Source organism: Cryptomeria japonica, chromosome 8 (assembly GCF_030272615.1).
Source record: "Cryptomeria japonica chromosome 8, Sugi_1.0, whole genome shotgun sequence".
Classification (NCBI taxonomy): Eukaryota; Viridiplantae; Streptophyta; class Pinopsida; order Cupressales; family Cupressaceae; genus Cryptomeria; species Cryptomeria japonica.
This window is the reverse complement of record NC_081412.1, coordinates 155,223,630-155,367,808: the sequence shown is the minus strand read 5'-3', so window position 1 is coordinate 155,367,808 and position 144,179 is coordinate 155,223,630.

Sequence of the window (144,179 nt, the reverse complement as noted above, 5' to 3'; positions counted from 1 at the left end):
ATGATCCTTGTTTGTTCCGCAAGCAATACTCTAGTCAACTTGACCCATCATATCAAGTTGTTTGTATTAACTTGCTATATCAAATCCATGTAAGAAATACTCTGGTCATCTTGAATCATTATGTCAAGATGCTTGTATTTTCTTACAACATTTTAAAGATCGATGATGAAAAATAAATCATTATGGATTGTCATTTCATCTCATTTTTTTATATGATTGCATTCCATTGCATATCGCCCATCCATTCACTCATTCATGTGTATGATTTTTGTATGCAAATGTGAACAAAGTTAAAATGAGCAGCTATGTGAAAATTAAGCTAGTCTTGGATACAATCGCGACTGAGTACTCTGATACATCATCAATGCAAAGTCTAAAACACCTTGCATTTATCATGATCATATCATCATCATCATTACATTTAGTTTCACTTGCATCAAAAACATTTTATATCATTTTAGTTGTTTAAAATGCATATAGTTCATTATCATTTATTAAACATTAGTCTTCTTATATCATCTCATCGTTGCATAATGTTTAGATTCATACATATAAACCAATTGTCCTTGATTGTATTAGCCATTTACTATGCATTCATTTAGTGTCAGTTATCAATTATCATTTTATCATCCTTTATTATCCTTTATCATTTATTGTTGCATACATTTATTTACCTATTCATTAGTTAAAAAGTGCATTCATTCATCCATTATTAAGTGTCTTATTATGCTCATTTTAGGATTCATTTACATTGCATTCATTATCCTTTTTTAATTGCATTAAGGTGCAATTATTAAAACATAAGTTGCATTATCATCACATTATCATTTTACTTAATCATATTTAGGACATTTAGAATCATAAAACCATTTGTCTCAAACTTTGGTTCATCCCATTTTTTGTATACATTATATGTAGTATGCATTCATTTAGACATCATCATATAAACATTTGTACTTTACATTTGTTTATCCATATTGCATTCATCTAAAAACATCTAGATGCATTTACATACATAGAATCATTCATTCAAAACTTTGCATTAACATCATTGCATATCTTTATCTCATCATTATATCAAACATGAAGCACAAGATCCTGTCTATATCATCATCATAAGCACACATGTATAAACCCACATTCATATGTCAGTATCCAACACCATAAATCATCATAAAACATGCATATAGGAATCATCTCATAAATGCATACATATACAAGTATCCATCTAAGCATAAACTCATAAAATCACCATCCTGCATAACATCCATACATATCAAAAATGCATATCACCAAATTATGGGATCTCCTCATATATATCATCTCATGTATCAGAGTACAATGAAGTCTACAAAAACGGCTACCAAGAGCCATCCAAGACATAGTCCAAAATAACAATATAAATACATATATGCAAAATGCTCTCTCAGATGCCACTCTGACCAGATGTCACACCACCATCACCACTTGCTCCCCCACTAGTCCCTGCACCATCTGATTTGTCTCTCCGTGGAGGCCCCATCAAACCCCCACTAGCTCCTGCACCACCTGACACCTCTCTCCGTCGTGGACCCATCACTCCCCCACTGCTCTGCATCCTCTGCGACCGCTCTGACCTAGTCTGCCACATCTATGTATAGCTCAGTGCTCACTGACTAGCTGGCACCACCTACTCATATAATCCCTGCCAATACTCTTTCTCAGCCTATGCCCATCCAAACTATCTCATCACCTCCCCAGTAGGACCCTGTGCTCCTATCCCAACCCGGACTCTCTCTTGTAGCTCTGCTAATCTTTCCACTACACTATCCCTCTCCCACAACACTACAGTCAGCTCCACCTCTCGTGCAAATAGCTACACATCTCTCACTACAACCTATGCCTCCAGATCCTCCACTCGTGTCTCAGCTGCTGTCAATCGAGTATGCAAATGTGCTAGCATATGCTCCCGAGGATCACCACCCCCTGTCGCTCCCTCCCCTGTCTCCATAGGTGCCTCTCCAGTGGCTCCCTCCCCTCTGTCCATTGGTATCTCCCTCTCCATACCTCAGCCACCTAATATGACTCCTCCCAGCACCAACGGTCCCTATGATATCCACAGTGGCAATCCGCCTCTCCCTCTCTGCTAGACCCGACCACCTAAGCCACCTCCTCCACCTCTTCCACCACCTCCACCGTCTCCTCCCTGACCACCTCCACCATCTCCTCCTCCTCCATCACCACCATCCCCCCTCCCTCGTCCCCCTATCATTGGTCCTCAACCTCCTCCCCTCCTCCGTCTCCGTCCCCTCTCCTCCTCAAAATTAGGAATCGGCTCTGCTGGTTCTGATATTCGAGGAATCGGATGAGCGGCCATATACTGCATATACTCCTTCGATACCCCTGCATCTACCACCCTCGACCGTATATCCCATGGCCTTGCCTGAAGCATTCAGAACTCCACCAATGCCTGATCATAAGGAAATACTGGCCCCCATGCATATCACTCTCGGACCACTCTGGCGTACTCTCGTGATCCCCTAGGTAATTCTTGTTGTCATCCAAACTGCCTCATAACTCTGCCCGGCACCTATCTCTCTACATCATAGGATGTCCTCCCAATGAGGAATCGGGTCATGAATACATATGGCAAGGCCTTCGTATCATCCTCCCAAGGCTCACACTCTAGATAGGGTCTCCAAATCACTGCATCAAGATCATCTAGCACTCACCACCACCACTCTAACTTCCCCAGGTGGGGCTGACTCATCATGCTGATGTACATGAACATATAGGGCTAATCAACTGCCTGAAATCTCAGACTCACTGGATGAGTCACTGGTAAGTTCTCTCATGCCCAAATGTGCGGCAGCGTCACTCCCACTGCCAAGGAGCCTCTCCTGCGGTACGCTACCTCATGCAGCTCCTATTACATGTGCGCTAACACACACGATCCCCAAGCAAATCAAGTCCCCTTTGTCATCATCTTCTCTATAGCCTGCCCCCACCCAACGACCAGACAATGCAATCGCCTATCCAGACACAGTAGCCCTCCCACGATCCCAGACAAAACTGCTGGCAATGGCTCATACAACACCGCGATGTCCTCCCAGGCTATGGAGTCGTCATCAATGTACACATCCTCATCAAAGAATCTCTATACCGCTAGAGTCCCCCATGATCTATCATAAGTCACCAACTCACCCCGAATGAGAATATGAAGGATGCGCCACACATCCTCTAGTGTCACTATCATCTCCCCCTGTGCTAAGTAAAACATGCAGGTCCAACTATGCCAGCGCTCTGCCAAGGCTATAATCAACCCGTGATTCATCTGAATCACAAGCATATGCATCACATCATACAGCCCAGTCATTGCAATGCAATCAATCTCAGCCTCTGTTAGTTGATCGCGTAACCCCTGTGTAGCTGGATGTCTCTCGCGCAACTGTAACAAGCGTAGATACTCTTTCACACGGGCATCAATCAATCATCATCAGTTGTTTTTTTTGCAAACTTTCTTAAGTTTAAACCTAGACTATCAACAGATACTTTGATCAAGTATCTTTAGGTCTCAACAGGTAAGCAATCATGGCACACCTAGACTTCAATAGACATTTATCCTAATGACCTAAGTCTCATCAGGGCTGCTACGGTTCAAAACAACTCTCACTTCATATCCCTATCCATCCATCATTGGCATCGGGAGATTATTGTTCACACAAACAGGGGCATCTATTTTCCTAAACAAAAGCACTAGCTTGCAAACAATAGCGCTACTTCCTAAATAAAAGTGCTAAACCCCTAACAAAAGCACTTAATCAACCCTGCAAAAGCTCTCAAATCACAAAAGCACTACAAACGCTATGCAAAAGTGCTACTTAATATCAAAAGCGCTCAATTGACCCAGCAACAATGCTAAACACACAATAGCTCTCAAACATGCACACAATAGCACTAATCTTTTAAATAGCACAATAGCGCCATTGTGGCACAAAAGTGCTCATTCATTGGACAACAACACCAAAAAATAGTTTCAACGCTATTGTCCTGACTCAAATTGGACTCCACAAAAAACATGTCAAAAATGCGTAAAATTCAAAATTTCAAATTTGCGTACCATTGGTCCGTAGTCCTCTGGTTGCTGGAATCGATGGACTCACTCGAAACGGTGCTCTGCAATGGGTACCGGCATTCTAACTACTGCTTCCTCCTCCAAAATGTCATTGTCAGAGCTCTAAATTCACTATGGTCACAGTAATAAATGATCATGTTTTCACCCCTTTCTCCCCATATAAACCCTTTGTCGTAACCGTAACTTTCCCCCGCTCACCACTATGGTTCCCGTGAACTTCCCGAGCCTCCCATTTCCCCATTTTATCTCCGATTTCTTCTATTTTTCACCCGTATTACTAAAATCTTCTCTTCTATCATCGTGCCAATTTTCCTTCTTTTTTGAGAGATCACCCGATTTTTCAAAAAAAATTGGCCCATCTCTCGAGGGGGCATACCACCCATTAAATTAACATTTCATGGGGCATATTTCTTCACACCTATTTTTCTTTCTTTGAAATGACGCGATAAACCGCACCGTCTCAAAGAGGGGCAAATGTAGTCACATAAATCTGTCCAATTTAATTAAATAAATATTTCCTATTTATTTGATTAAAAATCCACTAGCCATCAGTTAATTAAATTAATATTTAATTAATTTATCTTCAAACATTCTTCTATTAATTAAATAAATTATTCAATTTATTTTAATTAATTCATTAAACCAAAATCACAAATCAATTAAAAGAATAAATATTATTTATTCAAATTAATCCCCCTTTTCCTCTTTTAAATAAATTAAATCAAACATTTATTTAAATCATTTATCCCCCTCCCCCCACTTGCATTTTCCTACAAATGCAACTTGCACACATTTATTGAAATAAATTAATTTATTTTAAATAAAAATCTTATTTTCCCTCACCCACCAAATCCACTTGCAATCCTAACCCCCTTCTAGATTCTTCTAATCCCTTCCTAATTAACCTAATCCATCCCCTAATTATTGTCACATTCCTAAGCAACTTGGAGTCACTTCTCAAAGACTTCAAAGTCTTTGAAAAGCATTTAATGCATTGTGTGTTCAACAATTTAACCTCCAAAGTCTTCCAAAACCACTGATATGACTCTTACATGACCGTTTATGGCTCTTACATAACTATTTATGGTTATTTCAACTTCCACTCATGTGTCTCCTCAAGCATTTATTGCTTTGACCATGGTTATCTCTTTTACCTTTGCACAAGAGTTTATCCATTGGATAAAAGCTTTATTCTTTGAATAAAGAATTTATTCATTCAACTAACCTTGACCTTAACTCCCAAGTTAACTCTCAGGTCATGTCAAGCATTTAATGCTTATTTCTTCTCCTCTCAACCTATATCACATTGACACTTGTCAACCAGGGATTGGGTTGAAGGCCCTCACATGGATCTCAAATCATTCAATCTTGACCCTTGTTGAGATTACTCAATCTCAACCATCCATTGCTCCATTTTACCTATAAATAGAGCTCACATTCCTCATTTTCAAATCCTCAAGCATTTACCATTCATAGTCATAATCCTGAAAACTTGTATGCATCTAAGCTATAGTGAATTCTAGAGAGCATTTAGCATAATCAACTCATATAATTGTTATTTTGGCCTAAAATAAATCATTTTAGCATTATAGCATCTAATATTAGCTTTTATCTACATTTTCATAGCATTTAGAGTAATCATCTACAATCTTGAACCTCCATAAGCATCCATAGTGCAAAAAGCTGTTGAGAGCTACACTAAATTGGAACTTGGAGAGGAGAGGAACAAGGGAGAAGGAGCTACGAACATGTTAAGAGGCATTTGGAGATGCCTTCTTATATTTGTTTCATTTATTAAATATGTTAGCATGATCTTAGTATCTATTTTGATATGCCTGCTTAGGTTAATCTTTGGTTGAATAACACTAACATTAATCCTGTTTCTTGTTGTTTTTGTGTGTTATAACATCACAGGTTTTTAATCTAACTTGTCAGTTTTGCAAAGCATCAGATATATTATGTGGCATTGCGCATATTGTTGATTCAAATGTCATGCCTATCAAGAGTTGTGGCGAAACCCTAGGTTACTCACAACCTTCAACACAAGTCAATTCCTCTATTCCTTTGACTAATCCTATGACTAGTATTCCTACTTGCACATCTAACACCATGGCTACTTCAACTCAAAATGTCATTCCTACAACCATAGGTCATGGGGGCAATCCCTCTTCTTTATTTAATCCTCCATCATTGCCTATGTCTTCCATGAGTAGTCCTACTATTTCTCAACCAATAAGTGTGACACAAGGAGGAAATTCCTTCAACAACTTTATTCCTCCTTTAAGTGTCCCTTTTCCTACCTAATCATCACTGATGCTTACTTATCATAGTGTCCCACCACCTTATTCTCAGTCCATGCCTTCTTTCCACAACATCACACCACTTTCTCAATCACTCATGTCTAACATTAATTCTTCTACCAAAATAACAATCAACAATCTTGCCCAAACTGTGTCTTCCTTACAACAACAAATTGCTTTCATGAGTCAATCCAAGTTTAGTGTGCCCACATTTGATGTTGCGAGCCCACTTTCTCTTGATATTGTTAAATTTGTGCCACCTAAACATGTTGATATCCCTCAATTAGAACTCTATAATGGAAAAGGTGATCCTCTTACACATGTCAAAACATTTCAAACCTTGTGTACTGATTTTGCTTATGATCAACGATTGCTTGCAAAATTATTTACAAGAACACTAAGAGATAAGGTCTTACAATGGTATTACTCTTTGCCTTCTTATTCTATCACTTCCTTTCAACAACTAGCAAATGATTTCATCCAACAATTTCAAAACAACATTGGTTAAAAAAATTACTTTGACTGATTTAATGCATTGCAAACAAGGTGTCAAAGAGAAAGTGACTGATTTCATTGGTAGATATAAGCATTTGTGTGCTCAAATTTTTTTCCATGTGCCTGCTAATGATATTCAAAGAATTTTTATTTCTAATTTACAAAAAGATATCAGGGAAAAGCTTCTTTTGTCTGAGTTTACTTCCTTTCCACAGTTGTGTGCAACACTCCATAATTATCAACTGGTTGTGAGTCAAATGGATAAATCTATTGGTATTTTGGTTATGTTGATATGGTTTTTTCATTGATGTCAACACCTGTTAACACTTATCAACTCTGGCACTTTGGAGGATTGGCAATGTTCACTGGCAAGCAAGTGACTTATGCATAGTCACCGGTATTTGGTTTACCGACAGGATATAATGTTCACCAGCACTTGGAATAACATGGAAAACACTTGGTTATGTTGAAGACATTGTTTGGACACTTTGTCTTGGAGATTTGTTCATTGGTATATTCGTATTTGCATATTTGTTGTTACCAGCAAATAGGTCCAAAATAAGCACCCGCAGGCTTATCTATTCCAGATCAGCACGACACGCTTTGGAGATGATTTATCAATGTTGTAAATGCATTAAGCCGACATGTTGAATCAGATATTGCATCGGTTATTGATTTACTTGTAATTGATTTTATTGTAATATCTTTTAGAGCCGACCTACTAAAATTTGTCTTAAGTTATGGTATATATGCAGAGTTATACATGCTGACATCATTTGAAGGTGAAGCAAGGTTTTTGTGAAGATATATTAGAACTACACTGGTACTGAATCTAGCATATGAAGATGCTATTTTGAGTAGTACATCATTATAGGATTTAACCATCCAATTGCAGTCATTGTGACTCCTATTTGTGTTTGAGTAGTGAGCTCTAGGCGCTTGGCCTTTCTGCATGTGTAGACCCCATTTGTATACACATACTATCTGTGGTAGTATCATCTGATTGTGGGTAAGGTTTCCCACTGTGGTTTTTCCCCTTACAAGGTTTCCACGTACAAATATTGGTGTTATGTGTTGTGGATGTTATTGTCCTTCTATTTCATACATTAATCTTTACCAGTATTGCAATTAACTAATAAACTGTCTACCGGCATAAAGTTTGGTTTAGCGGTATTAAGCATTAAAGTTGGTTAAGTTGTTTTTGGTTTGAATTTATTTGACAACTGATTCACCCCCCTCTCAGTTGTCTCTAGGACCTAACATAATCCACTCCTACGGCTCTAAGTGATAAAGGGGACAGTGTTCAACAACCATTTGTGAAGTTCAAACCAACAAAAAGATTCATCAAGTTCAATGATCTAATCAACAAAAACCATGTGAATGCTACAAGAGGTGTGCCTTCTATTTCTAAATTTTTCCAAAGAGAAAGACAGTTTACTCCTTTGAATGAATCTTTGCATATTATTATGTCTCAATTATGGCATAGAAATGTTATCAAACTTCCTCCTATAAAACAAGTTGATCTTTCCAAACTTGCATCTCCTCATTTTGATAACAATTCCTTTTGCCAATTTCATCGTCAACCTGGTCATGATACTAAGAAATGTTTTACATTGAAAAATAAGGTTCAAGACTTGATTGATAATAATACTAGATCTGTGGCATGTGTGAATGATAAAGGGAATAAATTAGTTTCTCCTCCTAATCAAAATCTTAAAATTTTCACTGATCCCTTTCCATCTCGTACATCTAACGTTATTGAAATTGTGCCTAATTCTCTCTCTTCTCAAACATTCATCTGTATGGCTCCAAATTTGGTTAATATGGTAGAAAAAAAAGATTCTCCTAAGGATCCTTGTATTATATTTGACCCTAGTGAGACCATTAGAACACTTGATGGCCCTTTATACATAGTAGCAAAGGTTAAGGATATCCCTTATTGTGGTGCCCTGATTGATCCCTCTTGCATGGTTAATGTCATATTTAAAGAATATCTTTTCACTTTATGATTGCATAAACCATTATATGATTCTTCTAATGTAGTTGTGAAGTTATTTGATGACTTCTCTTGTCCTACCATTGGCTCTATCACCCTTTCTATTCAAGTCCATACTAAATCCATGGATGTTGACTTTGTTATCATACCTTCTTCTGAGCAATTTTGTGTGAAGTTGGGTTATCCTTGGCTATCTTCCATGAAGGCTATTGCTTCTCCAATCCACAAGTGTCTTAAATTTCCTCACAATTGAGAAATCATAACTATGAACCATAGCTTATTTTGTCCATTCAAAAGAGTCCATGGTGTTCCTATTGATCTCTTTTGGCCTAAACAATTTCAATCTCTTCCATTAAGGAGCAATGCTCTTTTTCAATATTATCAAAAATGGAAGAATGATATGATCTTATCCTTAAGTCAACCTAGACACTTGACATTCCTATTATTCTTCAAGATGAGGTTCTTCCCCTCTCAGATAGAACTAATCTTCTTCTTAAGGAAAATTGTCCACCTACTCCTATGGATGCGACTTTACCTTCTCCTAAGGAGAACCCCAATATTCTTCCTAAGGTTATACCTATTCCTCCTTCTCATGATGGACTTGGTCTCCTTCCTACACCTGGTATTCCTCCTTTCTATGGCACAATTCCACCTCCTTCCTCTTATCGAGAGAAGAGGCCTGCTTCTCCTATTGTTCAACAAAAATGACCTCAACCTAAACCTTCCACTATTAATGGGAACACCATTCCTACTTCTTCGAGTGTTCCTCCTCTTTCTCAACTTTCCACTAAGACTCGACGGAATCATTGTGCGAGAGAACATTGATGAAGACATTGTGTTTGAGCTCGTGAAGTTGTCCCTCAAAATACCCAATCTCCTCAGACTCCAATAATTGAAATGAATCCCTTTTCTCATAAGCAATATGTTAAACCAACATCTCCAAATCATAAGTTTCATAAAACATGTGATGGTTTTAGTCCTATTCATGTTCTTGCTCCTCTTTCTCTAAACTTTGATGAAGAAATGGGTGAATATGTTATTCATAATGGTAATAAAATTCCTAATGTTTCTGATAGTGAGCATGAGTATGTTGATGTGGACAAACATTTATTGGATGAATTATCACAAACCCTAACCCTAGCTCCTAGAATCGAACAAAGTGACTTACAACATGAACATAGTCCTTGTTTGGATCTTGTGATAGCTCCATCTACTACGCTCGATATCACTCCTCTGGAATGTTACACGCCTTCTCAAAATAGTGATGAACAAGATCGGGAGGCGGATGTTGTGCTAGATTAGCAATATTAGCACTGCAGATTTCTCTCTCTCCTTTCTTTCTCTTTTGTAATATTCTTCTATGTGTATCCCTATTCTTCTATTGTTCCCTTAAATTTGTACTTGGGGATGATGCAAAGCATTAAGATCTTTTTCTTGGTCTCTTTCATGTTGACTCAAAAGACATCCTCTCTTCCCTTTATTCTAAGGTAGTGTCCTTCTTTGGTGAATGAATATTATTATATGCATATACATACATGATATACATGAGTTATCATATAACATACTGACTCTGAGGAAAGTGACACTACCTCATGTTTTGTGTTTATTATCCTTGGGATTATACCTCAATTGGGGGCTAAATCCTTGCGATAACTGAAGATGATAAAAAGCAGCAAGGTGAATTCAGGTGGTTAGTATGCAAACAAAACACTAAAACATATTAAAACATGGAACATAAATCAAACCACATGAAAACAATTCTTATACCTTGAAAACTTTTACCTTCTCCCTCAGATGGAGCTTAGATGAAGTCAAAGTGCACCCAAATGCCTCCAATGTGATTTTGATTTGCTCCTAGATTGTTTGATGTGGTTGGCTCTCCAATATTGTGCACAAATGGATGTAATGGATTAAGGATCGAAGGATGAAATGGATAAGTATGGATGAGTGCTAATTTTGGCATGGTAAGGATGCAAGGATGGTTTCCTAGGCACAAACTAGCAGCATGGATTTACTAAACTTGGAGATGAGATATGAGGGAATGGAGTCCTCAATTTATAGGAAGAGAGAAGGATAAATGGAGGGCTAGGATTGACCCAAGATGGAGGGTAAGGATTCCTTGTGAGCCCACACAAGGCCCAAGAGGAGGTGTGGAGACCAAGAGATATGCCTTAAAGGCATTTCTTGTCTCCACACTCCTCAAGGTTCATTGGGAAGACTTCCCAATGTGCCTTGAGAAGAACAAGGGATAAGATATTCCTTGAGGGATGGAAATGAAGAATTAAAAATTCTTCAAAAGGGATGCTCATGGGGATTGGAGGAATTAAAAATTCCTTGGAAGATGAGATGCTTAGAGGAATGTGAGATTTTGAAAATCTCACATCACCTAGGAAAAGAGCATTTAAGGAGAGTGGTTGGATGGAAGGGACAAGGAGTTGATTTTGTGGCTAATCGTGATGATTAGCCACTAGCAACTATTAGGAGAGGGATTAGAGGAAAGATTAGGTGGGATTAGGGTAGATAAGATTTGTAGGAGGATTTGACTAGGAGAGAGAATGAGTGGAGGGAATTAAAAATTAGAAGAATAATGCTAAGTGAGTTTAGGGATTTTCTACAAGAATTTATTGGGTTAATGATGGTTTAGGAAAAAGGTGATTTGTAGGAATCACTTAGGTTAACTAATTAATTTAAATTAATTAGTTAAGAGGGGAATTTAAGGAGTTTTAATATTAAGAATTTTTAGAAGAATAAAAGGGGATTGATTTATTAAATAAATAAATCAACAGACCATAGTGACAATATTAATTATAATTAATTAATATTGAGGAGGAATTAAAAATTGGCATAATTAATAAATTAATTATGTTAGGAACTTTAAAATAATTAAAATAATTATTTTTTAAGTGTCTACATTTTGCCCCTCTTTTATGCAACGGCAAATTTGGCGGTGGGTAAAAGATAGAAGAAAAAAAATAGATGCCCCAGTGTAAACCGTGGGAGGTGTATGCCCCCTCGAGAATTTTGTCGAAAGAAAAATTGACAAAAAAATCTCGAAATAAAGAAGAAAGAATTTGAGTGGATGAGATAAGTGAAAGAGAAAGAGGGAGAAGATGTAGAAACTGTAGAAGAGCATATAGAAGAAGAGAGACCACGAGGGGAATGGGCCCTCGAGGGGGCCCATATAAGCCACAAAGGGCCCAATGAGGGGTCATTGTTACACACAAGCCTTCAAGCCAATCAGAGCCTAGAAGAGAGAAGGATATATGAATCACATTCCCACCCATGATCATCGCACTGAGAGGATCCGATGGTACGACAAACCCACCAGCTATGGACCACCGGTATGTAGGACTATCCCCCGTTTTGATTTTTAAGGCTAAGGGTAGAATTAGGGCTTAGATTAGGGCCAATATTTGGTGAGGCGCACGCGCTGATTATCATTTCAGCACGCATGCCAATGGGTTAGTGCGAGCGCTAGCGAACAGTGCGGGCACTTGCTAGGAAAAGGCGGGTAGAATAGGTTTTTTGGGGATTGGGCGGTGTCTAACGCGGGTGCTCAAGGTCTTACGCGGGTGCTCACGTTGAAGGAGGGTGGAGAGACGGGAGGGGAGAGCTAGCTCCATTTTGGCTTGTGTAATATATTTTGACCCTTCAAGGTGATCATTGTACCATTACAGACATATTCATCTCTTTTGAGCTTATATATATATGACTTTGTGGTAATGGATGATGTGTGTACTTTATTATGATGGATTCTATTTATTTCCTTATGATGTGATGTATGGATGGTAATTATGGATATGTTGTGCTTACCTATTTGTGATGCAGTGTGGATGCTTATAAATGTATGCCTATGATATGTCACTGACATGTTTATGGGTGCAGGATGAGTGATGGTGCTTTTGATGTGAATATATGTTGTATATGTAGATGTAAATGATTTATGAATGAATAATTAGCGTAGGTGCAATCTATATGAAAAATGAATGTAATGTCGTATATTGCAATGTAAGTTACAAATGGTATGCAAATGATGTGATCTAAATGAATGAGTAATGTATGTGAATGAAATGATGGCATCTATTATAAATGGATAAATGATGCATGTAATGAAATCTAAGTGCAACCTTATTTGGTAAATGTTTGTGGAAAAATGGCAATCTAAATGAATAGTGTAATGAAATGAATAAGTAATGCAACCTAAATAAAATATATATGTATAATGCCACCTATATGGCTAAGTGAATGAATAATGCAAAGAGTGAATATGTCGATAGTAATACAATGATCTTAGATGGAAAATAGAAGAATATGGAATAGGAGAGGGGGGGGGCTGTTAATTGAGGACTCCATGGGATTATTATATTAGGATTTTATGGAATGATGGTGAGAGTTGTGCACAAAAATTGTGGAGAACCAACCTAGTTTGATATTGCTTTGGGTAACCTACACCACTGATTATAGGAATCAAGATGCCATGAGAAACCCAAGGCGTGGACTGACTCACAGTCAAACAGGAATTCCTTACACACAGCTATGCAAGTGTTGAGAAACACTAATACAAAGTTGTGGGTACGTGCAAGGAAACCCTCAAACACACTGATACCTCTTGCACACAAGAGGGTAAGTGTTGATAAACACTAGTACCAGGTCGCTGATTTATACAAGAGAGATCCAAAACATGCCCTGCTATGAAAATATGCCCCAGTATGGACCTATTGTAAACATACCTGGATATGGAAAATTTGGGCAGTCGTAGATAGGTGCAGTCGTAGGGCCAAAGATGCAAGTCTAAATGAAAAATCCAAGAAAATAAAGCAAGTCATTCATTTATGACCAACTGACACCTCTTTCCAAGAGTAGGATTAGGGTGGAGGATTAAGTTGCTAGGCGAGGGAAGGATTCATCCCTAGGGCAAAGGATAGAGCAGGTGGACTTTTGGATTAGGCAAGTGATCATATGGCTTTGAAGATTAACTTGTGGACTTAGTATTGTTCTCAAGAATTCGTGAAGCTCACACAGAGGCACAGAAGCTCAGTTTTGATGGGACATCCCTTATTCATGACTTAGGTGAAGACTCATCATCATATGCGTGATTTACTCGAAGATGGAAATGGAAAGGATGTCGCAATGGGTGGATTGGATGGGGAGGGTGATTGGAGGACCAACCTGATAAACAATGGATCCAGTTTATTTACCTTGGCAAGTACATGGAGGTTTTCACCATGGTACTTGTCCATAGTGCCACAAAGTGATTTTCACTGATGGACAAATTATTATTTTTTGGGGGGTTTTTTTCTTTTTTTTTTGGGTGTCACAGGGTGCCTGTTTGCCAAGTTTTCACCAGAGTGACAATGTTTTTTCAAGATCTTTTTCTCATTTTTTTGTATTTTTCATGATTTTTTGATTTTTTTGACAATTAATGACTTTCTGAGGATTAGGCATAGAATCTTTTTAGGTGTATGATATTCATTAGATCGTCCAGAGGATCTCCTTCAGGAGTAGCCAACTGATAGGCCCTTGATCCATATTTTGTTGTGATTATATATGGTCCAAGTCAATTAGCCTCGAACTTGCCTTTATTTTCTCTTTCTTGAAGGTTTTTTTGATTCTCCATGAGGACAAGGTCACCAATTTCAAATTCTCGGGTTCTGACTTTCTTATGGTAACTCATGCATAGACGATTTTGATATACCCAAAGATGGTTCAAGGCCTTGAGATGCCTTTCATCTAACAATTCTAGCTCTTGTAAGTGGGCAATTCTATATTCTTCATCTGGTAGGATATTTTGCAACGATACTCTTAGAGAGGGGATTTTGATCTCAAGGGGGAGGACAGCTTCAGAGCCAAAGACAAGGTGGTGCCTGTGGGTGTGTAGATGGAGGTGTGGTAGGCCCACAAAGCAAGATGGAGTTGGAGGTGCCAATCATGGCCAGCTTCATTGACTGTTTTTTTGAGGATTTTGATTAGGGTTTTATTAGAAGCCTCAACTTGACCATTACCTTGGGGGTAATATGGGGTTGAGAAGCAATTCGATGTCGAATATCTGGCAGAGTTCTTTGACATCCTGGTTTTTAAATTGTCTTCCATTATCTGTAAAGATAACTTTTGGAATGCCATACTGACAGATCAAGTAGTTGAGGATGAATTTGGATATCTACTTATCAGTGGTAAAAGTAAGAGGGATAGCCTCTACCCACTTGGTGAAATATTCGATGGCAGTGATAATGAATTTATGTCTGTTGGAGGATGAAGGGTGGATTTTCCCAATGAGATCGAGCCCCCCCTATGAGAAGGGCCAGGGTGTAATGAATGACTGCAATTCTTGTGATGGTGCATGGATCTTGTCGCCATGTTGCTGGCAGGGGATGCATTTCTTCACATAGTTATATGCATCTACTTCCATATCAGGCCAATAATATCCTGTTCTTAAAAGCTTTTTAGCCAAGGTGAGCCCACTTCAATGTGCCCCATAGATGCCTTTGTGTACTTCACCTAATGCCCATTCTGCCTCTTGTTTATCTAAACACCTTAGGAGGGAACCATCAAAATGCCTTCTGAATAGGGTGTCTCCAAAGATGGTGTAACGAGCACATCGGCGAATGAAGGATTGTTGTTGGGTTTTTGTAAGGTGTGGGGGAATGGTGTTGTCTTTTAGGAAAATGAAGGTTTCTTGGTATGAGGGGGACTCGGGACCAATGAGTACACAAACCATTTCAGACTCTGGTAGATAGTATGTCGAAATAAATAGTTACTCGACCAAGAACTCACACTTCTGACTATGTGTTGGCATCTAAAGGAGGGAGCCAATGGTGGTCATTGCATCTGCAGCCCTATTGTTTGTTCATAGGACTTGATCAAACTTGATCATAGTGAAGTGTTGCTTAAGATCTTCAACCATGCTGTGATAGGGGAGAAGTTTGTCATCTTTTGTTTGGTATTCATCATTGACTTGTTTAATGACAAGTTGGGAATCACCATAGACTTGTAATTCCCTTATCTTCCACTAGATAGCCAAGTGTAATCTTGTAATGAGTGTCTCATATTGTGTGATATTGTTGGTACATGCAAAAGTTATCTTGTATGACTTTGGGATGCAATCTCCTTGAGTTGTGATTAGTAGTATTCCTGCCCCCGATCCATTTTGGGTGCAAGAGCCATCAAAGTATAATTGCCATGTGGAGGATGTGGTGACAGTCATAATTAATTCATCCAGTAGTTTTGTAAGAATAGGATGGTCACCTGGAAGTGGAGCGTCAACCAACTGGTCTGTGACGAATTTTCCCTTGATTGCTTTTTTATCTACATATTCAATGTCAAACTCGCTTAACAACATGACCCATTTAGCGATTCTGCCAGTGAGGGCAGCTTTTGACAAGAGATATTTAAGCGGGTCAATCTTAGCAATCAATTTTGTTTTGTTGTTCAGCATATAGTGTCAGAGTTTCTATGTACTAAATACCAATTCCATGCATGCTCTTTCAATGGGGATATAATTGAGTTCATACCCCACTAGTGTCCGCCTGATATAATATATGGCATGTTCCTTCCCTTGATCATCTGTTTGTGCCAATAATGCCCCCAATGCGACTGTGGTAGCACATATGTACATAATAAGAGGTTTTCCAGGATTAGGAGGCATAAGCACTGGAGGTGACACCAGATATTCTTTGAGTTTTTCAAAGGCCTTTTGACACAAATAGTCCCATTTGAATTTTGTGTCTTTGCACAATAGGTGTGCAAATGCATGGAATTTATTTACAAGTTGTGAAATAAAACGTCCAACAGGTTGGAGTTTTCCCTGGAGGCTCCGCAGCTATCTGAGAGTCTTTGGTGGAGGTATTTCCATGATGGCTTTCACCTTTGTAGGATCAACCTCGATGCCTCTACAAGAAACAATGAAGCCTGGTAGTTTTCCCGATGTGACACCAAAAACACACTTCTTAGGGTTGAGGTGCAGTTTGTATTTTTCCAATCTTTCAAAGATTTGCCTTAAGATAGGGATGTGTTCCTATCTTCTCTTTGATTTGCCTAGCAGATCGTCCACATAGTCCTCCATAATTTTATGCAAGAGGTCATGAAAAATCATCGTCATGGCATGCTGATATGTGGCTCCAGCATTTTTGAGGCCAAAAGGCATGACCTGGTAATAGAAAGTCCCACATGGTGTTGTGAATGCAATTTTATGTTGATCTTCATCTGCAATCCTGATTTGATTATATCCAGAAAATCCATCCATAAATGATAGCATCTCATGCCCTGTTGTAAGGTCCACAACCATATCTATGTTGGGGAGAGGGAAATCATCTTTAGGACAAGCCTTATTTAGATCTCGAAAATCAGTACAGATGTGGATGCCCCCAACGAGTTTGCCAACAGGTACAATGTTGGAGACCCATTCAGCGTAGTCTATTGGTTTGATGAATTTTGTGTCCAACATTTTTTGGAGTTCTGCCTTGACCAAGAGCACAATATGTGGATGCATTTTGCGCAACTTCTATTTTACAGGTTTTGCATTTGGGCGGATAGTAAGATTATGAATGACCAAGTCAAGATCTAGACTTGGCATATCAGAATAGGACCATGCAAAATTTATTTTTGCCTCTGTGAGGAAGTTGATGAAGTCTTGTTTCTCTTGCTTTGTGAGGGACTTGGCAATGAGCACATTTTTTGGAATGTCTTCGGTGCCCATATTGATACTGTTTGTTTCTTCTATTAACAAATTTGACCTGTCTTGTGGAAAGTAACCAATAGTATGGAGCTCAAGTCCCTCATCCTCAAGTGCCTTTTCCAGGTTTTCACTTTTGGATACGCCCTTTGTTTTTTCTTTTTGCTCATCCAAAGGTGCCTTAGAGAGGTTTTCACCTAGGGAATCATGTTTTTTCTTTTTATTATCTTTTTTGTGGCTAATGGCATTGACCTGACTTCCAAAGTATCCTTTCTCATGTAGTTGAATACCGTGTATCCTACTACAGTCTTCCAAATTTCACATAGTCAGGAGAGTAATGAGAGCATTATCATTGGCGCAGATTTCTAAAGTGGGTTTCTCTCGTTGGCCCCAGTCTATGAGTTCAGGATGGACAAGATGTAGCCTGTGTGAAATGGGAGGAGTTATGGGGGTGATGGCATTGACGTGAGTGTCAAAGAAGATGTTGTTTTCATATTCATAAGGCATTTCATGGAACTTCTCTTCATCAGAGTTTTCAATATCCAAAGAAGGACTTGAAGGGGCACCATCAATAGTAATATTAGGCACCAGGGTATACCCCAAGCCTCTGTTGTACTTGTAGGAGATAGGATTTATGGGTGCTTTTCTTCCTTTCTCCTCTGGTCCCAAGCCATGTCCTTTGTAACCCATTTTTTCAACTATAGATGATTCTTTTGAATACATTTTTTTAGGTATTTTTGTTGGGTCTTCATCTTCTTCCCGGTACAACCATGAAGAGACGTTTGTGTCAAGGCTTTCCTCATCAAGTGGACCCCATTGCTGGAAGGTGGTATCTTTGTATTGTATAACTGATTTTTTATCTTTTTTGAGTTCTTTTGGTTTTCCAAATGACTTAGGAGATAAGGGGAGGTTTCCTATTAATAAGACATCCTCTAATTTGTATTCTCCATAGCCATTATCTAGGATCCTGATTTGTGTGTCGGCTTGGGATGAGGTGGAGGCAACATTTCACATGTCAGATGGAGGAGTTGGTGAGGGTTTATTTAGTGGGCAATGAAATGGATCCTTCCCCTCTAAGAGCTTGGAATATTGAAAAGGTTGTGGATCACCTTTGATAGTAATCTCTCTTCCATTGAAGGGGAATTTGATGCATTGGTGATAAGTGGAGGGTATGGCTTGCAAGGAGTGAATCCATGGCCAACCGAGAAGGATGTTGTAGGGGAGATCAAGATCTAGTACTTGGCAAGGGTTTCAATTGTGATAGGCCCCACTTGAAGAGGTAAGGTGATCATGCCCTTTGAAACTCTTTCTGCATCATCATATGCTTTTATTTTGATCCTTCTTGATGTATCTACAAGGTCCTCAGAAAGTCCTAATTGTTTTATTAACTTGTATGTACAAAAATTGAGTCCGGATCCACCATCTATCAAGATACATTTGACCTTGTGCTTCTAGATAAGGGCTTCGATATGCAAAGGTTTATTATGGTCTTCATCTGTAGGAGCATCATTGGAAGTGAACAAAAGGTGTTGTTGGGTGGCAAGGTTTCCAATGAGAGCTTGAAATTGGGTAGCATTGATATTATAGGGAACGCAAGACTCAAGGAGAGCTTGTTCCAAAATTTCTTTATGGATGGGGGAAATCTTGAGAAGTTCTAGGATGGAGATCTGTGCGGGTGTCTTCCCAAGTTGGTCAAGGAGGTCATATTGGTGGGTGGAAGACATGGGGGGAGGGTTTGGTGGGGGGGGAGCTCCTTGTACGATGGATTTACCTTAAACGAGTGGTTGCATTGTAGTCATTTTGAGAGTAGGAGGCAGAAGGTGTAGTGCCTTGAATGACTATCCTAGCAAGGTTAGGTCTGCTTTGGGGACGGTGAGGGATAACTCCTTGGATAGTTATGATATTGACATAATTGTCTGCGGGCTCAATGCAACCTACTAAAGAGTCAAATCCGGTTATGTGATTAGTGTAATCATAGTTCACTGTGTTAGATGATGAGCCTTTTCCTTTATCATGTTTCAGGAAGAGTTCCTAGTACATTTTGAGTTTGTCATTTTTATTACCAAGTTTTGCATTTGCTACTTCAATTTCACCCCTATCAATGAGATCTTGTATGTAGATTTTAAGCTTCATGAATTTTCATGTATCATGTCCCTTGATATGATGATACTCACAATATTAATTCTCATTATACCATCTAGGTTTGGGTTGATTGGGATCAAATGGGTGAGTAATCGGGAAAACCACTACGCCTGCTTGAACAAGCTTTTAAAACACCACTTCAATGGGCTCAGCAAGAGGAGTGAAGTCTCTTGGAGTCTTGTTGTTGGATCGAGGTGGTCATCCTTGGATTGAGACATTGTTATGAGGCTTTTGGGATTGATTTTGATTATTTTGATTGTTTAATTGGCGATTGGTGGGGATGGGTTTTGGGGGAGTGGCCACGGTCTAGACCCGTTTTGCATCAGTTACACTGTCATTGACTACGTTCTTTTTTTGGAATTTACCCGTTTTGCATCAGTTACACTGTCATTGACTACGTTCTTTTTTTGGAATTTTGGTTTATCATTATAATGAGAGGAAGAATTTTGACTTGATCTTTGGTAGTGCTTTAAGGTTCCTTCCTCTAACAAGACACGTTCAAGGGCTAGGCCCTTATCAGTCAATTTTTGGAAAGATTTAAGACATTGAGATGTCAGAGGCCTTGATAGTTCGAGCACCAAATTCTTTTGTAATAATTCAATTTGGTGTTGTTCTGGCATGTCCCATTGGGATTTATTGATGAGGTGTCACCATCTTTGCAAGAAGTTAGCGAAAGTCTCTCCGGGCCTTTGCTTTGTGTTACATAGGTCCATCATGGAAACATCACTAGCCATGTTGTAGGCATAGTGAGCCACAAACTTCTCTGCCAATTCTGGGAAGGAGATAATGGAACCTTATAGTAAGGACGAGAACCATGTCAGGGCATCTCCTATGAGACTCTTAGGGAAGAGTCTTCGAAGGTATAGGTCACTATAGGATACTTCTTGACATAGGATTTGAAATTCCCAGACATGGTCACGAGGGTCCCCTTTGCCCTCATACTTGGTGAGCTTAGGGATCTCAAACCCTGGGAGTAAGGTGAAATTGATATAGATGGGTCATAAGGACAAGGACAAAATTCCTCAAAGGAGTAAGTTTTCCTTTTGTTAGTCCTTTCCTTCATGTCCTTGATGATGTTTTTCATGTCCTGAATTTCTTTAATGAGGTCTTGTTGTGGATTTTGGAAATGATGGATTGAGTTTGCCCCTAGAATCGGATGAGTCATGGAAGGTGCACCACCACTAATGTATTGATATGATGAGGAAGTGGGGATGTGAGATGTGATGATCGATGTCACAGGGACTTGAGTGACAGTCAGTTGCGACCTAGAAACTATTGTGATAGGATTAAGTGTGGCTTGAATGAAGCTAGCAACTTTGTTGATGGGAATATATGGTTGAGAAGAAGATTGTATAGAGGCATGTTGGAGAATAGATGAGATCGGATTTGATAGTGGTATAGATGGTAAGGAGGAAGAAGGTGGAATGGAGACCACGGGGGGAGGTGTCATGGGTGTTATTGATTGAGTTTGAATGATTGGCGGGGCTGCAATTGATTGAGTTTGAATAGGTGCAGCAGTATGAGTGGGAGAAAGGTCTCCTTGTGGTTGTTGACCAAGGGTGGATTTATCAAAATCAGGTGGGATTTGAGCTCCATTTTCAAGGAGGGTCTTTAGAAGCACAGTAGGATTGTGTTGGATAAATTTCTCCAACATCTCTTGGTTATAAGAGTTTGCTAGGAAAGTTTGCACTTCCGAAGAGAGTTCATCTTGGTCAACCACATTAGGATTTTGTGTTTGATTTTGGATGCTAGGTTGCACACTTTGTGTAGGATCTTGTGTAGGATATTCATAATGGACACTAATGTTCGGCATACCATATTGTTGTTCGGCCATATTTTTCTTTTGAGATCGAGTTGTGACCATGCAAGAATAACCTTAGAAAAGATTGATGGAGGAAATTTTTGATGAGAGCACTTAGCAAGGCTCTTGGATTTTTGGATTTGAATTTGATGAAAATGGATTTTGTTGATTGATAGGGTCTTTGGATTAGGACCCAGATTTGATTAGGATTGCACCTTAGTCCTTGGATGAGGATCTTAGGTGGGAAATGTTGATGAACCCCCAAGCAAGGTATTGACCAAGTGGGGTAGAATTTAGACCTTGGAATGATGATCAAAAAGCCTTTCTTCCACTAAGGGTTGACTAATGAACCTAAGTAAAACAAAGACATCAGATAAGAGTCTTGATTGTCTCAAAGGATAAGGCAATGGTACTTGGAGAGGATTCTTCTTCAAGCACAAAAGCCAAGTGATTAAGGATGAGGTCTAAATGAAACTTCACAAGGCATGCAGCCTTAATGTGAGGTTAAATTGGATTTGATTTGGATTTTGAGAATTGATTCGATAATTGGAGGTGATTGATTTTGTGACTGATTGATGTGCTAAGTCCTTAGGAAAAGATTGAGGGTGATCAATTGAAGAGGGATGATAGTGATGATTAGAAGAATTTTGGTGACTAGGATATCCTTGGCATGAACATGACTCAATAGATGATTGGTTCAGAAGGCAAGTTGTATGAAGGGACACGGCCACCCTCATTTTGACGATAGTTGGTGTTAAAAGACAAAGTTGAACCTTGATGCAGGGCACGGACTCTTAATTCATCACTAGCATCAAACTCATTGCTATGACCATGGACGTAATCATGGTAATGGTGCAAGAAGTTCCTATGTTTAAGCAAGAGTTTGCGGTTTGTGTACTAATGTGTTGTGCTTGTGTGAGCTTCTTCTTCTTGATAGGTTATTGGATTGACTTCTTAGGATGTTTATACAACTTAGGTTTATGGAACATGAGATGGATGAAATTTTGACGTAATTAGGACTTTGTGTGGATGGTGACTAGGATGTGGCTATGTTTGGAATTGTGACTAGGATCTTGACTTGGATGATTGTTTCTTTTTGGACAAGTGTTCTTTTTTGCAAAGTGTTTGAGGATAACGATGTGTTTTTAGTCTACTCTTAGCAAGCAAGTATCAAGCAAAGAAAACACAATAATCAAATGAATTTTAGCTCAAAGACACTCATGCTCATGTACAACATTCTTAAGGCTGGCAAGGACAATAGTCATTGGACCCCAATCGATTTCCTAGCTATGCTTACCTAGAGCGAACACTTAGATGCTTGACCTGATGAATACTAAGAGGGGGGGTGAATTAGTATGCCAAAAATCACTGCACTAAAACACTTACACAGTCTAAAGATAAACCGGTAAAACAGTCTAATAGACAGACCCGTTACCACACATGCAAACCAAAATGTGAATAAAGCATTCATCCACAAAAGGAATACAACCATAACACAAGATATTTGACGTGGAAACCCAACTGGGAAAAACCATGGTGAGATGGAACTCACAAGTCACTATCTGTAGAATAGAAACCAGACCGGTTAAGGTCTTACAATGTTCTTCACCAGAATAGATCCTGTTAGGAATCTCACTCTTTGTTAGGAGATAAGTCTGATTAAAGACTACCTTATTAGAGGATTTTAGATTCACAGAATTGAACCACCTTGTTAGAGGATTTTACAAAGGCTTTGAGGCCTACCCAGTTAAGGGCTACCGACTTGTCAAAGCTGTGAGTAATCAACAAGTGTTTAATCTATCTAATAGTACAAACTGTTTGGTTAGATCTAGTATTGCTCATAGTTAATGCATTCCAGCATTACTTCAGTCTTCTCTATCTCTCTCTTAGTTACAGCTTGATCTTCTTAGATAAGATCATTCTTCCAACAACTCAACAACCACCTTAAACCCTAGCATGACATTAACCCTTTCAGCAACAACTTAAAACCCTAGACATGATGTCACTTTAAAGGAAACTGATTTCATGTCGGTCCAATAGGATTACATTACAATTTCCTAAGTTCAACGAATCTAGACATACTCAGTAACATGACACAAAAAGCATCGTCAATGTGTCGGCACCGTCAAACAATCGATGGATTGGTAACTCATCACAAAATGCCTGTTGGTAACTCATCACAGAGTATTACCGGTTCATACAAAATACTGGTTGTCAGTTTGATAAAAATGAAGACTGGTAAGAATGTGTTGTGCTGCTTTTCTCCCTCGTACCGCTTGGGATCTACGAACCGCTTGGGGTCGACATGCCGCTTTAGACCGGGAAACACATTCTACAAAATCACCAATAGCCTAAAGACTAGAATATAACATACCGATTGGAACAAATACCGGTTGAGCCCTAGCTCATACATATAAAGGGGATCTCAATACAAGTGTGTGTCCATTAATGACAATCACAACATAAATAACAAAAATGCCAACAATCTCCCCCTTTGGCATTGATGGCAACACTTAGGAAAATAAAATTTTGACGTCTAAGTGTTTTACAATCAAAACCATGCCATTAACAAAATTGCTCCCCCTAAGCATATACACTATCCCTTAATCAATACAATGTATAGTAATTTTGCATACAGAGCATAAATATTGAGATATCAAAGCATATAGGATATAGCAAAACATATATCAAAATTTCAAAACCAGATACTTCTCCCCCTATCTCAAAAGATCAAAATTTTAAAACCAAAACCAGATAGTTCTCCCCCTTTTCCAACAATGACAAAGTACCGTTGAATAACCTTGTTTTCATTTGATATATATAAAAATATTATGACAACAATGAATAATACTTGTCAAAAAGCGATTTATAGTCCTGCAAAAATTGTTTCATGGATAGAGACCAGGACTCAAGTAGGGAGGTTGCCACTTCTTTCTCTGTTTGCATTTGGGATACCTGTTCCTCCATGGCATCAACTGTGGTTAGTTCCTGCATGACTATCAGGGAATCCAGGTTTAGATAACACTTCTGAAGAATTTGCAGTCATGGAAGTAAAACCAGTTGAAGCTCCTGCAAATCCCTAGACCGTGAACTGATCTCTTGCTCCATCTTGGCTGACTAGATCTGGAACCAGTGAATGGTTTGCCCATATGTTGCAAAGGAATCATAAGGTGTATTAAATGTGCCCAAGTAGGACTATAAGTCCATTTGAAGCTTTTCCTTCTTGGCTAGCATATCATCGCAGAACAGATGAGGTTGACAGATTTTGCTTAGTAGCAAGTTTCCCTCATCCAAGGCATTCCTTATGTCCTTTTGGTCTTTCAGCAGTTCAGTCCTAAGCTCATTCATCTTTTTCACCAAAGCAATGTTAAGAGCCTTTTGGTGCTCTTTCTTGACATTGGCCTCATCTGCTTCTTCCAAGATCTGCACCTAATCATCCACTATAGTACATAGTAGTTTGAGTTGTGCTAGTGATGATTCAATGTCAAGAAGATTAGTACCAGGGATTAAACCAGTAAGGGTGTCTATATCCGCCTTAATTATGTCCCGTTCCTTTTTCTTGTGAATGATTTCAAGGCGCTCTTGGGCAACCTTGATGCTCTGCATAAGCTCCGACTCACTTGCAGATTGGAGATCAATAGGACTCGAGATATCAACCGGTTTGGCTTGGCTCCTAGTTGCCTTAGGAGTCTCCATCAATGTGCTCTTCATTGCTTCAGCTGCCTTGTCTGCTTCTTCCTTCTTCTTTTTCTCAGCTTCCTACTTCTGTTCTTGTGTCTTGTCTTCCTCTACTTTCTTTTTCCTCTTTGTTTCCGTCCTCTTCTCTTCTTCTTTCTCTTCCTCTTCCTTCTTCTTCTTTTCTTCTTCTTCCTTCTTCTTTGCTTCCTCTTCCTTCTTCTTCTTTTCTTCCTCTTCCTTCTTTCTCTTTTCTTCCTCTTCCTTCTTCTTCTTCTCTTTGTCTTCCTTCTTCTTCTTTTCTTCCTTATCCTCTTCTTCTTTCTTCTTCCTATCATCTTCTTTCTTCTTCTTGTCTTTATCTTTTCATTTCTCCTCTTCCTCTTTTCTCTTCTCTTCCTCTTTCTTCTTTTTCTCATCTTCATCCCTCTTCTTCTTCTCTTCCTGTTCTTGAGTTGCTTCCTATGTGTCCTTAGCCTGCTCAGCACCCTGTTCGGCTTATTGCCCCTGTATTGTTCCCTCAAAAGGTATGTCCTGAGTGACATCTTCTATGTCGAGTGCATCGACATCAATAGTGTTGATTGGTTCTTCAACCAAGTTACCTCCTTCATCAAAAATTTCATCCGGTTTGGAAATAACCGGTTCTTTTTCTGCTTGGAGGTTGGTCATTCATACTTTGTGAGCTAGAATAGCATGATTCATATGTTGATGAGTGTCTTTTTCCACATCATCAATTCTTCCCTCCAACAGCTAGTGTCTTCTTCTCCTTGTGAAGAAGAGACCTTTATTTTGATCCAACACATCAAACAATTATGAATTTGAGAGGTTGGGAAAGTACTGTGAAAAGACTTTCTCCCTAATCTCATGTTCTTTTTCAATGGCAATGCGCCATTTATTATCTAATGCTTTAAATAAAGAATCCGGTGTCTAAGATTTAATCTCTGATGGCGATCGGTCATTCTTGCACAAATAAATAATGATTTCTTGTAATATTTCTTCCTTCTCCTCATCACTAAAATCATCATAATAATCTACTAAATCATGAAGTAATTTTCTCCTAATATTCTTAACTGTCCTTTGAAAATGTGTCAAAGGTTTGTATGAGGAGATGTCGATATTTACCGGTGCGGATGCTGCCGGTTCATTCTTCTTCATCTTCTTTGTCTGTTTGGCCTTCTTTGGCTTTTCATCAGACTCAGTTTCTTCGGAGTCCGGTTCATTTGTCTTAGTCTTCCTTTTTCTTTCAAAGACTTTTGCCAATTTTACCTCTGGTTTCTTCTTTGCAGGTGACCGCTTGGTCACTCTTGGAGTTGCAGTGGTAGCCGGTGCCGATGCTACAGGCACTGCCTTGGCTTTCTTTGCTACCAGTTCTTTTCCTTTCTTAACAGATGGTTCTTCAGCCACTACAATCCTCTCCAAGTAGGTTCTGGTCCTTTTAGCCTTTTGATCAAGAGGTGAGGCAATAAGGGTTGAGGCATACCCTTCTAGAATATCATACATAACTTCATAGCCCATTGGCTCCACTTCCTCCATTCTAGGCTCAATAGCCTCCATTAAGCATTTGTCCACCTGAATGGTGAAATAGATGTCATCTTTGTATTTCTTAATGATATCACCTGAGATCCTTACCCTTTGACTCATCTTTCTTCTGAACTCATCAAAATATTTGTTCAGTACTTTCGGGTAACCGGTTCCAATGGCTTGTACGCTTTCCTTGATCTGCTTGGTTATCGGTTGGTCAAGAGACCACTGTACATCTCCTACTCTAGGAAAGTAGCCTTGGAAATAGAAGAACAACCCTACCAGTAGTTGTCCAAACTTAAACCTCAGTGCATTGTCCTGTTTGATTTCCTTTAGATTCAATAGGATTTGCCTCTACATACCAATGCATAAGTCAAAAGATGCATCCTCTTTAATCATCTGGTAAACGGCATTTACCACTGCAGTAGATACAGAATTAATCTTGCTGGCTGAAAACATTATGTAGCCTATCACCATGCAGGTGTATTTCACCAAGTCATCCTTGATAGGATTAACTTTCATACCCCGTGAGTCACTTGTTGAACCAGTGAGCTTGGCCATTTCGGTTTTGCTTACCATTCTTAGGGTTAGCACTTCCCCTGTGTGGCAAAAACCGGTGACTGCATGAATTGCCTTAGGCATAATATCATGCATCCTCTTCAGGTACATCTTGTCACCATGGACTCTGCTCAAAATGATCCTGATGTGATCCTCCATAAAATCTTCTAGAAAATATACTACATTATGGAGTTTCTTCTTCTCTAAGATACTAAACTCCGGTTTGATCTTTTTGTCCTTGCCGCAAAATAGACCTAACTGGGTGTGAATAGATAAAGACCCTAGGTCTTCTATTTTGCAATCAATATAATCAGAAATTCCCTCTTCAACTATGACTCCAGTCGAAACTTGTGATAAGGCATTATATTTGGACTTCCTCTGAATAAAACTTTCTGGCTCAATGGATGTACTCAAACTGGTATGAGATGTGGAAGCCATTCTAGAGTATTTCAAGAACATGAAAAATACCTTTCAAATGCGAATTTAGGGCTTCCTGATTCTGCTTCACTCCACTCTCTGTTGGTTGCCAAATCACTGCTTTGTGTTCTCCATAACCGCTTGCAAACTGAATTCAAATCTCCTTCAAGGTTTATCAATTTCTTGAAATCTTAGCTCAAATCACCTTTTCTTCACTCGAAAATAAATAGTGAGAAATGATTTGAAATAAGCTTTTATACATCTCTCACCTACCGTCATTAATTCTCCTCTATTAGGGCGTAAACCCTAATTTGCCTTTTTACCGTTTCTAGTCTTCTACCAAGCGACAAGTATCGCACACCAGTTAAGGTCTTTTACCGGTGTAAACCGGGGGTTCGAAAGCATTTTGTTGTTTGCTCCCCCTAAGCCTTTTGAGGCTTAGTTTGTCGGTTCCAATATTTTCACACTAGGTGTAGAAACCGGTTCCTCTTCCAACATTGTTGGTTTCTTCCTCCAGGTTTTGTTCATGTCTGTTTGAACTTTTTCAACATCAATTTCTCCTTTCTGAGTGACTGGTATATCATCAGATATACTCTTTCTACTTCTGCAGAATCTTGCAATGTGACCTGGTTTGTTGCAGTGATAGCAAACCAATCCAGGTGCTCTCCAAGGTCCATTGTTCATATTTCCATTCTTCCTTCTGCATGTAGCCACAGTGTGTCCATGTCCATGACAAATCCAATAATTTTCTCTCCATCCGGTTGCCAGTTAATAACCGTTGTTGCTTGACTGATAATTGTAGGCATTGAACCAGTTGGGGTTCCAGTTTACAAAAGATTTAGGACTAGCTCGTTGGGTCCTCTGAGGATATCTTCCAGTATTGTTCATGACAGAGCTACATTCAGATGCTCTATGCCCAAACTTGTTGCATGCATAACAATGACCATTGAACTTATTGGATCTAGGTACATTGTTGATAAAATATGGAAAATTATTGTAGGCTTTGCTCCTACATACATTGGCAGTGTGTCCTTCTTTAAGATAGTTAAAGCAAACAGGTTTGAATTTTTGCTTACCTTTTCCTTTGAGTGTCGGTTGCTTCTTTGATGCTTTAGCATTTGTTCCTGAGGATTCTCCTTCCTCATGTCCAGAGAAACCAAGACCATTGGTATTCTTTGCCGGTCTAGATGACTCAAGCTTTTGCTCTAGCTTGACTGTACTTTCACCAAACTTAGCAAGTATTTCCTTTGACTCAGAGAGTTCTTTGGAAATAGTAGTATTTGTCTCCATTAAACTTGCATTTTCAGAGATGGCTATGTTCAGTTCACCTTGCATGTCTTCCTTTTCCATTCTACTCTCATGAAGGCGAGCAGTCAGTGCACTAATCTCTTGTTTCAACTTGGAGATCTCATGATCTCTGTCCTTTACCAGATCTTCAGCTTTTCTTCGGTTCTCAAGCTCTTGACTAAACCGAATAGTTAGTCCTTCCAACTCCTTTCTCAGATTGGAGTTTGAATCATTTAGCTTGTTCACTTCTGCAATCATGGCTTCCATGTTAGCTTCATCTTTAGAACTACTTTCAGATAGCTCCATCAGCCTCTCTGCATGTTCTCTCCTTTTTGCTTGAGATGCCTTGTATTTGACCATAAGATCATCATAGGCTTGCTCAGACTAAGTGAGTTGTTGAGTAAGTTCCCTCATGGTGTATTCCCCCATATCTCTTTCCAAGTGGTTAAACTTATAGAAAGGTTGGCTCTGATACCAATTGATGAATACTAAGAGGGGGGGGTGAATTAGTATGCCAAAAATCACTACACTAAAACACTTACACATTTTAAAGATAAACCGGTAAAATACTCTAACAAACAGACCGGTTACCACACATGCAAACCAAAATGCAAATAAAGCATTCACCCACAAAAGAAATACAACCATAACACAAGATATTTGACGTGGAAACCCAACTGGGAAAAACCACAATGATATGGAACTCACAAGTCACTATCTGCAGAATAGAAACCAAACCGATTAAGGTCAGACTGGTTAAGGTCTTACAATGTTCTTCACCAGAACAGATCCAGTTAGGAATCTCAATCTCTGTTAGGAGATAAGTCCGATTAAAGATTACCTTATTAGAGGATTTTAGATTCACAGAAGTTAACCACCTTGTTAGAGGATTTTACAAAGGCTTTGAGGCCTACCCAGTTAAGGGCTACAGACTTGTCAAAGATGTGAGTAATCAACAAGTGTTTGATCTATCTAATAGCACAAACTGCTTGGTTAGATCCAGTATTGCTCATAGTTAATGCATTATAGCATTACTTCAGTCTTCTCTATCTCTCTCTCAGTTACAGCTTGATCTTATCAGATAAGATCGTTCTTCCAACAACTCAACAACCACTTTAAACCCTAGCATGACATTAACCCTTTCAGCAACAACTTAAAACCCTAGACATGATGTCCTTTTAAAGGAAACTAATTTCATGTCGGTCCAATAGGATTACATTACAATTTCCTAGGTTCAATGAATCTAGACATACTCAGTAACACGACACAAAAAGCACCGTCAATGTGTCGGCACCGTCAAACAATCGATGGATTGGTAACTCATCACAAAATGTCAATTGGTAACTCATCACAGAGTATTACCAGTTCATACAAAATACCGATTGTCGGTTTGACAAAAATGAAGACTGGTAAGAATGTGTTGTGTTTCTTTGCTCCCTTGTACCGCTTGGGATCTACGAACTGCTTGGGGTCAACATGTCGCTTCAGACCGGGAAACACATTCTACAAAATCACCAATAGCCTAAAGACTAGAATACAACATACCGGTTGGAACAAATACTGGTTGAGCCCTAGCTCATACATATAAAGGGGATCTCAATACAAGTGTGTGTCCATCAATGACAATCACAACATAAATAACAAAAATGCCAACATGACCCCACTGGCTCCCCTCCATGGCATTCACTTCTTCAGGGCAACTAAGCATCAATTCCCATGAAAACTCCTCATGGCAAACTTTGTGTCTCTACTAAGGGTCATAAAAATATGGGCGGCTTCGGAGGTCCGACCTCCTGCACCAATGACTACAAGGTTTTTGGACACTATGCACAAGGTGTTTAATATGTCTTCCTGTTAGGAGCTACCCTTTGTAGTTGCACAAGCACAATTGAGGCCTATAGCCCAATGAAGCACCAAGAACTTAATAGTCACTCAAGCATGATTGAGATCTCTAGGATCCTACTAACCACCCAATGTGAGAGTGAACTCTCATATAGCTCCAACCATTGACCCTTTTGTCATCAATGGCCTATTCATTATAGTGAGTTGGGAACCCCAGGTCCGGGTGTACTCACTTGGTTCGTTCCCCTCTTACCTTCTCAAAGAGTAAGTTGGGAGGCAGGCCCACTAAGGGTAACACAAACAAACTAGAAAAATGTCAAAGGTCTAGATTTTTTATTGTCTAGATAGACAAGAGCATACTCTCCTACTTTCACACTTTCCATAAACATGGAAGATAATGATTCATTTACCCACTAATTAAGCCTAAGTACCTAAAAATAAAAAATACATGGTTTAATTGAATCTCCAAGGCAACCTGCAAAACCACTTAGTTAGTAGTTTCAAAATGAAGTCTTTGACAAGCATAGGTTTGATTGATGAATCCTTAAATGAGATTTGCAAACACTTGTTAGACTATCAAAACACCCAAAAACTCCTGATCCTGAAAAGCCTTGAAATTTGACTAAGTCTGAAATTTGGAAAAACCTCCAAAAACTAGATTTTGCTTTATAACTCCTAGAAGTCTGTAACCCCTCTCAAACATCCTGACAATATATATGGAATATAACTTAGAGTATAAGAAAGAGAAAAGAAAAGAGGAAAATGTCACTTATACTTAAATGTTATATTCTATATATAAAACTCCTAAAAAAACCTCTTTGTTTTTTATACGACTAAACAGAACAGCAACTCGTACGAGCTTTCTCACAGGCCCGTACGAGTATTCTCATGGTTCCATACAAGTAAACAGAAACTCACAAGGTTTAGAATAGAAACTCATACGTGTTTCTATGACAGAGAAGAAGAAACACAGAATCAAAAAGAGGAGAGATAGAATGCAGGATTAATCAGAAACTCGTACGAGTTTCTTTATATAGTACAACAATTCCCTAATCCCAGGATGACAAAACACAAAAACTCATCCTAGGATATGAAAAATGTCATACAAACTTTTGAGCTGAAGCGTTGCCTGCAACCAAAAACTCACAAAAACTTGCAAGGAAGGTTGAACTAGGGACGTGGGTCCCATCAGGAGTGCCAGAATGAAGATGGTAAAAAGAAGCAAGGTGAATTTAGTATGTAAACAAAACAGTAAAACATATTAAAACATGGAACATAAATCAAACCACATGAAAACATGAAAACAATGGTTATACCTTGCAAACTTTTACCTTCTCCCTCGGATGGAGCTTGGATGAAGTCGAAGTGCGCCCAAATGCCTCCAACGTGATGTTGATTTGCTCCTAAATTGTTTGATGTGGTTGGCTCTCCAATATTGTGCACAAATAGATGTAATGGACTAAGGATTGAAGGATGAAATGGCTAAGCATGGATGAGTGCTAATTTTGGCATGGTAAGGATGCAAGGATGGTTTCCTAGGCACAAACTAGCAGCATAGATTTACTAAAATTGGAGATGAGATATGAGGGAATGGATTCCTCAATTTATAGGAAGAGAGGAGGAGAAATGCAGGGCTAGGATTGACCCAAGATGGAGGGTCGGGAATCCTTGTGAGCCCACACAAGGCCCAAGAGGAGGTGTGGAGACCAAGAGATATGCCTTAAAGGCATTTCTTGTCTCCACACTTTTCAAGGTTCATTGGGAAGACTTCCCAATGTGCCTTGAGAAGAACAAGGGATAAGATATTCCTTGAGGGATGGAAATGAAGAATTAAAAATTCTTCAAAAGGGATGCTCATGGAGATTGGAGAAATTAAAAATTCCTTGGAAGATGAGATGCTTAGAGGAATGTGAGATTTTGAAAATCTCACATTCACCTAGGAAAAGAGCATTTAAGGAGAGTGGTTGGATGGAAGGGACAAGGAGTTGACTTTATGGCTAATCATGATGATTAGCCACTAGCAACTCATTAGGAGAGGGATTAGAGGAAAGACTGGGTGGGATTAGGGTAGATAAGATTTGTAGGAGGATTTGACTAGGGGAGAGAATGAGTGGAAGGAATTAAAATTAGAAGAATAATGCTAAGTTTAGGGATTTTCTAGAAGAATTTATTAGGTTAATGATGGATTAGGAAAAAGGTGATTTGTAGGAATCACTTAGGTTAACTAATTAATTTAAATTAATTAGTTAAGAGGTGGAATTTGAGGAGTTTTAATATTGAGGATTTTTAGAAGAATAAAAGGGGATTGATTTATTAAATAAATCAATCAACAGACCATAGTGCCAATATTAATTATAATTAATTAATATTGAGGAGGAATTAAAAATTGTCATAATTAATAAATTAATTATGTCAGGAACTTTAAAATAATTAAAATAATTATTTTTAAGTGTCTACAATAATGTGCTCCCTCTCTTCTCTCTCTTGAGTGTATCCTACCTTAAAGAAATCACCCTCGATAAGGCACGTGTGATTGCTTCAACATGGGGGCATACATTCTGCTCATACTTTCCTTCTTGTGATACCTAGAATTACTTAGTGAACTTTTCTTTGCTTTTTAATATTTTTATCCTTGCTTTCATAACTCATAGTGAAGGGAACTTTTCTACTTGCAGCTACGGTTATCCCCTTCTCAATCTTCCCTTTTACTTTGTCAATCAAATTCGTAAGATCCTAAGTCCACTGGGGGCTTGGCGCATCTTGCCTCCTTGTCATGGTGAAAGTTTTTCAATATTGTTTCCTTGTACTTTACAGGCAGTATTGGCATGCGCTTATACTCCCGCTAAAGTGGGGACTAAATGTAGTGTCATAAAATTGCAACCCTAGCAATTTACAACTGCATTAGGGTTCGCACGCATGTGAACTTGAATCCTCTAGCCTGATCGGAGACCAAAGAGTGCTCGGCTTGTGAAAACAACTTCTTCCTTGGCCTCCACATCACTTTGTCCGCACTCTACCCTGGAGACAAGGATGGTGCCCATGTCCCCCCTTGGACAAGGGCATGGCGCCCTTGGGATAGGGGCATGGTGCCCCTTTCCCTACCCTATTTTGGGGTAGGACCTTCTTAGAGCATGCATTGTGGATTGTACAATGAGAGGGAAATCTCCCCGATGTCAGCTTGTGATGAAATTCAAATCCTTCAAACATGTATTTAAGGGTTCATTCTCTCTCTCATTTATATAGGTTGGATAGGTCAAAGTTGGAGAGATTCAAGCTGCATAAGCAATCAAGCATTCAAGCATTCAAGCAATCTTTTCTAGCATTGAACATTCTCAAGTCTCCCTTCAAGGCTAGGTGTTGCATTCAAGTCAAGGATTCAACCATTGAAGAGGAGATTGATTTCAACATACAATTTCATACAAGCATTTCTATCAACATTTCTACTACAACCTCCCTTGAGGTGATCTACAATTCAGTCTTTCATTTACATCTACTTGCAAGTACTTTCTTTCATTACTTGGTTAATTCCAAAACTGGGGTTTGACCTAAAGGAAAACCCCCAATCCCAACACATTTCCCTCTCTTTTATGTGTGTAGGTTACAGGTGCATAGTTGTACTTTCAGATTCGGGCTTCATTTGCAGAGGTGGAAAAATCCTTTTCATTTTGTGGATTTTTCGAAGGATCATGTACATTCTCGCCATGGTCCGGATAACTTTTCGTCAAATTTGCAAGACAACTTTGTCTTGACATTTTACTACCAAATCCAGCTGCACAGCCTCTTCCCATATTCAAATCTCAAGTTATAATCGATTCTATGTCACTTTTGCACTACATAATTCAATCAATTCATTTCCATTTCAAACAAGGAAGAAGGGATCATCCTAACATTATTAATTCATTCACACTTCAATCTATCATCTTTGTGTGGAGATTGCATCTAGTGAATTATCCCTTATCTTCCTAATGTAATGGTAAAAAACGTTTGAAGGATAATCAATAAGTGAAACTCCCATCTCTCTTTGAGGGAAAGGGTTAGTTTTCCTCTTGATCTATCACTCATCATTTTCCCACCATTACATATACATATATGGACACATAAATTTTAATTTTTATGTAAGAGTTATTTTATTTTTAGCTTATATTGCCTAGGTTATTTTTATTTTACAATATTTTTTTTGGCCAATAAACCTTTATTTACTATTGTATGAAAATTTTAATTTCATTTTTACATTCTTTAATTGTGGCAACATCTCTAGCAGTCGATTTCTAACTTAGAAAAGTCATTTGATCATTTTGTGATAACTTGATATTAATTAAAATTTCCCTTGAAAATTATTCATCTTGGGTCTATGTGGTGCCTTTAATTTAACTATGTCATGCCCAAACTTTTGGGCAAAAACACACACAAAAAAAAAAAATTGATACTCTTAATTACATGCAACCTATGCTTAGTTAGATGTGACAACTTAACAGGTTGCTCCATGTGGAACCTTAAATTATAATAAAACATTTTTCTAATGTGAGCGATGAATAGAACAAAATTATCTAGAAGCCTTAGGTTTCTATAAAACTCCTATACGACAAAGTCAGGATATTCCTAACACATCAGTTTACGATAACTCCTATAATCAAACGGAACAAAATGATTTTTAAAGGGACAATAATAAATTCACATCGAATGTCCCTTTTATTACGGTTACAAATTATAATCCTTAATTAGATCGACTTCTACTAATAGGCATTAATATAATTACTAGATTCAATAATAATTATTTATCTCCTAACAAGTTTCCTTCATCCGTGATAATACATCCTTCCTTTATAACTTGATTAAATCTTGCATCTATAAACTAATTATTAATATGATTTTAACGTAATAATATTAATTCATCGAGCAATTGAGAATTGAAGTGTCGAACGTTAAAATGTTAATTGCTTTATTTAGTATAAGATTCCATCTAGGCTAAATGAGTTCGCAAGATCAAGGTCTTGGACTTATTTTTGAAAGTATGTAATTCCACCACAATATCCTCTTCCAAGGAAATTATTATAATCCCATCATTAAATAAATAAATAAACTCATTTACACAAAAATCTCTAAATTAATTGACAAAGATAATATTAATACCCAATAACCATTAATTTCTTTTAGGAACTAAATAAATTAGTCCTAGCATTAGATTATTAATGCCTATACTTAATTTTAACAATAATTAAAATGTGATTAATCTAATTCTTCTATAGGGTCAATTAAATCCATAATGTAAATTTGCCCTATAAAATTTAGTCTGGAATAGCCTAAATTTAGGCAAACAACAATAATTCCCCTATAACCAAATAACTTACAAAATTTGCTATAAAATCCCTAAAGATTAAACTCTAAAAGATATTTAAAATTTAAAAACATCAAATCGAATATTTTCATGCCCATATGTTTATATAAGAACCTATATAAAATATAAATACATAATAAAATAAATCAGACCTATATATATATATATATATATATAACTCTTTTTGTCCCTAAATAATAGAATAACCACAAGCCTAGATTTTAAGTTATAAATAAGGAATTTATATTAACATTATTAATATATTTCTCTTCCTTCAATCTAAATCTTTATATTTTTTTTCTATATGATTCAAATATACCCTAACCTGAATCGGGTTAGGGTTTTATATTTTTGTGCAAGGCTAAGGGAGAGCAGCGGCCATGGCGGAAGGTGCGGTGGAGGGTTTCACGCAGGGGCCGCGGGGCGCACAGAGGGCGGCGGAGGAGGGCGGTGTCGAAGGAGGGGAGGTGGTGGTAGCGGTGGGGGGTACTCCCCGCAGGGATGGTCGTCGTCATGCCTACGGGTCGCGGCCCACAGAGGCGGCCTTGGCTGCCGCTGTGAGTCGCGGCCCGCAGCCACGGCTGCACCGTCGTTGTGGGGCGCCGCCCAGAGGGGGGGCGCGAAGCCTCCTCGACTGTGGGTTGCGGTCCATAGTGGCGGCTGCGACCGCCGCTGGGGGTCGCCACCCACAGCGCGGGGGGGGTCGAGGCTCCCCCATTTACTATAAATATTTTTTTTTTAAATAATTTTAAACCTTTATATATATATATATATATATATATATATATGTATATATATTTAAATATATATGTATATATATTTAAATATATATACATATATATGTATATATATTTATATATGTATATATATACATATATATACATATATATACATATATAAATATATATACATATATATGTATATATATTTAAATATATATACATATGTATATAAATATATATACATATATATGTATATATATTTATATATATGTATATATATATATTTATATATGTATATATATGTATATATATATATGTGTGTGTATATATATTTATATACATATATATATGTATATATATATATATAAATATATATATATATGTATATATACATATATAAATATATATATATATATATGTATATATATATGTATATAAATATATATACATATATATATATTATATATATAGATATAATTTAACCATAGTTAAATCACAGGTAGGGTTAATATAGATTTTCATAAATGTATAATGCTATATTTTCTTTTTAAATATTTACAGGAAATTATTAAAATAACTAGCATCACAGCATTAGACCAATATTTTTATTTCATCTTTTAGATCTAGACATAAATCTATAGTGCAATTATTTAATTTGATTTCTGCAATAAATAAAGGAGAAGATGACAGAATTAATTAAATTTAAGTAGCAACTATATTAGTCTAGAAAACATTGAAAAGCATGTTAATTTTTAGATTTATTTTCTACGAATAAATAAAAGGGAAAATGACAAAATTTAATAAATTTAAGCAGCAATTATATTAGACTAGAAATCATTGAAATAAATCTTAGAGATATGCAAGTTAAATTTATTAAACCCTGACATGTATCTGGAAATAAATATTTAGAACTAAATGCAAAAATTCCTTTTACTAACATGCAAGCTTTCTACTTTACTCATTTCCCATTATTTCAATATGCATAAGGAGATAAAATGAACCTTTATTTTTAAAACTAACATGCATACTACAAACATTATTTCATTAACTATAGGGAACTTAATCCAAGATAAACATTTCATTTTTGCAACAAAATAATACTTGGTAAAAATAATGCATTTCTTTAAAGTGTATTTAAAATACAATATAGCCAACAATACAAATGGGTGAGATACCCAACTAGTCTCTCATTTCTATTGAATGAGGACTTTAAATAAAATAGATACATTTCCTCTCTTTTTTTTTTAAGTAAATACAACATGTAGCTTTTTATTTACATTTCTGCAACATGAAAATATAGCATCCCTTTTCTAAATATTTTTCTGCAAACCAAGTAAAACAGCAACTCCTAGCTTTACTTTTTTCTTTCCTCTCCAAGCATCTTACAAATAAATCAGAAGGCTTGACCATGGAGTGCTCACCTCCCAGCCTAGGCTTACTAGAAGCCACCCCCAAGCTTGGATAACCAAGCCCTAAATAGGTTACAGACATGCAAACACAACAAGCAAGGGAAAAAGATATAGCAAACACTTTCCCAACCAAGGCTACACTCCATCACAAAATGTGATGATTTTACATGGGTGGTAGTGGACCAAATACCCTAAGGAGACTGCAAGAATGGTAGAACACAATGCCACCTCATGGAAAACAAAGTTATTTCATAAGATCATTAACCCCACATTCCTTATGCCCCCCCAAGGCATTCATGCCATACTTTCTCCCCTTATGACCCCCAAATGCACAAACTAGGCCATGCAGCAAGGGTCACAAATATACCCCTTGAGTTCGCTCTCATAAAGAGAGTCTCTCACTCGAGGGCTATCAAACTTCTACCACCCGCAAGACCATCCTACTCTCCCAAGAGTAGAAGGCCTTGGTTACTCCCAAAACACAGAAAATGCATACAAGAAAATAAAAGACAGATCGCATAATAATAATTTTCACAAAAGAAAATACAAGAGAATCACTTTCACATACAACCAAACTTTTCAACATAGACATGCAATGTAAAAAGCAAAGAGATGAACCAACCTTTAATCTGCGCAAAGGTATGCTAGAACTAGTTTGAGGATGAGTAGCCCAAATCCACAATCCTCCCTTCTACACTTAGCCAAATTTCGAATCCAAAAAATAACTTTTCAAAATGCATAGTCTCCAAAAATGGAGAGTGGGTGATTACCCACAAAGTCTTGCATTCTTGCCTAAAAAGACCTCAGTGAGAATTCCCACAGGTTTCTAAAACTGAAAAAGGAAAAAGTAAGAAAAAGATCAAAAAGGATCTCTCATCAAAAGGGAAGGTTATCTAACCTAGATGGCACCTTCTAATTTCAATTTTCGCTTACCTTAGGAAACTCACTTTTTGAGGTGACTAAATAGTCACATGGGAGTAGACACATGCCTAAAAATACTCCTAACCTATAGGTATACCTTATGGGCTTTAGGAAACACCTTTAAACTACCCCTAGGAGTCCATTTGACCCCTTCTAAACCCATTTGAAGTTAACTTTCGGGTCAAACTTGAGTTGACCACTCCAAAGACTCTACCCAAGGAAATTTTAGAACCACATTCAAATGTTTGAAAAAACTATAGTTGAACAACTCCCTCCAAGAGACAAGTCAAAAGTCAAGACATAAATCAACACGTGTCAAGTGACACAATAAAATACATTATAAAATTACATGTGAAATTTGTCTCTTGTTGGATTTACACAAATTAATAATTCAATTTAACACACATGCAACATTTACTTTCACAAATAAAATACGATACATACGAGGTGTTGTCTCTCCAAATAGACAACCCCTGGCTTTACGAACGTACATAGGTCTAGGTTTCGTTCTCCATAATATTTCCATGGTCACATGGATAATTTTCCTGAGCATCTCAATTACACATTATTAATTCCAAATAAGCTCATATAAAATTAAGCACATGAATAAGAATACACATCAAACACTCTGCATACAATTTACATTTAAACAAATCGATATATCTTATATCCAAATAAATCCACATAAGCAATTATCAAAATCCTCATAATTTTGATCCATACATAAGACATGCATCCTATTTCTATCATCATAGTAAAGTCCTGCAAATCCAATAATGACATACATCATCTCAAAGTTATCCTATTCTAGAATCATATAAAAATATGTATCCATAACACATCAAAATGTACACCTCAAGGTGAAATGATTCCGTAACCTGGTTCAATTACTTTTCTCACCAATCTATCCATCTAACATAGCCCATCCTATTGAATTATAGCATTTATTAGTAAGGTCAACCCTGGTCAACTGGGTTAACCAGAGCTTGATTGGGGAGGGGCTCTACAAACTAGTGATACTTATTGTGGATTGTCTTATTTTATCTCATGGATAATGATCACATTGGTTAGTAATTTTATCTATGTTACAACAAAATTGTGGAATTTTATTAGTGGGCTAGATTTTTTTTTGGATCAAATCACTCTTTCTTATTGGGCAGTTACTTCTATGACAATGTGACTAACACTTTGTTTGAAATCTTAATCGATAGTTTCATTGTTGAGGTTAGATTTTAATCAATGTGTCTCAACCTTTCCACTAATGTTAAAATTATAAAAAAAGTAGAGTTTTGGGTTACAAAATAGAAAAAACTCAATTTATGGGCTATAGAGTTGATTTTTACCAAAACTAATATTTTAAGTTATTTGGCTTTGCTTTCAAGGGTGGGTTTTGTATATTTCTCTTGAGCTTACAATTTAGAAAAAAGTGGGGCCAATCAGCCTCTTGAATTAAAAGTTACAGTCTCCAAAATTTGAGTCTTCTACATAATATTAAAAAATATGTTAGGCACAAAAAAGAGTTATAAGGGAGAGTTACACTCATTGACCAATTTAATATGTGCATTTTTTGACACATCATAAGTACTCTTTGATTATATATAATAAGCTAAGATTAGGGCACACCTTTTTGTGTGGATTTATTTCATTATTTTTTGGTTACCATATGATAGTTTCATGTATTGTATATCCCATATATTAGGTCCTTGAGATGGAGGTTATCTGAATATATTGGTAGTTAAATTATTAAGTTTTTAAAATTCTTCCATAAATCTAATTATTGTAATACTTCTATCAAGGCTTTCTCTACAAGTATTGTAATTGTGATTGTATAGACAACTAAATATTTCCCTAGTGTACCCAGTCCTAATTGATCAAATGCATCACCTAGTTAATTACACCATCTAGACATGTCCCCTTAATCTAAGGTCTTTCGTACTTAACTAAATAATCTTATTATTCAATTATTCCCCTTTTCCATCTCACCTAATAATAAATAAATAAATAGTTAGCATTTAAACCTATTTTCTACCTCACACATGGATAAAATAATTAAATATTATTATTATTTAATTACAAAAATATTCCCCCAATCTATTCCAAGAAAAAAGGACACCTAAGAACACTTGTCCTTATGGTTCCAATATTATCTTGGACACCAAACCCAAGATTATAAGCCTCCTAGATGCACATGTCCCTTATCTCTCTCATGTCACAACCACTTACCAAATTTAGTAAGCGTCCCTTCACAATCCAATAACCTCCATCTCAACCCTTCATTATATCCTCGATCCTAGGAAAATCCTCTAAATCATCCATTTCCCTTTCCAAAATTCTATAAATTTAGATCTCTTTCCTTTATTTTCATCCATCAACTTTAATTTAAGTGTTAGGCCCCGGAGACAACAGAAATGGGGGGGGGGGGGGGGAGAGGGGGGTGAATTAGTTGTCTAATAAATTCAAACCAAAAACAACTTAACCAACTTAATGCTTAATACTAGTAAACTAGTCTAATATGTTGGTAGACAGTTTTAATAGTTAATTGCAATAGCGGTAAGGATTAATGCATGAAACAAAAAGACAAAGTCATCCACAACACATAACACCAATATTTGTACGTGGAAACCCTATAAGGGGAAAACCAAGGTGGGAAACCTTACCCACAATCAGATGATACTACTATAAATAGTAAGTGTATACAAATGGGGTCTGCACATGCAAAAAGGCCAACTGCCTAGAGCTCACTACTCAATCACAAAATGGGAGTCACACTGACTACAATTGGATGGTTAAATCCAATAAGAATGTATTGCTCAAAATAGCATCTTCATATGCTGGATTTAGTACCGGTGTAGTTTTGATTGTCTTCACAAAAACCCTCCTTCAACCTTCAAATGATGTCTACGTGTATAGCTCTGCTTATTCTCACATATACCTTCACACAATCCTTTTTCGCATTCCACATTTGATCTTATAAATAAGATCTTACATTTATACCATACCCTAAGACCAATTTTAGTAGGTCGGCTCTAAAGGATATTACAATAAAATTAATTTACAAATCAATTAATACCCGATGCAATAACCGATTCACCATGTCGGCTTAATGCATTTACAACAATAATAAGTCATCTTCATAGCGTGCCATGCTGATCTGGAAAAGATAAACCTGCCGGTGTAACCTGGACCTATTTGCCGGTAACGGTAAATATGCAAATACGAATAAACCAATAAACAAAACTCCAAGACAAGGTGTCCACGTGATGTCTTCGACATAACCAAGTGTTTTCCATGCCCTTCCAAGTGTCGATGATCATTATATCTTGTCGGTGTACCAGATACTAGTGATTGTACATAAGTCACTTGCTTGCCAGTGAATGTTCCTGATACTCCAAAGTGCCAAAGTTGATAAGTGTTTAGTAGGTGTTGACATCAATGACAAAACCATACCAAAATACCAACAATATCCCCCTTTGGCATTGATGGCAACATAAGATGGAAAAACCATCAAAGTGCCAAATACCAAAAACCAACAATCTCCCAAAAAGAGATCATAACCAGAAATCAAAATACAGATACAGAGAGTAATAATCTCTTCCAAATAACAATCTCTCCCCCTGGGAGCAACTTGTGTTTTCCTTGTTTTTTTCCATACCAATTTCTCCCCCTTTGAGATCAAATGCCAAAGTTATTACCAAGCCAAGTTCATATACAAAATACCAATCAATTTAGTATACCAACTACTAGCCTTGAGAAGTAGCTTCCTCATCAAAGTTGGAGTAAAAGATTTCTCTATTAATTCTGTCAGTTGATGACAAACATCAACTTCCTAAGTCTCTACCAGTGGGGGTATGACCCCAAGCTAGTCTCTGAGATATTCAAAAGTCTCCTTAGGCAGAGGTTTAGTGAAGACATCTGCAATCTACTCTTTAGTATTCACATAAACCAGTTTTATCTCTTTTGCTTCAACATTTTCCCTTAGAAAATTGAGTTTGATAGAAACATGTTTGGTTTTAGAATGTAATACCGGATTCTTAGATATATCAATTGTTGCAATGTTATCACAATAGATAGTAATAGGTTCCTTGCATTTTACCTTTATGTCCTTCAACATTTGCTTAAGCCATAGTACCTGTGTACAGTTAGTTACTACTGCAACATATTCTGATTCTGTTGTTGATAAAGATGTACAACTTTGTTTCTTACTAAACCAAGAAACTAGTCTGCTTCCAAGAAAGAATGCTCCACCGGTGGTGCTTTTTCTATCATCCACATCTCCTACCCAATTTGCATCTGTGTATGCACATAATTCAAAGTTTTCATCTCTAGGATACCATAATCCAAGATTTATAGTGCCTTGTAAGAACCAAAAAATCCTTTTTACTGTTGATTCATGATTTTTTGTAGGATTACTCTGAAATCTTGAAACAATACATACTGCATTCATAATATCAGGTATGGTTTGTGTCAAATACAGTAAACCTCCTATCATAGATTTGTACCTAGTTGGATTAACAGGTGTAGATTCATCCCATAGTGATAGTTTGTCATTTGTAGTCATATGTGTGCTTACCGGTTTAGAGTTCTCTATCCCAAATTTATTTATTAACCTCTTTAAGTATGTGGATTGACTCAAGAATATACCTTTATTAGTTTGTGAAATCTGCAATCCTAAAAAATAATTTTATTTCTCCAATCATAGACATTTCAAATTCTTGCTGCATTTTAATAGAAAATTATTTATATAATCCATCTTCTCCTCCAAAGATTATATCATCAACAAAAACTTCTATAACCAAGATGTCATCATTAGTCACTTTATAATATAAATTGTTGTCTGCATTACCTTTAGAAAAGCCAATCTTCAAAAGATACTTATCCAATCTTGCATACCAAGCTCTTGGAGCTTGCTTCAACCCATACAAAGCTTTCCTTAACCTGCAAACCATATCTTTGTTATCTGTCAAATAAAATCCATCAGGTTGTTCAATGTAAACTTCTTCTTCAAGATCTCCATTCAAAAATGCACATTTAATATCCATTTGATATACTTTGTAGTTCTTGTGTGCTGCAAAAGCCAAAAACAATCTAACTACCTCAATTCTAGCTACCGGTGCAAAGGTTTCATTGTAATCAATTCCTTCTTTCTGAGAATATCCCTTACACACTAGTCTTTCTTTATTTCTGATAACCTTACCATCTTCATTAAGTTTGTTTCTGAATACCCATTTGGTTCCAATTACATTTTTATCTTTAGGTCGGGGAACTAATATCCAAGTGTTATTCTTCTCAATTTGTTCTAATTCTTCTTCCATAGCTTTAATCCAATATTTATCTTCACATGCCTAATTAACAGATGATGGTTCAATTTGAGAAATAAGACATACCTCTTCATTTGCCAATCTTCCTCTTATCATAACTCCTTTATACTTGTTTCCAATTATCTGATCTTCAAAATGATTCAGTCTTACATACCAGGGTGTCTTTGTTTGCTGTTGTTCCTCAGTTACTATGGAATTTTCAGATGATACAGGTGTAACTGGATCTTCATTCTGTACCAGTGGATTCACTGTAGGTTCATTTGTCAAAAAAATTTGTTGCCAGTTTAGAGTCTATATACCTTGAAGTTCCTCTGAATTGATCATCAATCTTTACATTTGTACTCTCAACAATTTTCTGCAATCTTTTGTTAAAACATCTATATGCCTTGCTCTTAGATGAATAACCAAGAAATATTCCTTCATCACTTCTAGGATCAAATTTGCCAATATACTCATCTCTTCTAATATAGCATTTACTTCTAAAAATTCTGAAATATTCAAGAGTAGGAGTAATACCAAACCATAGTTCATGAGGGGTCTTACCGGTTTCACCTTTGATGTGAACTTTGTTGAATGTGTAGACTATTGTACTTACTACGTCTCTCCAATATACATGTGGTAGGTTTGCTTCTGATAACATACTTCTTGCTGCATCCAAGATAGTTCGGTTTTTCCTTTCAACAACTCCATTCTGCTGTGGTGTCTAAGGTGTTGATAGTTGTCTTCTGATTCCATTTACTTCACAGAATGTATTAAATTCCTTAGATGTAAATTCTCATCCTTGATCTGATCTTAGACATTTGATTTTCTTGCCGGTTTCATTTTCTACCATTGCTTTGAACAGTTTGAACTTTCCAAGTGCTTCTGATTTTTCTCTGAGAAAAGTAAGCCAACACATTTTAGAATAGTCATCAATGATTAGCATGAAATATCTATCACCTTGTAAGCTTTTAGTTCTAGCTAGACCACATAAATCAATATGAATTAAATCAAGAGCATTATTGAATTTTTCTAGAATACTTTTGAAACTAGCTCTAACTTGTTTTCCAAATTGACATTCCTTACATACTGTATTGTGAGGTTTGACAATTTTAGGTAAATCTCTAACTGCCTTAGTAGTACTTATTTTCACCATGCAATCAAAGTTTACATGACAGAGTCTCTTATGCCATAGCCAAATTTCATCAATATGTGCAACCAAGCATGTCTTTTCACTGTTATTCAAATGAAAGATATTACCTCTAGTTTGATTACCGATTGCAATTTCCAAACTAGTTCTATTCATGATTTTGCATTTTCCATTTTTGAATTGTAACTGAAATCCTTTCTCAACTAATTGACCAACACTCAAAAGATTATGCTTTAAACCTTCAACATAGTTAACATTGTTAGTGTTATGCTTACCATCAAGAGATATTGTACCCTTACCTTTGATCAAACAAGCTTTATCATCTCCAAATCTCACTAAGCCTCCATTGTATTCTTGAAAGTTCAAGTATTTACCTTTATCTCCTATCATATGATGTGAGCATCCTAAATCAATGATCCACTCATCCTTTACTTCAACTTTAGCTGCCAAGGCCTGCTCTACCGATTGAGTAGTAGGTGTCGGTTGATCTTCTATTATAGCAACAAAAACCCTTCCATTATCTATCGGATCCTCGTCAGAATCATCATTCACTCCTTCATCACCAATGTAACAAGATTTGTCTTTATTCTTCTTAAATCTGTATCTTTGATATTCAAGGTTAGGCTTTTATGTTCTTCTAGCTTCTTCTCTTAGTCTAGCATGTCTATCAAGGCATCTTGAAGCCATATGACCAATCTTATTATAGTTAAAACATTTAAAGGGTTCTTTACCTTCATACTTACTTCCAACTGGACCTTTAGGCATTTTCCTTGCAAATAGTGCTTCATGTTCTTCAAGTTCTTCATTTTCTTTCCTGCTTTCTTCAAGTTCTCTTGCATAAAAGGCTTTCCAATTTGATTTGTCAAATGATGGTGCAGATGATGTAGATGCTTTAAAGGATAAATTTGTCTTTATAGTAGCAACAGAATCAAATTCTTCAATTTCAAAAGCTGAAAGTTTTCCAATCAATGTATCCCTAGTTACTGATGTATTAGGCATTGTTCTTAACTCATTTATAGTAGTGACTTTCATTTTATATGCTGGTGGCAATCCTCTTAAAAAATTTGAAACAATTTCATCCTCACTTAAGGTTCCTCCACAACATTTAATACCCAAAATAATCTCATTTACTCTTTCCATAAAAGCAGAAATCCTTTCATCTTCTTCCATTTTCAGATGTTCATACCTGACCCGGAAGCTTTCAAGTTTTTCAATTTTGACTATGGAATCTCCTTCATTCAATGTTTCCAAATGACCCCAAATAGCTTTAGCAGTAGACCTATCTAATAGTCCCATGATTTGTTGATCAGATAATGCGCTCAAAAGTGCTTCTCTTGCTTTGCAATCATTTTCTTCATCTTTAGTCAAGTTAGGTGGATTGGGCTGACTCTCAGTAGGAGCAGTATAACCATTCTTTGTAACATCCCATATGTCCTTTCCAATGCAATTTAGATGTGTCTCAATTCTGATCTTCCATATACCATAATTGGTTCCATCAAGTTTAGGATTGTCCTTCCTGAAATAGTTAGTAGACATTGGATCTCCTCAAGCTATTAAACTTATGCAAAAGAGGACTAGGCTCTGATACCAATTGTTAGGTCTCAGAGACAACTAAGAGGGGGGGGTGAATCAGTTGTCAAATAAATTCAAACCAAAAACAACTTAACCAACTTAATGCTTAATATCGGTAAACCAGTCTAATATGTTAGTAGACAGTTTTAACAGTTAATTGCAATACCGGTAAGGATTAATGCATGAAACAAAAAGACAAAGTCATCCACAACACATAACACCAATATTTGTACGTGGAAACCCTGTAAGGGGAAAAACCATGGTGGGAAACCTTACCCACAATCAGATGATACTACTGCAGATAGTAAGTGTATACAAATGGGGTCTGCACATGCAGAAAGGCCAAGCACCTAGAGCTCACTGCTCAATCACAAAATGGGTCACACTGACTACAATTGGATGGTTAAATCCAATAAGAATGTACTGCTCAAAATAGCATCTTCATATGCTAGATTCAGTACCGGTGTAGTTTTGATTGTCTTCACAAAAACCCTCCTTCAACCTTCAAATGATGTCTGTGTGTATAGCTCTTCTTATTCTCGCATATACCTTCACACAATCCTTTTTTGCATTCCACATTTGATCTTACAAATAAGATCTTACATTTATACCATACCCTAAGACCAATTTTAGTAGGTCGGCTCTAAAGGATATTACAATAAAATTAATTTACAAATCAATTAATACTCGATGCAATAAGCTATTCACCATGTCATCTTAATGCATTTACAACAATAATAAGTCATCTTCATAGCGTGCCATGCTAATCTGGAAAAGGTAAACCTGCCGGTGTAACCTGGACTATTTGCTGGTAACAACAAATATGCAAATACAAATATACCAATAAACAAAACTCCAAGATAAGGTGTCCACATGATGTCTTTGACATAACCAAGTGTTTTCCATGCCCTTCCAAGTGTCGGTGATCATTATATCCTGTCGATGTACCAGATACCGGTGACTGTGCATAAGTAACTTACTTGCCAGTGAATGTTGCTAATACTCCAAAGTGCCAGAGTTGATAAGTGTTTAGTAGGTGTTGACATTAATGACAAAACCATACCAAAATACCAACATTAAGTATAAGTTGTAAAAATTGGTAATCTTCAAGAAAAGGAGAATCCACATATCTTTTGGCAATTGACACTCAATTGGTTGGTTTCACTATGTTGTCATTGATGGATACATGGTATTTTGGTTCAATTGTGTACCGGAAAATACTTCACCGACACCGGCACCAGCAGGATGGAAGGATTTCTTTGGTTACCGGTAATGCAGGCCGACATGGTTTAGAATAAGGTTATCAGTATTGGAGGCCGACATCTCTTGGATTCAGCATCGACAATTGATTTTGATATTCATGTATTTATGTTATCTAGCCGACATGTAATTTGATATTGTAAATATCTTTGTAAGCCGACTTAAGGCATGATAAATTGTATGGGGTATATAGGTATGTTGGATTATATCATTTTGTAAGTGAATATGGCAATGGATATGTGAATGCGATATCATGTGAATATGTATTAGGAAGGAGATGTGAAATATATCTAAGAGATCATGTATGTGAGCATATTTATGTAAGAGTTATTCTGGTAAAGGGTTTAGAGTTTCAGACCGGAACAGACAAAGATTAACCGGAACTATATTCTGGCATAGAAGATGCTATCTTAGCAGTTCACTCATTTCTCCGGATTGAAGTCTGGATTTATATGTAGTCAGTGAGGCTCCTTTTGTGATTGAGCAATATGCTATAGGATGTAAGCCTTCCTGCAAGTGCAAGCCCCAATATTTTGTAATATCTCTTCATATGGCTAGTGAATTGATATTGTGGGTCACAAATCCCACTGTGGTTTTTCCTCTTTGAGGTTTTCCACCTATGATTATGTGTTATGGTATTCATTTATGCGATTGGATTATTGGTTGCTTTACTTCTTTCAATTTTGTATGTATCGGTATACCAGTTGATGTATGCATGTTTTAATAAGGCTAAAATTGATCATTCTAGTATAAAATTGATTCACTCGCCCCCCTCTTAGTGTTATTGGATTCCAACAACTGGTATCAGAGCCTTGTGCCTTGGAGGAAGCTTAACAGCTTGAGGAGGATCCTGAATTTGGAATCCATGGATATGGGTTTGGAAAAGCAACTTGAGATGGTACTTGAAGTTTATGATGCTGAAAGGTTGAAAAACTTAAATCTACAAGATAAATTGAATTCTACTAAGGAATTCATTCTTGTCCTATAGGAGAGGCTTCTGTCTGTTCAAGCTAGGAGGAAGGAACTTTTCCAAAATCAAGATGATGAAGAGAAAGATGCACTTAAGGAGAAGTGTCAAAAATTGAGTCAGGAGAACATGGTTATGAGAAATGAAATGCAAGATATAACTATGAGAATGTCTAAAGAAATTGAAGATCAGAAGAAAAAGGAAGAAAATCTTGTTGTATCTTTGAAGAACAAATTTCAAGAATATGGTAGGTTGGTTCATGAGAATGATATGTTGAGAACTGATTTAGTACAATCCCAGAATAATGAACAAGACCTTGAGAGACAAATGATAATTCTAAGAGATGATTTTATTACTCCAAGTGAGTATAAAGAAAAATTCAAAATTAGTTCAGCATAGCTAGATGAGTTATTAAAAAGACAAAGGAAGATTGGAGATTCCAGTGGACTTGGATTTGAGCAAGGACATAGTTCCAATACTGCTAATGAATATCAAAACCATAAGGCACTAGTAAGGAAGTTTAATGCTTATAAATTTAATGGTAGATGTTTTGTTTGCAATAAATTTGGTCACATGGCTAGGCAATGTAGAAATGGACCAAATCAAAACCCTCACTCTACCCTCGATCAATGTTCTAAATGTAATAAGTATGGTCATAAGAAAGATTATTGCGGAATGAATGTTAAATGTTATGCATGTGGAAAATTTGGATATATGGCTAATCAGTGCAGGTCAAGCAATTATATCGGTTTTAGCAAAGCAATTCAAAGGAACAATGTTACATGTTATGCATGTAATGAGGTTGGACATATTGCTAAATTTTGTAGAAGCATAAATCCACCGATTGGTAATGGAGGATCAAATGAGAAAGGGAAAGAAAAGGTTAGTGAAATCTAGCAAGATCATACCCAGAGATGGGTCAGGAAGACTAAAGAACAATCAGTAGAGGAGAATGCACTGGTTACTTATCCAGCAAAGGAGGTTGCTCCTACACCTACAGGTAGCTCATCTGGTAACTGAGGCAGATGCCTTAGGGGCAGGAAAAATTCATGAAGATGTTGCATATGCCCTGGGAATAGGCTCTGGAAGATGTTCCAGACATTGGAGATGCTTATCTGGCATGGATATGTTTTGTTCGAGATCTGGTATCTTTCACCGGAAGTCATTGATGTCAATGAAATATTAGGTTTTTCTTGGAGGATAAAAGGTCGAATTCACTTCATTTTTTATCACCTTGCATTCAGAGTGATTCAGTGTGATTAAGAGTGACTCAGATCAATCAAAGACTATTCAGTGCGATTAGATATATTCTTGAGCAATTCCATCGACGACTGAAAGAGTTTGTTAGGTTTTCACCGGCAGTGATTATCAGGTACTTATCTTTAATCATGGAAGCAGGATCGTCATCTATTCCTATCTTTGTTGCAAATTCGACTATTGTAGAGGTCAAGGACCGTCCCAGGCCAACTTTCAAGTGATATCTGCATGTGACTACCCTGGATGACTCGGTTGGAGCATTTTCCCATGTTTTAGAAGGTGTGGTTTATGTCGAAGATGTTAGGACATACATACATTTTCACATTAAGGATTTGGGAACATCTTACATAAAGAGCATGTACATGAGTGAGCTTATCAGAGATTCTGGAAAGATCAAACCTGCATAAAAGCACATTGAAGACTTAGGGTTTACCAGGAGAATTCTTGACATTCCAGAATTCAAAGATGAAATCATTAGGTATATTTTAAGCAGAGTACATGGGGACTTTATCTGGATAGATAGACCTTACAAGATCACCAAGGAAGACATCAAGGCACTCGTCGATTTGCCACAGGTTGGGCAACATCCAGATAAGAAGGTTTCTAATGATTATGTCAATAAAATCATGGCACAACATCAAATAGGAGATCTATGAGAATCAGCGTTATTACCGACACAGACATCAAATTTGGTAGCATGATCATCAGTTACAAGGTAACTCAGTCAAACTGACTGAATTTTGTTTCCAGTTCCTGCATTTTCACAGCTTATTAGATGATGAGAGAAAATGAGAAATTAGATCTACGTGGTTGGATGTTGGATGAACTGTTAATAAACCTAGAAAATATTGAAGGAGAAAAGAAAGGGACTTTCTAGTATGGCAACTTAATTGTCTGCTTAATGTTATTTTTCATGAATGACACTCCCAGTTTTGGGAAGAGACAATGGGCATTTGATATCCCAATAGGGAGACAATTGAAATAGTCAATTGCTAAATTGGGTAGTCAAAGAGATGACAAGGTATGGGGATATTTCAAAGCATTGTAGAAGTCTATGAAATCTAGGGAAAGGGTTCCTAAGCATATTGTTGAAAAATACTCAACTGACATATGCTTCATGGTGAAGAAAGATGAAACACTTATGGAAGCGGTTAAGCCCTGAAAGATCCTTGATGCTTATGCAAAGATGTTGATTGATACACTAGTTAATGAAGTTGAGAAGCCCTGTGGTACTGCTAAACAAAAGACACAAGAGGTTGGAACAAAGTTCAGCCAAAAGAAGAGAGAGAAGCAGGAAGGAAAGGCAAGCAATTTTGTAGAGAAGGTCTCATAGGACATTAAAGCATTGATTGATGTTGTCCTGGAGAAAGGTAGGAAGAGGAAGGATCCAGAAGTACACATTGAGCCTGTTATAGCAAAGTTTGAATGTGAGGATGACACACCCCTGGCTTTCAAGAGGGTTATAAGGAAGAAAACAGAGGAAACCAAGGTAGAGTCTAAAAAGAGACTAGTTAGGAGAGTTACATTCAAGTTATCGGCACAAAAGCAAGCACCAAAAGTAACAACTTCAGCTCCATCTGGTACTGCAAAAAGGAAGAAGAAGAATGACATTGATATGGCAATTCAATCTAGTAATGTAACTATCGTTCCACCAAAAAATTATGCAAAGTTAGTAGATGAAATATCTAATGATGGAATGTTAAAGAATGTACATTTTTACTATGGTCGTTTAGATAATATTGAACAAAGAGAGGTAGAGGAACCAGTTTTATTATATTTGGATATTTATAAGAAAGCCTTGATAGAAATTGAAAACCAAATACCGGCAGAATTGTATGATATGTTAGATGTTAGGAGGCTATCAGCAATACAAGAAGACAAGCATAATTAAATTCAAGAGTTGTTATCTATTTGTGTTTCTATTACTCCAGAGGAAATGGATAAGACACTTGAGGTTGCAAATAGAAAAATCTTTAACAACAAACATAGAATAACCAGTCTTATACTAGGAAGGGTAAATGAGATAATAAAGGAAACCCAAAAGGCATGGGTTAAGTTCTTTGAAGAGAACTGAGGTTTCTTTACTTCACCGGAATCAAAAATAGACACTACAGAGACCCTGGTTGAAGGGAAAGGAAAGGGTATTTGTTGGCAAATGCACACTCCAATGAGAAATTGTAAGTGATTGAAGGTATTGTCATTGATGGAAACCCTACAATCATATGATACCAATAGGCACCGGCACCGGCAGACTCTACACCGGCATACGTTCACCGGCACCCTGGCCGACAGGATTTTATTTATTGAAAAATGTAATTAGTTGTAATATCTTTTTGAAAGTCGACAAGGCATATTGTAATAAAGCTCATATATAAGTATGAGATCTTAGAGAACATTTGTAGAAAGGATATATGATGGATATTATGTGTGAATATTAAGGCAGATTGTAAACTAATGTTTATGATTATTGCAGAGCTTAAACCGATATTGGATCTGGCATAGCAGATGCCCTTTTGTAGTAGTACATCATCTTGGATTTGCATAATCCACTTTTGTAAGTCAGTGAGACTTCTCTTATGTACTTAAGCAGTGAGCTTTAGGTAGTTGGCCTTCCTGCATGTGCAGGCCCCTATTGTAACATTAATATTCACTTATTGGCTAGTAAACGAATATTGTGGGTCACAAATCCCATTGAGGTTTTTCCCACATCAGGTTTCCTCATTAAAAATATTGTGTTATGGTGTGCCTTTTAAGTTGTGTTTATTGTTCTTATTTACTGCATTAATTCTTGTTTACTAGTACGCAGTTTTGGAATGCTTTTCATTTAATAAGTTAAGAAAATTCATTAACCGACAAGATACTGATTCGCCCCCCCCCCTCTCAGTATCAGAGCATGGTCCTCTATTTTCAAAAGCCTAATAGCTTGAGGAATATTCTGACACCAGTAGAGATGGAAAACTTGAGGAAGCAACTTGGAACATCTCTTGCAGACTATGATGCAGAAAAGTTGAAGAGTATAAAACTTGAAGATGATCTGAAGGCTGCACAGGAAATCATTCAAGGACTTCATAAAAATCTCACTATTGCTAGGAACAAAAGAAGATAACTTTCTGAGAAGATGCAGTGATGATGATGAGAAAGAAACTTTTAATGACCTTGTGAACAAAGTGAGACAAGAAAATAGTACAATGAAGAATGAGATGCAAGATATGACCATGAGATTTTGTAAGGATGTTGACGATAGAAAGAAGAATGAAGATGATCTGGCTAGAATAATCAATGATGCTGCAAATGAAAATATAAGACTCAGTCATGAGAATGATATGTTAAAAACAGATATGATACACTTAGAACATGATAAAACTGAACTCATGAGACAGAAATACTTCTTGGAAAATGAGTTGGCTACTCCAAATCAACACAAGGAGAAGTTCAAGAAAAGTTCAGAAGAACTTGATGACATGCTAAAAAATTAGAAACCTAATGGTGACACTAATGGCCTTGGTTGTGAAGTTGGTGAGAGCTTCGGTACTGCAAACACCCATGATCATAGTAAACCAGTAAGACAACCTAATGCTTACAAATTCAATGGAAAATGCTTTAACTGTAACAAGTATGGTCATAGAGAAAATCAATGTAGATCTAGAAACTATCAGAACACCAATACACCCACCAGTCAATGTTCTAAATGTAACAAAATTGGTCATAACTCAGAAAACTATAGAATGAATGTAAGATGTTATATTTCTAGAATTTTTGGACACTTATCTAATTAATGCAGAACACATACCAGCAAAAAAACATTGTGACTTGTTATGCTTGTAACAAGATTGGACATATTGCAAAATTTTGTAGAAGTAAGACATCATCAGCAAATAACAAAGGACCCAGTTTGAAAGGTAAAGAAAAGGTTGAAGAAGTAAAGCAAGAATTTTCAAAACAATGGATTAGAAAATCTAACATGAATGTTAGTGGAGCTATTCCTTCACCAGTAGAATAGAGTATCACTCCACCAGTAGGAGATTCTTCATCTAGAAAAATCTTTTGGGGGTATGGCAATAAACTATAAAACATGCTAATTTACCCTCAGTTGACGGTGAGAAGTTGGATTACTTCTTTACCAGCAGATGAGTTAAGTGTTGACTTAACCAACAGACATTAAATGTGGTAGTTGAAGGAAATAACACTATAAAGCAAGTGTTTTGGCCCTTTTTCATTCACCGAGCATTCAAATCTCCAGAGAGAGCAAAAATCCTAAGCGAAGGCATCCACAACAAAAAGTGAAGCAAATCATCCAAGAAAATCATCCTAAAGGCAGATTAAGGTATTTATAACTATGGCTTCTTCCTCTACACCTGAATTCATTGCAAACCCTACTATGATTGAAGTTATTAAGTTCCCTAGACCCGTGTTCAAACTTATTCCCAAAATTGCGAAGAAAGATGATACCCTAGGAGCATTTTCAAAAATGCCTAAGGGAGTAGTTTATGCTGAGAATCCTCGAATCTATATACATTGTCATATTGAGGAACTAGGAGCTGAAGAAATAATGAACACGTATAGAACTATAATTTATGATGAACATGGAAATGTTAAACTGGGACACAAGATAGTGGAAACCCTAGGCTTTGTGGACATTCTTAGTATCCCTGATTTTCCTAAGGATGTGATAAGGATCGTCTTGAGAAGAGTTCATGGAGAGTTCTTTTGGTTGGATTCCATCCATAAGATTACCAAAGAGGCAGTTAGGGCAGTGACAGGATTACCTTCCACCGGTAGTAGGCTTGATAAAACTAAAAAGGTTCCAAATGACACTGTGATAACCCTAACCGGTGCAACATTTGATAAAAGATCCCTAAGAGTCAATGATGTGAAGGACATCAATGTTTGATTTGTCAGCATGATTCTTGGTTATAAGGCTACACACACAAACAAACTAAACTCTATTTCCAGCTTATGTATCAAAAGTGCATATGACATGGTGAATAACAATGCTATGATTGATGTATGTGAGTGGCTAAAAGATGAACTAATAGACAATTTGAAGAAAATCAAAGGTGATAAGAAAGGAACTTTTAGATTTGGCAACCTTCTTGTGTGTTTAATGTTGTACATTACCAAGGAAGTACCCGGTATTGGTAGGAAAGACTTTGGTTTTGATATACCGGTAGGAAAACAACTTCTAGACATACTAAACAACATGGGAGATGATAGGGAGAAAAACATAAATGAATATTTTCAAACTTTGAAAGCAAAGATGAAGACAAGAATAAGACTATCTCAAGCAATTGTTGATAAGTATCAAAAAGAGATGTTTTGTGATCAAGAAAGATGAAATTTGGATGGAGGCAATTATCCCTAGGACTGTTTGGGTCATAAAGATGGGATATGAGGCAGATGACAACATAGTTGAAACCTATGCAAAAGCCCTCTTAGAAGCACCTAAGGAACCAACTGAGAAAGGTTTTGGCAATGCAGAGACCATAGGAAGCAAAATCCAATCTAAGAAAAGAATCAAGAAAACTAAACAGATAGTGAGGAAGGGAACAAGACAAGCAAAAGCAATAAAAGAAGATGTATTAAACAAAACTGGCATTAAGGAGAGTGAATTGGAAGGACTACAACCAAAAGCACATCTTTCACCAATTGCTACTTCCTCTGACAATGAAATACCAACAGAGTTTAAAAGGGTAGTCAGGAAAAGAAAACCTTCACCGACACCTGCTCCTACACCAAAAAGAACAAGACAAAAACAACAGGAAGTTAGGGCTCCAGCAAGGAAGTTGACACCAAAGAAGAAGAAACAAAAACAAGTTGTTCCTCCATTTGACAAACTTCTGAGTGAAATAACTGAAGATGGGAAATTGGCTAACATCAGCAAGTTGTATAACACACTATCAAATGATGAAAAAGAAAGTATAGAAAATAGTGTCATTTTACATCTTGATATTTATAAGAAATTTTTTATGGAAGTTGTTGATGATATACCAAATGACTTGTACAGAAGATTAGAATCTAGAAGGGTAGCTATTGTGGAATTAGATAAAAAGATAAAAATAGAGAAACTACTTGCAGTTCACCCAATGAACTCCACAGAAGAGATAGATGAATTAATCAATGAGGCTAACCGGACAGTATTCTCAACCGATCACCGGCATATAGCACTGATGGCAGGCAGAGTAAATGAAATATCAGAAGAAACTACAGACAAGAGGGATATATTATTTGTTGAAAAGGAGAAAAAAGAAGAGCTTAAGAGACCAAAGACTTTTAAAATCTATCAAAAAGAACAAGACAAGGATAAGGGGAAAGGTAAGGTAGGTGGACCTCCAAGCATAAAGGTGACAGATAACTTACCCCCACCTCCTTCTGATACTCCACCGGTACAAACTATTGACACACAACTAGTAACGGAGAGTATGGAAACACCACATGAGGATACAAATCCTGATTCTGAGGTACTATACACAATGAGCATTGACACATAGGAAGTCAATATTGTGGTGGATAAGGACACAACTAACAAAAGAGATGTGGAAACTGAGCCACTAGCAGGAAATATTGCAGTTGAAAACATTGGAATTGGGGCAGAACAACAAACTGAAAAATCAAATGAACCCCTGGACACAAGAAAGGCAGAGACCACAGGTGTGCATACTGATGCATCTACTAAGCCACCGACAACTACTGAAACTGGAAAACCTACTGAGTCACCGACAGTAGACAATACAGAGGTAAACAAAGAAAAACCAACAATGGACACCATAGTAAAATATTCAGAGGCACAAACAGAGACACCATTAGGAGAGGACACTGAGAAACCGGTAGAGCAACAGGCTCCTTCACAGACAGTGCCACCGGCCACATCTAACAAGCCCAAGCCTTTGGTAGTAGAAATGCAAACTCAAACTGATCCTCCAGAGAAAGAGGAAAGCAAAGCTATCACTACCACCGGTGGATTACATATTGTAAAAATAGTTGGACAATCATCTGAAACATCCATGACTAAATTTAGGCCAACAAATGTAATAGAGGTACTATTAGATTCAATAAAGAAAATAACAGAGTGCAATGCACAAGCTTATAAGGCTATAGATGACACTTTACCAATTTTGAAGATGATAGCTCCAAAGTATAACATAGAAAATAAAGATTCTTTGAGCCAATTAGACACATTCTGTAAGTATATAACTGGCAACCTAATAACACTGGATCGGAATAAATGAAGACACCTTTAGAGAGAAAATGAATAAGGAAAAGGAAAAATTCTTTGAGGAGATAGTAAAGAAGAATAAGGAACATATGGAAACCCTATTACCGGTATTAGGAAAAACAATTTTGGACTTAAAGAAATTGTATAGAGACACATGCAAAACAGACATTTTGACAAAAGACATAGATAAAGAGATTGGCATAGCCCAAAAGGAAATTAATGATATTGTTGACAACATGATAGGTTCATCAAATTCAATATCAGTAATTGAACAGGAAATTGCAGGATTTGAAAGAAAAATAGAAAAACTTGAGAAAGACAAGGAAAGGATGAAGTTTAAGGCAAAAGAACTTAAGTACAGACTAATTCCTAAACTAGATATCCTCATCTCTTTGAGAAAAGAGATTTCTGAGGCTCTTGTTCTAGGACTTAAGACACTGGAAGAGAAAATGCACTTTCTCACCGGTACAATTCAGAGAACAGAAGCAACAATAAAGGACAGTGAGAGGTTCAGCAATAGTCTGAATGTTGCCTTAGCAAAAAATTTATCAGATTGTAATCAACCGGTTACAAGGAACTAGATAGGAACTACACTCAATTGACATTGAATGATAGCCTTTGTCATTGACGCCAAAGGGGGAGTAGTTGAGGATGAGAAAAAGGATAACATAAGAGATCATCTGCTCAAGGGGAGCACGCAGAGCACACAGTTTTGACAGTTTTGGTAAGACATTTTATTTTTGGACAACACTTTTTGGATTTTTCTCATGAGTGTTGCCATCAATGCCAAAGGCGGAGATTATTGGCAAATGCACACTCCAATGAGAAATTGTAAGTGATTGAAGGTATTATCATTGATGGAAACCCTACAATCATATGATACCGGTAGGCACCAGCACCGACAGACTCTACACCAGCATACATTCATCGGCACCGAAAAGATTGATTACCAGCAACTTGGCCGACAGGATTTTATTTATTGCAAAATGTAATTAATTGTAATATATTTTTGAAATCAAACAAGGCATATTGTAATAAGGCTCATATATAAGTATGAGATCTCAGAGAACATTTGTAGAAAGGATATATGATGGATATTATTTGCGAATATTCAGCCAGATTGTAAAGTAAGGTTTATGATTATTGCAGAGCTTAAACTGGTACTGGATCTAGCATAGCAGATGCCCTTTTGTAGCAGTACATCATCTTGGATTTGCATAATCCACTTTTGTAAGTCAGTGAGACTTCTCTTTTGTATTTAAGTAGTGAGCTTTAGGCAGTTGGCCTTCCTGCATGTGTAGGCCCCTATTGTAATAGTAATATTCACTTATTGGCTAGTAAGCGAATATTGTGGGTCACAAATCCCACCGAGGTTTTTCCCACACCAGTTTTCCTCATTAAAAATATTGTGTTATGGTGTGCCTTTTATGTTATGTTTATTGTTCTTATTTACTGCATTAATTCTTGTTTACCGGTACACAGTTTTGGAATGCTTTTCATTTAATAAGTTAAGAAAATCCATTAATCAGCAAGATATTGATTCACCCCCCCCCCCCCCCTCTCAGTATCTTGGGTACTTCACCCTCAATTTTGAAAAACATTAAGATAGTGGAAATCAAGCCCCGGATAGATAAAAATGTACAAGAAAATGTTGAGATACTGGCAAAAACAAAGAATGAAAAGGTTGATATTATACAGGATACTAATTTTGAGGATAACAGTCCTCGGGATACAAATGTATAGGTTGAGGTTACAGTTCCTACAGCGGAACTAATAGTTATAGAGATTGTACCAAGTGGCGAAGCCACCAGTACAAGTGAGGAAGCTATTAAGGATAAATCATCAGAGGAGAAGAAAGGGGAATCTAGCAGGGAACCGGTAGTAGGTCCATCATTATTGTCAATTGACACCTTGCAAGTTGTAAAGAAAAACATAACCGAGGTGAGTCCTGCTGAACTCATGATGATGGCTGCACAGAAATTAATGAAGGAGGGATCTACGGATAAGGGATTATTGATCAGTCTATCACTGTCTTGCATAGACTAGTCTTGGAGTGTAAGATTGATAGAGAAGCGAGCCCATCTGGAAATCTTAAGACAATTACAGAGCATATTTCAAAAAAAATTCAATCTTTGCAACAGATTTCAAACCGGAAAGCACTGGAGAGGTTCACACAAGCAAAAAGAGCTACATTTGATCAAGTAATTGAGTTTGAGAAAAAGAAGATTGATGAAAAGTTGAAACTAATAGATAATTATTTGAAGCAGTATACAAATATTTACAGGGTATGTTGTAATATGGATGTTCTTACAGTTAATGTGGATAAGAAGATAAAGGAACTTCAAGAGAAAATTGCAAGTATAGCTAATTATTTTGATGGATTAACTTCATTGACTACATCCATTGATGGTCAAATTTTGGTTTTGGAAGCCCAAATTTCTGTTCTTGAGAAGAAAAAAGACAAAATCATAAGAAGAGCCAGAAGTCTTAGAGGCTTGGTGAGTCCCCGGTTGGATTCACTCAATGTACATAAGATATGGTTGGAAAGCCCACACCGGCAGAGTTAAGTGAGAAAGAATCATTTGCTCATATACTAAATGGACTTGTATCTATTTTTGGCACTAATCCAGTTGGGATGCTTATCTTGAGCTATTAGAGAAGGCATATCCAGAAATTTTCAAATTTGTTAAGCTCCGGTAAGATATTTTTGGGATATTCATTCTACAGTATCTTTCATTCCTTGTTCCGGTTTTGGATCTTTGGCATTCATTTTAGAAATTTTGATGGCATTGATGTCAAAGGAAGAGTGATATAGATGTGAAAAAGAAAAAGAGGGAGTTGTATACATTAGGGGGAGATATGGAGACATAGAAATATGGAGTATAATCATAGATGAATATTCAACTCAGGCAGAGCAGGCATGATGAAATCGGCATATGAAACCTTGACCATTTTTCACATGAGTGTTGCCATCAATGCCAAAGAGGGAGATTGTTGGCAATTAACACTCAATTAGTTGGTTTCACTATGTTGTCATTGATGGCAACATGGTAGTTTGGTTCAGTTGTGTACCGACAGACACTTCACCGACACCGGCACCTACACCGATAGGATGGAAGGATTTATTTGGTTATCGACAATGCATGCCAACATGGTTTAGAATAAGGTTATCGATATTGGAGGCCGACATCTCTTGGATCCGGCATCGGCAATTGACTTTGGTATTCGTGTATTTATGTTATCTAGCTGACATGTAATTTGATATTGTAAATATCTTTGTAAGCCGACTTAAGGCATGATAAATTGTATATGGTATATAGGTCTGTTGGATTAGATCATTTTGTAAGTGGATGTGGCGATAGATATGTGAATGCGATATCATGTGAATATGTATTAGGAAAGAGATGCGAAATATATCTGAGAGATCATGTATGTGAGGATATTTATGTAATAGTTATTCTGGTAAAGGGTTTAGGGTTTCAGACCGGAACAAACAGAGCTTAACCAGAACTGTATTATAGCATAGAAGATGCTATTTTAGCAGTTCACTCATTTCTCCGGATTGAAGTCTAGATTTATATGTAGTCAGTGAGGCTCCTTTTGTGATTGAGCAGTGTGCTCTAGGTTGTAAGCCTTCCTGCAAGTGTAGGCTCCTATATTTTGTACTATCTCTTCATATGGCCAGTGAATTGATATTGTGGGTCACAAATCCCACCGTGGTTTTTCCTCTTTGAGGTTTTCCACAAATAATTTTGTGTGTTATGGTATTCATTTATGTGATTGGCTTATTAGTTTCTTTACTTCTTTCAATTTTGTATGTACCGATATACCGGTTGATGTATGCATGTTTTAATAAGGCTAAAATTGATCATTCTGGTATAACACTGACTCACCCCCCCCCCCTCAGTGTTATTGGATTCCAACAATATCAATAGTCACTTGGAGAAATTTATTCATTAATGGAGTCATTGGTAACTTCTAAACTTTTGTTTCTTATGTTATTGTCTTGTTTGTACTATTTTGTTTAGCTTTATCTGGAGTTTTGTAGGAGTTTGGAATAGGAATCTCTTGTTTTACATTAGTTTCTATTTAAATTTTCAAATTATTAATTATAGTGGTATCTACAAAATAATGCATTGGATTTATCCCCTTGTATACACATGTTATGTTATATTATTTATTTTTATGTTTATGCCTTTTTTAATCTATAACTATTAAAAAAAAAAAATCTACAACATTGTGCTTAAAATTTTAGTGTACGAAGTGTTTGCCTACAATACTTCCTTTAATATTATAGATTGGGGTGTATTTCATTAAACCCTTGATCTGTATCATGTCAATTGTTATCAAATAATGCACTTACTAAGTATGTTGAGAATGTTGTTTCAAGACACATCAACAAATTTCTCATTGCATGTCTAGATATAGAGAGCTTAGCCCTTTAGTAGATTTTTAAATATATATGATTATAGAGATGTGTTCTCTAATGATTTTTTTGTAAGTATGAATAAGTTTGTAATTGTTTCTTGAACTTTGAAAAGGAGGGATGAGTACATTGAACAAGGTTGTGTCACTAAAAAATGGTTTTTATTGTGATACTAGGTTTGTTGTAGTGGCTATGTAGAGCTATGTGTTACAAGTGCGGTTGACGTTGCACCAAAAGATAAACCTATTAATTCTCTATACAACCACTAGACTTATAGAATCCATAGGAGGTGGTTAAGCCATGTCACAAACCCAGGCGTTGCGCTACATAACACAAGAAGACCAATGGTGCACACCTTGCAACAATCCCCCCAGTACAAACGAGGGGTTTGAACCTGTGACCAAGCTCTGATACCACTTGTTACAAGTGTGGTTGTCGTTGCACCAAAATATTGACCTATTAATGCCTGATACAACCATAGACTTATAGAATCCATAGGAGGCAGTTAAGCCATGCCACAAACCCAAGAGTTGCATTGCACAACACAAGGAGACCAAGGACGCACAACTTGCAACACTATGTAACATAAAATTATATTAGAAAAGGCTATCAAGTGTAAGGATTTTTTGTTTGACTTCCATCAAGGAAAATGTTGGGTCGAACTTGTAGGAATATCCTCCACTATGTGAAAATTTGGTAGATTAGTTTTTGAATGTGCATCTTTCAGTGTCATGTTAGGTATAATGCAAGTATTGTTGGATATTGTTGGTAAGTTTGATAGAATAATGTGTTGTCATTGATGTTAACATATTCCTTTGTGTGTTCCAGTGTTGCAATCAGATTAAGTAAGTTGGTTTGGCCAGTGTGTTGCAGTTGAGTTGTTGTGGATTAAAGGGTTTTGAGAAAAGTATCTCTAGTTGATTCAGCTAAAGTTTTAGTGGTCCGCATGGAGATTTGATCGAGTTATGAGATCCGATATTGTGGTTGATTTTGTAGTTGTTTAGTGTTGGTCAGTGTTCTATATTTTTCTCTGCATTGAAATATTTTGGTTTGTGGATTTGGCAGAGTGTTTGGATGTTCATATATTTCCTCAACTCAGATGGTTCATGATTTGGAGTCTGCAAGTGAATCTTTTGTTTGACAGTCAGTTCAGTTAATGTTCCTAAAGTTTTGTATAATGATGATGAAGATTCTAGTAAGTGTTGTTGTTGTTGTTGTTGTGGTAATTCATGATGCTTGTGGATGTTTCTAGATCATGTCCTATCTTTGTTGGTGGTCCGCATTGATCCTTATGTGAATTGATGATGATTTTCCTTGATCTGATGGTGTTCTTCATGTTATTGGTCGACATGATGATTGTAGCATGTTGTGGATGTTTGAGGCATAATTCTTGGAGGTGTTTCATGTTCGAGATGTTCATTTAGGTCCATGTTATGTTTTATCTGACATTGTTTTGGTCCGCATATGTTATTGTAGCGTGTATGGTTATATCCTTATAATTTGTGATGTGGGTTGAGCCGACCTTAAAATATAGAATGATGATATGTATAAATAAATGTAATAATCATGTGAGATATGTATCTACAAGTGTATCTGAATGTGTGTGATTGGATAAGTGTGCGAACAAATGTTTAGATCTTTCAGAAGTGTGAAGAAGTGTGGCAAAGCAGATAAGATTGTATGCTTAACCGGAACTATAACTAGGCATGAGAAGATGCTATTCTATCAGTTCATGATCTTCTGAATAATCTAAGTGTTTTTGTAAGATAATGAGTTTTCCTAAGGATTGTAGCCCTCCTTGTTATGTGTTTTGAGCAGTGAGCTCTAGGAAGTGTGTCTAAATGGATATGCATTCCCCATTATGATATTTCATATACTTCTAACATGGTATTATCATATTGTGGGTAGGTTCCCACCATGGTTTTTCCTTTAACTCGGTTTTCCACATCAAAAAACTTGGTGTTATGTGTGTTGTTGATGTGGTGTTGATTTATGTTTTCACTGTTATTTATCAGATCTGAAATTGTGTTTAAGTTAAGTAGAGTTTTTGAGAAAAACTGATTCACCCCCCCTCCCTCTTATTTTTATGCCTCGATGCCAACAAGTATAGGCTATTGAAAATTAAGTTATGGGTTTTGAATGTGAGAGAATAATACTTATCATTATTATGAGAAAAGATCGTGTAGTTATCTTTATGGTTTGTATGTGTGTGTGTGATAAAAACTCTTCAAGCAAAAGGATTGGAGTGGACTTGGGAAAGGCTAAAAGACTTCCTTTTATAAAGAAAGATAAAGGACCCAAATGGAGAGAGATTTTGAAAGGTTGAAAAAAATTATTTAATATTGTATGTGAATGAGTGTGCATTGTAGAGGAGGTGTTGTAGATAGTAGTTAATATAGCAAAGAATGTCATATGATGACATTGAAAAAGAGAAAAGGAAGATAAATCATTTTAAAATATTATCATATCTAAAATTGATTTATTTACAAATATTGAAAAAAATAAAACATGAGAGAAGGAAATCATCTTGTAGGAAGATGACGTAACTATAGATAAATGGTGGTAAAAGATATGGAGACCTATTTTTTTGATATAGCAAAAAAGGGTATACTTTTAAAAGAAGAGCAAGAAGAAGAAGAAGAAGAATGATACATTAGAGACCCAATTTGTTGGTGATTAAGGTTGTAGTAGAGGAGAAAAGTTGTGACAAAATTATTTCTTTATCTACCATTATTTTGTTTGTGGGTGTGGATAGAGATAAAGGAAAAGAAATGAAATTCAATATTCCAAATCTAATAATAAAGAAGAGAAAATTGTGGCAAAAACAAACGATCAAGAAGTGCAAGTTGTTAAACCAAAAGAATAAGCCATCATAATAAAAGGGTATTTGAAATAAACAATAGACTTGAAATCTAAAATGGTGGATTTGAATGCTTTGTATTCAATATAGAAGTATATGAAGTTGAAAAGAATATCCTAAATGAAGAGGATATTATGATTTTTTTTAAATGCCCAATTCTTGAGATTATTTGCATGTAGATTTTGTTGACATGGAGAAGATTGAAGGAGAAAAGGTAGAAAATAGATTTTTTAATATCCATCACATGGTGACAACTTTTTAAGAGTGTAGTAGAGATTTATCCTTTAAAGGACATGAAGATATTGGTCAAAATATAAAATAAAAGGGAGTGCCTTGATGAAGTTATAGATGAGTAAATGGTTATATGGATATTATTTATTTCATAATATTAGCTGTGTTGATTTGATTGTAGGTGGCGTGGCAATTAGTAGAGAAAATGATATTGTAGCTATAGCATATCTCTTAGAAGGAATTAAGGTGGTAAATAATGAGGTTATAGAAGAATAGAGAACATGTTATACCTATGGTTGTTGGAGTGAAGAAAAGAGAGAATGCATTGTAAGGAAGTTATGGTAGTGGAACAACTTCTTACACTAATCTTGAGAGGGTAATGTAAAAAATTTATAGATATTTACAACAATTACAAAAATAACACTATATATAAACATAAATAGTGTTTATACCACAACATAGTGACTTACGTGGGGAAAACCCTTTTGGGAGAAAAATTGTGCATTCCAAAAGTCACCCAATATATTATTTAGAAATCAACAACAGATTAAAATATACTTGCAAAGAAATCTTCTCACAAGAGTATCACCAACATATATCCAGACGAAACTCAACAATTATCGAACTCTAAGAATACATCATAAATCAATAGCCATAATAATATAGGGTTTCCCTCTAGGGAAAACAAAGCACGTGAAATATTCACTATTAGATCTATGACCTAATGATTGATAGTAAAGATTTACAATAATAAATTATGTTGAATATCTGGAATAGTGAGAGGGGAGGGGTGAATCAGTATTCCCTTGAACTTATTAAAAATTCTAACTAACCAATCACATAACATAATTTAAATGTAGTAAAGGAAATTAATACAAAACACATAACACCAGATTTGTATGTGGTAAACCCAATATGGGAAAAACCATGGAGAGAGTGTTCTTTTAGGAATAATGCAATATGTAACTGGTTACATAGTACAAGGGTTTGTCTCACTTCCCAAAGGGCTCACTACCTAGATACAAAAAGGCTCACTACCGGATGATAGAGTACAAAATTGAACTGCTAGAGTTGAATCTGACATATGCATGAATCACAGTTCCATTGAAGTGCAAAAACTAGTTCATCTGTACATATATCACACAACATTCACATCCATAGAATTTTCACATATGCAAAATGTACTCAAATAGTTCTATTCAACAACCATGCATCTAACATGCAAAACTGACTATATCTATCCGCACCAAATATTCTGATCAGTCGGCTCAGCCAAAAAAGCATGAGACCAAAATATCCACACGCAAAAGCAAACAAATATATTCGTAAGATATCAACTTCCAACTTTAATCATAAGTTATTTGTAAAACATGCCTCCAATATGTCCTGATAGGACTGAACCCAAAAATGTCTTGTCGATTTTTCCTTTGTCACATTCATATGGGACTGAACCCAAATCACCTTTCGCTAAGATAGATATCGGACCTCAAAGTTTCATAATGTAAATATACATACATTGCATAATAAAGAAATAGCGTAAATAGAAGCAAACTGCCAGACCAGAACAAAACATATATGCCAGATCAAATCACATCAATGACATCAATGAGAATAGGCCAACAATCTCCCCCTTTGTCATTGATGGCAACACAAAGGTAATGCAGTATAAGCTTTCTTTAGGAAAAACAACTAAAGTAACAACTAATCAAATATTTGAAAGTTTTGCATAAAATGACATAACATAAAATACTGCTAACACTACTCCCCCTTTGACAACAATGACAAAGGGCCAAAAGTTAGAAATTATGCATAAACATTACGGAAACTCCCCTTTTGGGAGACAACTATTGTCAACCAGAGAACTTTTAGAGCTTTTGAACATGTGTGGTCTAGGAGTCCTTGTGTCTATCGCCCAATGTGAGATAGATTTTGATAGGAACTTGACATGTACCTGCATGGAAGCGAACAAAGTTGGAGAACAAGTCTATGAAATGCATCTTCATCAGTTACAATTATGGTGTGAAAGGATAAAAGTTTTGGGACCCTATAGCACAAAAGGTAATTCATAGTAGAAGTGTTATTTTTTGAGAAATTAAATCTCCTTCTGTTACATTATAGCCAAAATAGATTAAACAGGAAGATGTGATTCAATTCTCTTATACGTCTAAAAGAGTTGAATCAAGACTACTTGATAGGCAAGAAGTTCAGGAGAGTTCGTCTAGCTTTGAATCTTCAGAAGAGGAGGAAGAACCTCCAACTCATCTTGTTCGGAGGTCTACAAGACATAGACAACCACCTAAAAGGTATTCACCTGACGTTTGGAGATATATTTTTTCTTTGAATACTAATATGGATGAACTTATATCTATAGAAGAGGCATTAGGTATGAATGATGCAGAATCCTGGAAAATTGCTATGGAAGAAGAAATGACAGCTTTGAAAAATAATGACACATAGGATCTTGTACCATTTCCTAAAGGATGGAAGCATGTTGGTTGCAAATGGGTGTTCAAGAAAAAGATTGGTTCATATGGAAACATTGAGAAGTATAAAGCAAGGTTGGTTGCAAAAGGCTACTCTCGGGTTGAGGGTATTGATTATGGTGAGATATTTTATCCTATTGCTAAAATGACATCCATTAGATTTGTGATTACTATTGCTACTACTTACAATTTAGAGTTTGAGCAAATAGATGTGAAAACTGCTTTCCTTCATGGTGATTTTGAGGATATTTATATGACGTAGCCATAGCACTATGTGGTGAAAGGTAAAAGTAATTTGGTCTATAAATTGAAGAAATCTTTGTATGGTGTCAAACAAAGTCCTAAGATGTGGTACCATAAATTTGATACATACATGTTGAGTTTGAGATTTGAACATTCTAAATCAGATCATTGTGTTTATTATAAATTTGATGGTGATTATTTCATGTACATTTCATTATATGTTGATGATATTTTATTCATTTGTAAAGGGAAAGGTATGATTTCAAAACTAAAGGCTCGGCTTGCTGCTAAATTTGAAATGAAAGATCTTGGTGCAACAAAACACATTCTTGGGATGAAAATTAGAAGAGACAGAGTAAACAAAAAGTTATGGCTAGGCCAGAGTAAGTATGTGAATTTAGTTTTACGGAGGCTCAACATGTAGGATTGTAGACCATTATGTGTTCCTGTCATAATTGGAATGAAATTATCTATTTTAGATTGTTCCACATCTCCATTAAAGATGGAAGACATGAGAAGAGTGCCTTACCAGAGTGTAGTTGGAATTTTGATAGTTATTCTCTATACTAGACCAGACATTGCCCAAGCAGTGGGAGTTCTTTCTAGATATATGTCTAATCCTGGTAGAGTTCATTGGGATGCAGTCAAAAGAGTCTTCACATATTTGAAGAGTACCTCAGAGTATTATTTGTGTTATCATGGTAATTTGGTTGGAGACGTAATTGATGGCAATAATAATGAAGGAAAACTTAGAGGGGGGGTGAATCAGTTTTCACTAAATTAAACAAATTAAGCACAATCTCATATCTGATCAACTGCAACAAGAATAAAGATAAGTTCACAATAAAAACAACACAAATGACACCAATATTTTTGATGTGGAAAACCCAGTTAAGGGAAAACCCAAGGTGGGAACCTACCCATAATAAGATAATACTCTATAGTAACATGTGTAAATATTACAATGGGGAATGCACATGCATTCAAGCACACTTTCTAGAGCTCACTGCTCAAAATGTAATGACCCATAATGCTCCAAACCTCAGGGAAGGTTCACTACCTTACAATAATATTCAGACTACAATCTAGATTACATGAACTGCAAAGATAACATTTGTTAATGCCTGATGATAGCTCTGGTTAAGCACATTTGTTTGCACTGCAACAATCTCTACTCAATACACCATATCAAAGGATAAATTCTCTTCTGTGTGCATACATCACTCTCTGATAATGAAGAAACAACCACCATATATGAATTATATGAATCTAACACCTATTTATACAAATCATCAACCTCGACTGCAAGGTTGACAAAACCCTCAACCCTTAATTACAATATTACATCACATGATACATAAACAAACCATCGAACCAATACAATGCCAAAGGCGACATAGCATGGACCTAAATCAAATCCTTGAACACGCAACACCATCAAACATCTCACCAAGATCAACCACAACACGCTACACCACCAAAAATACTGCATAACACGAAGAATATCACCCAGACCCAAAAGATCTTCAATAATGTGCATAATGATCAATTCAGACCACCAAAACAAAGAGGACATGATTAGGAAACACCAAAAAACATGTTAGAACCATCCACAATAGTTGCACCCAACACCACTTAATCAAATCTTCATCGATCAACACGCTAACACTCAAGAACACTTAAGAGCAGCAATTCAGACTAGAGAGATAACTTGTAGAGTGCCAAACCATGAACCATATGAAATGTAGATACAAATGAACATCCAAAACATTCTCCCAAATCTGCAACCGAAATCATATCATATCATAGCACAAAGGATCAATCATCAAAACACTACAATAATGAACACTGAAAACTAAAATCCATACCGGAATCCATAATTCAACAAAATCACCACATATCATCATAGAATCAATAAATAATGAGGTTGAGATACTAGAGATGCTTCATTACTAAACCAAAAATCATCATTAGCAAACCAAACCAAATCAATTCTCTACAACACCAAAACATAGGAATATGTTGACATCAATGACAACAACATATCCTAGCAGAATCAATATCCAACAATATCCCCCTTTGGCATTGATGGAAATATATGAATGTGAAAAAAAAAAAATTGCACGAAGGAATGAATCTATACCAGCAATCTCCAACAGACTCCCCCTAAGATCATGCACACAAAGCTTCAAAGATAAGGCAATTTTTTGCATGCTTCTCTGCCCCTTTGATAGCAATGCCAAAGACAAGCAAATAATGCTCTCTCCCAAAACTAAATAATATCTCCCTCTAAGAAGGACAATCTCCCCCTTAAGATAAACTCACAATTGAACACCTGAACCACTTACTAACTACTCCAGCTTAGTAGCATCACCAACTCATCAACCCGGATAAGATAAAACTCTGAAATCCACCGGATTGATGCATCTCCATGCATCTAGTTCTCATTAGGAGGGTCAAAGACACATAACTTGTCTCTCAAATAGACAAATGCATTTACAGGAAAAGGCTTAATGAAAATATCTGCAATTTGATCCTTTATATATACATACTCCAATCTAACTTCTTCATCACTAACTTTCTCCCTCAAGAAATGATACTTTATTGATGCATGCCTTGTTTTAGAATGCAGTACCAGATTCTTTGAAATATTAATAGCACTTGATTATCACAATATATAATAGTAGGCTCATCATACACAACTCTAATATCCATCAATATTTGCTTCATCCAAACTACCTAAGTACAGTTGCTAGCAACAATAATGTATTCAAGTTTTGTAGTAGACAAAGATACAACATCTTGTTTCTTATTGGACCATGAAACCAACTTCTTTCCCAAAATGAATGCACCACCGGAAGTGTTTTTCCAGTGATCAACATCACCTGCCCAATCAACATCAGTATAAGCACATAGTAGGAAATATGTTGGTATTTTGGTATGGTTTTGTCATTGATGTCAACACCTACTAAATATACCTACTTTGGAGATCCAGCAACATTCACCGACAAATAGTAAACTGTGCAATAGTTACCGGTATATGATTAACCGGCAGGATATAATGTTCACCGATACCTACAATGACATGGAAGACACTTGGTAATGTCGAAAACATCATGTGGACACTTTATTTTGAAGAAATAATCATTGGTATATTCTTATTTACATATTTTCTTTTACCGGCAAATAGGTCCAGGTTATCTAGGGTTACACCAGTAGGTTTATCTTTTCCAGATCAGCATGGCATGCTATGGAGGTGATTTATTATTGTTGTAAATGCATTAAGTCGACATGTTCAATTGGTTATTGCATCAGATATTGTATTGTTTGTAAAATATTTTTATTGTAATATCTTGTAGAGCTGACCTACTAAAATTGGTCTTAGGGTATGGTATAAATGTAAGATCTTATTTGTAAGATCAAGTGTGGAATGCAAAAAAGATTTTAAAGAAAATTTATATGCGAGATAAAGCAGAGGCATACACGAAGACATCATTTGAAGGTGAAGTTAGGTTTTTGTAGAAGCATATCAGTATTACACCGGTACTAAATCCATCATATGAAGATGCTATTTTGTGCAATACATTCTTATTGGATTTAACCATCCAACTGTAGTCAGTGTGACTCCCATTTGTGATTGAGCAATGAGCTCTAGGCTGTTGGCCTTTCTGCATGTGCATACCCCTCTTGTACACTTACTATTTGCAGTAGTATCATCTGATTGTGGGTAAGGTTTCCCATCGTGGTTTTTCCCCTTACAGGGTTTCCACGTACAAATATTGGTGTCATGTGTTGTGGATGACTTTGTGCTTATGTTTCATGCATTAATTCTTACCGGTATAGCAATTTACTGTTAACATTGTCTACCGGCATACTTAACTAATTTATCGGTATTAAGCATTAAGTTGGTTAATAAGTTTTTGGTTTGAATTTATTAGACAATTGATTCACCCCCCCCCCCCCCCCCTCTCAGTTGTCTTTGGGACCTACAATTGGTATCAGAGCCTAGTCCTCTTTTTGCAGAAGTTTAACAACTTGAGGAGATCCAATGTCTACTAATTATTTCAGAAAGGATAGTCCTAAACTTGATGGAACCAACTATGGGATATGGAAAATCAAAATGGAGACACATCTAAATTGCATTGGTAAAGACATCTGGGAAGTTACTAAGAATGGTTATACTGCTATTGTAGCTGGTCAGACTGCTCCCACTACTTTAGCTAAAGATGAAGAAAATGATTGCAAAGCAAGAGAAGCACTCTTGAGCGCATTACTAGATCAACAAATCATGGGATTATCAAATAGGTCCACTGCAAAATCTATTTGGGATCATTTGGAAACACTAAATGAAGGGGACTCCACAGTCAAAATTGCAAAACTTGAAAGCTTCCGAGTCAAGTATGAACATCTAAAAATGGAAGAAGATGAAAGGATTTCTGCTTTTATGGAAAGAGTAAATGAAATTGTTTTAGGTATCAAATGTTGTGGAGGAACCTTGAGTGAAGATGAGATTGTTTCAAAAATCTTAAGAGGTTTGCCACCGGCATATAAAATGAAGGTTACTGCTATAAATGAGTTGAGAACAATGCCTAATACATCAATAACTAGGGATACATTGATTGGAAAACTTTCAACTTTTGAAATTGAGGAATTTGGTCCTATTACTACTATAAAAACTGGTTTGGCCTTCAAAGCATCAACATCACCTGCTCCATCCTTTGACAAATCAGACTAGAGAGCCTTTTATGCAAGAGAACTTGAAGAAACCAGGAAGGAGAATGAAGAGCTTGAAGAACTTGAAGCACTATTTGCAAGAAAAATGCCAAAAGGCCCAATTGGAAGTAAGTATGAAGGTAAAGCACCCTTTAAATGTTTTAACTGCAATAAGATTGGTCATATGGCTTCAAGATGCCCTGATAGACATGCTAGACTAAGAGAAGAAGCTAGAAGAACATACAAACCTAATCCTGAATATCAGAGATACAGATTTAAGAAAAACAAAGATAAATCTTGTTACATTGTTGATGAAGGTGTGACTGATGATTCTGATGAGGATCCAATAGACAATGGATGGGTCTTTGTTTCTATAACAGAAGATCAACCAGTACCTATTGCTCAACCAGTAGAACAAGCCCTAGTAGCTAAAGTTGAATCAAAGGATGAATGGATTATTGACTCAGGATGCTCACATCACATGACTGGAGACAAAGGTAAATTCTTGAACTTTCAAGAATACAATGGTGGTTTAGTAAGATTCGGAGATGACAAAGCCTGTTCAATCAAAGGTAAGGGTTCAATATCTCTTGATGGTAAACATAACACTAACAATGTCTACTATATTGAAGGATTAAAACATAATCTTTTAAGTGTTGGTCAATTAGTTGAGAAAGGTTTTCAGTTACAATTTAAAAATTAAAAATGCAAAATCATGAATAGAACTGGTTTGGAAATTGCAACCGGTAATCAGACTAGAGGTAATATCTTTCATTTGAATAACAGTGAAAAAGCATGCTTAATTGCACATATAGATGAAAGTTGGCTATGGCATAAAATACTATGTCATGTAAATTTTGATTGCATGGTAAAAATCAGTACTTCTAAGGCAGTTAGAGATCTACCTAAAATTGTGAAACCTCATAATACAATTTGCAAGGAATGTCAATTTGGAAAACAAGTTAGAGCTAGTTTCAAAAGTATTCCAGAAAAATCCAATAATGCCCTTGATTTAATTCACACTAATTTATGTGGTCCAACTAGAACTAAAAGCTTACAAGGTGATAGATATTTCATGCTAATTATTGATGATTATTCTAGAATGTGTTGGGTTACTTTTCTCAAAGAAAAATCAGAAGCACTTGGGAAGTTCAAACTATTCAAAGCAATGGTTGAAAATGAAACCGGTAAGAAAATTAAATGTTTAAGATCAGATCAAGGAGGAGAATTCACATCTAAATATTTTAATACATTCTGTGAAGTAAATGGAATCAAAAGATAGTTATCAGCACCTCGGACACCACAATACAATGGAGTTGTTGAAAGAAAAAATAGAACTATTTTGGATGCAGCAAGAAGTATGTTATCATAAGCAAATCTACCACATGTATACTGGAGAGAGGTAGTAAGCATTGTTGTCTATACAATCAACAAATTTCACATCAAAGGTGAAACCGGTAAGACCCCTCATGAATTATGGTTTGGTAATACTCCTACTCTTAAGTATTTCAGAATTTTTGGAAGTAAATCTTATATTAGAAGAGATGAGTATATTGGCAAGTTTGATCCTAGAAGTGATGAAAGAATATTTCTTGGTTATTCATCCAAGAGTAAAGCATATAGATGTTTTAATAAAAGATTACAGAAAATTGTTGAGAGTACAAATGTAAAGATTGATGAACAATTCAAAGGAACTTCAAGGTATATAGACTCTGAACCGGAAACAGAAATTATGACAAATGGACCTACAATAAATACACCAGTACAGAATGATGATCCAGTTACTCTGGTATCATCAGAGGATTCCATAGTAATTGAAGAACAACAACAGACTAAGAGACACCCTGGTATGTAAGACTGAATCATTCTAAAGATCAGATAATTGGAAGCAAATTTAAAGGAGTCATGACAAGAGGAATATTGGCAAATTAAGAGGTATGTCTTATTTCTCAAATTGAACCATTATCTATCAATGAGGCATGTGAAGATAAATCTTGGATTAAAGCTATGGAAGAAGAATTATGACAAATTGAGAAAAATAATACTTGGACATTAGTTCCCCGGCCTAAAAATAAAAATGTAATTGGAACCAAATGGGTATTTAGAAACAAACTCAATGAAGATGGTAAGGTTGTCAGAAATAAAGCAAGACTAGTGTGTAAGGGATATTCTCAGAAAGAAGGAGTTGATTACAATGAAACCTTTGCACCGGTAGCTAGAATTGAGGCAGTTAGATTATTCTTGGCTTTTGCAGCTCATAAGGATTACAAAGTTTATCAAATGGATATTAAATGTGCATGTTTGAATGGAGATCTTGAAGAGGAAGTTTATATTGAACAACCTGATGGATTTTCCTTGACAGATGACAATGATATGGTTTGCAGATTAAGAAAAGCTCTGTATGGATTAAAACAAGCTCCAAGAGCTTGGTATGCAAGATTGGATAAGTATCTTTTAAAGATTAGTTTTACTAAAGGAAATGCAGATAGCAATTTATATTACAAAGTAACTAATGATGACATCTTGATTATGGAAGTATTTGTTGATGATATAATATTTGGAGGAGAAGATGAATTATGCAAAGAATTTTCTCTTGAAATGCAACAAGAATTTGAAAGGTCTGTGATTGGAGAAATAAAATTCTTTTTAGGATTGCAGATTTTACAGACTGATAAAGGCATATTTTTTAGTCAATCTAAGTACTTGAAAGATCTACTTAAGAAATTTGGGATGGAGAACTCTAAACCGGTAAGCACACCTATGACTACAAATGACAAATTATCTCAAAGGGATGAATCTACACCTATTAATCCAACTAGATACAAATCTATGATAGGAGGTTTACTATATTTGACACAAACCAAACTTGATATTATGAATGCAGTATGTATAGTTTCTAGATTTCAAAGTAATCCTAAGGAAAATCATGAATCAGCAGTAAAAAGGATTTTTCAGTACTTACAAGGCACAGCAAATCTTGGATTATGGTATCCTAAAGATGAAAATTTTGATCTATATGCATACATAGATGCAAATTGGGCAGGAGATGTGGATGATAGAAAAAGCACCACTGGAGGAGCATTCTTTCTTGGAAAGAGATTAGTTTCTTGGTTAAGTAAGAAATAGAGTTGTACATCTTTATCAACAGCAGAATCAAAATATGTTGCAGCAGCAACAAACTATACACAGGTACTTTGGCTTAAGCAAATGTTGAAAGACATAAAGGTAAAATGCAAGGAACCTATTACTATATATTGTGATAACACTACAGCAATTGATATATCTAAGAATCCAGTATTACATTCTAAAACAAAACATGTTTCTATCAAACTGAATTTTTTAAGGGAAAAAGTTGAAGAAAAGGAGATAAAACTGGTTTATGTGAATACTAAAGAACAGCTTGCAGATATTTTCACAAAACCTTTGCCTAAGGAAACTTTTGAGTATCTCAGAGATCAGCTCCGAGTCATACCTCCATTGGTAGAGACTTAGACAGTTGATGATTGTCATCAACCGGCAGAATTAAATGGACAAATCTTTTATTCCGGTACTTGATGAGGAAGCTACTTCTCAGGGGGAGTAGTTGGTATTTTTGTATGAACTTAAATTTTATAGCTTTGGCATTTGATGTCAAAGGGGCAGAGATATATGGAAAAACACATTATCAATTGAGGAGAGATATCCATGGTGAAATTTGGTACAGGATAACATAAAATAACTCATGTTCCTTCTAGGGGGAGAGATTGTCACTTTGAGGAGATTGTTGGTTTTACACTTGGCATTTCTGTTTTGGCACTTTGATGGTTTTTCCATCTTGTGTTGCCATCAATGCCAAAGGGGGAGATTGTTGGTATTTTGGTATGGTTTTGTCATTGATGTCAACACCTACTAAATATACCTACTTTGGAGATCCAGCAACATTCACCAGCAAATAGTAAACTGTGCAACAGTTACCGATATATGATTAACCAGCAGGATATAATGTTCATCGGTACCTGCATTGACATGGAAGACACTTGGTAATGTTGAAAACATCATGTGGACACTTTATTTTGAAGAAATAATCATTGGTATATTCTTATTTACATATTTGCTTTTACCGGCAAATAGGTCCAGGTTATCTAGGGTTACACCGGCAGGTTTATCTTTTCCAGATCAGCATGGCACGCTATGGAGATGATTTATTATTGTTGTATATGCATTAAGCCGACATGTTTAATTGGTTATTGCATCATATATTGTATTGTTTGTAAATTGTTTTTATTGTAATATCTTGTAGAGCCAACCTACTAAAATTGGTCTTAGGGTATGGTATAAATGTAAGATCTTATTTGTAAGATCAAGTGTGGAATGTGAAAAAGATTTTAAAGAAAAGCTATATGCGAGATAAAGCAGAGGCATACACGAAGACATCATTTGAAGGTGAAGTTAGGTTTTTGTAGAAGCATATCAGCATTACACCGGTACTGAATCCAGCATATGAAGATGCTATTTTGTGTAGTACATTCTTATTGGATTTAACCATCCAACTGTAGTCAGTGTGACTCTCATTTGTGATTGAGCAGTGAGCTCTAGGTTGTTGGCCTTTCTGCATGTGCAGACCCCTCTTGTACACTTACTATCTGCAGTAGTATCATCTGATTGTGGGTAAGGTTTCCCACCGTGGTTTTTCCCCTTACAGGGTTTCCACGTACAAATATTGGTGTCATGTGTTGTGGATGACTTTGTGCTTATGTTTCATGCATTAATTCTTACCGGTATAGGAATTTACTGTTAACACTGTCTACCGGCATACTTAACTGATTTACCAGTATTAAGCATTAAGTTGGTTAATAAGTTTTTGGTTTGAATTTATTAGACAACTAATTCACCCCCCCCCTCTCAGTTGTCTCCGGGACCTACAAAATCATCATTATTCGGATACGATAAACCATAGTCAACTATCCCCTTCAAGTATCTGAAAATCCTCTTCACAACAGTAACATGAGTCTCTTTAGTATCAACCTAAAATCTGGCATAAAGACAAACAACATGTATAATATATGGTCTTGTTTGAGTCAGGCACAACAATCCACCAACCATGGATCTATACAAAGTCTAATTGACTTTTTGAGATTCATCATTCTTACACAACTTGCATCTAGTCACCATAGGAGTTCCAACATTTTTAGAGTCATCTAACCCAAACTTCTTCAACAATTCCTTCACATACTTAGATTGAGAAATAAAAATGCCTTTGTCAGTTTGTGTAATCTAAAATCCTAAGAAAAAATTTATCTCACCTATCATACACATGTCACATTCCTTTTGCATATCATTAGAAAACTTCATACTCAAATCATCATCTCCTCTAAAAATAATGTCATCAACAAAGACTTCAACAATCAAAATGTTGTCATTATAAACTTTAAAGTATAAATTACTTTCAATAGTACCTTTACAGAATCCCAACTTCATCAAGTACTTATCTAATCTAGCATACCATACTCTAGGGGTTTGCTTCAATCCATACAGTGCTTTATTCAATTTGCATATTGTATCTCCTTCATTTGATAAAGAAAATCCATCTGGTTGCTCAATGTAGACTTCCTCTTCCAAATTACCATTCAAAACGGTTGGCTTGACAGCCATCTGATATACCTTGAAATTCTTATAAATAGTATATGCAAGAAGTAATCTAATAGCTTCAATTCTATCTATTGGAGAAAAATTATCCTCATAATAAATACCTTACATCTATGAACACCCTTTACAAACTAGTCTTGCTTTGTCTCTAACCACTTCACCAGATTCATTCAGTTTATTCTAGAACACCCATTTAGAGCCAATTACATTCTTATATTTAGGTCTCAGAACAAGTTCCCAAGTATTATTCTTCTTAATATTATCCAACTCTTCTTCCATTTCTTTTATCCAATTCTCATCTTTACATTCTTTTGCAACATCTTTAGGTTCAATCTTGGAAATCAAACATACCTCTTCAATAGTAATCCTTCTCCTAGTCATCACACCTTTATTTTTATCACCAATAATGTGATTTTTTGAATAATTCAATCTTACATACCTTGGAGTCTTCTGATTTTTCTAATTGTCAGGCTCTTAAAATTATTCACTGGCAGCAACAATATCCAGATTAATTGTCTCTACCAGAGCATTCTGCTTTAGGATCTCAGTCTACACAAGCTTTGAAATAACATCTTCATCATCAAACTTTGATCTACATGCTTTGATCTACTTTCCAAGACATTCATAAACCTTCACATTTTCACTCTCCACTATCTTTCTCAACCTCTTATTGTAACACTGGTAGGCCTTTCTCTTAGTAGAATAACCCAATAAAATTCCTTCATCGCATCTTGCATCAAACTTTCATATATCCTCATCTCTTTTGATATAACATTTACTTCTAAAAACTTTGAAATATCTAACTATAGGAACATTACCAAACCATATCTCATAAGGAGTCATACTAGAATCACCTTTTATATGCACCTGGTTGAATGTTTAAACAACAATGCTAACAACTTCTCTCTAAAAGGTTTGTGCAACATTTCCTTTAATCAACATAGTCCTGGCAACATCCAAAATTGTTTTGTTCTTCCTTTCAACAACTCCATTATGTCGAGGGGTTCTAGGAGCATATAAGACTCTTCTAATTCCATTCCTTTCACAAAATGTATCAAACTCTCCTGATGTGAATTCTCCTCCTCAATCAGATCTTAGACACCTCAGCTTCAACCATGTCTTAGTCTCCACCCTAGCTTTGAATATCTTGAATGTCCCCAGCGTTTCTGATTTCTCCCTTAGAAAGGTAACCCACTTCATTCCAGAATATTCATCAATCAACAACATAAATTAAATGTCACCCTGCATGTTTCTCACTCTCATAGGACCACACAAGTCAATATGAAGAAGATCCAACAATATATTGGATGAATACAACTTACTTTTGAATGTAGTTCTTGTTTTCTTTCCCATCTGACATTCTTTACAAATTAGATTAGATGGCTTCACAATTTTAGGCAAATCTCTAACAGCTTGAGTAGAACATATCCTTATCATGCAGTCAAAATTAACATAACACATCCTTCTATGCCACAACCAACTTTCATCAATCTGAGAAACCAAACAACTTTTCTCACCTGCATTCAAGTGAAAGATATTACCTTTAGTCTTTGTCCCTTATGCAATCTCTATACCAGAGGCATTTAGAATCTTGCATTTACCATTCTTGAATTATAAATCATATCCATTGTCAACCATCTATCCAACACTCAAAATATTATGCTTCAAGCCTTCAACATACAAGACATCATCAGTATTATGCTTACCATCAAACGAAATTGAACCTCTACCATGGATCACACAAGCTTTATCATCTCCAAATCTCACTATACCACAATCATACCTCTCCATATTCACAAATTTTATTTTATCACCTGTCATATGATGTGAACAACCACTATCAATTACCCATTCATCTTTCTCTTCAATCTTAGCATCCAAAGCTTTCTCCTCAACAATGCATCTTGTAGAATTCATTGGTACCTGATCTTCTTCCTTGATAGCAATAAATGCAAATTCATCTTCTAAATTTCCATTCTTAGAATCTTCATCTATCACACCTTCATCAACAATATAATAATATCTCTTTTGATATCTTAAATTCCAGTTAGGCTTATCATTCTTTTCATGCTTCTCATATCTATCATACTCATCAGATCTATCATGCCTTTCAAATTTATCGTGCTTATCATATCTAGACATTCTTTTAGGACACCTAGAAGCAAAAAGTCCTATCTTATTATAGAACAAACATTTCAAAGGTAACTTTCCATCATACTTACCAGCTCCCTTAGGCAATCTCTGAACTATAAGTGCTTCAAGATCATGCAATTCTCTTTCCTATTCTTCCATTTCTCTCATCTCTCTTTCATATCTAGACACCCTACATGAACTCTCTCCTGGATCATACTTCTGCTTCCCAGATACAGAGGATTTAAATGCAGTCTCAGATTTACCATGTGATTGTCCAAATTCACTCAACTCAAATGCAACAAGCTTTCCAACTATCATGTCCCTTGTCACAGTAGTCACACTCTAGATTTCATCAATAGCAGCTGCTTTGTGCTTGTAAGCAGGAGGCAAAGATCTCAGCACCTTATCAACAATCTCATCTTCTTCAAGATTTCCATCGGTACATCTAATGTTCTTGACAAGTTCATTCACTTTAGCCATAAAGGATGTTATGTTTTCATCTTCTCCCATTTTTTAAGCCTCATATTTTCCTTTAAAACTCTACAACTTAGCTACTTTGACTTGTGCATCTCCTTCATATAAGATCTCTAACTTTTTCCAAATTTCATATGCAGTTTGCAAACCAATCACTTTAGTCATCTCTGAATTGGTCAAGGCACTGAGCAATGCTTCCTTGGCTCTTATGTTATGTTTAGTATCCTTGATCTCGACAACAAAAACCGGTCCATTCTGAGGAACATTGTAAACATTCTTTGTAATCTTCCAATATTCTTCTCCAAGACACTTCAAGTGAACTTCCATCTAGTCCTTCCATACAGTATAGTTTCTTCCATCAAATCTCAGACTCTCCTTATTGAACACATAGCTTTCCATATTGGCTCTCCTCAAGAGGTTAAGCTTCATCTGAAGGATCTAGCTCTGATACCACTTGTTCGCAACAACAATGAAGAAAATTGAGAGGGGGTTTGAATCAATTTTCACCAAATTAAATAAATTAAGCGCAATCTCAGATTTGGTCAACTGCAACAAGAATAAAGATAAACACAATAACAGCAATACACATGACACCAATATTTTTGACGTGGAAAATTCGGTTAATGGAAAACCCATGGTGGGAACCTACCCACAATAAGATAATACTCTGCAGTAGTATGTGTAAATATTACAATGGGGAATGCACATGCATTCAAACACACTTCTTAGAGCTCACTGCTCAAAATGTAATGACCTGGAAGGCTCCAACCCTCAGGGAAGGTTCACTACCTTACAATAATATTCAGACTACAATCCAGATTACATGAACTGCAAATATAGCATCTGCTAATGCCTGATGACAATTATGGTTAATCACATTTGTCTGTCCTACAACAAACTCTACTCAATACACCATACCAAAGGATAAATTCTCTTATGCACACATATATCACTCTCTGATAATACACAAAGAACCACCATACATAAATTATATGAATCTAACACCTATTTATACAAATCATCAACCTTGACTGCAAGGTCGGCCAAACCCTCAACCCTTAATTACAAAATTACGTCACACGATACATAAATAAACCACCAAACCAATACAATTCCATAGATTACATGGAATGAACCTAAATCAAATCCTCGAACACACAACACCACCAGAAATCTCACCAAGATCAACTACAACACTCTACACCACCAAAAATACTGCATAACACAAAGAATATCACCAGACCCAGAAGATCTTCAATAATGTGCATAATGATCAATGCAGACCAACAAAACAAATAGGACATGATTAAGAAACACCAACAAACATGTTAGAACCATCCACAATAGTTGCACCAACACCACTTAATCAAATCTTCATCGATCAACATGCTAACACTCAAGAACACTCAACAGCAGCAATTTGGACTAGAGAGATAACTTGCGGAGCGCCAAACCATGAACCATCTGAAATGTAGATACACATGAACATCCAAAACAGTCTCCCAAATCTACAACCAAGTATCATATCATACCAAAGCACAACGGATCAATCATCAAAATACTATAACACTTAACACTGAAAACTAAACTCCATACCAGAATCCATAATTCGACCAAATCACCATATATCATCATGGAATCAATAAAGAATGAATTAGAGATACTTCATTACTGAACCAAAAATCTTCATTAGCAAACTAAAACAAATCAATTCTCGGCAACACCAAAACACGAGAATATGTTGACATCAATGACAACAACATATCCTAGCAGCAGCAATATCTAATAGTAATTTCCCTTAATATTCATGGTTATGTGGATTCAAATTGGGTAGGTCATATTGATAGGAGAAGATCCACCAGTGCTTATGTGTTTACTTTATTTTGTGGTGCAGTTAATTGGATGAGTAAGCAATAGGTTGTGGTTGCTATGTCCACTACGAAAGAAAAGTATATGGCAACTACTCATGCTTGTAAAGAATCCATTTGGATTAAGAGACTATGTTTAAATATTCAAATAAAAGAAGGTGCAGTGACAGTCAAAGTGTGATTTGCCTAGCTAAGAGCCTGACATTTCATGCTCAAACCAAGCACATTGATGTTTAGTATTATTTTGTTAGAGATATGGTCGAAGATAGTAGGGTGAAGTTGGTTAAGGTATAGACTTTGATGAATGTTGGAGATTCTTTAACTAAGGTTGTGAGTACAAAGAAGTTCAAATGGTGTTCAGAGTCTATGGGCCTCATGGCCTCTAGCAACTAATTTATTGTGTTGATACTCCCTTTGCTCTTCCAAGGTGTTCCACAAGTGGGAGAATGTTGGGAAAATGGTGTCTCAACCTTGTATTTACATGAGGTTACTATTTAGAGTAATCTTTCATTTGAGCATGGAATAGTGCAAAATTATCCCCAAAGCTTTAGATTGACTATCTATAAGCATGCTAGTAAATTTTCATCACAAGATCATAGCTAGTTTTGAAGATATTAAAGTTTTCACTTTTGGAGGGTGTGATGAAAGGTTAAATTCAATTTTTAGTACTTTAGACCCTCCAAAATGCCCTAAAAAGTGGGTGTAACCAGCATAGTGGGTTATGAGGTGATAGAGCACCTTGCGATCTTTCCAACTCTTTAAACGGTTCCTCAATCAAACACACAGTTCACAACTTATGGCCTCTAAAAGTTGGGACCCCTGAAATAGGAAATATAAATTGCATCAGGCACATAAATGAGTTGTAAAAGTGAGGAACACACGTTGATGTGTGTTTTGACATGTCATAGATAATCTAGAATGGAGATAAGGTCGTCTCTACTTTATTCGGTGCTTTTAGCCCATAGTTTTGTAATATCGTTTGATGGTTTCTTGTATTGTATCTCCTATATATGAGGTGCATGAGATAGAGGTTATGTGTAAGAGTCTTATTGCTATTGAGTTACCTCTAAATCTTTGATTAGTGGTACTCATTTGGAGAGTTTTCTCTACAAGTATATTATAATTTGTTACTGATTGTTGAAGAATATATTGAGCTGGTTTTAGAGTGTGAGGTTTTTCTCCCGAAAGGGTTTTCCCCGTGTAAATTACTATGTTGTGGTATGCATGATACTATGTTTATTTTTGTTAAGTTTATGTAACTATTGTACCGATTTGTAAAAAAAATTCATTACCCTACTCTCAAGGTTAGTGTAGGAAGTTGTTTCGCTACTTAACTTTCTTACATACTTTACTATCGGATTCCTGATGGTGGTAATGGCTAGAGAACACTTATACAATGTTGTACCTGTTAAATTTATGACATCTTTGTTCTTTGCATATTTCAGAGCAGGAATCTCTCTAGAATCACTCAAACTAGTAATTCATCATGAAATCTACTCATAGATATCCTAAGCCACTTTTCATCATAGAAAAAGTTAGGAAAATCATTCCATGTATCTATTCTCTTCTCAGCTAGGGTTGCAAACTCGGGTCTTACCTAACCATATTCGTTAATAATTTTGTTTGTCCATAGCTCTAGCATTTTCCCATGATGGATAAATTCCTCAAGCTTCACATGAATGAAGGACTGGATATCTTCAGCCAAAATGATCGCAATGGGTATGCTCGAGAATGCTCCAGTCGGATCAACTTTTATTTCTTTGTACGAAGTCTTCTCAAATACTAGATGAGTCTCGGTTGTAACATCAACAACAATAGGGATCCCTAGATCGCCAATTCAATAGATTATTAACTTTGATCAATTTCACTAGAGAAACCCTAGATACTTTGATCATCTTGATCGCCTTCAATACTCTCAATGCTTCTTTAATTCATAGTGAAATAAAATTTGTCGAAGAGTTGTCCTTATATTCCTTTATTTATTATTTTGCATTGAATGCATGTGAGCTATCATCCACTTCCTCATGAAGAGTTATGGATTTGATATGCTTTAGCTAAACCTCCACACACTCTGTTATGCTAGTACTACGGCCTCACTCTTTGGTAGGGGACAAGGATATTTCTCTGATTGTTCCCCTTGGGCCAAAGCCACAAACTCTTTAGTTTTTAGATGAAGTGCCTAAACCAGAGCTAGGTGTTGACACATCTACAGTATCTTTCATCCTCTAGATATTCTTCATCTCATATTTCACGTCCTCCACATTGATGTTCTTTGTCGGTTTGATTATATTTCGAACCTCACTTCTTATGCATTGTTTTTCCATGTGTCCAATTTTTTTGCAGTTATAACACCTGATATATGTTGTATTTTGTCTTGACCTACACTGGTTAGCTTCGTGTCCTAAAATATTGCATGTATAACATATTCCTTTAAAGTGACTATATTTATTTTGATTTATAACCATATTTCTACCTTGATTATCTCTATGACCATACTTATTGCATGCATAACATCTACTAGGGAATAGGTTAGAATTTTGATTCAAGATACTTCTACATTCTACTACCTTATGACCTAGTTTATTGCATTTATTGTTGGCATTTTGAGTGTGCTGGTATTTTGCATAGAGATTGCATTAATGATATGTTTTCATTAATGTCAATTGAACCGATAATGGTATTCATGTTATTGTTGATATTGTTGTTTTTGATATTGGCGAGTGACCGGTTAGAAGAGCTTTGTGGAAGATGTTGTAAACCGGTATGTAAAGTTTTTGAGTTGAATCGGTGAACCTGTGTAAAGGGTTAAACCTTTCTATGTAATGTAACTGGTAAACCCTAACCGATCAAGTTTGTTGGTTTATTATCTGATGAGTGGTAATGATGGAGACATGTGTTATCATTGTATAAGGATATGTTAAAATTGTTTTGGTGTGTTTGTTTTTTGTCTAGGGAAGGAGCAAAGTGGATTGCATCTAATGCACAGTGCGTGATGAGTTACAAAGTCCGATGAAGTGGTGATCATGGAGTGGTTGGAATTTTCTTGAAGAATGTGAAGAGATTGTCATGATTTCTAATGGTCAAGATTGTACTAACTTGTTTGTAATCTCGATGATGAGGTTTAGGTTTTTGTTGTGTTACTGACCTAATTTATTTCTATTTAAGGTCGATGAAGTTGGTTGTAAAGGTTGTTGGCAAGATTGATGAAAACCTGTTGAGTGTGTAGTTGCCTAACCAATGAATGGATCTGCACTTTGAGTGAAGGGAGATTGAATCTTAGAAGGATATGATCAAGCAAATGTAGTTCTACTCAGATAGATCAAGAAAACCTATTGTTTTCTAATAATTATAGCTGAAGTGAAATCCCTTAACCGGGTAAGCTCTAACAAGCTTGGTTACTCAATAAATCCTCTAACAAGGTGGTCCATTAGCTTGCATTCTTAAATCCTCCACCGAGGTTACTCCTAATAGGGTATAGTGCTTTTCATTAAGGCATACTTGTAAATCCCTTAATCGGGTGATTCCTAACTGGAATTAGTTCTTAATAAGACTTATTGTAAAGCTTTAATAGGCTTGGCTCCTAACGAGGCGAACTTCAGAAGAGTTCAGGTAGCTATCCCTGTGAGTATCATCTCACCGTGGTTTTTACCTATTTGGGTTTTCCACGTATAAACATTTGTTTCAAGTGGTGAATGCTTTTGTGGTTGTGATCTTATTTGTTGATTTGGTTAACTTCTGATAAGGCATGTTAAGTAGAAGCATTGAGAGATGAATATGTTGAGTTATGATTAAGCATTGTTGATGTTTATAAGATTGAAGTTGTTTACTGTTAAAGTTGTCATAACAATTAAACTGATTGATGTCAAGTATTCATATGAATATTGATCTTAACTAAGATATGTTTACATTGTTTGACTGAGTTTGAGTTTGGGAAGTTTGTATCAGTTTTTCAATATACTGATTCACCCCCCCCCCCTCTCATATTTTTACCGGATACTCATTCTTTCATCATACCATCATTTATAACATGAACCATTAAAGAAGGTGTTCTTTTTACTTACATGTTGCTTGACCAATGACTTACCTTTATCTTCCTTGGTGGATTTGTTGGAATCAATTTCTTTTCTTGAAGGTGAATCCTATTTGTAATTTTCTTTGGATTGCAAACATATACGGATTCATTTTGTGTTTCCTTTTTGGTTTCCAAGACTTTATTTACATCTATCAAATTATTGGATTTACCGGATTCGGGTTTACTCTCTTGTTTCTTTTCTTTCTCTAGATTTGTCTTCAGATATGTTACTGTTGGCATTTTGATGATGTTTTGATTCTCATTGATGGACACACAGTTTCTTGATGTATGAGTTATGCTCAATCGGTATTATGTATTATAGTTTTTAGACTATCGATGTTTTGTAGAAGATATTTACCAGACACAAATTGATTGAAGACCTCAAGCGGTATGGAGAACCCAAGCGGTATGAAGACCTCAAGTGGTTTGAGGATCTCAAGCGGTACGAAGGAACAAAGCGATAGTTAACATATTCCAGTCTTCATTTTTTACAACCAGTAATCGGTATATTGTATGAACCGGTATTTCTATGATGAGTTATCATCCACTGACACTTTGGTGGTGATTTTGTGTCATGTTACCAAATGTGTCTAGATGCACTGAACCTAGGAACTTGTAGTTTAATCCTATTGGACCGACATGAAATCAATTTCTTTTATAAGGACATCATGTCTAGGGTTTGTATGGATGAGATGTATGATGTATGAGAAGGTTATGTGTGATCTTTGCAGAGAAGATTAGGTCTATGTGAAGAGTTAGAGTGTGGAGATATTGAAGACTGAAGTAATGTTGAAATGCATTAACAATGAGCTATCAAGGATCTAACCAAGCATACTGTGCTAGTATCTAGATCACTCATTTGTTGATTACTCACATCTTCGACAAGTCTAAAACCCTTAAAAGGGTAGGCCCAGCAAATCCTTTGTAATTCCTCTAACAAGGTGGTTCACAACTATGGATTTGAAATCCTTTAACAAGGTAGTCTTTAATAGGACTTATCTCCTAACAGAGATCTAGATTCCTAATAGGATCTGTTCTGGTGAAGAACATTGTATGACCTTAACCGGTCTGGTTTCTATTCTACAGATAGTTACTTGTGAGTTTCTGCTCACCGTGGTTTTTCCCATTTGGGTTTCCACGTCAAATATCTTGTGTTATGGTGATTGTCATTTTGTGGGTGAATGGCTATTTGGCTTGCATTTATCTTAACCGGTTTATTAGTGAATCTATTATACCAGTTATCTGCTAAATCGTTTAAAAGTTTGAGTTCAATATTTTTTGGTATACTAATTCACCCCCCCCCCCCTCTTAGTATTCATCAATTGGTATCAGAGCCAACCTTTCTATAAGTCTAATCACTGGAAGGAGATATGAGGGAATACACTGTGAGAGAACTTACTCATCATCTCACTCAGACTAAGAGATCCTATGATGAACTCAAAGTCAAGTATAAAGCCTCTTTGGCCAAGAGAAGAGAGCATGCTGAGAAATTGATGGAACTTACTGAAAATAGCTCTTCTGATGAAACCAACATGGATGCCCTAGTTGAAGAAGTTGAAAAACTGAATGAATCTAAAGCCAACCTAAGAAAGGAGTTGGAAGGATTGACTATCAGAATGTGTCAAGAGATTGAAGGAAAGCTAAAGATCTGGTAAAAGACAAAGATCATGATATCTCCAAGCTGAAGCAAGAAATCAGTGCCCTTACCACTCATCTCCAAGAGAGTAAAGTGGAAAAAGAAGAAATACAAGGTGAACTAAACATGGCTATTTTTGAGAATGCAACCTTGATGGAATCTAATGCTGCTATTTCCAAGGAACTTACTGAGTCAAAGGAGATACTTGTCAAATTCAATGAGAGTACTGCTAAGCTAGAGCAAAAGCTAGAATCGGCAAAACCAGTAAAGAATACCACTAGACTTGGTTTCTTTGGGTATGAGGAAGGTGAAACCTCTGGAACAAAAGCTAAAGCATCAAAGAAGCAACCAACACCCAAGGATAAAGGTAAGCAAAAGTTTAAACCTGTTTGCTTCAATTGTCTCAAGGAAGGACATACTGCTAATGTGTGTAGAAGTAAGGCCTACAATAATTTTCCTTATTTTCTAAATAATAAGTCTAGATCCAATAGATTCAATGGAAACTGCTATGCATGCAACAAGTTTGGGCATAGAGCATTTGAATGTAGGTTTGTTTTGCACAACACTAGGAGATACCCTCCAAGGACTCAAGGAGTTATCCCGAAAGCCTCTGTGAACCGGAATCCCAACCGGTATAATACCTATGACCATCGGTCAAGTGGCTATCAAGCGGCAACTAGTTGGAGAGCAACCTATTTGATCTGGCATGGTAGCAGTCACACTGCTGCAATATGCAGAAGGAAGAATGGTAGTATGAATAATGGACCATGGAGAACACCTAGAATGGTATGCTATCATTGCAACAAACTGGGACACACTGCTAGAACCTGCAGAAATGAGAAAGAACCTATCGGATGATATACCAATCACTCTAGAAGGGAAGATTGATGTTGAAATCGTTCAAGCGGGAATGAATAAAATTTGGAAAAAGAAACCGGAAGAAGTGTCACAGGATGAATTGGTTTCTGCACCTAGTGTGGAAGTCTCTGAACTGGCAAACTGAGCTTCAAAAAAGCTTAGGGGGAGCATATCAGTGAAATATTTGAACCCCCGGTTTATATCGATAAAGACCTTAAACAGTATATGTTACCTGTCAATTGGCAGAAGACTTGAAATGGTAAAAGGCAAAATTAGGGTTTGTACCCTAGCAGTGGTGCATTTATTATGGTAGGTGAAAGATTGTTTAAAAGGGATTTTTGTCATCATTTTCACTTATCAGTTTGCAAAAGAAGAACTTTCAAAGAGCAGAGCGACAAAGAGTGATTCGCTTAGCAATTCAAAGTGAATCCAAAAATCTTGCAGAGGAATCCAACAAACTTTCAATCTATCAGTGAAGAACACTAAGTGGTGTTCCAAGCAACCAAAGTGGTGTATTGTGAGGGACATTGGAAAACCCTAAATTTTGAATTGTGAAGGTATTTCTCAAAATTATTATTTATCATTTAATCCTGGCTTCTGCATCGCACTCCAGTTCTAGTGTACCTGTGGATTCAACCAAGTTTCTTCAAAAGAAGATGAAATACAATGCCCTATCCCACATACCCACCGGAGTTATTATTGAGGAAGACATTTCAGGATATATAGATTGTAAACTAGAAGACCTAGGATCCTTAGTGATTCATTGTTAGCTAGGTCTATTATGTGGGGATGACAAGAAAATCAAACCTGAATATAGCATCCTAGAGAGGAAGAAACTGCACAATGCGGTTTATTTTCTGGAAGATTTTACTGAAGATCACATCTGTGTCATCCTGAGCAGAATGCACAGTGATAAAATGTATCTCGAGCGGATGCATGACATCACACCGGAAGCAAATCATGTCGTCACCAGTTTCTGTAACATTGGAGAGGTGCCAGCTCTAAGAAAGGTCATCAAGACTGAAATGACTAAGCTCACTGATTCTTTGAATGACCAACGAGCGATGACTGTCAACACCATCAAAGATTATTTGGTTAAGTATGCCTGCATGGTGATTGGCTACCGGATGTTTTATGCAAGCAGAATGAACTATGTCCCTGCTAATGCAGTGAATTCCACCTACAGAATGATTAAGGAAGACGCCTCACTTGATTTGTGTGATGAATACTAAGAGGGGGGGGTGAATTAGTATGCCAAAAATCTTTGCACTTAAACACTTTGCTAGACTAACAGTAAACCGGTAAAACAGTTTAGTAGACAAACCAGTTAGCACACATGCAAACCAAATAGCAAATAATGCCTTCACCCACAGAAGCACAAACACCATAACACAAGATATTTTGACGTGGAAACCCAAATGGGAAAAACCATGGTGAGATGGAACTCACAAGAAACTATCTACAGAATAGGAACCAGACCAGTTAAGGTCATACAATGTTCTTTACCAGAACAAATCCTGTTAGGAATCTCAATCTCTGTTAGGAGATAAGTCTGATTAAAGACTACCTTGCTAGAGGATTTTATATCCATAGATGTGAACCACCTTGTTAGAGGATTTACAAGAGGCTTTTGGGCCTACCTGCTTAAGGGCTACAGACTTGTCGAATATGTGATTAATCAACAAGTGAGTGATCTAGAAAATAGCACAGATTTCTTGGTTAGATCCTTGATAGCTCATTCCTAATGCATTCTAGCATTACTTCAATCTTCTACACATTCATACTATCTCTAACTCCTCAACCACCTTAAACCCTTGCAACAACCTAAAACCCTAGACATGATGTCCTTATAAAGGAATCTGATTTCATGTCGGTCCAATAGGATTACAATACAATTTCCTGGATTCAATGCATCTAGACATATTCTGCAACATGACACAAAAAGCACCGTTAAAGTGTCCGCACCATCAAACAATCGCTGGATGGTAACTCATCACAAAATGTCGGTTGGTAACTCATCACATAATGTCGATTGGTAACTCATCACAAAGTATTACCGGCTCATACAAAATACTGGTTCAAGCAGAATACCAGTTGTCGGTTTGACAAAATGAAGGCTAGGAAATATGGGTTCTACCGCTTTAATCCTTCATACCGCTTGGGGTCAACATACTGCTTCAGATCAGTAATCACTTTCTACAAAACACCAATAGTCTAAGAACTATAATGCATCATACCGGTTGGAACATGTACCAGATGAGCTTTAACTTATACACATAAAAATGATCTCAATGCAAGTGTGTTTCCATCAATGACAATCACAACATAAGCATCAAAAATGCCAACAATCTCCCCCTTTGGAATTGATGGCAACACTTAGGAAATTTTGACATCTAAGTGTTTTACAGTAAAAATATGCCAGAATCAAAATTACTCCCCCTGAGCATATACACTATCCCTTTTGCAGAACATACAATGTATACTACTTCTTAATAGAAATAACATGAAAGTATACAACAAAACATTCAAAATTTATACTTCTCCCCCTTTGCCAACAATGACAAAAATAATATTACAGACTAACCCATGTTCCATTAAAATAATAAGTGTTCATGACAGTAAAGAATAAAACTTGTCAAAAACATATTTAAAGTCCTGCAAGAATTGTTTCATAGATAAAGCCTAGGACTCAAGAAGGGAGGTGGCTACTTCTTTCTCTGTCTGCATCTAGGAGACCTGTTCTTCCATGGTGTCTATTGTGCTCATCTCCTATGTCACCGTTAAGGTATCTAGATTAAGATAGCACTTCTGAAGTATTTGCAGATGTGGGAGTAGAACCAGTTGTAGCTCCTGCAAATCTCGTGACTGGGTGTTGATCTCATGCTCTATTTTAGTAGACTGGATATGAAACTGGTGAACGATTTGCCCATAAATTGTAAAAGAGTCATATGGCAGCTTTAAGGTACTCATATATAGCTGCAAGTCAGTTTGAAGCTTCTACTTCTGTACAAGCACATCATCATAGAAGAGATGGGGTTGGAAAATCTTACTTAGTAGAAGATTCTCCTCATCCGGAGCATTCCTTATATCCTTCTGTGCTTTTTACAATTCAGACTAGAGCTCATTAAGCTTATTCACCAGGGCAATGTTGAGAGCCTTTTGATGCTCTTTCTTGGCATTTGCCACTGCTACCTCCTCTAGGCTCTACACCTGATCATCCACTACTATGCATAGGAGCTTCAATTAGGCCAATGATGAGTCAGTGCTGGGGAGGTTTCTGCTAGGTAACAAACCAGTAAGTGTCCACCGCAGCTTGGATCACATCTTGCTCCTTTTTCCTCCGTATCACTTCAAGGCATTATTGAGCAACCTTGATGCTCTACAGTAGCTCCATTTCACTTGCAGACTGGAGCTTAATGGGATTGGTGAGGTCAGCCGGTTTGGCTTGACTATCGGCTGCCTTAGGAGTCTCCATCTATGTGCTCTTTGCCGCTTCTCCTTCCTTGTCCTCCTTTGCCTTTTTCTTCTCCACTTATTTTCTCTTTTCCTCTTCCTTATCCTCCTCTGCCTTCTTCTTCTCTGCTTCCTTCCTCTTCTCCTCTGCCTTATCTTCCTCTTCCTTCTTCTTTTCTACTTCCTTTCGCTTCTCCTCTTCCTTTCTCTTCTTCTCATCCTCTTCCTCTTTCTTCTTGTTTCTTTTCTCTTCATCCTCTTCTTCCTTCTTCTTCTTGTCCTCTTCCTTTTTCTTCTTCTCCTCTTCATCCTTCTTCTTCTTCTCCTCTTCATTCTTCTTCTTTTCCTCTTCTTCTTTCTTCTTCTCTGCTTTCTTCTTTGCTTCCTACTTTTTGTCCTTAGTTTCCTTTTGCTTTACTTCCTGTTCTGCCTGCTTCTCCTATCATGTTGCTTCCGATGGTGTACCCTGAGCAACATCCTCTCCATCCAGAGCATCGACATCAATAGTGTTGATAGGTTCAACAATCGGATTTCCTTCATCATCAAACACTTCATCTGGTTTTGTCACTGTCGGTTCTTGTTCAGCCTTCTTGCTAGCTTGAAGCACTTTATGCGTATGAACCATTGTTGTCATATGTAGATGAGTGTCTTTTTCAACATCATCAATTCTTCTTTCCAACAACCAGAGTCTTCTTCTTTTGGTGAAGAAGAGTCCTTTATTTTGGTTGATGCCATCAAATAACTCTGAATTGGATAGGTCGGGAAAGTATTGAGCAAAAACTTTCTCCCTAATTTCCTATTCTTTCTCTATGGCAATGTGCCATTTATTATCGAGGGACTTATACAAAGTGTACGTTAGGAAATAGGGAGTCATCACAAGCATTATAAAAACTAATCATTAGCTCAATCACGAAAGCTCATTGCAACGATCTATCCTAAACACATTCAATAGAGACATGAAATAAAAACATTCAAAACTAGAAATTAAGCAAACCAAAGGTATGATTTGAATGCTCCTTCATGCGGCTCCATTGTCCTTCTTTCTTCTCCAAATAGTTTTGTTGTAGATCTCACCTTCAAGTTCATAAACCTAATTGTGAAAGCAAGATTGACATTGACACAAGAATACTCGAAGCGTGATTTGACAAAGTGATTAGAAATTCAATAGTCTGATTAGGGGCCTTGATTGAAGAAAATTCATCCAATTTATAGACAAATTGGAGAGATGGATCAAATTAGCATGATTCAATTCAAATGGAAATTGCAAATCAATTATGTCAATTATGACAAATTATGCACTTTCTATGCAAAATTTGTTGATTGATGATTTATGACAAATTATGACAAATTATGCACTTTCTATGCAAAATTTGTTGATTGATGATTTATGATAAATTATGACAAACTTCTATGTCAAAAATTGATTGATTGTCAATTATGACAAATTATGACAAATTTCTATGTCATTCCCATGAATTTAAGAGAGAAATAGGAGGAAATGAAATTAAGAATTTAGAAAATTAGAAAATTAGAAATGAGGAATTAAGAAATTAGAAAATTAAGAAATTGATGGAAATTAGAAATTAGGTAAATTAATTAATAATTTGTCATTTATTAATTAATTCACAAAGAGGAATAATTAGCCAATTAAATGAACATTTAATTGTAATGAGAAGACTTAGGATAAATAAATAATTTATTAATCCTAGAGGAAGAAATGACAAACCAGGTTAAATGATTAAATCATGAAACCTTAGAAGATGAATTAGGTCTTGATTGAAGATAATTGATATCGATCATGATTTCGAATTGATAAATGACCAATGTGATAAATGATTTGATTGATAAATGCACCAATTGACGAGGAACAATGACAAATTGATCCAAATTGACATAATTGAGACAAACAACGATCGATGACAAATCGATCGCAAAATGACAAGATTGACAAGAGGACAAGAATCAATGACAAAATAGATTGCAAAATGACAATATTGAAAAATGACTACGATCGATGACAAATAGATCGCAAAATGACAAGATCGAACATGACAACGATCGATGACAAATCGATCGTTAAACGACAAGATTGAAAATGATAAAAATTGATGATAAATCGATCGCCAGATGACAAGATTGATAAGAGGACAACGATCGATGACAAATCGATCGCAAGATTGACAGGAGGACAAAACCCTAATTAGGATTGACGATGTCCAAAATGATGACAAATGAGCATGCACATTGATGCAATAAGATAAGATCGATTAAAATCATGACTGGAGATTGTTGTCGACAAGACCAAATTCGAGAGCGAGACGAATGAAGAATGTAGAAGAATGACTCGATGCTCACAAATGATAAAAACCAAGTACAAATCATAGGAGAAATGTTAATGCGACGCAAAAACCTAAAATGACGCAATGCGCAAATGTTAAAGTATGACTCCGCAAGCATTGACCATTTTTAGGTGTCTACATTTTGCCCCTCTTTGAGACAATGCGATTTTAAGCGTTGTTTCAAAGAACAATAATAAAAATGCCCCAGACAATGACAATGATTTATTTCTGACAAATAATTAACACATAAATACTTAATGATTTATTTTTCAACTGCTTCTTTTTCATCATCATTGAAATCATCAAAACAATCAATCAAATCATTTAGCACTTTTCTCCTAATGTTTTTTATAGTTCTTTGACAATGTGTCAAAGGTTTGTAGGAGGAGATATCAATATTTACCGGTGCTGATGATGTCAGTTCATTCTTTGTCTTTTTCTTTGCTTGTCTTGTCTTCTTAGGTTTTTCCTCAGACACAGTTTCTTTTGAGTCCGGTGAGGCATTCCTTGTCTTCCTCTTTCTCTCGAAGACTTTGGCAGGTGCTGCTACCAGTTTCTTCTTTGCAGGTGACCACTTGGTCACTTTGGGACTTGCTTCAATAACCGATGTCGATGCCAAAGGCACTGCCTTTCCTTTCTTTTCAGGAGGTTCTTCAACTAGTGCAACCCTTTCTAGATAGGTGTCGGTTCTCTTTTCCTTAGGATCAAGAAGTGAGGCGATTAGGGTAGAAGCATACCCGTCCAGTATATCATACATCACTTCATAGCCCATAGGCTCCACTTCTTCCTGTCTGGGCTCAACAACCTCCATTATGCATTGATCAACTTTGATGATAAAGTAGATATCCTCTTCATATTTCTTGACAATGTCACTGGATATCCTCATCCCTAGGCTCATCTTGACTCTGAACTCATAAAAGTACTTGTTCAGAACATCAGGGTAGCTGGTTCTGACTGCTTGCAAACTTTCTTTGATCTGCTTGGTAACCGGTTGGTCTACAGACCACTGAATGTCTCCCACTCCTGGGAAGTAACCTTGGAAATAAAAGAATAATCTGACCAGTAGCTGACCAAACGTGTACTTCAATGCATTATCCTATTTGATTGATTTAAGGTTCAACAAGAGTTGCCTTTGCATACCGGTGCAAAGGTCAAATGATGCATCTTCCTTGATCATTCGGTAAGCGGCATTTACCGCTGTAGTAGATACAGAGTTAATTATGTTGGCTGAGAACGTCCAGTATCCAATCACCATGCACGCATATTTCACAAGGTCATCCTTGATGGAATTAACAGTCTTTTCTTGTGAGTCGCTCACTGAACCAATGAGCTTGGACATTTTTGTCTTGCTGACCTTCCTTAGGGCTGGCACTTCCCCTGTATTGTAGAAACTGGTGACTACATGAATAGCTTGAGGAGTGATATCATGCGTTCTCTCCAGGTACATCTTGTCATCATGAACTCTTCTCAGATTGATTCTAATGTGGTCATCTGTGAAATCTTCCAGGAAGTAAACCGCATTGTGAAGTTTCTTCTTCTCCAAAATGCTATACTCTTGTTTGATCTTTTTATCCTTCCCACAGAATAGACCTAGCTGCGAATGGATCACAAGAGACCCTAGGTCTTCGATTTTGTAGTCTATATAATCTGAAATCCCTTCTTCCACTATAACCCTAGCTAGTACTTGTGACAAAGCATTATATTTCAATTTTCTTTGAATGAAGTCCATAGAATCGACAGTTGCACTAGAACTATCTGCAGAATAGGAACCAGACCGGTTAAGGTCATACAATGTTCTTTACCAGAATAGATCCTGTTAGGAATCTCAATCTCTTCTAGGAGATAAGTCCAATTAAAGAATACCTTGCTAGAGGATTTTAGATCCACAGATGTGAACCACTTTGTTAGAGGATTTACAAGAGGCTTTTGGGCCTACCCGGTTAAGGGCTACAGACTTGTCGAAGATGTGAGTAATCAACAAGTGAGTGATCTAGCAAATACCACAAATTGCTTGGTTAGATCCTTGATAGCTCATTCCTAATGCATTCCAGCATTACTTCAGTCTTCTACACATTCATACTCTCTCTAACTCCTCAACCACCTTAAACCCTTGCAACAACATCAACAACAACAACAACAACCTAAAACCCTAGACATGATGACCTAAAACACTTAGATGTCAAAATTTCCTAAGTGTTGCCATCAATGCCAAAGGGGGAGATTGTTAGCACTTTTTATGCTTATGTTGTGATTGTCATTGATGGACACACACTTGCATTGAGATCATTTTTGTGTGTATAAGTTAAAGCTCAACTAGTACATGTTCCAACCGGTATGATGCATTATAGTCCTTAGACTATTGGTGTTTTGCAGAAAGTGATTATCGATCTGAAGCGGTATGTTGACCCCAAGCGGTTCAAGGATCTCAAGTAGTACGAAGGATCAAAGCAACAGAACCCATATTTCCCAACCTTCATTTTTTCAAACCGGCAACCGGTATTCTGCTTGAACCGGTATTTTGTATGAACCGGTAATACTATGTGATGAGTTACCAACCGACATTCTGTGATGATTTACCAACCGGCATTTTGTGATGAGTTACCATCCACCGATTGTTTGATGGTGTTGACACTTTAACGGTGCTTTTTGTTTCATATTACAGAATATGTCTAGATGCATTGAACCTAGGAAATTGTATTGTAATCCTATTGGACTGACATGAAATCAGATTCCTTTATAAGGACATCATGTCTAGGGTTTTAGGTTGTTGTTGATGATGTTGTTGCAAGGGTTTAAGGTGGTTGAGGAGTTAGAGAGAGTATGAATGTGTAGAAGACTAAAGTAATGCTGGAATGCATTAGGAACGAGCTATCAAGGATCTAACCAAGCAATCTGTGCTATTTGCTAGATCACTCACTTGTTGATTACTCACATTTTCGACAAGTCTGTAGCCCTTAACCGGGTAGGCCCAAAAGCCTCTTGTAAATCCTCTAACAAGGTGGTTCACATCTGTAGATCTAAAATCCTCTAGCAAGGTAGTCTTTAATCGGACTTATCTCCTAATAGAGATTGAGATTCCTAACAGGATCTGTTCTGGTAAAGAATATTGTATGACCTTAACCGGTCTGACCTTAACTAGTATGGTTCCTATTCTACAGACAGTTGCACTAGAACTATCATGCAGTGTGGAAGCCATGACAAAATAGAAAGCTCAAGAAATACCTTTCAAAAATCGAGAATTTAGGGCTTTGCAAATTCCACTTCATTGGTTGTTCAATCACCGGTTTGAGTTCTTCTCTTGACCATTTGATATTTGCTTCTGAATCTCCTTCAAGGTTTCTAAAATTTCTCTGAATCGCAGCACAAATCACTTTTTCGTCGCTCTGCACTTGAAAACCTTCTTCTCTTCAAAAAATGATAGTGAGAAATGATTTGAAAATTCCTTTTAAACATATTCCTCACCTACTGCAATTAATGCTTCACCATTAGGGCATAAACCCTTTGCCTTTTACCATTTCTAGTCTTCCGCCAAAGGATAGGTATCGTATACCGGTTAAGGTCTTTTATCGGTGTAAACCGGGGGTTCGAAACATTTTGTCGTTTGCTCCCCCTAAGCTTTTATGATGCTTAGTTTGCTAGTTCCGATATTTCCACACTAGGTGCAGAAACTGGTTCTTCTTGTAACACCATTGGTTTCTTCTTCTAGGTTTTGTTCATATCCACTTGAATAGTGTCAATATCAATCTTTCCTTCCGGAGTGACCAGTATATCATCTGATATGTTCTTTCTTGATCTATAGAATCTGGCAATGTGACCCGGTTTGTTGCAGTGATAGCAGACCATTCCAGGTGCTCTCCAAGGTCCATTATTCATGTTGTCGTTCTTCCTCCTGCATGTTGCAGCAGTGTGACCATGATCATGACAGATCAAATAGTTTTCTCTCCATCTGATTGCCGCTTGATAGCCACCGCTTCTTGACTGATGATTGAAGGCATTAAACCCGTTGTGATTCTGGTTCACAAAAGGTTCAGGACCAGCTCCTTGGGTCCTCTGAGGATATCTTCCAGTGTTATTCATAACAGACCTCCATTCAGATGCTCTATGCCAAAACTTGTTGCATGCATAATAGTTACCATTGAATTTATAGGATCTAGGCTTATCATTTAGAAAATAAGGAAAATTATTGTAAGCCTTACTCCTACACACATTGGTAGTATGTCCTTTAAGACAGTTAAAGCAAACAAGTTTAAACTTTTACTTACCTTTATCCTTTGATGTTGGTTGATTCTTTGATGTTCTAGCATTTGTACCAGAGGTCTCACCTTCCTCATGACCATAATAACCAAGTCCATCAGTATTCTTGACAGGTTTGGCAGATTCAAATTTTTGCTCTAGCTTGACAATACTCTTGTTGAACTTAGCAAGTATTTCCTTTGACTCAGAGAGTTCTTTGGAAATAGCAGCATTTGTTTCCATCAGGTTTTCATTCTTAGAGATGGCACTATTCAGTTCTCCTTGCATGTCTTCCTTTTCCACATTGCTCGCATGGAGTTGAGCAATTAGGGCACTGATCTCTTGCTTCAGCTTGGAGTTTTCATGATCTTTGTCTTTGACCAGATCTTCAACTTTCCTCCGATTCTCAAGCTCTTGACACATTCGAATAGTTAGTCCTTCCAATTCTTTTCTTTGGTTGGAATTGGATTCATTTAGCTTTTCTACTTCTTGAATCAGGGCTTCCATATCTGCTTCATCAAAGGAACTATTTTCAGATAGCTCCATCAACTTCTCAGCATGTTCTCTCCTTTTTTCTTGAGAGGCCTTATATTTGACCATAAGATCATCATAGGCTTGCTCAGACTGAGTGAGTCGATGAGTAAGTTCCCTCAATGTGTATTCCCCCATATCTCTTTCCAAATGGTTAAACTTATAGAAAGGTAGGCTCTGATACCAATTGATGAATACTAAGAGGGGGGGGTGAATTAGTATGCCAAAAATCTTTGCACTTAAACACTTTGCTAGACTAACAGTAAACCAGTAAAATAGTTTAGCAGACAAACCGGTTAGCACACATGCAAACCAAATAGAAAATAATGCATTCACCCACAGAAGCACAAACACCATAACACAAGAGATTTTGATGTGGAAACCCAAATGGGAAAAACCATGGTGAGATGGAACTCACAAGTAACTATCTGATAACTTAATGATGAATGAATAGTACCAAACCGGTACTGAGAGGGGGGGATGAATCAGTACAGGCAAAAACTCAACCTTAAACCGGTTTGTCAACTAACACTTATGCACTGACAGACAAACAGCAACACCGGTCCTTCAACAGAGTTAAACTGGCAAAACCCAGTGTAACTAAGACAAGCAAAGACTGGTTGACACTTATCTTCTCATATAATCTAACTCTTCATTCCCATTTCACTCTAATGCATGAACAGGAAATCTACCATCAAAGATGTACATATTATAGCAAGATCAACATGCATCACCACTTAATCAGAAAATAATCATAACATCACATGAATAAAACATCACACATGACACACATATTTTTCACGTGGAAACCCAACTGGGAAAAACCACGGTGGGGATGAATACCCACAAGCTTGTTTTTGAACTCTTTGGAAGTCCGCTCTATTAGGAGCCTTGTTCGCTTAAAGACATATACAATAGGTTCTATTAGGAACCGATCCTGTTAGGGATCACCCAATTAAGGGATGGCTACAATACCCGGTTAAGGGTTAAACCCTGTTAAGGGTACCTTGTTAGAGGATTTCAAGAACTCAATAGCTAAAGGATATCAATGACTCAATAGCTTCGAGTTACCCTGTTAGAGGATTTTCAACAAGCCTGTTAAGGCTACCTTGTTAGGGGATTTCACAACTGTTGAAGTAGTTAAAGATCAACAAGTATATCAATGACCTCATAATAGCACTCAATGCCAATGCAGATCCGCTTAAGCTCCTCTTCACCTTCTGCACTTACACTCTTCAGATATGACTTCTCTCCTCTGGTCTGGCAAGAATCACGTATCTCTTCTCTTAGATACACACACATAACTTTTGCCAACAAACTCTGAAAGAATCACAACATCAACCTTATAGGACAATAGACAGGTCGATAGCATAAACCCTAAACCCCAAACCTGTTAGGTTAAGGAATTCAAACAGTTCAATCCTGACCGTTGATCATACTGTATTGAATGCAATAGTCTTGATCCAATCTCAAGACATTCTCCATCGTTTGTTTTCTACCGATTTCATGGCGGCTGATAACCCATCACATGTTATCACCGTTTACAAACTTTGCACATTCCTGAGGTAGATAGGAACACTCTTCTTTATGCAAGATCCTTCACGCACACAAGGCTTATGTGGCAACACTATCTGTTCTTTGTTATCATGCTAACTTCATCACATAAAGATCACTGATTGAGTCACACATGCTTGAGATACTCCAATCGGAAATCCTGAAGTGGAAACTACCTACCAACTGGTAGTCATACAATGCTTCCATGTATCGGTTCCCATGACTACATGTCGGTTCACCTTGACATGCCGGTTCACCTTGAACAAATATACCGCTTTACTTTGGCATATATACCGGTTCTCACATATTTCGGTTCTCTCTTCATATCACATATTGACATCAATGACAACATACAATATCATTATGTCCTCATACCGGTTCACATAATGTCAACACTATCTACAGAATAGGAACCAGACCGGTTAAGGTCATACAATGTTCTTTACCAGAATAGATCCTGTTAGGAATCTCAATCTCTATTAGGAGATAAGTTTGATTAAAGACTACCTTGCTAGAGGATTTTAGATCCACATATGTGAACCACCTTGTTAGAGATTTACAAGAGGCTTTTGGGCCTACCCGCTTAAGGGCTACAAATTTGTCAAAGATGTGAGTAATCAACAAGTGAGTGATCTAGCAAATACCACAGATTGCTTGGTTAGATCCTTGATAGCTCATTCCTAATGTATTCTAGCATTGCTTCAATATTATACACATTCATACTCTCTCTAACTCCTCAACCACCTTAAACCCTTGCAACAACATCAACAACAACAACAACAACCTAAAACCCTAGACATGATGTCCTTATAAAGGAATCTGATTTCAAGTCGGTCCAATAGGATTACAATACAATTTCCTAGGTTCAATGCATCTAGACATATTCTATAACATGACACAAAAAGCACCGTTAAAGTGTCGGCACCGTCAAACAATCGCTGGATGGTAACTCATCACAAAATGCCAATTGGTAACTCATCACAAAATGTCAGTTGGTAACTCATCACAGAGTATTACCAATTCATACAAAATACCGATTCAAGAAGAATACCGGTTGCCGGTTTGACAAAATGAAGATTGGGAAATATGGGTTCTACCGCTTTGATCCTTTGTACCACTTGAGATCCTCGAACCGCTTTAGATCAGTAATCACTTTTTGCAAAACACCAATAGTCTAAGGACTATAATGCATCATACCAATTGGAACATGTACTAGTTGAGCTTTAACTTATACACACAAAAATTATCTCAATGCAAGTGTGTGTTCATCAATGATAATCACAACATAAGCATCAAAAATGCCAACATTGTGTACCCGTTTGTAGAAGCAATTGCTACTAAACCTAAAGTCCATTAAATAGGATAATGCTTTAAGGTTCAGGTTTGGACTACTTCTGGTTGGCCTATTCTTTAACTTTCAAGGTTATTTCCCTAGAATAAGTGACGTGCAATGGTCTGCTGACTTACTGGTCTCCAGACAAATCAAGGAAAGTCTTCAAGTAGTGGGAACTTCACTTCCTGAGGTTCTAAACAAATACTTTGATGAATTCAAGCGGAAAATGAGCCAGAGGATGAGGATATCTGGAGATATTGTGAAGAAATATGAAGATGACATCTGCTTCACCATAAAGGTAGATGAATGCATAATGGAAGCGGTGGAACCAAGAAAGGAAGCAGTTGAACCAATGGGGTATGAAGTGATGTATGATATGTTGATCAGGTATGCCTCTATCCTACTTGCCTCACCACTAGATGCTAAGAAAAAGAGAACCGGCACCTACTTAGAGAGGGTAACACCGGTTGAAGATCCTACATAGAAAAAGGGCAAGGCAGTGCCATCAGTATCGGCACCAATTACCTCAGCCAGTCCAAAAGTGACCAAGTGGTCACCTACCAAGAAGAAACCTGAGGTTGCTCCCGCTAAAGTATTCGAGAGGAAGTGGAAAACCAAAACCAACTCACTGAAGTCAAAGGATACTGAACCGGAAATTCAACCTAAGAAGACAAGACAATCAAGTAAGAAGGAAAAATCTACCGGTAGTGCACCTGCAACTTCAGCACCGGTAAACATAGATATTTCCTCCTATAAGCCTATGACACATTGTCAGAGGACAATCAAGAACATTAGGAGAAAATTGTTTGATGATTTAAAAGAGTATTTTGATGATTTTAATGATAATGAGAAAGATGAAGTAGAACAAGAGGTTATTAGATATTTGTGTGTCAATGACCAGTCGCCATCTAAAATCAGATCGGTCACACCGGATTCTTTATACAATTCTTTAGATAACAAATGGCGCATTGCCATTGAAAAGGAACAGGAAATAAGGGAGAGAGTCTTTGCACAATATTTTCCCGATGCCTCTAATTCTGAATTATTTGAGATAATGGATAAGAACAAAGGTCTCTTCTTCATGAGAAGAAGAAGACTTGGGCTACTGGAAGGTAAAGCTTTTGAAGTGGAGAAGGACACACATTTATATGCCAAAGTTGTTGTCTAGTTACACCAAGTGTCTGAGGCCAATCTGAAGGTTGAACAAGCACCTGATCTAACATCAGGCAAACCGGATGAAGCATTTGACAGTGAAGGGGAAAGAGTGACAGAGAAAAATGCTCCCATTGATGTGGATGCATTAGATTTTGAGGATGTCACTTCGGACACAGAGAAGGAGAAACGGAACAAAGAAAAAGCAGAGAAAGAGAAACAGGACAAGGAAAAAACTGAAAAAGAGAAGCAGGACAAAGAACAAATGAAGAAAGAGCAAGCGGAAAAAGCAAAGAAAGAGGAAGACAAGAGGAAAGAGGAAGAGAAAAAGAAAGAGGAAGACAAGAGGAAAGAGTAAGAGAAAAAGAAACAGGAGGAGAAGAGGAAACAAGAAGAAGAGAAGAGAAAAGAAGAGGAGAAGAGAAAAAGGAGGAAGAAAATAAAAAGCAAGAAGAAGACAAGAAGAAGGAAGAACTGAAGAAGAACAAGAACAGGAGAAAAAGAAAAAAGAAGAGGAAAAGAAAAGAGCAGTAGAGGAGAAGGAAGCAGAGAAAACCAAACAAGTGGAGACTCTCAAGGCAACCGGTGGTCAAGCCAGACTGGTTGACACCACTAGTCTGATTGACTTTCAATCAATAGATGAGTCCGAGTTGTTGTGAGGCATCAAACTGACACAAGAAAGACTAGAAGATTTTTGGAGGAAGAAGGAAAGGGATGTCATACAAACTGTGGTTGACACCCTTACCAGTCTGATTCCTGGTACTAACCTCCCTAGTACTGATTCCTCTCTATCCAAGCTGAAACTCCTTTGTACTATAGTAGAGGACCAAGTACAATACTTGGAAGATGTTGTTGCAGGCACTGCAAAGAAGAATCATGAAAAGGTACTCAACACTGCCTTAGTCAAGAAACTAAATGAGCTCTGGTCACAACTTCTGAAGTAGTAGAAGGATATCAGGGGTGCTATCGATAAGGGCAAATTACTATTGAGTAAAATCTGTCAACCCCATCTATTTTGTGATGATGTGCTTAAGCAGAAAGATAAACTCCAATCGAAGTTCCAGGCATACATCAGCACCTTCAAGATGCCATATGATTCATTTACTACATATGGGCAAACAATTCATCATTATCAGTTGTAGACTGCCAGGGTGGAATCAGAAATTTGCAACCGGACAAAAGATTTGCAGGAGCTTCAACTGGTCTTATTACCCAGACTGCAGATTCTTCAAAAATATTTTCTCAATCTGGAAGCCATCAAGGTAACTCAAGGGATGAGTACCATTAATGCTATGGAAGAACTGGTATTCCAAATCTAGACAGGAAGTGAGGTTGCTACCTCATTACTTGAGTAATGGACATTGGCCATGAAAACTTTTATGTAGGATTTTAAATCTATTTTTGATAAGTTTTATTCCTTATTGTCATAAACATTTACTCTATTTTTATATATAAGGAAATAGGGGTTATTATGCATTACTTTGTCATCTTGGCAAAGGGGGAGTAGTATTTAAAATTCTGGTGAATGTTACCATTTCATGTATACTTTCATGTTACCACTTTGGGGGAATAGTATACATTGTAATTTCTGCAAAAGGGATAGTGTATATGCTTAGGGGGAGTAATTTTGATTATGGCATATTTTTGTTGTAAAAACACTTAGATGTCAAAATTTGCCTAAGTGTTTCCATCATGTCAAAGGGGGAGATTGTTGGCATTTTGATGATGTTTTGATTGTCATTGATGGATACACACTTTCTTGATGTATGAGTTATGCTCAACCAGTAATTGTTCCAACCGGTATTATGTATTATAGTCTTTAGACTATCGGTGTTTGGCAGAAAATGTTTATCGGTCACAAATTGACTGAAGACCTCAAGCGATATGGAGAACCCAAGCGGTATGAAGACCTCAAGTGGTTTGAGGATCTCAAGCAGTACGAAGGAACAAAGTGGTAGTTAACATTTTCCAGTCTTCATTTTTGATAACCGGTAATCGGTATATGTATGAACCGGTATTACTCTGTGATGAGTTACCAACTGGTATTTCTGTGATGAGTTATCATCCACCGACACTTTGGCGGTGATTTTGTGTTGTGTTACCAAATGTGTCTAGATGCACTAAACCTAGGAACTTGTAGTTTAATCCTATTGGACCGACATGAAATCAGTTTCCTTTATAAGGACATCATGTCTAGGGTTTGTATGGATGAGAGATGTATGATGTATGAAAAGGTTATGTGTGATCTTTGCAGAGAAGATTAGGTCTGTGTGAAGAGTTAGAGTGTGGAGATATGGAAGACTGAAGTAATGTTGAAATGCATTAACAATGAGCTATCAATGATCTAACCAAGCATGATGTGCTAGTATCTAGATCACTCACTTGTTGATTACTCACATCTTCGACAAGTCTGAAACTCTTAACAGGGTAGGCCCAGCAAAGCCTTTATAAATCCTCTAACAAGGTGGTTCACAACTGTGGATCTGAAATCCATTAACAAGGTAGTCTTTAACAGGACTTATCTCCTAACAGAGATCTAGATTCCTAATAGGATCTGTTCTGGTGAATAATATTGTATGACCTTAACCGATCTGGTTTATATTCTGCAGATAGTTACTTGTGAGTTTCTGCTCACCGTGGTTTTTCCTATTTGGGTTTCCACATCAAATATCTTGTGTTATGGTGATTGTAGTTTTGTGGGTGAATGCTTTATTTGCTATTTGGTTTGCATTTATCTTAACTGGTTTATTAGTGAATCTGTTATATCGATTATCTGCTAAACTATTTAAGAGTTTGAGTTCAGTATTTTTTGGTATACTAATTCACCCCCCCCTCTTAGTATTCATCAGTTACTTCTTTCTTTAGCTTCTCACACTCTTCTAATTTGCATTTCATCGATTTGTTTAAATATTCCTTGGTCTTCTCATTATCTTCATTTTTTACTTTCAGATCTGCAATAGTGTTGTTTGCTTGCTTAAGCTCTTCACTAACTTGTTTATAATTCCTTATTTTTAACTTCTAGATTTTCTCTCTTAGCTTATCAATGCATTCATTTGCCAGTTGGATATTTTCTTTCAGATATTTATTTTCATTTTCTATATCGTCAATATCCTCAAAAGAATTTCTAAGATCTTCACTTAAATCCATAAGTTCAATTTTACAGATCTCCTTCGAGTGTTTAAACACTTTCAAAGGACTTGGCTCTGATACCAATTGAATATGTGAAATACAAAGAAGGGGGGTTAATGAGCAGTCCCTTCAACTTATTAAAACTTCTAACTAACCAATCATGTAACATAATTTAAATATAGTAAAGGAAATTTGTTAGAAAGCTCTGATACCGGGTGTAAACTTAGAGGGCGGGGGGGTGAATCAGTTTACTATCAAAAATCAGAAATTTAGCATATCATAACCTTTAAACTAGAGCACAAAGAAACTAACACAATGAAAGATAGAAGATGAAAGCACAGTACATGCAACACCAATGTTTTTGACGTGGAAAACTTGGTAAAGGGAAAAACCACGGTGGGAAACTGGTGCAGGAGCACCCATGGTGTAAGGAAAATATATGGTCAAAGTAATCATTTGAAATATAATTGATATTTGAAGGTCATTTATAATGTATTTGAATCCATTTGGAATGGTTTGTAAGGCTTGGAAGCCTAAAAATGTAAGCAAGTCTTGATTATGTCGTAGTTGTCCATATAGGCCCTTATAGATCAAGATAGTCAAAATGAGTCAAAAGACCCATGGAAGGGTATACAAGTTATAAAAGGTCATTTAAGGTCCATTGTAAGGTTTCAAGAGTGTTTAAACAAAGTTTGAGTCCATTTTGACAAAAAATGTAAAATTTGTTAAAAGTTGTCAAAATGCATCAAAAGTTGCAAAAGGGGTTAAAATTTGGTTATGAGAGGTAGTTGTAAGGTCAAAAATTACCAAGAGTATATAAAAATATATTTTATGGTCATTCCAAGGAGGAAAAAAAGAAAGGGAAGAAAGGAGAACATTTTGGATACATTTTAGTACATTCTACTATTGTTATTTTGATTGGATTTCCAATTTTTGTGTTGGTTCCAGGCCTTGTACGACCATGTATGGCCTGGAAAACTTTGTATATGTATAATGGATAGTTATATATGTTAATTACCTTTTTTTTCCTTTTGGTTTTGAGTTATTATGTTTAGAAATGAAGAAGATATAGAAGTTTTGGTGAAAGTTGTTAATTGCAGATTTGATACTTCCTAAGAACAGTCACATTGCAGCGTATGGTATGAGCTCGTATGAGATTATTAAGACCTCTAAATAGACTTATTGGAAATATATGTGAATAATATTTCTTTTCCCTTTGGTCTGAGGTGTTTTTTTTTTTATTTGTGGAAGTTATGAAGATTTTGGTGAAAACTGGTTTTAAACTGTCTTAAATGGAGTTGCTGGAAAGGGTTTGTACTTATCTTGTGATTTCACCATTGGAAAAATTAATGACTTGCAAATTATGAAATTAGACTCAGAGATATTTCATTTTATTATGGTATTGTTTTTGTTTGGTTAGGTATTTGTTGTGAAATATGATGCCCTAGCAGGCAGAAAGCACACATTTTCTAGATTTATGACAGTCAAAATTGGTCTCGATGCAAAGATGATAACGTTTTATTGCACCGTTGGATCTTTATGAATTTTGGATTTGTTGTTTATAATACAATTATACAGGATCTGATCAAAGGGATTGATATTTTTAGTTCTTGTTAAAAATTTATAGACCTCTGTGTATAGGTCTATCCAAAGGATTCAGTTTTCTTGATTCATTGATTGTTGAAGAATGATGAAATATGCCTCTAATGAATTGTTATCATGATTAAAATATGGATGGATCAACATGATCCTAGAGTTGTGAGTGGTTTTTCATGATGCTTTGCATCAAATTGGTATCAGAGCTAGAAGATCTTGAGTGTGTGGGTAGAGCGCCGAAGGAGGCAATCCACACCAAGACCTAGCCCATGAGATTGCTTATTTAATTCTTGTGATTAAAGTTTCTTGGTTGTAGGTTCGCTCAGCTACAAGTGGGTGGACAAGAAGGTCTACTAGAGGGGGCCATAGGAGATGGTCCAAAGGGCCTGAGAAGGAGGTCCAAGGTGTCACCAAGAGTCTTGGGGAGAGAGGCAAGAGAGGACTCCCAGGTGAGGGACAAAAGTTGTTGGGTGTTTGTAGCAGCTTGGAGGAGTGGACTTAAGATGAGAGATGCACCATTGGAAGCAGCCAGTATAAACTCCATTGATAGGAGTCTTGATTGAAGCAGAATGTAGCACAGGCATCATGTTACTCATTTCCAAGAGACTTGGAAATCTTTCAAGGCCGATAGTATGGTGCAGGAGCACCCATGGTGTAAGGAAAATATATGGTCAAATTAATCATTTGAAATATAATTTATATTTGAAGGTTATTTATAATGTATTTGAATCCATTTGGAATGATTTGTAAGGCTTGGAAGCCTAAAAATGTAACCAAGTCTTGATTATGTCCTAGTTGTCCATATAGGCCCTTATAGGTCAAGATGGTCAAAATGAGTCAAAAGACCCATGGAAGGGTATACAAGTTATAAAAGGTCATTTAAGGTCCATTGTAAGGTTTCAAGAGTGTTTAAACAAAGTTTGAGTCCATTTTGACAAAAAATGTAAAATTTGTTAAAAGTTGTCAAAATGCATCAAAAGTTGCAAAAGAGGTTAAAAGTTGGTTATGAGAGGTAGTTGTAAGGTCAAAACTTACCAAGAGTATATAAAAATATATTGTATTTTCATTAAAAGGAGGAAAAAAAAGAAAGGGAAGAAAGGAGAACATTTTGGATAGATTTTGGTACATTCTATTATTGTTATTTTGATTGGATTTCCAGTTTTTGTGTTGGTTCCAAGCCTTGTACGACCATGTATGGCCTGGAAACCTTTATATATGTATAATGGATAGTTATATATGTTAATTACCTTTTTTTTCCTTTTGGTTTGGAGTTATTATGTTTAGAAATGAAGAAGATATGGAAGTTTTGGTGAACGTTGTTAATTGCAGATTTGATACTTCCTGAGAACAGTCACATTGCAGCGTATGGTATGAACTCATATGAGATTATTAAGACCTATAAATAGACTTATTGGAAAGATATGTGAATAATATTTCTTTTCCCTTTGGTCTGAGGCATTTTTTGTTTTATTTGTGGAAGTTATGAAGATTTTGGTGAAAGTTGGTTTTAAACTGTCTTAAATGGAGTTGCTGGAAAGGGTTTGTACTTATCTTGTGATTTCACCATTGGAAAAATTAATGACTTGCATATTATGAAATTATATTTAGAGGGATTTCATTTTAGTATGGTATTTTTTTTGTTTGGTTAAGTATTTATTGTGAAATATGATGCCCTAGTAGGCAGAAAGCATACATTTTCCAGATTTATGACAGTCAAAATTGGTCTCGGTGCAGAGATGATAACTTTTTATTGCACTGTTGGATCTTTATGAATTTTGGATATGTTGTTTATAATACATTTATTCAGGATCTGACTGAAGGGATTGATACTTTTAGTTTTTGTTAAAAATTTATAGACCTCTGTGTATAGGTCTATCCAAAGGGGCAGCAAGTTGGCGAGATTGATACCTAGATTAAGTTTTCTTGATTGATTGGTTGTTGAAGAATGATGAAATATTCCTCTAATGAATTGTTATCATGATTAAAATATGGATGGATCAACATTATCTTAGAGTTGTGAGTGGTTTTTCATGATGCTCTGCATCAGAAACCCTACCCACAATCAGATATTACTTTTGCAGCACTATATGTTGATACAATGGGGATTGCACTTGCAATCACGCCAACCACCTAGAGCTCACTGCTCATCACAAAAAAAAGTCTCACTAACTCTCATAAACATCGGACTACAATATGGAAAGAAAATGAGTTGTGAAAGTAGCATCTAATAATGCTTGATACAGTTATGGTTAAGTACAGATGTCTTCCCTGCAATACAAAACCTTCCTTAAACCTTTGTTGAATGATATAACCTTGTTCACATATAAACCACTCTCTGATAATGCATACATAACCATCCCATCCATACCATGATCCCAATTACATGAATAAGTCACCTATAAATACAGATCATCAACCTTATTGATAAGGTCACCTAAACCCTAAACCCATAAACCCATAATTACAAAAATTACATCTCATGGTGTCACTGAGCCAATATTATAATTTACATTACATAGCATGGACCTGAATCAAATATCCAAACAATTAAATCCGTTGGAAATTCCACTACCACCAAAATCCAACACGCTTCACCAACTAGTAGAAACCCTTAGTGAAATAACAGAAAGTTTAACCGGATCCAAATAGGACCATCATAACAGCACACCAGCCAATACAAAGTCATCAAATTCTTAGGACATGATCAATAAACACCTTCAGCATGATATAAATTGATTCCATAAGCCAGACCAAAATCCACTGACCAAATCATAAAATATCGCTGACTGATAAAGCTAACTGGTACCAGGAAATACCAACCGGGAAAAAAAGCGATAGAAACCAGAGAACAAAATAATGAAAAAACATAATATAGCACATATATAAACATCCAGAATAAGCATCCAAAACCGAGTCCACAGATTTGATCATACCGGATCACAAACATAGCCAAAACCAAGATGATCACCAAGACTAACAAGGATAAATCCAACCAGGATAGCCTCCAATCGGGATACAGTGTTGACATCAATGACAACACTAAACCAAATCCATCATATTGCCAACAATATCCCCCTTTGGCATTGATGGCAACACTGAATGTGAAAAACATCCAAGTGCCAATAAATGCCAACAATCTCCCCAAGGTTGATCTGAAATAACTCTCCCCCTAAGATTAACAGTTTTTTGACATAATAACTTCTCCCCCTTTGACATCAATGACAAAGGATAGATACCAAACCGAGAATATTGAACCAAACATCTGACTACTCCCCCTGAGTAGCAGTATCATCTCATCAACCCGAATCAAAAAAGTGTCTAATAAGCTCACCAAATTGATGCATCCATGCATCTCTAAGTCTCTTCCAGAGGGTTGGTAACCCCAAACTGATCTCTGAGATATTCAAAAGTGTCTTTAGGCAATGGTTTAGTTAGAATATCTACAATTTTTTCCTTAGTAGGCACATAAACCAATCTAACTTCCTTTGCTTCTGATAGACTTATAAAGCACTGAGAGGGGGGGTGAATCAGTGATAGCAAAAACAATACCACTTTAAATATAGACCGGTAAAAACAGTTAACCAGTTTACATAAAACTATGCATGCAATCCAAAGTGATATAAAAGCATCCACAACAAGTAAAACATCCACCATAACACAAATGTTTATACATGGAAAACCCAACTGGGAAAAACCATGGTGAGATGGGACTCACAAGTTAACTATCTGCAGTAATAGGTAACTGACCGGTTAAGGTCTACAAAGTGCTCTGCTCGGAGTGAATCCTATTAAAGATCTCAATGCCTTGTTAGGAGATATACCATGTTAAAGGTAGTACCATGTTAGGAGTAACCTCAAAAGAGGATTTCAAACCCAAACTAATGGATCGCCTGGTTAGAGGATTTGTACAATGAAGCTTGTTAGAGCTTACCCGGTTAGGGGATTTAACTATTGTAGTGATTAGAAAACAACAAGTGGAATGATCTTGAAGTAGCACATATTTCTTGTATAGATCCTCTTCTGCTCACTTAATACTATATCACCGACATACTCTACAATTCGCATCAACTTGAATTCATAACATCACTTGTATCTCGCATCATAAAAATAGTTCATCACAATGTCATTTTATAGACATTAGATTTCATGTTGGCTCAGGAACCTCATCACAAATTCCTAGGTTCAGTATATCTGGACAATCTTTCATAACACATCACAAATTATTGCCAAATCTGTCGGTTAGGAATAACTCATCACGACCAGTCATAACTCATCACACAATTAGTAAAACCGGTTGGAACATCCATACCGGTTAAGAGTTAGCCTCTTCCAACTCATACACTGATTGTCCACCATTTAACTCCTAGTTGATCTCTACAGTATCTCCAAACTGGTGTCAGTGAAAATGACCAAAACCAATTATCATTCCTGCACATACCAATTGTCTATACATGTCGATTAGACACCTACAAACAATATCGGTTTTCAATACAAAGACTTAGGAGTATTACTGGTTCGTCTTGACTAAGATGACTATTACAAAGTAAACATATGTGTGTGTATATGTGTCATCAATGACAACACATAAAGTCATCCATTACAAAAATCATCATCAAGCCAACAATCTCCCCCTTTGGCATTGATGGCAACACTTAGAAAATTTTGAGACAACTAAGTGTGCTTATAAAAATGAACATATATATATCTACTCCCTCTTAACAACACATACAAAATTTTCACAACACATACATATTTCTACTCCCCCTTTGACAACAATGCCATTTGAAAAGTAAAATACATATATATTATATCAAAATTTGCATCAAAAACTACATATACATAAATATAAGAGTTTTTCAACAAGTGTTCACTACAATTTTTAAGAAAATGTCACTGAAAGTAATCTTCATCTGAGTAAAATCATTTTCCCATGTTTCCAATAATGTTTCAGTGATCTCAATAGTTGTCATAACTTGTGCAGCAAATTCTTCCAGTGCATCCATTGTGCTCATCTCTGGGGTCACCAAAACCGCTTCTAAATCCTTGTAGGCCCTTTGCAACATGTCCACTTTTGGACTCAACTAGTTCTTTAGTTCTTTCAAGGATCTGAGGCACTTAGCATGTTCAAAATTATAAACATCTAAACGATGTTGCAAAAAATCAACTGATTTGCCAAAAGCCAAGGCTGAATCCTGTAATTGTATGTAATCATTACAAATCTTCTCCAGTTCCTTTTCAGTCTCTTCTCGCCTCTTCTTCAAATCAGAATAGAAAAATGAAACGTTAGATGTATAGGCCAAAATCCTTCCTCCAGTTTCAATAGCAGTTCTCAAAAGATATTTATTTATAGATAAAGCAATCTTCCCTTTATCAATATTCGTCATCAGTTGCTCCCCCCTCTTATTTTTGTAATTCTTCTCAGCTAAGGTATGTGCATCTTCTTCAAGGGATTTTAGTTGGTCAGTAGCAACAACAACCAACTATCCAAGCTTTCCGATAGGGGTAGTCAAATTTCCAGTGTCTGTCTTGGGTAGGAGACTTGACAGAATGTCAACAACAGTTTGTATAGTTTCTGCTTCTTTTCTCTACTCTTTTAACCTTTTCTTTTGAGCCGAAGACTACATAATAGAAGAAATATCCATGAGTTCAGATGCACTCATATTATCTACATCTATAGGTCCTTTAATGCTTATAGAGTCATCCTCATCATCAATTTGTTGCTTCGCCTTTTCTTTTTCCTTTACAGCATTCTTCTCTGCAATCTTCTCCTTTGTTTTCTCTTTCTCTTCATTCTTTTTCTTTCCAGTCTCCTTCTCTTCAACCTCTTTCTTCAGTTTCTCGTGTGTACTTGTAGTAACCAGTGGTAGTTGATTTTCAACTTGATGTTCTTTCTCAGGTGGCGGTTGAATATCCTTACTAGGTTCATTGACTAGTGCTTCAGTTGCTTTCTGTGTATCAGTAATGACCAACTGTTGTATAGGTTTCTTAACTGGTTCAATGATATTACCATTTGTGTCAATAGTGTCCTCGATTTCATCAATATCATCTACAAAGAAAATAACCGGTGGAGAAGTTGTGTCATCCTTATTCTTAATAGGATAGACAACATCTGGTGTAATAACCTCTACACTATCTAGCTCCGGTGGAGCTCCAGTCTTTGTTTGATCAGGTTTATTTGCATAGTCTTCCAAAAGCGTATTCATCCTTTGAATATTATGGGCTATAAGATGAGTATCATCTTCAAAAAGTTGAGCCTTTCCATCCAATAACTTCAGTCTCCTTGACTTAGAGTGAAACTATCCTTTGAATTTTGCAAGCAATGCTAATAATTCATCTCTAGACAACTCAGGAAAATATTGAATGAAAACTCTATCAATAATTTCTTGATCTTGTTCTACAGCCACTTTCCATTTATTTACAAGAATAGAATACAAAAAATCAGAAATATCTTTTTCAATATCTTGAGGCAACCGATTGTATTAACACAGATGGTTGATTACCTCTTGAACATTTTTTTGTTACTAACCATCATCAAATGAATCAAAATAATATTTCACATTATCAAACCTTTTCCTCCCTAATGTTTTTAAAGTCCTCTCAAAATCAGTCATAGGCTTGTATCATATAACATTAATAGGAGTACTTTGTTTTAAAATGTCTCCTATTGGTTTGGTTTTCTTACCGGTCAATTTCATCTTTTTAGGTTCCTCTTCAGTGTCAATATCCTCAGATTCTGCTTGAAGAATGAGATGTCTACCTATCTTCTTCGTTGAAGTCTGCTTCTTTGCATATACTTTGGGTACAGGTTCCTTTTTTACTTGAATACTTCTTTTCACTCTTGTACCGGTGGTCACTGAAGGTGCTTGCTCAACTTTCTTCTTTTTCTCTTTGCCACTACTGGGTTGAGCAGGTGCAGTTTGTTCCTGGTAAGTTCCTAGAATTTTCTTCTTCTTATCCTTAGGAGATGCCAAAAGGTTGTTGGCATAACCAATTATCAAGTCATGGTTGACTTCATAACTCATTTCTTCCATCTCTTCTTCCCTGGGTTCAACGGCCTCCATAAGACAAAAGTCAGTGGTAGCAGTGAAATAGATGTTTTTTTCAAAGTGTTTCACCACTTCATCTAATAGCCTTAACCTCATGCGCATCTTCTTTTGAAACTCATTAAAATATATGTTCATGGCAACAGGAAATGTGTTCTTCATAGCCTTAATATTTTTCTTGATTTGAGTTGTAACCGGTATGTCTTTCAACCATTTAATGTCACCAATTCCTGGTATGAAATTCTGAAAATAGAGGAATAGACCAATTAGTAATTGACCATATTTGTGTTAGGATTCCCAAATACTAAGACGGGGGGGGTGAATCAGTATCTAATCAGTTAATGGATTTTCTAAACTTATTAAATGAATTGCATGCCAAAACAGTGTACCGGTAACCCAGAATTAATGCGGTAAATAAGATCAATAAACACAACATAGAAAGAACACCATAACACAATATTATTAACGAGGAAACCTGGTGTGGGAAAAACCTCAGTGGGATTTGTGACCCACAATATTCGCTCACTAGCTAATAAGTGAATATTACTGATACAATAGGGGCCTACACATGCAGGAAGGCCAACTGCCTAAATCTCACTGCTTAAATACAAAAACAGGAGTCTCACTGACTTACAAAAGTGGATTATGTAAATCCAATGTCATGTACTGCTTTGGTTCAGTATCTTCTATGCCAGGTTCAGTGCTGGTTTAAGCTCATACAGCTTCCAAAACCCTATTCCAAAATCTGCCTTAATATTCGCATCTGCCTATTACATTCCTTCCATGTATTATTCGCTTCTTTCAAATGATTTACAAGATCTCGTATTTATATGAGTCTTAATACAATTCTCCTTGTCGGCTTACAAAAAGATTTTACAATTAAATACAAAATACAATAAACAAAAATCATGTCGGCCGGGGTGCCAGTAAACATATTTGTCATTGCCGCTGCCGGTGTCTGTGCTTGTGCTGGTGTCTGTCAGTGCCATAGGATTGTAAGGTTGCCATCAATTACAATACTTTAAATCACCTACAATTTCTCATTGGAGTGTGCATTTGCCAACAATCTCCCCCTTTGGCATTGATGGCAACACTCATGAGAAAAAGCCAAAATTGTATCCAAAGTGTTGTCCAAAAATCTTACCAAAACTATGTGCTCCCCCTGAGTAGATGATCTCTTTTGTCTTACTCCTTTTTCTCATCCTCTACTACTCCCCCTTTGGCATCAATGACAAAGACTGTCATTCAATGTCAAATGAGTGTAGTTCCTATCTTGATCCCTTTAACTAGTTGGTTACAATCTGATATAACTCTACTAATGCAAAATTTAAGTTGTTGTAGAATCTCTCATTGTCCTTTAGTGTTGCTCCAGTCCTTTGGGTTGTACCGGTGAGTATGTGCATTTTCTCTTCCTGTGTCTTAAGTCCTAGAACAAGAGCCTCAGAAATCTCTTTTCTCAAAGAGATGAGGATATCTAGTTTAGGACCTAGTCTACATTTCAGTTCCTTTGCCTTAAATTTTAATCTCTCCTTGTCTTTTTCAAGTTTTTCAATTTTCTCTTCAAAGCCGGTAATTTCTTGTTCTACTACCGATATTGAATCTGATGAACCTATTAAATTGTCAGCAATATCATTGATTTCCTTTTGTGCTCTGCTTATCTCTTTATCTATATCTTTTATCAAAATGTTTGTCTTACATGTGTCTCTGTACAATTTCTTGAAGTCCAAAATTGTCTTTCCTAGTGCTGGTAATAATGTGTCTATATGTTCCTTACTCTTCTTTACTGTCTCCTCAAAGAATTTTTCCTTCTCTTTATTCATTTTCTCTCTGAAAGTCTCCTCATTGATTTGATCAATTGTTAGAAGATTTCCAGTTGTATACATAGACAATGTGTCTAATTTGCTTAAAGAATCTATATTCTTTATGTTACACTTGGGTGCAATCATCTTCAAAATTGGTATGGTGTCATCAATTGCCTTATATGCAAGTGCATTGTAATCAGTTATTTTCTTAATTGAATCAAGCAATACCTCTATTACATTGATTGGTCGGAATTCTGTCTATGAAGAATCAGATGATTGACCAACTGTCTTAACAATCTGTAGTTCACTGGTGAGAGGAACCTCTTTGCTTATGGTGACCTCTCGTAGGTCAGTTTGAGTCTGCATTTCTACAAGCAAGGGTTTAGGTTTCTCAGAGGATGTCAGTGGCACAGTCTCTGTATGAACCTTTAACTCATCCTTCTTCTCACCTAATTTCTCAGTGTGTACCACAGTTTGTTTTTCAGAGCTTTCCACTACTGGTTTTTCTGATTGTGACTCTATGTTTTCTACCGATTTCTCTGTGTTTACCTCTGAAATTTCTACAGCCAGTATCTCAACATATTTTTCATTTTTATCAATTGTCGATTGTTCGGTAGATACATCAGTATGTGCACTAGTGGTATCTACCTTTCCTGTATCTGGGGAATCAGTTGCCTATTCAGTTTGTTGTTCAGTCCAAATTTCAATGTTTCCAACTGTATCCTCAATATTTGTCTCAACTGTAGTATCTTCTACCGATGGCTCAGTTGCCACATCTCTCTTCTCACTTGATTCCTTATCAACCACAATGTTGACTTCCTGTGTGTCAATATTCATTGTAAACAACACCTCAGAATCAAGATTTGTGTCCTCATGTGTTGTCTCCATACTCTATATTGCCGGTGGTGTATCAACATTTTGTGCCAATGGAGTATCAGAAGGAGGTGGGGGTAAGTTATCTATCACCTTTATACTCGGAGGTCCACCTACCTTACCTTTACCTTTATCCTTTTTTTTTTATAGACTTTAAAAGTCTTTGGTCTCTTAAGATCTTCTTGTTTCTCTTTCTCAACAAAGAATATATCCCATTTATCCGTTGTCTCTTCTGTGATCTCATTAACTCTGCCAGCCATTAGTGCTACATGTCGGTGACCGGTTGAGAATACTATCCGGTTAGCCTCACTTATTAGTTCATCAATTTCTTCAGTTGAATTTAGTGGGTGAACTGCAAGTAGTTTCTCTACCTTCATCTTTTTATCCAATTCAACAATTTCTGCTCTCCTTGCTTCTAGTCTTCTATACAATTCATTGGGTAAATCATCTACAACCTCAATCAAAAATTTCTTGTAGATATCCAAGTGTAGGATAACACTATTTTCAATGCTTTCCTTTTCATCATTGTTAAAAGTATCATATAACTTGTTAATGTTTGATAAGTTACCATTTTTTAGTTATCTCATTCAAAAGGTTGTCAAGTGGAGGAACAACTTGTTTTTCTTTTCTTTTCTTTGATGTTAACTTCTTTGCTAGAGTCCTAACTACCTATTGTTTCTATCTTGTTCTCTTAGTTGTAGGAGCAAGTACCGGTGAAGGTTTCCTTTTCCTTACTACCCTTTTAAACTTTGTCAATATTTCACTATCAGAGGAGGTACCAACTGGTGAAAGATGTGTTTCTGGTTTTAATCCTTCCAAGTCACTCTCCTTAATACCAGTTTTATTCAATATGTCTTCCTTGATTGCTTTTTCCTGCCTTGTTCCTTTTCTAACTATTTGTTTAGTTTTCTTTATTCTTTTATGTGATTGAACTTTTCTTTCAATTGTTTTCGCATTTCCAAATATTTCTTCAGTTGGTTCTTTAGCGGCTTCTAGAAGGTCTTTTGCATAGGTTTCTATTATGTTCTCATCAGCCTCATATCCCATCTCTGTAACCCAAATAGTCCTCGAAACCATTTCCTCCATCCAGATTTCATCTGTCTTTATCACAAAGCATATCTCCTTTTGATATTTATCTACTATAGATTGAGATAGCCTTATCCTAGTTTTCATCCTATCCTTCAGTGTCTAAAAGTGTTCATTTATGTTCTTTTCTCTATCATCTCCCATGTTGTTTAGTATGTCCAGAAATTGTTTTCCTACCGGTATGTCAAAACCAAAATCCTTTCTACCAATATCGGGAACTTCCTTGGTAATATATAATATTAAACACACAAGTAGGTTGCCAAATTTGAATGTACCTTTCTTATCACCTTTGATCTTCCTCAGATTGTCTATCAGTTCATCCTTCAGCCATTCACATATGTCAATCTTTGCATTGTTGTTTACCATGTCATAGGCACTCTTGATACATAAGCTAGAAATAGAGTTTAATTTGTTGGCATGTGTAACTTTTTATCCAAGAATCATGTTGATGAATTTTACATCGATATCCTTAACATCATTTACTCTCAAGGATCTCTTGTCAAAGGTTGCGCCGGTTAGGGTCATTAAAGTGTCATTTGGAACCTTTTTAGTCTTGTCAGGCTTGCTACCAGTGGAAGGTAAGTTTGTCACTGCCCTAACTGCTTCTTTTGTTATCTTGTGAATTGAATCCAACCAAAAGAACTCCCCATGAACTCTGCTTAACACAATCCTTATAACATCCTTTGGAAAATCAGGAATACTAAGAATCTCCACAAAACCTAGGGTTTCAACTATCTTATGTTCCGGTTTCACATTTCCATTAACATCACAAACTAGTGTTCTATACATGTTCATTATCTCTTCAGCTCCTAGTTCTTCAACATGACAATGTGTGTAAATTCTAGGATCCTCAGCATAAGCAACTCCTTTGGGTATTTTTTAAAAATGCTCCTAGGGTATCATCTTTCTTCACAATTTTGGGAATAATTTTAAATATGGGCCTAGGGTGCTTAACAACTTCAATTACAGTAGGATTTGCAATGAATTCAGGTGCAGAGGAGGAAGCCATTGTATAAATACCTTAATCTGCCTTTAGGTATAAGTTCTTGAATGATTTTCTTCACTTCTCGTTGTGGATGCCTTCACTCGGGATTTTCGCGCTCTAAGGAAATTTGAATGCTCGGTGAATGAAAAAAGAGCCAAAACACTTGCTTTATAATGTCATTTCCTTCAACTACCACATTAAATCCCTACTGGTTAAGTGAAACTTAACTCATCTGCCGATAAACAAGTATTTCAACTTCTCACCATCAACCAAGGGTAAATTAGCATGTTTTTCAAGTCGTTGTCATACCCCCAAAAGGTTTCTTTTTAGTTATATGAAGAATCTCCTGCCGGTGGAGTGATACTCTGTTCTACCAGTGAAGGAATAGCTTCATTAACATTCATATCTGACTTTCTGATCCATTGTTTTGAAAATTATTGCTTTACTTCTTCAACCTTCTCTTTACCTTTCAAACTAGGTCCTTTGTTATTTGTCGGTGATGCCTTACTTCTACAAAATTTTGCAATATGTCCAATCTTGTTACAAGCATAACAAGTCACATTGTTTTTCTGAATAGCTTTTCCATATGCTATGTCGGTATGTGTTCTGCATTGATTAGATAAGTGTCCAAATCTTCCACAAACATAACATCTTACATTCATTCTGCAGTTCTCTGAATTATGACCAACTTTGTTGCGTTTAGACCATTGACTGGTGGGTGCATTGGTGTTCTGATAGTTTCTAGATCTACACTAATTTTCTCTATGACCATACTTGTTATAGTTAAAGAATTTTCCAATTAAATTTGTAGGCATTAGGTTGTCTTACTGGGTTACTGTGATCATGATTGTTTGCAGTACCAGAGCTTTCACCAACTTCAAAGCCAAGGCCATTAGTATCTCCATTAGGTTTCTGATTTTTCAACATGTCATCAAGTTCTTCTGAACTTTTCTTGAATTTCTCCTTGTGTTGATTTGCAATATCCAACTCATTTTCTAAGAAATCTTTATGTCTCATGAGTTTAGTTTTATCATGCTCCAAGTGAATTATATATCTTTTCAACATATCATTTTCATGACTGAATCTTAGATTTTCATTTCCAACATCATTGATTCTCCTAACCAAGTCATCTTCATTCTTCTTTCGATCTTCAATGTCTTTACAAAACCTCATAGTCATATCTTGCATCTCATTCCTCAAGGCCATGTTATCCTGCTTCATCTTGCTTACAAGATCATTAAGAGTTTCTTTTTCAGCATCATCACTTTGTATCTTCTGATGAAGTTCTCTTCTTTTGTTCCTAGCAATAGTGAGATTTGTTTGAAGTCCTTGAATGATTTCCTATGCAACTTTTAGATCATCTTCAAGTTTCATATTCTTCAATTTTTCTGCATCATAATCTGCAAGAGTTGTTTCCAATTGCTTTCTCAAGTTTTCCATTTGTACCGGTGTCAGAATTTTCCTCAAGTTGCTAGGATTTTGAAAATAGAGGACCAGGCTCTGATACCAATTGCTAGGATTCCCAAAGATACTGAGAGGGGGGGGTGAATCAGTATCTAACCAGGTAATGGATTTTATAAACTTATTAAATGAATTGCATGCCAAAACAGTGCACTGGTAACCCAGAATTAATGCAGTAAATAAGATCAATAAACACAACATAGAAAGCACACCATAACACAATATTTTTATTGAGGAAACCTGATGTGGGAAAAACCTCGGTGGGATTTGTGACCTGCAATATTCGTTCACTAGCCAATAAGTGAATATTATTGATACAATAGGGGCCTGCACATGCAGGAAGGCCAACTGCCTAAAGCTTACTGCTTAAATACAAAAAGAGAAGTCTCACTAACTTACAAAAGTGGATTATGTAAATCCAATGTCATGTATTGCTTCAGTTCAGCATCTACTATGCCAGGTTCAGTACCGGTTTAAGCTCATACAACTTCCAAAACCCTATTCCAAAATCTACCTTAATATTCGCATCTGCCTATTACATTCCTTCCATGTATTATTCACTTATTTCAAATGATTTACAAGATCTCATATTTATATGAGTCTTAATACAATTTTCCTTGTCAACTTACAAAAAGATTTTACAATTAAATACAAAATACAATAAACAAAAATCATGTTGGCCAAGGTGTCGGTAAACATCTTTATCATTGTCAGTGTTGGTGTCTGTGCCTGTATCGGTGTCTTCTGGTGCCATAGGATTGTAAGGTTGCCATCAACGACAATACCTTCAATCACCTAAAATTTCTCATTGGAGTGTGCATTTGCCAACAATTTGAACTTTTGAGTATTGTCACTCTTGATTGATTTTAAGTTCAACATCAATTGACTTCTCATTGCTTCGCATAGGTCATAATTTGCATTCTCTATAATCATCCTATAGGTTGCATGCACGGCAGCAAATGGCACATTGTTCATCCTGCTAGAATGGAATATCCTATAGCCAATAACCATAGTCACAAATGTGATTGTTGGATCTTTAATGTTGTTTACCGAAATCGCATGACCGTGAGCGATGGTCTGAGTTAGTGCAATCACAGTATCTTTTGAAATTATCCTCAATTTAGGTACTTCATCAGTTTGCCAGAAACCAGTCACTGCAAGAATTGCTTCCTTTGTGATTGTGTGCAACCTGTCAAGATACATATTCTCTCCATGCACATGACTAAGGATAATCCTAACATGCTCTTTCTCAAAATATTCAAGAAAATATGCGGCATTATGAAAACCCTTTTCATAAACCCTAATGTATTCGGGTTTGATTTTCCCACTCTTATCACACAAAGATTTGAGTAGTGAATAGATAGACAGTGATCCTAGATCCTCAATTTTACAGTCTATATAGCTGGATAAATCACCTTTGATCATAACACCATCAAGAACTTAAGACAATGCATTATATGATTCTATTTTATCTGATTCCATAGACTCCATAGCTTCAGCAGTAATCATAAGTCTCTCTACTAGTGCGGACGATGATGCCATTCTAGATACTCTTTATTTGAGAGAGATTAAGAAAATAATGTTGGAATACAATGAACCCAAGAACACTGAGAGGGGGGGTGAATCGATGTTTTGTCGGTAACACAAGATTTTAACAGTTTATTACATACACATATAAACCGGTAAATGAAGAAACATATAACATGAAGTAAATAAACCAGCCACGTGAATGAACACCATAACACACTGAATTTATATGTGGAAAACCTCAAAGAGGAAAAACCACAGTGGGATTTGTGACCCACAATATCAATTCACTGGCCATATGAAAGTTATTAAATGGCATGGGGGCCTGCACACTGCCTAGAGCACACTGCTCAACACAAAAGAGTCTCACTAACTACATGATTCTGCTGAAATAAAATAGTACTGGTGAACTCACAAAATGCATCTACAATGCCAAAAAGAGTTCTGGTTAAAGCTTTGTTCTGTACCGGTTCATAAACCCTGAACCTTCTACCGGTATCTCCTCTTCCTCCATTTACAAACTATCTACTGATCATAGCATGATACTACATTCGCATACAAATGATCTACATACATATCCTTCGCATCACACAGTTTTGCTACCATGTCATATACCTTGTCCTATTATCACACATCTTCAAATGACCTAACAGACTAACTTATATACCCTTACAAACAATATGCCTTATATCATCTTACAATACAAAAGATATTCAATGTCGGCCCAATACAATAATTACAAAATGATTTACAATAAAACCTTTCAGATCCAAACTGATGTCGGCTTCACTGAAGTGTTGGATGTCAGTGCCCATGTCGGTGATGAACCTAAATACTCAATGTCGGTATCCGTCAGTGTATGCCTCCAAATGTTGATATATGTCGATATATGCCTTCAATAGAATCTTGTTGCAATCAATGACAACATATAATTCCAATGAGTGTGAATTGCCAACAATCTCCCCCTTTGGCATTAATGGCAACACTAGTGAAAAATGGATTCCCTGTCGGTTCAACTAAAAAATGAATCATGCTCCCCCTAAGCTGATTGACCCTGTCAGCAATATACTTTGCCTATCCTCCCTTAGGATTACATACATATTTTTCACAAACATATACTCCCCCTTTGGCATCAATGCCAAAGACCAGTGAAACAATGGAAATAATAATTAAAGATTTATTTACCGGAGCTTGACCAATCTCAAAATTTTCAGGTAAACTTTCTCTAGCAACTGTACATAGGTATCATAGCCGGTTTTGAATGTTTCATATATGGATACAAGTTCACTCAGTAAATGTGCTAGTGTTTCTTTCTCAGTGACTTCTATTGGTGTGGGCTTTGCAAGCATATCCATACATTCTCTTATGTACACCAAGTGAATCCAATCTTGGACTCACCAAACCTCTAAGACTCCTTTCTCTCTGAATGATCGTGTCTCTTTCCTTTTCAAAAGAAAAAACTTGGTTCTTCAAAGTCAAAATTTGTCCATCAATGGAAGTTGTAATTGAAGTTAGTCCATCAAAAGAATTAGCAATATTAGCAATCTTCTCATGTAATTCCTTTAACCTCTAATCTACATTAGCTATAAGAATTTGTATATTACAACAGACCCTGTAGATGTTAGTACATTGTTTCAAAGAATTTTCAATGAGTACAAGTTTCTCTTCAACCTTCCTCTTCTCTGTCTCAATAATCTGGTCAAAATCTGCTTTCTTGGCTAGAGTAAATCTTTCAAGTACTTTATTGTCTGAAATCTGTTGCAATGACTGAAAATTTTTAGATATATGCTCTATTAGTACCTTAAGCTTGTCAGAAGGTCTTGCTTCATTTTCAATCATACAATCAGGAATCAATCTATGCAAAACTTTTATTAATTGATCTATTATTCCTTTGTCTACAGATCCCTCCTTCATTAGCTTTTGAGTAGCCATCACCATTAGCTCTGTGGGACTCATCTCTGTAATTGATTTCTTCTCAACTTGAGAAGTTTCAATTGCCAAAGATTTTGCAGGGGAAACAATTGTCAGTTCAGTCTCCTTTCCTTATCTTCCTTATCCTCTGTCGGTGAATCTCTTTTCTCCTCCTCTATTGCACTAGTAGCTTCACCACTTGGTGCAGTATTAGTTACTGTCGGTGGAGTATTATCCATAATATTATCCTGTAACCTGTACATTATCTATGTTATCTTGCCCAGACTGCACAAATGTAGTCTTTGTTGGTTTAGTCTATACACTCTCATCGGTTTTGGGTTTAACTGTCAGTTCACTCAAAATTTGAACTGAACTTTCCAAAATTCCTTTCCCTTTAGATTTGTCTAGAATGGTGGGAGTTGTTGCCTTATCAAATTCTTCTTGAGAGGTGAGAAAATCAAGATTCTTTTGGAAGAATTTGGTCCAACCATCTCTGGTCTCATTTACTAACTCATTGACTCTACCCATCAGTAGACCTATTTGTCAGGTTTTGCTGCTAAAGACTATTCTATTAGCAACATCTATACATATTTTCATTTCCTCATTATTTATAGAGCCACACATATTTAAAAGCTCAACTTCTTTGATCTCTATATCCCTCCTAATTGCATCTAACTTATTGTACAATGATAAGGAATTTCCTTCAAAATCTCTACCAAAGCTTTCTTATATATATATATATATATATATATATATATATATATATATATATATATATATATATATATATATATATATATATATATATATATATATATATATATATATAACAAAATTGCTTCTTCTATTTCATCTAGCTCATTATCTTCTAATTCTTCATATAAATTTGACACATTATTCAACATTCCATCTTTAGTTATCTCATCAATTAGTTCTACACAAGTCATTGGGGGAATGATGGTAACATTACCAGATTCAATTGCTTCATCTATCGCACTCTTTTTCTTCTTTATGGGGGTTGCAGGAGCAGATGGAGCTGGCTACCTCTTCTTTGTTGGAGGTGGGGGTGTAATTATTACCTTTATAACTAACTTCCTCCTAGGTTCTACCTTCTTCTCCTCTATCAGAGGCTTGTCAGCTTTCTTCCTATGTATCCTTCTGATGTAAGAGGTTGATTATCCTCTGGATCATAATCAGAAGTGATAGAAGAAATGAAATTCTCAGGCTTCTTCACCTTAGGAGCACTAGCTATTGTCGGTTGATCTATAGGTTTAGATCCAGAACCTAGTTTTGTATCTATCATGTGCATTACATCCTGAACAAATGCAGACATTTTTCTATCTTCTTTTCTCTTCTTTTCCTGTTGAAACTAGTTTTAACTTCAAAATCTTTTTCCTGTGCAGTGCCAAAGTGTTCAGTCTTATCATCCAAAGGAGGATCAATCAAAATTTTAGCATATAAATCCAAAATATTGTCATCTACTTCATAACTTAATTCAATGACCCATATAGTTCTAGGTTCCACTACTTCCATTAGTGTCTCATCTGTTTCGACCATAAAGCAAATATCAATGGAGTATTTCTCCATAATGTGCTTGGAAATTATTTCCCTCAGTCTCATGTTCTCCTGAAAAGTTTTGAAATAGCCCCATAGCTTCTCATCCTTGTTACTACCAAGACTAGTGATTGCTTCTTTGATCTGCATACCTATCGGTATGTCATGAGCCCAATGCTTCTTTCCCAAACCCAGTAGCTCATTCATGAAGTATAACATCAAGCACACAATAAGATTGCCAACCTTGAAAGTTCCTTTCTTAACCCCTTTAATTTTGCCAAGATTAATCATTAACTCACTCCTCAACCATTCACACAAATCATACTTTTCATTATTATTTACCATCTGATAAGTAGCATTGGTGCAGGAACTGGAAACAGAGTTCAATCGACATGATTGAGTTACCTTGTAGCCGATTATCATGCTGGAAAATTTCACATCAGTGTCTTTGATGGTGCTGACCCTCATAGATCTTCCATCATGGGTTGCGTTGGTGAGCTTCTCAACCGTAGTGGTAAAAACCTTATTTCCTGGTTCCTGTCCAACTTTAGGTAAGTCGGTGACTACTCGAATAGCTTCTTTGGTAATCATGTGGGGATGGTCTAGCTAGATGAATTCATTATGGACCCTACTTAGAACAAATCTTATCACTTCATCCTTGAATTTTGGAATGTATAGGATTCCGATTAACCCTAGATCCTTAATGATTTGATATTCTAGTTTGATTGTACCGAAGCTGCCTAGTATCATAGATTGATACATCCCCTTGATTTCCTCAATTCCTAAATCCTCCAAGGTGCAGTGAATATAGACCCTGACATCTTCTACATAGACCACGCCATCGGGAACCCTCGAAAATGCGCCAGTAGAATCTTCTTTCAGAGCAATTTGGGGAACTTCCTTGAAAATAGGCCTAAGCCTATCCTTGACCTCAACAACAGTAGCATTTGCAATGAAAGTAGGAGTAGATGATGATCCAGATGCCATTTCAAAGAAATACCTGGATAATAGTCATTGATTGAAGGGTTTTGATTACTTTTCAGATGATTACTGAAAATTCTTTGGAATGCCTTTACTTTCTATTGATCACCTGTGATTCACCTTTGCTTCTCTCTGGTTTTATTGAGTTCCAGGTGAGTGAAAATGAGTCCATTTTCCCTTTTTATCAGCAAGTAAACCCTAATTCATCACTGTCATAAATTCTTAGTGATGTGCCCTACCGGATGTCGATTTCATAGTTTTAATGTTGGATAAACCTCCATCAATGATTAATACCACTCTCCAGATCTCTTTCTAGGGAATATACAAGATTTACAATGAATTTGCCAACCCCTAAGGCGTATGCCTTAGTTACTAGATGAATTTCCTATCTGTGCAGGAATGCTCTGGTCTACCGGTGGAGTTATAGGTGTAGTTACCAGTGTAGTTGCATCTCCACTAGGTTCTTCAGATTTTCTAACCCATCTCTTGGTGTGATCTTGTTGTATTTCATCTACCTTCTGCTTTCCTTTCTCATTTGCTTTATCATTGCTAACCGGTGTAGACTTGCTTCTGCATTACTTAGCAATATGACCTATTTTGTTGCATGCATAACATGTAACATTGTTCTTTTGAATTTCTTTGGCATATCCGGTGTCATTCCTTGACCTACATTGATTAGCCAAATGACCAAACTTTCCACATGCATGACATTTAACATTCATTCTGCAATCTTCTGACTGATGACTATATTTCTTGTAATTTGTGCATTGACCGGGAACTGAATTATAGTTTTGATTTGCTCTATTTCTACATTGTCTAGCCATATGCCCAAATTTATTAAAAACAAAGCATCTACCATTGAATTTGTAAGCATTAGATTGCCTTACCAGTTTCCTCTGGTCTAATGATTTCTGCATACCGGTTGTGTGATCTTCATTTGTAGCACGGGAGCTTTCACCTTGTACAAATCCAAGTCCTCTAGAATCTTCACTTTGCCTTTGTCTTTTCAATAAATCATCCAATTGTGCAACACTAATCCTGACTTTTTTGTTATACTCACTTGCACTAGTCAGATCATCTCTCAGAGTAGTTATTTGTCTTTCAAGCTCTTGTTCATTATTTCGGGAGTGTACCAAATCATTATTTTGGGAGTGTACCAAATCAGTTCTCAATAGATTATTCTCATGAGTCAATTTGCCACATTCATCAAATTTGTTCTTCAAAGATATAACAAGATTTTCTTCCTTCTTCTTTCTATCCTCAATATCTTTTGATAACCTCATAGTCAGGTCTTGCATTTCATTCTTCATGAGCATGTTTGCTTGACTCAGCTTCTGACATTGTTCCTTAAGTGCATTTTTCTCTTCATCATCTTGGTTTTGCAAAAGTTCCTTTCTCTTAGCTTGAGCTGATGATAACCTTTCTTTCTGAATAAGAATGAATTCATAGTAGAATTCAATTCATCTTGCAGTTTCAAGTTCTTCATCCTTTCAGCATCATAGTCCTCAAGTGCCATCTCAAGTTGCTTCTCCATAGCCATGTTCAATGATTATAGTTTCAGGATCTTCCTCAAGCTGTTAAACTTCCTCTAAGGTACCAAGCTCTGATACCAATTGTTGGAATACAATGAACCCAACAAAACTGAGAGGGGGGGGTGAATCAGTGTTCTGCCGGTAACACAAGATTTTAACCTTTTATAACATACACATATAAACTGGTAAATGAAGAAACATATAACGTAAGTAAATAAACCAGCCACATGAATGAACACCATAACACATTGAATTTATACGTGGAAAACCTCAAAGAGAAAAAACCATGGTGGGATTTGTGACCCACAATATCAATTCACTGGCCATATGAAAGATATTACATAGCATGGGGGCCTGCACATGCAGGAAGGCATACTGCCTAGAGCACACTGCTCAACACAAAAGAGTCTCACTGACCTCAAGCTTCTACTGAAATAAAACAGTACTAGTGAACTCACAAAATGCATCTACAATGCCAAAAAGAGTTCCGGTTAAATCTTTGCTTTGTACTGGTTCATAAACCTTGAACCTTCTACCGGTATCTCCTCTTCCTCCAAGAATGCTTTACAAACTATCTACTGATCATAGCATGATATTACATTCGCATACAAATGATCTACCTACATCCTTTGCATCACATAGTTCTACTACCCTATCATATACCTTGTCCTATTATTACACATCTTCAAAATGACCTAACAGACTGACTTATATACCCTTACAAACAATATGCCTTATGTCGGCATACAATACAAAAGATAATCAATGTCGGCCCAATACAATAATTATGAAATGATTTTACAATAAAACCTTTTAGATCCAAACTAATGTCAACTTCACTAAAGTGTTGGATGTCAGTGTCGGTGCCGGTGATGACCCTAAATAATCAATGTCGGTATCAGTCAGTGTATGCCTCCAAATGTCGGTATATGCCTTCATTACAATCTTTTTGCCATCAATGACAACATATGATTCCAATGAGTGTCAATTACCAACAAAGAATACCTTATTCCCTTTGCGTTGGTAGGGTTTTTGGTTGATCTCTCGAATGCACACCCATTCTGTCTTTTCTTATCTTCGAGTCTGATTCAACCACTGCATTAATTGCGCAACCGATAGGGTAACAAACCCTAGTTACTGATTAACAAACTCGCCTAAACCGATAGGTATATAACCGATTGGTAATCTTTTAGAAACCTGATAGACAACGATATCAAGAATTTTCATAAAACAACTCGAAATGCAAAACTCTCTTACCATACACTCTTCAAGGGGTTCGAAAGTAGATTCACCGCTATGCTCCCCTTAGGCTTTGTTAAAAAGCTCAGTTCACCGGTGCAGGATTCTCCACACTAGGTGAAGGGTTAGATTCTTCTGTTCTCTTGTCCTCACTCTTCTTCTTCCAAATTTTGTTCATCTCCACTCTGGTTTCTTCAACATTGACCTTATGCTAACCTTTTTGATCTTCAGAGTGGTTAACCAGTTTGTTCTTCCTGGTTCTATAGAACTTTTCCATGTGCCCCAATTTGTTACAATGATAGAATGCCATCCCAGATGCTCTCCAAGTTCCTGCATTACCTCTTCCAGTTCTCCTTCTGCAGTTCATAGCCACATGTCCATAATTATTGCAAATTGTGCAAATCACATTTGTTACCTTTTCCATTTCATATGGACTGAACTAGTTGACATAGGGTTTCTGCCTGTTCATGTTTCTCCGGTTGTCATAGGTACTTCTCCGGTCACTGATAGCTCTTGGATTCATGTGAGGTGCCGGATTGTTTTCTCCATATCTCCATTCAACTGATCTATGTCCATACATGTTGCATTTGTAACAATTACCTTCAAATCTTCTAGACACGTATCTAGCATTAGCATTATAGCCTGTGTTCTCATTAGGTTTTCTTCTACACACATTAGCAGTATGTCCAAGTTTGTGATAGATAAAGCAAATAGGTTTGAAAAATTTCTTACCGGTAGGATTTTTAGCCTTAGGATCAGTTTTACCTCCATGCATGTTGCTCTTGGTACCAGAAGATTCTCCTTTCCCATATGTATTGAATCCAAGTCTAGATGTGTCACTTTTCATTCTTTGAGATTGGATCTGCTTATCCAGCATAGAAGAACTCTTATTGAAATTTTCAAGCTTTCCATTAGCCTCAGTAATCTCTTTGGTAAGATCTTCATTGTGATTAATCAGAGTCTCTCTTAAAGACATTGTCATTTCAAGATCTAACTGTAAAGCTTCTTTCTCTTCCTTCTCCTCATGCCAATGTTCATGTAAGGTTGTATTCTCCTGCTTGATCTTAGAGATCTCGTGATCTCTCTCTTTGATTAGGTCTTCAGTTGCCCTCCTTGCTTCAAGTTCTTGACTCATATAGATTGTTAGGGCTTAAAGTTCTCTTCTCATATTTAGCTTTTCACCATTCAATTTTTCCACTCCTTCAGCCAGTGCATCAATATTGGCCTCATTTGAAGAAGTGTTGTCAGATATTTCCAATAGTTGCTCAGTCAGCTCTCTCCTCTTGATTTGTGAAGCTTTGAATCTACCTCTTGTTGGAATCCAATAACACTGAGAGGGGGGTGGATCAGTGCAATACCGGATGAATTAATTTTAGCCTTATTAAAACATGCATACACCAACCGATTTATCGGTACATACTGGATTGAAAGAAGTAAAGAAACCAATAATCCAATCACATAAATGAGAATCATAAAACACAAAATTATATGTGTAAAACCTCAAAGAGGAAAAACCACAGTAGGATTTGTGACCCACAATATCAATCCACCATATGAAGAGATATTACAAAATATAAGGGGCTTGCACTTGCTGGAAGGCTTACAGCCTAGAGCACACTGCTCAATCGCAAATGGAGCCTCACTGACTACATATAAATCCAAACTACAATCTAGAGAAGTGTTGAACTACTAAGAGAGCATCTTTTATGCCAGAATACAGTTCCAATTTAAGCTTTGTTTGTTTCGGTCTGAAACCCTAAACCCTTTACCGGAATAACCCTTACATAAATATCCTCACATACATAATCTCTCTGATATATTTTACATTATATCACATTCACATATCCATCACCATATCTATATTAAAATGATCTAATCTAACTGACCTATATATCCTATACAATTTATCATGCCTTATGTCGGCTTACAAAGATAATTACAATATCAAATTACATGTCAGCTAGATAACATAAATGCATGAATATCAAAAACAATTGTCGATGCCGGATCCAAGAGATGTCGGCCTCCAATACCGATAACCATATTTTAAACCATGTCGGCCCGCATTGCCAGTAACCAAATAAATCCTTATGTCCTATCGGTGCCAGTGTCAGTGTCGGTATAGTGTCTATGAAGTGCCTTTCGGTACACAACTAAACCAAAACATGAAGTCAAAACAAAATACCATGTTGTCATCAATGACAATATAGTGAAACCAACCAATTGAGTGTCAATTTCCAACAATCTCCCCCTTTGGCATTGATGGCAACACTCATATGAAAAATGGTCAAGGTTTCATCTATCGGTTTCATCCTGCCTGCTCCCCCTGAGCTGAATAGTAATTAATGCAAAATACTCCATACTCCCATATCTCCATATCTCCTCCTAATGTATACAACTCCTTTTATTCTTTTTCACATGTATATCACTCCCCCTTTGTCATCAATGCCATTAAAAATTATTAAAAGAATGTCAAAGATCCAAAAAAAACTACACAATGAATATCCCAAAAATATCTTACCAGAGCTTAACAAATTTTAAAATTTCCAAATAAGCCTTCTCCAATAGCTCAAGATAAGTATCCAGTTTTAAAAGTATCATAAACAGATACAAGTCCATTTAATATATGTGCAAATGACTCTTTCTCAGTTACCTATGTCGGTGTGGGCTTGCCAACCATATCCATACATTCTTTCTTATGTACACTGAGTGAATCCAACTGGGGACTCACCAAGCCTCTCAGATTTCTGGATCTTCTTATGATTTTGTCTCTTTTCTTCTCAAGAACAAAAATTTGGGCTTCCAAAATCAAAATTTGACCATCAATGGATGTAGTCAATGAAGTCAATCCATCAAAAGAATTAGCTATATTTGCAATTTTCTCTTGAAATTATTTTATCTTCTTATCCACATTAACTGTAAGTATATATGTGTTACAACATACCCTATAAACATTTGTACATTGCTTCAAAGAATTATCTATCAGTTTCATCTTTTCATTAATCTTGTTCTTCTCATATTCAATCACCTAATCAAATGCAGCTCTTTTAGTCTGAGTGAACCTCTCCAGTGCTTGTCGGTTTGAAATCTGCTATAAGGATTGAAAATTTCTTGAAATGTGCTCAGTAATTGTCTTAAGCTTGTCAGATGGTCTCGCTTTATTATCAATCTTGCACTCCGAGACTAGTCTGTGTAGAACAATGATTGAATGATGAATAATCCCTTTATCTGTAGATCTCTCCTTCATTAATTTTTGTGTTGCCATCATCATGAGTTCGGTAGGACTCATCTCAGTTATGTTCTTCTTTACAACCTGTGAGGTGTCAATTGACAACAATGATGGACCAACTATTGGTTCTCTTTTGATTTCCCCTTTCTTCTCCTTTGATGATTTGTCCTTTATAGCTTCCTCACTTGCACTGGTGGCTTCGCCACTTGGTGCAGTCTCTATAATTGTCGATTCCACTGTAGGAACTGTAACCTCAACCTGTACATTTGTATCTGGAGGACTGTTATCCTCAATATTAGTATCATGTACATCATCAACCTTTTCACTCTCTATATTAGCCGGTATCTCAACATCTGTCTGTACATTTGTATCTACCAGGGGCTTGATTTCCACTATCTTAATGTTTTTCAAAATTGAGGGTGAAGTATCCATAATCCCCTTTTCTTTTCCTTCAACGGGGGTGTCTGCAATGTCTGTCTTTGATTCTGGTGAAGTAAAGAAACATCTTTTCTCTCCAAATAACTTAACCCATGCCTTTTGAGTCTCCTTTATAATCTCATTTACCCTTCCTAGCATCAGACTGGTTATTCTATGTTTACTATTGAAGACTTTTCTATCTATCACCTCAAGTGTCCTTTCCATTTCCTCTGGAGCAATAGTAACACAAACTGATAATAGCTCTTGAATTTTAATATGCTTGTCTTCTTGCATTGCTGACAGTCTTCTAGCATCTAACATATTATATAATTATGTCGGTATTTGGTTTTCAATTTATATTAAGGTTTTCTTATAAATATAAAAATATAATAATACTGCTTCCTCTACCTCTCTTTGTTCATCATCCTCTAAGTGTTCATAATAAAGTTGTACATGCCATCTGTCTACCCCAACTATAATGACAATAATACTTCTAATTGAAATCTCAATCCGAAGTTTGGACATTCATATGGTAGAGTTTACTATTCTCATGGCTGGTGTTAATTTAGTTGTCAATCCAAGAACGTAAAACTTGAAATGGGTCTGCAATATATATGCACTAAGCTCCTTAAATGATTATTCTTAATTACTATAAGAAAGGTAGGAATGGAAATCATAAAGACTAAATGAAAGCTTTTCAAAACTCTACTGAAATGAACTAATGGAAATAACAGAAATCACACCGTTCTGCCTTGGTTGCAGGAACAGTCAAAAGATCTATTTCCAGTGGCTGCAGGAACAACCCAGTCATGAACTTCTACTGCAACTAAGTAAAAACTAACTTCAATAATCATAAACATGGGATCACTCACCAAGTGGGCCCCCTTGGATGAGTGATATCAAACTCTCAGCAAAGAACTCTTAATAGATCAGAATAAGATATTTTTATTCATTTCTTCCTGAAAGATGATTACATATTCAAAAAGAGAAAATTCAGAATACTTGACAAAAACTCTGCTCAATCCCTTTCCATTCTGTCTAACTCTCAGAAAAGAAGGAAGAGCTTATTATAAATAAAAGATAAACTACAATGGATAACTCCAATTACACCCAGAAGAAAAGGTGGATCGTTGTCAGATGAAGGGGATAACAGAGAGCTTAGCTGCAGGAATTGTGGATCTGAAACCGAACCACAGTCTTTGCACGCCAAAGAGATATTTTGCAGATTAAACATGCACCGGAGTTAAACTCCCATGGTGAAGTACAACTACTCTGATTATGCCATAGATTGTGCTCGCTTGAATCTCCTTCAATTTGACCTCCAGCTATCTGACGTGATTCTCTAGTCCTTAGGCGCGAAAGAGAATTCTCCACCGCAGCATCAATTATTATCTGCACTAAAACAAAAACAATATACAAGGACATGCATATGTATCTTACTTAACTAATACATTCATTAATTCACATATGAAATCATCCTAAATAATCCGCATATCACAGGGACAAACCATTTGGCTGCAGGAATAAATTGGCATGGCTACAGGAATTAACAAACAAGGTTCAAACATGATTTCTTAACTTCAGTTTTAAAACATGGATTACATATAGTCAATTCACAATATTTTACTATCACAATGCAACCCAAAAGATACCAAAAACCTAAGAGTCCTAATAAAAAACATGTCAATACACCGACTTATCATGCCCCCCAACTTTAAGGGTTTGCTGCTCCTACAGCAAAAGGAAAATTTTTGTTTTTTGCTGAAACTCTGAAATCACCAACAGTGTCCTGTCTAGTTCCCTTGGAAGGCAAATTCCAATAAAATCCCTTCATTTTCTCCAACCTGGACCATCTAGTTGTTTCTTCAACATCTACATCATAATTATGTTATGTTGGTTGGCATGCCAAAAGTGGCCACATTAGGATAGGAGGCTAAAAGATTAATGGTAACCAATTATTGGATTTCTCTCTTCCTAGTTGTATGTACTTGGAGGCTCTCTGTATAGCTACATGAAAATTCTGTAATGAGTAGGGTTCTCCCAGTTTTAAATGATTTGGTAGATGATTCTAGCATTGAGTTAGTCCCTCTAGTGTTGTTGTCCTGTGGGTTTGAACTAATTGCTCATATGCTTGATAGACTTTCTCTCTCATTGGAAGTACTATCTTACTAACATCATCCCTTATTAGCAACTTTTTCCAATCATAATACAAAACCCTGGGTGCTTCTGATTCCCTCGTCAATGGCAATGGACAGTCAAGTTCCAATATTTCAAACTCCCTGGCTTGTGGTCCTATAATCATTTCATTTTGTATCCAAGACATTAGAGCTCTAAGATGGATATCCCTAATGTACAACAAAGGATTCCATTCTCTGTCTTGGGGTACAGCATAATTATGTAAATATATTTCACATAATAGGTTCCTTACAGAATGTGGGGAGGTTTGATAAGCATGATAGAATTCCTCAGGTGTTTCCAAGGATGGATTAAGGTCCCTTACTATACGGTTTAATCTGAAATTCAGATACCGTTCTTTCAAGTGCACTGCATAAATTCTTGGGGGAGCCCTACACTACATTATCTCAGGAACCATACCATAGATCTCTTCTACCTTAGTCTCCAAATCTTTAATTCTATTATCTTTCTTCTCAATCTCTTTTTGATGCTTATTAATTATTCCTTGCAACCTATCCTTCTCTATTTCCCATTGCCTAAAGAATGTTAAAGCAATTGATAAGCTAGTTAGGGATGAAGGAGTTCTTATGGGTCCTACCTTAGACTGTGGGATTTCTTCAATAACTTCCTCATTCTGGATTGGCATATTTCCCACGTTTTCTTCAGGTTGTTGTGGAACATCATTAATAATCTCCTCATATTGCAATGCCACTGAAGCCAGATTTGCAAGCTTATCCATTACACTTTCTTCCTGAATTGCTTCTCGGATTTCTTCTCCTGCAGGATTTTCTTGAATTTCCTCTTCTGCAGCATTTTTTTGAATTTCCTCTTCTGTAGGGTTTTCTTGAATTTCCTTTTCTGCAGCATCTTCTTCTGAAGTTTCTACTGCAATCACCTCTGTTGGCTTACTCACTGGTTGAGTCTTCTATGTCCTCCTTCTTGTTCTCCTAACATAAACTTTTGAAACAGACGTAGGAGTTTTTGCTTTTGCTCAACACCTCTTGGCTGCAGGAGGGATATGCACTTCCTACGGCCGGATAACAAATTCTTCCTCTAACTCCTCCTTTTCCAATTATTTTCCTTCCCTCTGCAAAATAGGTGAACCTCCTTGAAGAGAGGTAGAGGGTTGTCCTTTTATTGGCTCTGCTTCAACATTTTCTTCTAAAATCATTGCAGCTCCTTCAGCAACCAGCAAACCCTCATCTTCACTAGAAAGACCTTCTACAACTATCTCTTCTTGAACTAGCGGATTATTTTCGATAGGGTCTTCATTTACCCTAAATTGCAAAATATCTTCAAACACACCCCATTCCATCTGTGAAACATCTCTCAAGGACCATTGTACCAGCAACTTCACCAGTCCATGATAGCTAACAGAGTGATTTCCATATCTTTTAGTCTCCTTAGCACTTATAGAGATGAGATGATACAAGAAATTTGGGACATTAACTCGATGGTCATGACGCAGATGACTGAGTAACTTGAAGTGAGGCGAATGGAGATTTGAATATCATCCTTCATAGGTAATATATTTCATAATATACAGAGCTACCTGAGGCCAATGTGCTGGCAAAAAAATCCTTCTAGTCCCTTGCCTATCCACCATTAAGGGTCTGTCTGTAGAAATTGTGAACTTTGTCCTGGCACTCCTTGCATCCTTCAATTCTGGAAAGAGTTATCCTTCCTGCAGCAACCCTATGACCTATGCAATTCGCTGCTCTATAGCAATTACCCTCAACCCCTTAACTGTAGCTTCTCCTTCATCAACAGAATGCATAAATTCCGCAGCTATTTCGTCATTGAAATCCCTAATCTTCAAGAAATAATCTAGCCAGCCGTGGTTTTGAAAATAATGCACACAGAAAACATCCTGTAGCAACCCTTCATGTACAGTCGGTTCATGGCAAATCAGATCACCTCCCATCTTTTACTCTGATACTTCCATAGCTTCACCAAAATGTTTGACAGATTCACAAAGGCTAAAATCTACATAGCTTAAATTTGTCGGCAGAACTTATTATTCACTCACGTGAAATAATAATTATCATAAGTAATGTCAGTTAGGAAATCAATTCAGAATAATAAATCTTACTGGGAAAAAGGACCATAAAGTACCCCCCCCCCAACTTAACCTAGCACGTGTCCACACAGGCTGATGAGATGTCGAGTTTGAAGCGGATTAAAACAGGATCAAAATCATAATGAACTAATAAATGCAAAATTAAAATAAAGTACAATATACATGTACCTGCAATTGGGCAAAAATGATGGCGAAATGAAATGAAGTGACAGATAAGAGAGTGGGATGGAATGTAGTGGATGGAACTTTATGTACGGAGAACAATATTTCACATGGAAATATTTGATTATGATACGGTAAATAAGTTCACTGCAAAAGCTGCAAGAACATCACCTTTATCAACATGCCCAAGTGCAACAGGAAGCTCATTAATTGTTACCGAATCATTGGCAGTTGCTGCAGGAACATCACCAGTTGTTGTAGGAACTTGTATTTCATTTTGAGGAGCAAAATGCTACAGAAACTCTTCTCTAGTAGCTGGCTTGTGATAAAGTCATAGTCGGTGTCCATTCACTAAGAGTTTAAATCGAACAGGATCTATTGTGGACAACCAAACTGCTCCATTGTGAAAAACTTCTTCTACCTCATAAGGACCCAACCACCTTGTTTGGAGTTTTCCCATAGCATCCTTATATCTGGAATCATACAAGAGTGCCCAGTCACCAACTTTGAATTTCTTTTCTCTGATATATTTATCATGTCATCTGACTCTTTGGTTTTGAATCAATTTCGTCTGTTGAACAGCTATCTTTCTCCATTCATCAAGAGCATTTAACTGTTGAATGCGTTCCTTCTGTGCTTCAGACAATGTCATATTCAGTTGTAGGGTTGTTCTCAAGGTTTTATGCTCAAATTCAATAGGCATCATTGTTGTTTTGCCATGGACCATCTCAAAAGGTGTGAATCCAATTGGTGTTTTCCATGTTGTTCTATATGCCCAAATTGCCTCTGAAAGCCGATTAGACCAATCTTTCTTGTGGATAGACACTATTATTGTAAGAATAGCCTCAAGCTCTCTGTTGGTAACCTCTACTTGGTCGTTAGACTATGGATGGTATGGAGTAGATTTCCTGTGTCTTATATTATATTCATTGATCAAAGCTTTTATCAATGTTGATGTAAATTGAGGTCCCTGATCTGAGACATTTTCTCTGGGTACTCCATACCTTGTAAATATTTCCTCATAGAGAAACTTAGCTACCTTATTATCTCTTGCATGTTGCATAGCTCTAGCTTCTACCCATTTTGTCACATGGTCTGTACATACCAAGATATAAGATTCGCCATTAGAAGGTGGATCAATGGGTCCAACAAAATCTAATCCCCATTTATCAAATGGTGTAACAGATATTTGAGGATATAGTGGCATCTCATCAGATTATGTAGGTCTGCCCATTCACTGACACCTGTCACACTTCCTTGTGTACTGAGCTGCATCCTTGTGTAGTGTAGGCCAATAATAACCAGTATTGAGTATTTTTAGTGATATCCTTTTGGCAGCAAAATGACCTCCACATGGTTCATCATGACATGCATGCAAGATGTCATATGTTTCATCTTCTCTGACACATCTTCACATAACTTGATCAGGTCCAATATAAAATAGACAATTAGCAATCCATGAAAAGTTAAAACTTTTTTCAACTAGCAACCTTCTTTCCTTAAGAGAAAAAAAATTGGCATCTTAGCTGCAGCTAAATGGTTGGCAATATCAGCATACCAAGGAGTATGAGCCTGTATGAGAAACAAATTCTCATCTAGAAAAGTGTCATCTATCATTGTAGAGTCTTCCTACAATTGAAGACATGAAAGATAATCTGCAACAACATTAGACTTACCTGGCTTATCAACAACTATGATATCAAATTCCTGCATCAACAATAACCTGCGAGCCAGTCTACCGGTGATGGATAGCTTATTCATAAGATATCTAATTGCGGTATGATCTGTATGCACAAATATTGGGTATCCTGTAATATAGTGTCTAAACTTGTAAAGGGTATATATGACAACTAGCATTTCTTTTTCAGTAACTGTATAATTCAATTCAGGTCCTTGCAAATTCTTGCTGATATAATATATTGCATTTTCCAACTTATCAACTTTTTATCCTAACACTGCTCCTATAGAATAATCAGATGCATCAGTATGGATTTGAAATGGTAGAGACCAATTAGGTCCTTTAAGAACTGGTGCTTGATTCAAAGCATGCTTAAGCTTTAAAAAAGCTTCATCACATGCTGAGGTCCATTTAAATTCTGCATCTTTAGTAAGCAGTGTATATAAGGGACTTGCAATTTTGCTGAAATCTTTAATGAACCTTCTGTAGTATCCAGCATGGCCAAGAAAACTTCTCACATCTTTCTGCTTCACAGGGTCATTAATTTGTTGAATAACCTCAATCTTTGTTGGATCCACTTGTATGCTTTGTATAGATATATGATGACCAAGGACTATTCCTTCTTCCATCATAATAAAACACTTTTCACTGTTTAGAGACAAATTGTAGTCTTCACACCACTACAAAACTTTCTTCAAATTATCCAATGCTTGATCAAATTCAGAACCATAGGTTGTAAAGTCATCCATGTAAATTTCCATTATGTCTTGAGAAATATCAGAAAAAATACTGATGACTGCCCTTTGAAAAGTGGCTGGAGCATTACACAACCCAAAAGGAAGAACAGAATATGCATAAGTGCCCCATGGACAAGTAAATGTTGTTTTCTCCTGATCCTCAGGAGCTATTTGTATCTGATTATAGCCACCGAATCCATCCAAAAATGAAAAATATCTCTTACCAGCAAGAGAATCCAATACCTGATCTACAAATGGCAGTGGAAAATGATCCTTCCTTGTGGCTAAGTTCAAGGCTCTATAATCATCACATACTCTCCATTTGCCTCCCTTCTTAGGAACTATCACTAAGGGTGATACCCATTGACTGTCAGAAATAGGATAGATAAATCCAGCTTTCAACATTTTTTGTAATTCTTCTTTAACTATCTCCTTCAGGGCAGGATTGACTCTTCTTTGAGGTTGTCTGAGGGGACAAAACTCATCCTTTATGTAAATGCGATGAGTACAAACTGTTGGATCAATTCCATTCATATCCTTGTAATCCCATGCAAAGGCATTTCTATGGAGTTTTAGCAAGTCTACCAAGCTATCCTTCTAAGTATCTGCAATATTCTTGTTGATAGTCAAACATTTATTCAATGCAACCTCTATCTTGATAGTAAGATCAATCTGATTTATATCAGAAACATGAGAATATGACAATTCCTGCGGCAACAAGGTATGCAAGATATCAGTGGCTGCAGGAAAATCCAATCGTACAATACTTGGAACCAATTCCTGCAATTCTCGGTCTTCTATTAATTCATTTGTCAGAACCTTATAAAGGATTTATTCTTCATCATATAACTGCATGAGTGGCACCCGATTAATCATCATAAGATGATTAATAGAGTCAATTTCTTCAGATTCCTCTCCTAAAATAGGCCAAACAGCCTGTTGTTGCTCAAGTTGAGGTTGTGTAGGGGAATACAAGGCCAATGTTTTTGTGGAACTGCCATCTGAAATTGTCATGTCTCCTGATCTACACCCAATATATGCATCTATTGTGGCAAGCCATGGTCTTCCCAAAATGACTGGATATCCCCCCAATGTTGCTTTTGGGGATAAAATCATAAAGTCTACAGGGTATTTCCAGGAATCTAGTATGACCACTATATCTTCTATCATACCATCAGGTCTTACTGCAAAGCCATTAGCAAGTTGAAGAACTATGGGTGTAGACCTTAAACTATCTATCTCTAGATGTTTCATTACTTCCCTTGTCATTACATTAATGGCTGCCCCTAGATCAACTAAAACATTATTTATTTGACTGTCATTAATGACTATACTCACAACAAGACTGCCTGGATTAGAATACTTTGGAATAGCAATTTTTCCTAACATAATATCAGCTAATTGACCCATAACATGAACTATTTGTGGATCCTTTTTCTTTCTGCCAGGTTTCTTTAGGCATGCCTCCCTCAATGCCTTACCATATATTGGAACATCCTTTATTGCTTGTAGCAATGGAATTCTAACACAAATGTGCTTCAGTTGATCAACAATATCAAAGCTTTGTTGTTGATCAGTTGAAACTTCTTTGTCTTTCAATCTTTGGAGAAATGGTGGTAATATTTGATTCTAAGGTATTACATCATTAGGATCAGAGATTGGCTACTCTTCTTGTACCTCAATAATAATTGGCTGAGAGGGATTAGGTAGTGTTGTTCCAGATCGGAGGTGAATATCATCTAGTGATAAAGAATAGGTTGGGTATTGATTAACATCAGCTGAATAAGCTTGTTGTTGTTGCTGGGATTTGATATTTGGATTAGGCAACGGTTGAGTAGGCAGTTGTGTTGGCTTGGGAGGTGGTGTTGTGGCTACAAGAGGTGGCATTAAAGTAGGAGGTTGTGGCTACTGAGCAGGAGGCTGATATCCAGAAGATTGGGATGACCATGATGGGTTTCCCCTCCATTGAGAGGTAGGTTGCCAATTCCCTTGAAACTGGTTCCCTACACCCTGAGGTGGATACCAGTTTCCCTATGGCTGCTGCCACTGGGGTATCTGATTAGCAAATTGTTGTCCTTGGCCTTGTGATCCATACCAATGTGGATAATTACCAAAATTTTGAGAATAATGTGGTTGCCATTGGTTATTTGGTGCATAAGAATTACCACTATAACTAGAAAAGGAAAGTGGATTAGGTGGCATACCTTGTCTTGAAAAATTTGGTCTTCTCTGAGCAACATAGAAGACTTGTTCATCCTCCCCTTGAATTGGTTTGAAATCAGGTACTTCAACATTTGCAACCATCTTACATCTACAATCTTTCTTCCGCTGCTTATAATGAGGACAGAATTCTGCAAGAAATGCATCAGCTTACTCATGCTTCTTCTTAGCTGCCAATGTATCCAACTAAGTAGCCATATTGTTTATAATGTCCTCCTTGAAATATTTTAACAAATGACTAAGTTCCAACCTAGAAACTCCATTTCCAGATGATGATGATGGTGCTCCTGGCTTAAATCTCCTATTCTTCTTAGAAGTAGATCTGGAATACTTCTTGCAAATTTGTTCTATTTCAGCCCAAGTAGATTGTGTAATGTCACCCCGCCTATTAGATCTAAGGAATCGGTGCATTCATCACTGATACCCCTCAATAATATCAATTTGAGAGAATCTTCATTCAAAGTAATATACTTGGACTTCTTGACACTAAACAAAAACTTTTCCAAATAATCCTCAATGCTCTCATCTTCAGTTTGTGTCATTCTAAAGATATCATCCCCATGTCGATCAATGCCTCTACAATAATCTTTATATTTTGCAAGAAACAACCATTTCATCTCATCCCA